The sequence below is a fragment of the Mesocricetus auratus genome, unplaced genomic scaffold (assembly GCF_017639785.1).
Source record: "Mesocricetus auratus isolate SY011 unplaced genomic scaffold, BCM_Maur_2.0 Super-Scaffold_100676, whole genome shotgun sequence".
NCBI lineage: Eukaryota > Metazoa > Chordata > Mammalia > Rodentia > Cricetidae > Mesocricetus > Mesocricetus auratus.
Window position 1 is genome coordinate 100,710,096 of NW_024429266.1, and position 134,731 is coordinate 100,844,826.

The following is a 134,731-nucleotide window of genomic DNA, read 5'->3' on the forward strand; positions in this document are numbered from 1 at the left end:
AAGTCAGTACCCAACGATGGATAAGGAAAATGTCATCTAGCCGTGCAGTGCGGCTGTATAAAGGAACGGAGCACCAAACACACACCATAACATCTCTGAACCTTGAAAGCGCGGTGATACTGAAAGAAACCAGACCCAGAAGGCTAGACGCTGTATGGTGCCATCTGTATGAAATGCAGGCCCTGGTAGATTCTCAGAAAGCAGAGCAGAGGCTGCCTGAGCTTAAAGGGATGGGAGCAGGGAGGACTACGGTTGGGTTTCCGTGCGGGATGAAGAAACTCAGAGCTTTGGCTCTGAGTAGAGGTGGTGCTTGCACAACTCTCTTGGTGTGCTAAATGTCACTAATTGCTGGGTTTACATTTTTAAGTTGTTTGATTTACACTGATTAATTTTGTGCAAGGTGGTACATGCTTGCCCTCCCAGCACTTGGCTATGTCAGAAGAATCACAAGTTCAAGTTCAACCCAGGCTCCATAAAGCTCTGTCTCAAGAAAACAAAACAAAGGTGGCAAAATGATTCAGTGGGTAGCTGCTGCCAAGCTTGACAATCTGACTCTGATATCTGAGACACATGGCAGAAGGAAAGAACCAACTCCTGAAAGCTAGCCTCTGACCTACACACACACACACACACACACACACACACACACACACGTCATATAAAATATAATTTCTCTTGCATTTATTTGTTTGTTTAAGTATGCAGAGGACAACTTTTGTGAGTTGATTCTTTCCTTCCATTGTGTGGATCCAGGGTGCTGGGGTTGAATTCAGAGTGTGAGCTTTGGCGTCACAGCCACAGTGCCAGCCAAAACATAAGGTGTTAAAATGTTTTTAAAGAAAATAAACTGAGTACGATGGTGCATGCCTATACATCAAAGCACTTGAGAGACAAGCAAGGTCAGTCTCAGGATACATGAAGTTTAAGGTCAACTTGGATTATATGAGATCCTGTCTCAAACAGTATGCATTGGTTAGTTAGCTAACCCTTTGTCCTGGGAACTTCTCTCAGTAATAGGTAAGCGATGGGAAATGAGTTGATAGATCTACATTCCATCAACTCCTTTGCCACAGCCAAGAGATAAGCACAGTGTTGTGCCCACTGAAGAGATGGAGAAAACAAGGCACACGAAAAGGAAAGGTTCTGCCTAGGTAACTGGAAAACCTGTATTGAAACTGGGGTCTCCCAAACCTGACACACATTTCTTTTGGCCAAGGAATGGCACAGGTGACATACACCCACAGTGAAGTCACCAACCCAGCACAATGATTTAGAAAGAGAACAGAGAGCAGCCTTCAGGAGGTTGGCCATCTTGACCTAGAACTTTTTCTTTGCCCAGAGGAGCAGAGCTGAGGAGGCCCACAGCTGAGAGGCGGGCCCTTTGTTCAGGAAGTAAACCTCCTATAGTATTTCCCCTGCTCTGCTACTTGTCACCGCTGTCGCTGAGTGCTCTCAGCATTGGTCCTGGCCTACATCTCAAGAAACTCACGGTCTGGAGTTGATGAAGCCAGAACAGCATGGGCCCAACTTGTCAAAGTTAAGGCTAAGCCTTTTTCAGAGTCTCCGAGAACAAAGGAACTAGGGAAGCCAGAGAAGAAAGGAAGGCTTTCTGGAAAGGGAGCTATTGCCAAAGGACTTTGAAGGAGCCTATCGGGTCAAGTGAAAATGCTTGTGAGTATGTTTCGAATTTTTCAGTTGGGCATCGGTGGCGCACGCCTTTAATCCCATCACTCAGAAGGCAGAGGCAGATGGATCTCTGTGAGTTCGAGGCCAGCCTGGTCTACAGATCGAGTTCCAGGACAGCCTCCAAAACAATACAGAGAAACCTTGTCTCGGAAAAAAAAAAGGTTGAATTTTTCTTAGCATATATCTTCATTCAACATATTGGAAACATTACAGCAATTGTCAAGTCATCCACTCAAGTCAGTCAGGTTCTTTAATTTAATTTACCACATTTATCCCCTTCTTCTTCCCAAAGAGTCCTTCTACTTTCATGTTGTATAATCTCTGTCTCTCTGTCTCTCTCTCTCTCTCTCTCTCACACACACACACACAGAGAGAGAGAGAGAGAGAGAGAGAGAGAGAGAGACAGAGACAGAGACAGAGAGAGAGAGACAGACAGAGACAGAGAGAGAGAGACAGACAGAGAGAGAGAGAGACCTGGTTCTGTGTGTTTAAAAAGTCTGATACTTCTCTTTGCCCACAGCCTCACTATGATACCCTGACTGATGTGGAAGTCACCCTGTAGACCATGGTGGGCTTAGACTCATGTGGAAGTCACCCTGTAGACCATGGTGGGCTTAGACTCATGGAAATGCTCCTGTTTCTGCCTCCCAAGCAGGGGATGACAGGCAGGCACTATCAGCCCTCACTGATATGTCCTCTTCTGAGTCGGGCTTCCTTTTCTTAAAGCAATAATCTCCAATTCTATCTATTTCCCTGAAAATGGCATGGTGTCTTTTGTTTTTTAGTTTTTGGGGTTTTTTCTTGTTGGGAAAATCTTTGTTGTGTTATATACTGATTTTTTTTCAGACAGGCATGTAGACTTACACCTGTGATGTCAGAATTAAGACTGAGCAGGAGAATTACAGTAAACTACAGGTCAATATGAGCTACAGAGTGAGACCTGTCTCAAAAACTCATACACACACACACACACACACACACACACACACACACACACACACACGAACATACTCATGCATACCACATTTTCATTATCTATTCATCTGTTGATGGGCATCTAGGTGAGCATGGACGGACAAGTGTCTCGGAGGTATGTTGACTTAGAATCCCTCTGATATATGCCAGGAGTTGAATCCCACTGTTAGATTTTTTTTAGAGGTTTTTCAAATTTCCTTAGTGGCTGCACCAGCTTAAACCCCCTCCCCAGCAGTGTATAAAGGTTCCTCTTTCCCCACATGCTCTCCAGCATTTGTTGTCTTTTATTTTCCTTTAAGTTTTAATTAATTAGCCAGGGTGGTAGTGGACACCTTTAGTCCCAGCGCTAGGGAAGCAGAGGCAGGCCAACTGGTCTTCAAACCAAGTTCCAGGACAGCCAGGCTATACAGAGAAACCCTATAGACATAACAGTAAATAATATGTTTGTTTAAAAAAGGGGGAGGCAGAAAGACGGCTCACTGGTTAAGAGCATTTGTTGTTCTTGCAGGGATCCCGGGTTCAAGCCCCAGTACCCAAACCATCCATAACTACAGTTTCAGGGGATCTGATCCCTTCTTCTGCCTCGAGTACCAGGCACTCACGTGGTGTACAGACATGCATAGATGTGATCAAATCTCTCATGCATATAAAATAAATAAATCTTGTTTGTTTATTTGTTTGAGACAGGGACTCGTTATGTAACTCTGGCTGTCCCAGATGCTTGTGAGTTCAAGGCAGGCCTGGTCTACAGAGCTAGTTCCAGGATAGGCTCCAAAGCCACACAGAGAAACCCTGAAAAGAAAAAAAAAATACTGTCTCAGCCAGGAGGTGGTGATGCACCCCTTTAACACCAGCACTCAGAAGACAGAGGCAGGCAGATCTCTGTGAGTTCGAGTCCAGCCTTGTCTACAGACCAAATTCCAGGACAAACGAGGCTACACAGAGAAACCCTGTTTCAGGAAAATAAAACAAAAGGAAAAGCTGTATCTTAGTTTCTCATGCAGACCAGGGTAGCAACAGAGTCAATGCGTAGCTGAAGCTGGCCTTGAATGTCTGATCCCCCTACCTCCAGCTCTCCAGTGCCAATGCACCCAACTTCTGTGTCCCTCCCTTGAGAGAGAGATGGCAGCTAGCCTGAGGGCATGTGGTGCTGTTCTCCAGAGCATCAGTCTCCAGGCCCACTCAGCCAACCCCGGCACTCTGGTCATGGTTTGAGCACAACGCGTCAGCGCAATGTCCCACATCTTCAATTACAAAACAGGACAAGATGCCCTGATGACTAAATCTCTCCCCTCCCTCCCAGAAACTCAGTTCCAGACACCTACTGCCCGTTGGAGGCTGCTGGAGGCAGCAGGTCAGCAGTTCCAAACACAACAACGGTTTTCCCTTTGGCACTCTAGGCTTCTCTAAATCCAGGCCTGGCCTAAACCAGCCTGAACGGCTTGGCAGCTGGTCCAGATGGCTCCAGTCCCAGTCCCGAGGCCAGGCAGCCCGCAGGAAAGTGGGGGCACTCCAGCTGTGGAAATAATGGTCTACTGTGAACCCGGATTCGCCTCAGATGTGGGAGTCCGGGCATCCGGTTAATGAAATGGATATCTGCAGTCGGGTCGACTCTGCCACAGTGGGGCCTTCGTTTGAGACAGGTGCATAGACAGAACTGTGACCACACTCTCTCTCCTGGTGTTCTGCTTCCCACAGTGTTCTAAGCATTTGATCCCTATGACCTGATTTCATCTTCGCGGTGACTAAAGGAGGTCCTCTCCTTCCAGGCTCAAGGTGGACAGAGTGAGGGCAAATATGGGGAGACCAGGAATTGGTTGTTTTATTTTCTTTTTTACTGTTTGAGAATTTCATACAAGCACACAGTGTGTCTTGATCGAGTCTCTTCATCCCACCACCTCCAGGCGCGCCCTTATTCCCATACTCAATTCCTTCCCAGTTTCATGTACTTTCAGGTACACTGAGTGCTGCCCATTCCTGCATGGATACAGGGCCACCTACTGGAGTGTGGGCAGCCTCTCAGGTGCCACAACCCAATAAAACTGACTCGCCCTCTCCCAGCAGCCAGCTTCTCTAGGGCTGAGGCTCCCCGACCACCCCTCACTTCACGCTGGGGTTCTGTCTGGCTTTGTCTTGTTCATTCAGTCCTGGCCAGCATGAGTTCATGTGTGCCAGTGTCCCCTGTTATGTCCAGAAAACTGTTCCATGGCAGTCATCCAGGACCTCTGGCTCTTGCAATCTTTAGCCCTGGGAGGAGAGTGTGTGACATAGATGACCCATTTAGTGCTAACACTCTGAAGTCTCTTGTTCTTCCCACACTGACTAGTTTTAGGACTCTGTATTGATGGTTTTTAACCAATGGCTTTTTTTCAAAGATTTATTTATTTTTGTTATGTATACACACACCGGAAGAGGACATCAGATCTCATTATAGATGGTGTGAGCCACCACGTTAGTTCTGAGGAGCACCCACACACTCAACCTAGAGCCTTCTCCCCACAGCAGCCTGCGTTATTATTGTCAAGGAATGTGCAATGATTACCATGACTGTTACCAGAGTGAGATTTAACTTGATTTGTTTCTAGGAGGCAGAATTTACAGGGCTGGGGAGTGACCCCAGGGTCTTACATATGCTAAGCAAACACTCTACCCCTGAGGGCACACCCCTAGTTTTCTCCTTCTTTTTCTTAGAGTGTGTGTGTGTGTGTGTGTGTGTGTGTGTGCGCGTGCACTCGCACACGTGTGTTCTATGGTGAACATGCAGTTCTCTCCTTCTAACCCCTGGATTCTGGTGATCTAACAGGACTGGCAGCAGGTGCCACCTCACAAGCCCCACAATGAATGCTTTTAATTATGACTGTTACCCCAAGTCTAGCCCTGCTTAAGCTCCTTCTCTGGCTGTGGTCTTTCTGGGGCCCCAAGACTCTGCCTGTCTCTGCTGGTGCTCCAGGATCTGGTCAGAGTTCGTTCTTCTAAGACCCTGTCTTACCAATAGCCTGGAGGCGCTGGTTTCTTTTTAGGGCAAGCCTCATGAATTAGGAGGACAGGTTGGCTGATGGGGTGATTCATCATGGAATCTCCAGATTTTCTACTGCCACTCAGGCCCAGCCCAGCCCAAGTACGTTGGTGAGTGGGTATCTGATGTGTGTCCGTGTGTTTCAGAGCCCAACCTAGCCTGACCCTGAAGCCTTTCTTATTTAAGTTTTCAAACTCAACAAACAATCCCTGGTTCCTACTTGGTTCCTAGACACTCCAGAACTAGGATTCTTCCTTATCTTAGGGCAGCATAGCTGATCAGAGCTAAGATATGGAACTGTAGGGACAGCAAAATGGCTAAGTAGATACAGGTGCTGGACACCAAGTCTGACTGCCTGTGTTTGACCCCAGGGTTCAGGTAGTGAAAGGAAAGGAAAGACTCCCACAAGTTGTCCTCTCACCTACACACACACACACACACACCATGGCAAAATAAATAGCATACATAAAAAGATTAAAGAAAAGGGAAAAGAAAGAGGGTAGCAGCCTGGGCATCATGAGGTGTGCAGAGATGAAGAAAGCAGGAAGCCGGACCTAATGGTGCATGTCAATAACTCCAGCTACTGGGAGTTCAAGGCCTGCCTGATCAACCCAGTGAATTTCTATCTCAGAGGGAGAGAGAGAGAGAGAGAGAGAGAGAGAGAGAGAGAGAGAGAGAGAGAGAGTATGTGTGCTAGGGAGATGGTTCAGTCAATAAAGCATCTGGGAGGAGAGGGGATGCTGATTTCAGAGATCCCTTTTTCTTCTGGGAGTTGGTGACTCACTCCTTTAATCCTAGCACTTGGGAAAAAGAGGCAGGCAGATCTCTGAGTTCGAGGCCAGCCTGGTCTACAGAGCAAGTTCCAGGACAGCCAGGAATACATGGGAAAAAATCTCAAACAAAAAATAATAATAATAAAAATAAATCAGTTTATCTTGGTAACTGGTAGTATCAGGGTTACCAAAGCAAAAGCTTCACCCTAGTGTCTGCCCTGGGAAAAGCCTACATACTTTGTTTTGAAGTTACATTTATTTATCTATATATACACTTATTTTGTGGGGGTACGGACACATGGTATGACTCATGTGGAGGTCAGAGGACAGCCTTCAGGAGGCTGTTCTCTCCTTCCACTGTGTGGGTCCCAGGGATTGAACTCAGTCCCTCAGGTTTGGTGACATCAAGTGCCTTAGCCTGCTGATCCACCTCTCTGGTTCCCATCCTTCAGCAGACAGCGCCTTCCACTGCTAAATCTTTGGAAACCCGGGCTTAGAGGAGAGTATTGCTTCAAACTGTCCCAAGAAGCAGAACCCACACCTTGGTGATCTGCCGTCCGATCTGCTTCTATGTGCCCGACTTTATCCTGAGCGATCACAGGTTACCAGAGAGAGAAGCACTGGTCCTGAAGCTGCAGCTCAGTTGCTAGAGAGATTAGCTAACACAAGGGAATCCCTAGGTTTGATCCCAGCACCACATGAACTAGCTGTAGTGGGTCATGCCTATGATCCTAGCATTTGGATGTTGAAGGCAGGAGACCATAAATTTAAGGTCATCATTGGCTACATAGGGAGTTACATAGCCTGGGCTACATGAGAACCTAGAGAGAGGAGGGGTGCAAGAGAGAGAACACTAACAAACATGAATAAGAATACCTGGTAGGTGACCAGGCCCTGGGGTGAGTCCCTGGGGAATTCCGGGTCTGGCTCAGTCGGGGCTTCCCCAGCCTGGCCTGGGACCTGCCTGAGGACCAGTCCCTAGCCTGGTGGGCCTCTTAGTTGTAAAGCTGGTTTGAGGGTGGGAGGCAAGGAAGGTAGCAATTTCCATAGAACCCAGCCTTGCGGAACCCGCCCCACCTGATGCCAGAATAAAAGGGAGCCGCATCTGGCCTGGGATCCCAGCGTTTAGGAGGAAGCAGGAGGTTAAAAAAAGATCCAGGCCAGCCTAGGCTATGTTAAGAGGTTCAAGGACAGCCTGGAAGAGGAGGAAGTGAGGAGAGACAGGACCATTCAGCAGGCCTCCGATGTCAGCACCCAGAGGAGAGGACAGATCCCACACTACCAACCCAGGTGGGTTCCCAGGATGAAACTGGGAAATGCTTTTTGCTTAACCAGGGTCTGGAACTGGGCTGGGAGAAGGCAGGTGGCTGGTAACGGTCATTCCATCGAAAGTAGGACACCCTTTCTCAAGAAACAAAACACAGGACACTGGGAAGATGGCTCCCTGGGTCAGAGCGCACTTGATGTGCGAGAGTGAGGGGCTAAGTTAGAAGCCCTTTCCACCATATTAAAAGGCCAGTAAACCCAGCATTTGGAAGCAGGGATAGACAGTGGGTCCCGGGAGCTTGCAGCCAGTCAAACACTCACAATGACCTCCAAGTTTAGGGAGGGACCCTGTCTCGAGGCAATAATGCAGGCCAGGGATAGAGGAAAACACTGATATTTTCCTCTCACCTGGCAATGTGCACACGTGGGGGTGTGCCCTCGGGTGCATGCACCACACATCACGCGCAGGCATACACACTCTCGGATTCTTAAAGAGCAGGGCCAGTGAGATGGTGCAAAGGGTGAAGGCACCTGTCCCCAAGCCTGATGACCTGAATTTCATCACTGGGACCCACGCAGCAGAAGGAGAGAACCCACTTCCACAGTCCTCAGCCTCCACGCATGCTCCATGGCACTTGAGTGCTTGCACAGGGTGGGGGTGGGGCCGGGAGAGAGCTTAAAAGCAGAGGAGGAAAAAGAGGAAGACCCCACTCTCCAGCATCCTGTGAGTGTGGGGTGCAGCACAGGGGGTAGGGGTGGCACTAACCACAGGCTTCCTCTCTCTGCTTGCTAGAATGTGGATGTGAAAAGTTCCCCTCAAGGCCCACATGTTGGAGGCTGGGCGCCCAGCGCGTGGTGCTTTAAGACAAGTGGGCTAGTGGGCGGAAGTCACTGAGACAGACCGCCTTTCCTCTCTCTCTCCGTTCTTCCCTCTCAGCTTCTGTAAGGTAAGCAGCTTCCTCCGCCATACATTGCTCTCTCCTCACAGGCGCAGAGCAGTCAGGTTGATGCACTAAGGATTACAGCTGCGGAATCTGTAAGCCAAAGTTTATCTTTCTTCCTTAAAAACTGTTCGTGTCTCTGGGTGTGATGGTTTATGCCTCTAATCCTAGCACCCAGGAGGCATTATACAAGCAGATCTTTGTGTTTGAGGGCAGCCAGATCTACATAGCAAGTTCTGGGACAGCCTGGGCTGTCTCAGAAAGAAAGAAAGAAAGAAAGAAAGAAAGAAAGAAAGAAAGAAAGAAAGAAAGAAAGAAAGAAAGAAAGAAAGAAAGAAAGAAAGAAAGAAAGAAAGAAAGAAAGAAAGAAAGAAAGAAAGAAAGAAAGAAAGAAAGAAAGAAAGAAAGAAAGAAAGAAAGAAAGAAAGAGAAAGAAGAAAGGGAACGAGAAATGAAAGGGAAAATATCATATAACAGAAACAAGTCTCTGTTTTTGCCCAGCACATTCTGCCTTACCAGGCAGCCAAGAGGTTCTTCTAGTGGCAACTACAGAGCTGTCACTTTTGAGACAGGCAGCGCATGCTAAGATTGATGTCAAAGCATCACTCCAAAGAATGTGCAGAATTTAAACTGTGTGTAGCAGTACATGCCTATAATCCCAACATTCAGGAGTCTCAGGTAGGAGGGCCCTGAGATTGAGGCAAGCCTAGGCTACATAGCAACACCCTGTCTCAAAATAAGATATAAAAAGATACCAGTGTGATGGCACACACCTTTAACCCCAGTAATGTGGGGCAGTCAAAATGGGAAGAATAGGAACTCAAAACCAGCTGAGCTACTGGGATTCTGTCTCAAGGGGAAAAAAAAAAGGTGAGTTGGGGCTTGAGAGGTGGCTCAGTAGTTAAGAGCCCTGAGTTGTTTGCAGGGGGCCTGAACCCAGATCCCAGATCCCAGTACCCGCATCAAATAGCTCACAACAACTTGCAACCCCAGCTCCAAGGGATCCAGTGCCCTCTTTTGTCTTTGATAAACCCTGCTCTCTCATTCAAAACAAACAGACAGCCAGGTGGCGGCCAGCCATGCACCCCTGAGCTCCAGAGGCAGAGGCAGCTGGATCTCTGAGTTCCAGGCCAGCCTGAGTTCATTCCAGGACTACATAGTGATACCCTGTCTTGAAAGAGAAACAAACAAACAAAAGACCCACATACATGCAAACAGATGTTAACAAGATGCTTTGGTGGGTAAAGGTATGTTTTTGTGCAAGCCTGAGTTCTATCTCTAGCTCTTGAAGTGGAAGGAGAAAGTGACTCCCAAAAGCTGTTCTCTTAACTCCACTTGAGTGCCATGACACACGAACATACCCACACTCATCTCATAGACACACAATAACAACACATTCAAATTTAAATTAAAGAAAAAAATATATATATGGGTTCTTTTTCCAGACAGGGTTTCTCTGTGTAGCCCTGGCTGTCCTGGAACTTGCTCTGTAGACCAGGATGGTCTTGAACTTGGAGATCCACCTGTCTTTGCTGGGGTTACAGACATGTGCCACTATCACCTAGCTTAAGCATAGGAGTGGGGTTTTTATTGTTGTTGTTGTTTTGAGACAGAATCTCTCTACATAGCTCTTGCAGCCTTGAAACTCACTATATAGATCAGGTTGGCCTTGAACTCACTGAAGCCTTTTAAATAAAAGGAGATAAAATGTAAAATGGGGGGGTGATATACAATTCAAAGATACAGTGCTTGCCTAGCATGCATAAGCCCCTAGCTTCAATCTCAGCACTGGGAAAAAAATTTAATTATCTTTTTTACAGGGGGCCCTAAAGTTTCTGGACTTTGAATTTCCCAGTCTACAGACTTCTCTTGGCGTGACATGGGTCTGCCTTCCTGACCCATCACGTCACTCTGGGCGGGGACAGAACAGGATGGAGACTTTGAGACCCAAATAACCTTGACCCAGACCCTGTACTCCCACGCTCGCTCCACTGGGGGAGCGTGCTGTCCAGTTTGCTCTGATAGGGCAGGTCACTCTCATGCTCCCCTCCTCCCAGCACCCCTGAGGTTCTCTGCTGGGCCTCTGCCCTGGAACCGGACCCCACAACGATGAAGGCTGGGGGTGTCCTCTGGATCCTGCTTCAACTGCTGCTGTGGCCACAGCCAGGGACAGGTGAGTCCAAGGGCAGAGCCCTGGGGGACCGGGGGGTGTACTTGCTATGAGGAACCGCACTGGGGCAAGGCTCCAGGTCTCAGCAAACAGTCATCAGGGCACCACACATTTCCAGGCCCTGAGGAGTCAAGGAAGGGGTGCTGGAGGGGAGACCTGGGAGCAAAAACTAAGGGTGGCTTCCTGGAGAAGGGACTCACACAACTAGGATGGGAGGAGAGAGAGCTGGGTTTGATTGAGAAGCAGAAAAGACAGGATAATTTAAGCAGAAAACAAAAACAAACAAACAAAAACCAAAGTTACAGAACCAATTGCCCGAGGAAGAGCACAGATTCCAACCACTGGGATATAGCGATTAAAATGACCAGGAGGCTCTGAGTGTGGAAAAACTTCTCTGTATCCCCAGAACATAGGAGGCTAAGGCAGGAGGATCATGAGTTTGAGGTTAGCCTGGGATATGTAATGAGTTAGAGGCCAGCCTGCACTATATAGCAAGCCCCTGCAACAAACAAAATAACTTACCTTCCTATATTCAAATTATACCTCCTGCACTTCCTAGCGGTGTAACCTGATGCAGCTAACATGTCCTCCCCATTTCAGATACTTCACCTGTGACAGGAAGCTAATGAGACATGCCCATAATGTTTGGTGAGGATTGAATAAGTTATATATATGTCACTTGGAGTGATCTCTGGCACATAGTAAATGTTTAAATAAACGTTGGCAGTTATTCAACAACCTCTAAGTCCACTGTGGACCTGGTAACCTAACATCTGGATTCCTTTCCTTTGAAAAGGGAAAAATCCATTCTCCTCCTCCCCTCGGGTTGTTTGTCTGTCCATCCGTCTGTACGTCTGTTTGCTTGAGACGAGGTCTCACTTGGCAGTCAGGATGGGTTGGAGCTGTGTAGTTCAAGCCAGTCTTGAACTTGTGGTGGTCTTTCTGACTCAGCATTTTTGAGTGCTGGGATTACAGGCATGAGCCATCATACTTACCTTCCATGGTGTCATGTGACTACTTTTGAAGTGATAACGAACATCTTATGCCACCAGTAGGGTGTGAATGGTGAGCCAAAGACATTATTCCCATTTAAATCTAGATCAGTAAACCATGGGGTTCATTGGGGTTGCTTATAGGAACATACATCATCAAAAGCCCATCCCCAGCATGAACGACGACTCACAGAAGCTGTATTCCCCTAGCTTCCCGCTGAAATTTCAGGCAGCTTGGCTGGTGGGAGAGTCCCTTCTTCCTTTTTTTTTTTTTTTGCTTTGTTTTTTTTTTCGAGACAGGGTTTCTCTGTGGCTTTTGGAGGCTGTCCTGGAACTCGCTCGGTAGACCAGGCTGGTCTCGAACTCACAGAGATCCGCCTGCCTCTGCCTCCCGAGTGCTGGGATTAAAGGCGTGCGCCACCAACGCCCGGCTGAGTCCCTTCTTCCTTACAGTTGCTGCTGTTTATATAACCTTGGGAGGGGGCATCTTAAATTTTGTAGGTTTTAGGAGTTTCCTGAGACTTCTAAGTTGGTTTACTTCCTGAGCCTTAGTAAGAGGTCTCAGATGAGAGAAAATTTCTATATAACCCTTGGGTATCCTTCAACATACTTTTCCTTCTAAAACTGCCCAACTCTAATCTGTCACCAAAAACTGTCTGAGCTGGAGAGATGGCTCAGTGGTTAAGACAGTGCGCCATTGTTACAGAAGACCCACGTTCTGTTCCCAGCACCCACACTGGATGATTCACAGCCACCAGTATCTCCAGCTCCTGTATAACCAAAACCTCTGGCCTCCACAGGCATACACACCCTCTGACACACACAATTAAAAATAATAAAAATAAACTTAAGATAATAGTCATTTTTAAATAACTTACTTTTATTTTATGTATGTGCACTGGTGTTTCAAACACATGTGTGCCCGTGTGAGGGTATCAGAAACCTTGAAACTGGAGTTGCAGATGCGGTTTCTGGGAATCAAACCCAGGTTCTCTGGAAGAGCAGTCAGTGCTCTTAACCTCTGAGTAATCTCTCCACCCCCAAAGTGATTTTTAAATGATCTGTTTTTATCCCTACATCTGTAGAAATTCCCCACGCTTTGTTCTTTGCCAACACTATACCACCAGCCACCTAACTCCCTTGCCTCTTGACTGTCTGCCCCCCCTCCGTTATCCCAGCACCTTGAAATCCATTTCCACATAGCAAGCCAAACAACAATATTAGAATGATGTTTTAGTCTATACTTATGAATATATACCATGACCACAGCAACTCTTTTTTTTTTTGTTTTTGTTTTTTTGTTTTTCGAGGCAGGGTTTCTCTGTATTGTTTTGGAGGCTGACCTGGAACTCACTCTGTAGACCAGGCTGGCCTCGAACTCACAGAGATCCGAGTGTGCCACCAACGCCCGGCCACAGCAACTCTTATAAAGGAAAGCATTTAATCGGAGCTGGCTTACAGCTGACCTACACCATGCTGGAGGAGCTGAGAGTTCTACCTTAGGATCCACAGGCAGCAGGAAGAAGAGAGAAAGCCACTGGGCCTGGTGTGGGATTCTGAAACCCCAAAGCCTACCCCTAGTGACACACTTCCTCCAACAGGGCCACACCTCCTAATCCCTCTCAAGTAACACCACTCCCTAATGACCAAGCATTCAAATATGTGGGCCTCTGGGGGGACATTCCTGTTTAAACCACCACAGGTGACAACCTGGCCAGGTCTCTCTCCTGCTTGTAATCTTGCCATGGCTCCCCAATGTTCATAGACAGTCCAGCCTCCTTAACCAACAGACAATAGTCTGGGTGTCTCAGTTTCCTCCCCTACTCAACAGCATGCTGGTCACAGTGGTGCAGGCAGGGACATTAGGAAAACGTGACTTGAGCAGGGGGAGGTTCAGGAACAAGTGAGGCTGGGTAGCTGGGCTGATGTGTTCTTTCCTCCCACAGCCGCCTCCTCACCCCCGGTCATGGACTCCGTCATCCAGGCCCTTGAGGAGCTTGAGCAAAAGGTGCTGGTGACGGAGGCCAGCAGCACTGCCTCCGCATGGATTCTGTCAGCCAGGAGCTCCAGCCCCCACAATTCTCTTCACCAGCACTTGCTGCGGAAGGCACCGAGCCACAACACTATGGAGACAGATCTCCACTCACTGAGCCCAGAGCTTCAAGCCCTGATTTCCGAGGTGGCCCAGCATGACATACAAGATGGGCAGGAATACGGCGTGGTGCTGGCACCAGATGGCTCCGCGGTAGCTGTGGAGCCTCTGCTGGTTGGGCTAGAGGCCGGCTTACAGGCGCACAGTGCTGCCAACTCACCTTTAGAGTGCCTGGCCATGCCGTGTGATGCTAGCGACACCTTGACAAACACTGGAGCCGTCTGGCCAGGACTCATGGATGCCTCCACAAGTGCCTCTTTTACAGATGGTGGAGCCACTTTACCAAATGGCAAAGCCAAGACCCCCACTACTGTGGACAGACTCCTGGCGGTCACCTTGGGCAGAGACTTAGGTCTGACGTTCCTCAACAGTTCCCAGGCTCGGAGTCCTCCAGGCCTGGGAACCGAGGGCTGCTGGAACCAGCTCTCTGCCGGCAGGGTCTTCACCCTGCTGGACCCCAAGGCATCCAGGCTCACCGTGGCTTTCCTCAATGGGGCCTTGGACGGAGCTCTGCTTGGGGACCACTTGAGCCGGGCCTCTAAGCCCCGGCCACGCCTCAGCTGCCTGCTGAAAGAGTACTATGGAGCTGGGGTGGCTGGAGATCCGAAGTTCCGAAGTAACTTCCGAAGGCAGAACGTGGCTGCTTTGACCTCAGTTCCTACCCTGGCCCAGCAGGTATGGGAGGCCCTTGTCCTGCTACAGAGGCTGGAGCCAGGACATCCCCAGTTGCAGAACAAGAGCCAAGAAGAGCTGGCTCAGGGAGCCACCTTTGCTACCAAGGAGTTCACTGAGACTTTCCTGGGTAAGGAGTTCCCCCAGCCCCTCCTACATATATACCCTCAGCACCCTTGCGGTCAGTGGCACCCAGGACCCAGGGAACCCAGGGGGACAGCAGAGCCTGTAGATAGGGACAGCTGCCTGGTCAAAGAAATGCAAGAGATGGTCCTTGAAGAATAAATAAGGAGTTCATCTGATTTAATTTTTTTAAAGAAGGGTTGGTAGTGTGCATGCAATCCCTACCACCAAAGTAAAATGTGCATTGTGGTACATGCTGGCAATCCCAGCTCTTGAGAGGTAGAAGCCAGAGGAACAAGAAATGTCAATGGCGGCCTACAATACATATCAAGGGCAGCCTGGGCTTCATGAGAGCCTGAACGCTAACCCCCCCAACACACACACACACACATACACACACACACACACACACACACACACACACACTGAAAGTCAACACATGGGGACTCTTTTTATTTAACTACTTTATTGAAAAAGGGTCTACATAGCCCAGGCTGGTCTTGAACTTGCAAGTCCCCTTCCTTAATCTCTCAAATGCTGGGATAAGCAGGGATGCACTATCATACTCACACTTGTGAGCTTTCTTCTGGAAGTGGCGGGACACACAGCAGATTCCAAGACTGTCTGTCGTGTGTGTGTGTGTGTGTGTGTGTGTGTGTGTGTGTGTGTGTGTGTGTGATCTGAGCCATCTCCCTGGACTAAAACTAAACTCTTGCCCAAATCCTGGAGGCCGGAGGGATGCCCTCAGGCGCATTTTAATAGAAATTCAGTCTTCCAGAAGGAAATGCTTAATGATCAGAGTCTGCCTTGCTCCTGAAGGATGCCCAGCCATTCTCCCTCGCTGTCGCTGGGGAGCCGCGCCCTATCGAGGCAACCCGACGCCACTCCGGCTGCCGCTCGGATTCTTATATGTGCATCATACGTACGTGCCAGCGCCACCTTGCACCACCTTCCAGCGCTGCGCCGCCAACATGCGCTCCATGCAGCGATTCCACCAGAATGAGCGCCACTGGAATGACATCGGCTACAGGTGGACCTGGTCTAGCCACTGTGGGAGAGGCTGGAAGGCAGGGAGTAAAACAAGTGGGTGGAGACGGGCAAGTAGAAGTAGGAGTTCGTAGTGGGCGTGGTCAAGAACCAAGATGTGATCGAGATGAGGAGCTAGGTCCCGGACTGGGATGGAACTATGAATCCCGCAAGGGATGGGGAGGGGAAAAAGGTGGAAAGGGACTTGACGAGTTCTTAGGGGTGGATTCAGAAAAAGGTAAAGCTTTTTTGCTTTTAGAGACAGGGTTTCTCTGTGTAACAGCCCTGGCTGTCCTGGAAATCACTTTGTAAACCAGGCTGGCCTCAAACTCAGAGATCCACCTGCCTCTGCCTCCCGAGTGCTGGGATTAAAGGTATGTGCCACTACCGCCCAGCTGATTTTATTTACTTATTTTACTAAGACAAGGTCTCATAGTTGGCCTGGAGCTCGCTATGTGGAAAAAGCTGGCCTCGAACTCAAGAGTTCTGCCGGCTTCTTTCTCTGAATGTTATGACTAAGGCATTTCCCACCATTCTGCAAGAGAGAACCGTTTCTGGGGTGACACGTGGTACTCAAATGACTGAATTGGATGACACAGAAACAGTGTACCGCTCTTGCTGTCATGTGGCACAGGGACAGAATCTGGGGGCGTGTCCAGGTTGGGCGTGGCCAGGTAAGGGGCGGGCGTACCACCCTGCTTTACTTAAGTCCTATCCCCTCCGCAGTTTCGTGGTGGGCTCCGATGGCTATGTGTACGAGGGCCGCGGCTGGCACTGGGTGGGCGCCCATACGCGCGGCCACAATTCCCGCGGCTTCGGCGTGGCCTTCGTGGGCAACTATACTGGGTCACTACCCAGCGACACGGCGCTGAACACGGTGCGCGACGTGCTCCCGAGCTGCGCCATTCGTGCAGGCCACTTGCAGCCAGACTACAAGCTGCTCGGCCACCGTCAACTAGTGCGCAGCGACTGTCCCGGGGACGCGCTCTTCAACCTGCTGCGCACCTGGCCTCACTTCGTAGAGGTGAGCCTGCCTGCCCATGTGCCTGAGCTTAGCCTGTCACCCCTGCGCCTTCAACGCATGAGCCAGGTCCCAGCCTTCAGTCACTGCCCATGTCCTGTCCTGACAGCTTGTCTTTTGCCTAACTCCTACCACTTCTGCTGGCACCCCTCTGACTTATAACCTCAGTCTGACCTTCGTTACTCATCCCTGTTAGATTACAGACCTGCAGCTGCCGGATCTCTTCCCCCAAATCAGGCCACACCCACCGAAAGTCTCCGAAATTGTGTAGCAGACCACTGTTGCCTTTCTGATGCTCTCTGACACTCATGCCTGAGTGCTACGAGAGACTTCCGGGGGGGTACACATCTCAAATAGAGAGTCTTCCAAAGTAACAATTCTCTATAAAGTCCAACTTGGTTGTTTTTACTGGGGTTACTTACAGGAGTATGGATAAGGGGCTCCTTACAGGATCCCGCATGTCTTAAAAACAGCTGTGCCATGAGAACAGCCACCTCAACACGGGTGATAGTCATGAAAGCTGCAACCCTGAAGTCTCGCCCCCTACATGACTTGCAGGCGGCTCACCAGCAGAGTCCCCTCTGGGCGATTTCTGGCAGCCGTGTGGGTCAGTCCTGTCCCCCATCTGGCCCCCGACCAGTTGTTTAAGCTTCCATCTAATCAACCTTGATTAAGGGACCCTAATTCTTTCCTTCGGGGAATATTTCTGATTTGTTTTGTTGTTTTTTCCTGAGGCAGGGTTTCTCTGTGTATTCCTAGCTGTCCTGGCACTTGCTCTGTAGACCAGGCTGGCCTTGAACTCAGAGATTTGCATGGCTCTTTGAGTGCTGTCACTGCCCGCCTAACAAAACCTTCTTACCTAGTGCTTGACTGCTTCCCTGACTCTTGGCAGTAGACCACATGGTGTGAATACCCACACCGCCCTCCCAAGCCCCACCCCCTCCCCCACACCTCTATTCCCCCACCCCTCCACCTCCCCACCCCACCCCTGAGATATCCAGCCAGGAACTCCTGGGGTGTTTTGGAACCCAAGTTTCTCTCTTTGGGGCCCTATCATGATTGTGTGGACCTGATGCTACTCAAATGAAACACTCATCTGAAGAGCAATTTGTCTTAGGTCCTTACTACTTAACCTATGGCATCTTTTATCAATTTATGATAATGCCCAAGATAAAACCTTTCTGCCTACATTACCTTCTCCCAGGCCACCCAGCCTACAGCTCATTCCAGCCTGCCATCCAGAAGCCTTCTGTTCACACAATACTAGTTAACCTAGACTGTGACTCTTTACCCCATAACTTCAATCCAGTCCCTACCTCTGCATTGTTTTCTGTGGGGACACCGGACCTTGAGCTCATCTCAACTCTGAGGGTTCTGGATAGCTCTGACTCCTGAAGATTCTTGGGTTTTTGTTTTGTTGTGTGTGGTACCTGCCAAGACTCCTGAAGATTATTACATTCGGGCAATCTAGATGTAGCCAGCCAGCACCACCAGCCTAAAAGCCTCATCCTAGACTCTGACTTCAAGCACTAACTTACCACACCAGAACACTCATTACCTGTGTCTGTTTTGTTTTGTTTGCTTGTTAAACAAAGTCTTGAGGTCTAGCCCAGACTAGCCTTGAACTCACTAGCTCACACTGGCCTCTGCCTCAAGTGCTGAGATTGGAGAGTCCAAATATATCACATCCAACTGCGGCTGGATTTAGCTTGATTTGGTTTTAATAGGGATTTGTGTAACCTGGATTTATTTTTTGAGACAGGGTTTCCACTATGTAACCTCAAACTCATAGAGATCCACTTGCCTCTGCCTCCTAAACGCTGGGATTAAAGGCTAAAGGCATGGACCCTCATGGCTAGCCCAATGTTAACCTTAAACTTTCAAAATCATTTGACCTCAGTCTCCCAAGGGCTGGGATTACAGATGTTCCCCCACCACACCCAGCTAGTCAACTTTTTGTTCCCTCCTCCACTTTGGGGCCCTCTCCTGTCCCATATCCAAGATTCCACAGCAAGGAGGGTGGATCCAACCATGCATACACCCTAAGTCTCATATTCTCTTATCTCTTTTCCAGGCTGAAAATTAAGAACTCCTCCGAGGGAGCCTTGGAGATCCAGGAGATGCTACCCCAGATGATGCTCCGAGCAGCCCCTGACCTCCAATAAAGGAACCTCTGAAAAGAAATCTCTGTGAGCATCTCTTTGCTCAAAAGCCAACTCAGACCAAAATGCAGTAGAGAACCTCCTTGACAGGAAGCATGGCTTTGTATTGACAGGGTCTCACTATGTAGCCCAGGTTGTCCTGGAACTGACTCTAGCTGGTCTCGAACTTACAAGAGATCTGCTTACCACTGCCTCCTGGATGCTGGGATTAAAGGTGTGCACCACTGACACCCAGCCAAAGCTAGAGATCCTGACTCCAGCATGACAGAATAAATAAAACTGGATATGGGGCTCACAGGCATAATGGTAGCATTGGGAGCTCCAGCAAGGAGGACTGCTTTGAAGCTATGGGTACTGCGACTGCCACTTCATATCAATGAGCACCAGAGAAGCAGAATGAGGGAGGCGGGGTGGTTTATTTACGACCTTGCAAGGTCAAATGCCAACAAAAATGGCAGGTATGCTGAGTTAGGAGGAAGGGTTTTGTTTGTTTGTTTGTTTCTAACGTTTCTATTCAAAAGCCCTTTCTCACTTTTTTCAAAGTATGGTCTTAGTCATAATGTAGAAAGCTGCCTGTATCTCCAATCCCGAGATAATGTTTGGTTTGAGAAAGTTAGCCGGAACCCAATGACTCCTACTTATCTGAAACCTAAGCCCATCTAATCGACTTTTGTATTGAAAATCAACCACTGTATTTTGTTTCCCACCAAGGTTAGAGGCTAACCTTTACGACAGAACCAAGGAGACAAAAACAAACAAATAAATTTTAGTATAAAATGATGATTTGGAGGCAACCCTAGAACTTCCTGTTGGGGAGTGAGAAATCGAAGCCTGGAGAAAAAGTAGCCAGGAAAAGCAGTATTTAAGAACAAGTTCCTGGGGGCTGGAGAGATGGCTCAGAGGTTAAGGGCACTGGCTGTTCTTTCAGAGGTTCTGAGTTCAATTTCCAGGAACCACATGGTGGCTGTAATGAGAACTGGTGCCCTCTTCTGGCCTGCATGCAGACAGAACACTGTATACATAATAAATAAATCTTAAAAAAAAAAAAAAAAAAGGCAGGTTCCCACCTCACAGTGGTGGAACACACCATTAATCCTAATCCTAGTACTTGGGAGGCAAAGGCAGGAAGATCTCTGTGAGTTCGAAGCCAGCCTGGTCTTCAGAGTGAGTTCCAGGACAGCCAGGGCTGCACAGAGAAGCCCTGTCTCAAAAAGAAAAAAAAAATCAAAATAGAGCTGAGGCTGTAACCCAGTAATAGAGAGCTTATCTAGCACAAACAAGGCCTCCGTCCCATCTCCATCCAGCACTGCATAAGCCAAGCATGATGATGCACACCTGTAATTCTAGGGCCCAGGGGCAGAGGGCAGAAGAATCAGGGATTCGTGGTCATCATCAGATACATAGCAAGTTCAAGACCATCCTGGGGAAAATATATATGTAAATAAAGCTAGAACCATGACTCAACAATTAAGAGTATTTACTGCTCTTTCAGAGGACCTGGGTTCAATTCCCAGCACCCACACTGTGTTTCACAACTACGTCTGTGTCTGATCCCAGAGGGTTCACTGCCCTCTTTCGACTTTCGTGGGCAACAGGTACACATGCGGGGCACAAACGTGCAGGCAACAAACAAACCCACGAAAGCTCTCACACACATAAGAGTAAGTAACCTATTGGGTTTTTGTTCCGTTTGTTTTTTTGAAGACAGGGTTTCTCCTTGTAGCCCTGGCTGTTCTGGAACTCCCTATGTAGACCAGGCTGGCCTTGAACTCACAGAGATCCACCTGTCTCCCACGCGCTGGGATTAAAGGTGTGTATCACTACCATTCTGCTAAATAAATCTTTTAAAAAGATAAATAAAATGGCTGGGTGTTGGTGGCGCACGCCTTTAATCCCAGCACTCGGGAGGCAGAGGCAGTCGGATCTCTGTGAGTTCGAGGCCAGGCTGGACCTGGCCTCCAAAACAATACAGAGAAACACTGTCTCGTAAAAACAAAACCAAAAAAAAAGAAAAAGAAAAAGAAATATAGATGCAATGTTCCTCTCCCTCCCCCCCCCTTTGTTTTTTCCCAGACAGGGTTTCTCTGTGTAACAGCCCTGACTGTCCTGGAACTTACTCTATAGATCAGACTAACCTCGAACTCACAGAGATCCTCTGCCTCTGCCTCCCAAGTGCTGGGATTAAAGGCATGCACCACCAACACCTTGCACAATATCCCTTTTTCAAAGCAAGAGTTTCAGGGCAGGCACAGTAAGGAAAGCATTAACCAAGTGTGGACCTCAGAGGCTGGGCGCTTAGTGAATGCCAACGCTATATGCCCACGGGCCCATCCTTATCCTTCCCACTCCATGAATCCAGTTCCCCTCCCACAGAGTCCACTATGTAGCCCAGGCTGGCTTCAGTGTGCACCCAACCAGTCCCGGGATTACATGTGCACAGCACCCCATGGATTAATGTTATCCTCGCCTTTGTCCAAAGTGACCCTTCTACTAGGTACAATCCTCTGTGCTCTTCTCATGCTTCAGGTTGAAAGGTTACCTCCCTAGAGAAGCCTTCCCTGATTTTTCCAGCCTGAGAAGAGCGGCATGTCTGCTCAACTGGTCATTCTCCGTCCAGTGTGTTTATCTCCGCCCAGTCTTCCACACAAATTCTCAATGTGCCTTTGACCTCAGGACCTGTCCCCCTCCCCAGACTGTGGGTGGCAGGAGGACAGAACTCACACTTACTCTCCTCCCCCACCCCATCTGGCACCCCGTCCTCACTCAGGAAGCATTTGTCAGATGTGAGCTTTAATTTATTTTTAATTATGTGTACCTGTGTATGGGTGTGTGCTCCTGCAGTGTTGAGTGTAGGCACGCTCAAAAGCCAGACCTTGCTTCGGCCATGTGGGGCTGGGCGCGCAAATGGCCGTGAGGCACCCAAGCCGTAACAGTTCTTGCTTAACCTCAGAGCCCTCTTCCCCAGCCCTTGAATGTGAGCTTTTTGAGACCGATAGCATCATCCTTTACAAATAAGGAAGCTCGGAGGGAGGAAATGACTTGTCTGAGGTCACAGTGAGAAAGGACGGCCAGCACTCCAACCTGGGTCAGAACGCTGCTGACTCACTCCTGCCAGAACATGTCCCCGCTTCTTTTTTTGTTACATTTCTAACCTGGTTTATTTGTTTTGTATGTGCATATGTACACGGGAGCGGGGAGGGGAGGGGAGGTTGGACCGTATGTGCCATGCAGAAGAGTATAGGGGTCAGAGGACAACTTGTGAGAGTCGGTTATCTCCTTCTAAACATAGGTCCCAGGAAGTACCTTTTAATCACTGGGTTATCTTGATGGCCCCACCTCTTTTCCAAGTAAATATTTATCAAAGTATCAAAGATACCAACTGGATAGTACACCAAAATTTACCTCAAAGAGATTTCACAACAGAACATACCCCTGTCACCAGCACTGAAACTCAAAAACAGGGCATGTTAAATTCATGTAGTATGAATTTTATTTGCATTTAAAAGTAAATCTGGGTTGGGCAGTAGTAGCACACACCTGTAATCCCAGTACTCAGGAGGCAGAGGCAGGCACGCATGCACGTATGCACTCACAGCGTGGGGGGGGGACATTTTAAATGCTGATCACAGTGATTAATCCCAGAATTCAGGAGGCTGAAGCAGGAAGACAAAGGTTCAAGGCCAGCCTGGGCTACAAAGGAGACCTTGTTTGGGGGGAAAAACAACATACAGGTTAAAATTTCGATCTGTTGATAAAGCATGTGTCTAAAATAAATGAAACTCTGGCCTTGAGTGGGGAAATAAACTAAACAAAACCAACCAAACAAATAAATAAAAAAGGCTAAACACTCAGCACTTGGGAGGCAGTGGCAGAAGGATCAGAAACTTAAGACCAGTCTTGTCTACACACCAAGTTCAAGGCCAGCCTAGCACACAACAGTCCCTCATCTTGAACAAAACAAAGTAAGCCATTTTCCAAAAGTCCCCTTATGTCCTTACTCAGTCACTAGCCCCTCTGAATGAAATTGATTCCCTAGCTTTTTAAAAAGATTTATTTTTAGTGTTTTTTAATTGTGTATGAGTGTGCATTCGTGTGTGTTACTCAAGTGCAAGTGTATACAGATGCCCAGATCCCTTAGAGCAGGAGTCAGAGGTGGTTGGTAGCAGTCAAGTTCTGGGAACTGAACAGGTTTTGGTCCCCTGCAAAAGCAGTGCACACCCTTCACGGCTGAGCAGCCTCTCCAGCCCGACCCTGACTCCTACTATCTTCATTTGCTTGGCTCTGAACTTTTTTTTTTTTTTTTTGGTTTTTCAAGACAGGGTTTCTCTATATTGTTTTGGAGGCTGTCCTGGAACTCACTCTGTAGACCAGGCTGGCCTCGAACTCACAGAGATCCACCTGCCTCTGCCTCCCGAGTGCTGGGATTAAAGGCGTGCGCCACCAACGCCCGGCTGGCTCTGAACTTTTTACTTTTTTTTTTCTTGTCTTTCCTTTTTATTCTTTGAAATAAGGTCTTGCAGTACAGCCCTGGCTGCCCTTGAGCTCATGGAAAATCTCCCGCCTCAGATTTCATAAGTACTAGGTTTTGAAGTGTGCACCATCACTCTCAGCAAGGTTTAGAACTCTATATGAATGGACTCACCCAGCGTATACTCTTTAGCTTTTGCTTGAGTTCAGCACTGTGATTCCTCTGACACCATTAGTTCAAGACTGTATTCATTTTCCTTGCTATGTGATACTCTAGTATAGAGATGCCACTGAGTGTTCATTCTATTCTGCCGTGGGGGAACACCAGGGTTATTTGGAGTTACTAGTTGCAGCATTGGTGAACATCTCTATTTGGATGTTTTCCTACCAGGGGAAATGCTGGGTCAGAGGAGACCTAGACAATCATTCTAGGAGGGTAAGGACTGAAGGTATGGCTCAGTCAGTGCTACAGTTGTTGCTGAACATGCGCATGCCTTTAATCCCAGCACTCGGGAGGCAGAGGCAGGTGGATCTCTGCTAGTTCAAGGCCACCCTGGTCACAAAGAGAGTTCCAGGAGAAGGCAGAGCTGTTACACAGAGAAACCCTGTTACGGCGAACTCCATCCCAAAGATAGATAGAGACAGACAGAAAGAAAAGAAAAGAAAATACATTCCAATAAAAATCGTGGCAGCTTCCCTACACAGGCGTCCAGCAGGAGATTTTCGGGGGCCCTGTATCCTTGCCAGGCAGCATTTACCTAGCCTGCTCCCATTTCACAGAAGGCAACTGAAACTCGCCTCCCAGTCCTCGCCAGAAGCCAGCACCACCACCCAGCACCTCTGCATCCTGCCCCCATCATGCCCTCTCAGCCTGACTGTAAAGGGGGCGGGGGGGGGGGGAGGCAGGGTCACGTGGAGCTGGGTTCCGAGGAAGGAAGCTAGGCACAGTGCAGACGGCTGCCGATTCTAGGACTGACCAGGAAATCAAGGTAAGGGAGGGTGTGCGTGTGGCACCCTCAAAAGTGTTCCTTGGAGGCAAAGCTGAGAAGAGACCCGGGAAGATGAAGACAGAATGTGGGCAGACAATGCGCAGAACTGTCACCTTCTGGTCTCGCAGCAGAGACTCCGCCATGGACCCACCGTTGCCGAGTGAAGCCGCCCAAACGCAGCCCGCGCCACCCTCTCCGCTGACATCCTACCACTGGCACACTGGAGGCAGAGGGGAGAAGGCTGCTGGAGGGTTCCGCTGGGGCCGCTTCACGGGCTGGGGAAGGACCCTGAGCCATCAGGAGCCCATGGTGAGCAGCCAGCCAGCCCCTCGATCTCTATTTCGTCGGGTCCTCTCGGCACCCCCTAAGGAGTCACGGCCCAATCGCCTCTGGCTTTCCAAGACCCTGTGGGGGAGGCACAAGAACGTGGCACCGCTGCAGCCCAAGACAAATCCTAAGACCCCAGGTACGTTCCCCAACCCCAGCAGGGGCTAGGCTGGGCGGCCGGATGCCTTGGTGTTTGTCTGACAACCTAACATCAAGCCCTCTAGACACAGGAAGTTGTGGGGAGTATGAAAGCCCAGCAGGAAGCGACTGGGGCCCCCAGCAGCCCTCATCTCTCTTCCCCCCCTAAAGTGGGGTGAGGGAGACTCGAAGGACCTTAGGCAGCTGGGGTTCAGTCTGAGAACAGAGATGCACCTTAGTACCGTCTGGATGTCCAATGGCTCTTGGCCCTGATGGTTGTCTCCTGTATTCAACGGACCAAGGCATTGACTGGATGTGGTTCTCAGATGCCTTATAACCTAAGTCTTACTTTGTTTCCTTGAGTCTGAAACTCCCCATCTCTGCTTTGAAGAGCACACTCATTCATTCAGACAGATGTTTATTCACTGAGTGTGTGTGTGTGTGTGTGTGTGTGTGTGTGTGTGTGTGTGTGCATATCTCATCTCCCTTATCACAGCACATACATTGAGGTCAGAAGACAACCTGCATTTATTAATTTATGTTGGGAGGGGGCAAGCCACGGTTCTAGTGAGAAGGTCAGATGGTGAAACTTTCAGGAGTCAGTTCTCTCTGTCCATCTTTTGGGCTCTAGGGGTCAAACTCAGATGGTTAGCCTTGGCGGCAAACACCTTTACTTTCTGAGCCATTATGCTGGCCCAAGCAGGTTTTTGTGGTTGTTGTTTTGGTGTTTTAGGGGGGTTTTTTGTTTTGTTTTGGTTCTTTTTTTTTTTCCGAGACAGGGTTTCTCTGTAGCTTTGGAGGCTGTCCTGGAACTCACTCTGTAGACCAGGCTGGCCTCCGACTCACAGAGATCCTCCTTCCTCTGCCTCCCAAGTGCTGGGATTAAAGACATGTAAAGTTTTTTGAGCATTGAATTAGTTCTGGTCCCTAACTGAGGCACCAAGGACAGCTGTGGGCAAAGCAGTTGACACTCCTTGACGTGTTGAGTTCACAGAGTAGTGGGCAGGGGGAGAAGTTACAGACAAGAAAAGAAAAAGAAAAAAAGAAATCAGTGTAAAAATGACAGGTGCTGTCAAATGAGAACTGGGAGACTGGCGGAGATTGTGTAGAACTGGGAGACTGGCGGAGACTGTGTAGAACGGAGGCCGGGAATGCAGTGCAAGCCCAGGACCTAGCATATGCTAAGACATGCATTAGCAGGAAAGAGTTAGGGCTGTGGATGTGGGATGTGGCTCAGTGGCAGAGCACCAGTTTAGCATGGGAGAGGCTGTGGTGGAACTGTGGGTTGTTTACCCATCACCAAGAAAGAGAGAGAGAAAGAGACAGAGAGAGAGGAAGAAAGAAAGAGACAGAGAGAGAAAAAGAGAGGAAGAAAGAAAGAAAAAGAGAGAGACAGAGAATGAGAGAAATAAAGGAAGAGAGACAAAGAAAGAAAGAAGGAAAAGAAAGAGTTGTACATATTGCCCCTAGTGGTGAAACAGGGTAGAAGATAAACCGAGAAGATTCAACCCTTATTTCCTGGAAGCTCAAGGTTAATTCAGCTCTTTCCAAGAAATTCTTTTTTTTTTTTTTTTTTTTTTTTTTTTTGGTTTTTACGAGACATGGTTTCTCTGTATTGTTTTAAAGGCTGTCGGTCCAGCCGGGCCTGGAACTCACAGAGATCCACCTGCCTCTGCCTCCCGAGTGCTGGGATTAAAGGCGTGTGCCACCAACGCCCGGCCCAAGAAATTCTTGAAACACCTTGCATTCGTTTTGGAGCTAACAATAGTAATGCACACTTACGATCCCAGCACTTGGAAGGCAGAAGCAGGAGGGTGACCATATGAACTATATAACAAGACCCTATCTCAAAACAATTGAGGCTCTGACAAGATGATTGGCGTGTAAAGACGCCAGGTGGTAAAACTGAAGACCCGCAGGGTGGAAGAAGGGTACTGAGTCCTGAAAGTTGTCCTCAGACCTCCACATGAAGCATGGGGTACATCCCCAGGCCCCATATAAGTAAGTAAATTGGCTGTTCTCTGGCCTGCTCTTGTGTGATGACGAGTCGGTGTGCACAAACACAAACTAAGCAAACATCATAAAAGGCAACTCAGCCCACAGTATTACATTTAGAAAATGGTTTCATATTGTAGGGGTTTTCCCCAAAACAGGGTCTTGCTATGTAGACTTGGCTGGCCTTAGATTCACAGAGACCTGCCCGGTCTCTACCTCAGATTTGCTGGGATTAAAAGTGTACATCACCATGCCAGAGTATTTCTCCCCTCCCCCCAATTTAGGGACTCCCACACAAAGACAAGTGCTCTACTACTGAGCTAAGCCCCCAGCCCTGCAGAGTCATGCTCTGGGGGTCCACTCCATAGGATCCAGACGGGGCTTTCTACCCAGCAGCCCTGCTCCGTCATAACTCTTCATCTCCCATGGCTGCTCACTCTCCTCCTCCCCCCACGGTGGATCGGGGACCCGGTGCAGCCCGCTGATGGAGGATATGCCTGGTACAAGCCAAGCCCAGGACTTAATCCTCAGCGCCACAAACAAATCCTAGTTCGTAACCAGCTGCCAGTACCTTCCCTCCATCCCATCTCACCCTTCCCTTTACTTCCCTGGGCCTTCCTATCTGACAGCCTTTGTTCGGACTCTCCTGCTTCCTTCCCCTTCCATCTTGGCTGGGTGAAATTCAAACTTCAGTTCAAAACCTAGTACAAATGCACTCTTTCCGGGTAGGGAGTGGAGTCTTCCCTGGCCCACTCTACCCCACCCAGCACCCTCTCCCCGAGGAAGAACGCTCCCACATTCTTCCAGCTTGTTTTTCCCCCTGCATCTTTCTCAAGCTGAACCTTTCTACCTTAGAACAGTTATTTCATCAGTGCGCATGTGCACAGCATCCGGAAGTCAGAGGGTAACTCTGTAGAACTGGCTCTGTCCTTTCACCTCCGCATAGGTTCCGGGGAGTGGATTCGCACCAGACCCGCATGGCTGCCACCTTTACCTGTTGAACCAGCCTCCTTGCTGGCCCCAGATTAGTTATTTTTGTAGAGGCCAAGACTTCTGCCCATACTCTCTGTGTCCCTCCATCCTCCCCTCTTGGGATACAGTCTCAGTCAGTAGCCCAAACTGGCCTGGAACTCATCATTCTCCTAGCTCAGCGCCTCAGGTCCTGGCGTTCCAGGTGTGTCCTACGAGACTCAGCCTTACCCACTCTCTTGCTTACGAGAAGAATGCTTGTGTTAGAAGCCTAGCCTAACCACTCACAAGCGGTGTGATTCTGGGTAGGCCCCTCAGCCTCTCTGGGCCTCAGTCCTAATGCCCTGTAAATGGCTTCTGAAGGACTGACAGGGCATGTGAAGCGGTAAGCAGTACTGGACGCCGAGCAGGTGGGTTGTGTCCACTTCTGGGGTTGGTGGGAACAAACCCCACAGAGGGAGAGACTTGCCCATGGCACCCAGCCTGACACGGTTGCTGAACAATGTACCTTTGCTACATGCTGAAGGCGGCCGAGGGAGAAAAGGGGGGCTTTGGGGTTTTTGTTTGTTCTCTTAGAGACAGGGTTTCTCTGTATTGCTTTGGAGGCTGTCCTGGAACTCGCTCTGTAGACCAGGCTGGCCTCGAACTCACAGAGATCCACCTGACTCTACCTCCCAAGTGCTGGAATTAAAGGCGTGAGCCACCAACGCCTGGAGGAAAAGTGGGGGGGTCTCTGAAATCAGCATCCCCCCCCAGAGCCGGAGCCGGAGCTGGAGCTGGCCGCAGCTGCAGAGGGACCTGTTGCACAGATCCCTGCGCCTCCCACTCCTGACGTGCCTGTTTGGGACATTGGAGGCTTCAGCTTGATTGAAGGAAAACTGGTGCTGCTTGGCGAAGAGGAGGTAAGAAAGGAGAGAGAAGGGAACTGGACGGAGGCAGTGGCAGAGGGGCAAACACCAGAGACATATGCTCCCCACCCCCGTCTGCCTCCCCTTCTGACGGCCAACTTCTGTGGGAGGGCAGGGTCCTCGCCAAATCCGGATGGGCAGCGCCAGCTCAGAGAGCAGCATACAGGCAGCCATGGGTAACCTCAGGGATCCAGGTAAATTTGGGAGACTGGGGAGGCTGTAGGACTGGGGAGCCTTTCAAAGTGACTCATAATCGCCCCTTAACCTTCTCCTTCTGATCACCCACAGACAGGACCCCTGGAAGAACTGAGCCGGAAGCTACTGGTTCCAACCAGGTCCACAATGTTCGGGTATGACAGCCAGAGTGACAGGGTCGGGGAGTGGCCGGGGTAAACAAGGTCTCCCAGACTGGACCTCCCAATATGTATATGTATATGTATATGTATATGTATATGTATATGTATATGTATATGTATATTATATATTATATATGGGCCAGGTGTGGTACTGTATGTCTGTAAATCCCAGTACTCAGAGGCAAAGACAAGACTGCTTAGGCTCCATAGCAAGTTCCAAGAAAGCCAGGAATACATATTGAGACTGCCTAGAAAAATAAACATACATATACACACATAAAACGACACCTTTTTTAACTTTTGTGATCCTCCTACCTCTGCTTTCCGAATAGCAGTGATTACAGCCCTGGGCCTGGAGGGCCAGGAAAAAAGAGATCGTGGGTAGGTCACCAGCCGGCTCTGAGCTTCTGCATCTATTGTTTGTTGAATGAAGCTAATGAGAAAGTTCCTGTGGTTTTTTTTTTTTCTTGTTTGGAAATGTATTTGGGGAGGGGTGGAGTTTTTGTTTGTTGTTTGTTTTTTTAGACAGGGTCTCTCTATGTAGCCTTGGCTGTACTGGAACTCACTATGTAGGCCACTCTAGCTTTGAATTCACAGAGATCCTCCTGCCTCTGCCTCCCAAGTGCTGGGATTAAAGGAGTGCGCTGCACTACCATGGCCCGGCTGAGGAAGATTCTTGATGTCAGTCTCCGGACTCCACATAGACATGTGCACACATGCTCGCTCACATATGCACACACACACATCAGACACAAGAACATACAAAACAATATTGCCAGAATAAGAGATGGAAGCCTGTCCGCTTTACTGAGTTCTAACTCAGAAAGTAGAACTTTTCCTTTTCCTTCTTCCTGTCACTGTTTTGGATATTGAACAAAAGCCTACACACGTTTCCCCTGTCCCGTGTCACTCTGGGCTTTCTCAGCAGCCCCTGCACCCTTATACCATGCAGATGTTTGCTGAGCTCTGCTGTTGAGCATGCTGGCTCCCTTGGACACTAACGTAAAAGGCGTGAATGACTAAGGGAGGGGGCGGACAGGAAGACATGCAAGCTGCTGGGCAGGGGGTTACCACCAAGGGAGCTCTTGATTTAAGAGCATTTACCTCTCACGAGGCCCTGAGTTTGACCCCCAGTATTGCAAAGCATAAATATGGAAGTCACCTGCTGGTCACAGATATTATTGCAGCCTGGGCATGGGCTGGGTCCACCAATACTAGCAGATCCTAAAGGACACACTGGGAGCACAGAGATGAGGAGAGAGCACAGGGTTCTACCTGGCTCACAGACCTCTCTGCCCCCTTAGGGGCTGCTCAAGAGGCTGAAAGAGAAGAAGAAGGCCAAGTCAGAGCTGGGAGCCCATGGCCCTCGAGATGGGTAAGAGTCTCCAGGAAGCTGAAGGGCTTGGGGGGCTCAACATTGCAGCGGTCTGCACCTCTGGGTTCCTCGTCCTCGCCTTCACCCAACACCTCCCATGCTCTCTCTTTTCTGCCCATACCAGGTGAACTTGGAGCCACATAGACTCCAACCATGTTTTCATCTCTCGGTTAAAGGGTGGGAGTGGTCTCTGGAATAGAAGCTCACTGAACACCCTGGATCTGGGAACTCCAAAGAGTGTGTGGGAAATTAAGCCTTAAAGGGTTGGGGCAAAGAAAAGAGTAGGTCAAACACTAAGCGACCAAAAGAGACCAAAAGGGACAGCAGCTAAGGTGATTAGAAAGCTAAGGTCTGAGTGCCAGGAATGACCCTTTGTTCACCGTCCCTGGCTCCAGACCCCCCAGTGCTCTGGGTTCCAGGGAATCGCTGGCCACACTCTCTGAGCTGGACCTGGGTGCTGAGAGGGATGTGAGAGTCTGGCCGCTGCATCCTAGCCTCCTGGGGGAGCCATACTGCTTCCAGGTAAATGAGAAACTTACCTTAGCCTCTATTAAACCCTTGGCCTCACGTTCACCTCTATTAAACTCTTGGATCCTGTAACCAATAGGTAACCTGGGCCGGCGGGAGCCGCTGTTTCTGCTGTCGCTCCAGCGCTGAGCGAGATCGTTGGATCGAGGACCTTCGTCGGCAGTTCCAGCCCAGCCAGGTCCTTGAGGGGGAGGGAACGGACACAGAAGGCCCTTCCACAAGCCAGGCCCTGCCCCTTAGATGCCACCCAAACATTTTACCCCAAACGCTCCCGTGCAACACACCTGCCCAGTCCACACCTGTGCAACCAACAGCCCCATGAATGTGAGACTCCCGCATCCAGTTCCGGATCTGTTTGTTCCCCAGGTCCTGCCTACCAAGTAGTCTCCAACTCCTCAGTCCGGGGCTACTCCTTTTATGGCCTAAGCCCCGATATGTGCGACACTCTGTTCTGTTTAGCGGCTCCCAGACATTCATGGCCCCAGCCTCTTTCCCCAGGGGGTTCTGCCATTTCCCGGTGGGCAAGGCTCCGGATCGCGATGAGCATCTTGGAGTAGCAGCAGTGCGCATCTTGGAGCGCAGACACCTCGGAAACACTCCTTCTGTCCCCTCCTACACGCAGGACAACGTGGAACGGCAAGAGACGTGGCTGACCGTTTGGGTACATGAGGCCAAGGGACTGCCCCGAGCAGCGACACCCGGAGTGCGAGCGGAGCTGTGTCTGGATGGGGCGCTACTGGCCCGCACTGCTCCGCGGACCGGCCCAGGTCAGCTCTTCTGGGCGGAGCGCTTCCACTTCGAAGCGCTGCCGCCAGCCCGTCGCCTGTCACTGCGGCTCCGCGGAGCGGGCCCGGCAGGTGCAACCGTGGGCAGGGTGGCGCTGGAGCTGGACGAGGTGAGCATCCCCCGTGCGCCCGCTGCGGGCCTGGAGCGCTGGTTCCCGGTGTTAGGGGCACCGGCCGGCGCGGCGCTGCGAGCACGGATAAGGGTGCGACGTCTGCGCGTGCTGCCGTCGGAGCGCTACAAGGAACTGGCTGAGTTCCTCACCTTCCACTACGCGCGCCTGTGCGAGGCGCTGGAGTCCACGCTGTCTGCTCAGGCCAAGGAGGAGCTGGCAGCAGCCATGGTGCGCGTGCTACGGGCCACTGGCCGGGCGCAGGTGAGGAGCCGGGACTGTGCAGGCAGGTGGCCCGGGGTAGACAAGATAGCGTTTTCTGAGTTGTACTGGGGAGGAAGGACCTGGACAGTGTCCATCAGGACAGGGCACCGTGAGGGGCCGGGAATATACTTAACCCATGAGGGACGACCCCTGAACTTCAGTTTCTTGTGGCTAGTCTGGAATTTCAGCTGCTAGAGATGCGGCCTTAACTTGAACTGTGAGAGACAGACCCTGAACTTCATTTGAGAGGTCTGAACTTCAGCGAGCGGGCAGGGGCAGGAGGTGAGCCTCTATGCTACTAGGCTCCATTTGTGCTGTGAGAGGTAAAGGTTGTGACGTCATCTTCAAACTGAGCGCTGTGCCTGAATATCCGCAAGAAGGGCCATCGCCTGTGCCTAGGAATGAAAGCTAGGCCAATGGTTGGGATTCCCAAGTTCGTCCAATGTGATCCTTGTCCTCCACAGGCATTAGTGACAGACCTAGGCACCGCTGAGCTAGTGCGCTGCGGAGGCCGCGAAGCGCTGCTATTCCGAGAAAACACCTTGGCCACCAAGGCCATTGATGAGTACATGAAACTGGTGGCACAGGAGTACCTCCAGGAGACCCTGGGTAAGCTGAGGGAGGGACTGATGCCACAGCTCCAGGAAGCCCCGCATGATCTGTCTTCCGGGACTGAATGGTGCCTTGGTCTGCTAAGATTTGGTGTGGGAGTGGAGAGTTGCTATTTTCCCAAGATGTTAGGTGCTTCCAGAGTAAACTGGAGATAGGGTTGGAGGCTGGGTGTGATGTGTGTGGGTTCATGACCTTGGACTGCCTGTTCTGGACCGCAGGGGACATTGTGCGGTGTCTCTGCACCTCCACTGAGGACTGTGAAGTGGACCCCAGCAAGTGTCCTACACCAGAGCTGTCCAAACACCAAGCTAGACTCCGAAACAGCTGCGAGAGGGTTTTTGAGACCATCATCCACTCTTACAAGTGAGAACCAGGGACCCAGCACCAGAGTTACAGCCCTGTCTCTCAGCCACTGTACTGCCCTGACCAACCAACAAAATACAGGGCACTCAACTAAATTCGATTCAATATTTGAGATACTGATATTGTTGTATTTAGCAAACCCTATATACACTCATACCATACCACCTAACCCCAAGTAACCTAAGAACCCACTTCCTTTGCCTTTAACCACAGTGATTCCAACCACTTAACCTTGGTCAACGTAAGACTTTAATTCCATATGGTGCCTATTCCTAACCCCACGATCCCTGACCTTAAGAGACCCTATATCCCAAATCTCGTGAAAATGATTATAGGAAACATGAGCATCCAATCCTCTAGCTTCTGTTCCTAGGATAACTTGCATGCTTAATCCTATGACTTACCATCCCAGATAACATTGTAACCCTTGCCCCTTCTAAGTCATATTATCTTCAGGCATGTCACTCTCATGTAGAATTGTAACTATATCCCAAACTCATGACCTCTGTTTCCATGTGATCTTGTCTGCCCAAATCTAAGAATATAGACTCTAGAGGTTGCCACACTTATGCTATAAGTTCTTAGCCTCTGGGACCCAAGCCCCAAGTAATGTTATCCCAGATAACCCCAACCCTGCAACACAAACAACAGATTCATTGAAAAAGAGAGCACACGGAGGCTTCATGAATCATAGATCCTAGACAAGCCATGTAGTGTTTCTTATACACCTGACCCCTGGATTTAGGACCATCCATGATCTTTATGTCCCCGTGCCCTTCCTCTAACCGCCGCTTCTTCTGCCCCAGCTGGTTCCCAGCAGAGCTGGGCGCTGTGTTCTCAAGCTGGCGAGAGGCATGCAGATCACGAGGCTCCGAATCGCTGGGCCCCCGGCTGGTGTGTGCCTCCCTCTTCCTGAGGCTCTTATGCCCTGCCATCTTGGCACCCAGCCTCTTTGGCCTGGTACCAGAGCACCCGGCGCCCGGCCCAGCCCGAACCCTTACACTCATCGCCAAGGTCATCCAGAATCTCGCCAACCGTGCTCCGTAGGTGCTGGGAGAATGTGGGGGCAGTGATGGGATCAGGGAGTGGGGGGGTCGGCAGGTGTCTGTCATGACTAAACCAGTTTGGCTCCAACTCAGGTTTGGTGAGAAGGAAGCCTACATGGCCTTTATGAACAGCTTCCTGGAAGATCATGGACCAGCCATGCAACACTTCTTGGACCAGGTGGCCGTGGTGGATGCAAATGCCACGCCCAGTGGCTACCAGGGCAGTGGAGACCTGGCCCTCCAGTTGGCAGTTCTTCATGCCCAACTCTGCACAGTCTTTGCCGAGCTTGACCAGGTGTGGCCTGAACCCAGAGCCTTGGGAGCGGGGTAGAAAAGCCAGAAGGTGGGAGGCGCCGGCGCCAGATCGCTCACTGGGCCTCTCCCTTGCATGCCTTGACAGACAACCCAAGACAGCTTGGAACCACTGCCCACCATACTTCGAGCCATCGAGGAGGGCCGGCCTGTCCCAGTGACTGTGCCAATGCGTCTTCCCCGGGCCCCCACCCAGGTCCATTCCAGGTAACCTCAAGTCTGGCCTGGGCTCTCATGGGTGGCAGGAGGGGTATCTATGTTAAGATAAACAATGCCAGGAGCAGGACCGTGTTGGGGTCAGAGATTCAGAGGCTAGGGATGGCATCACGTAAGGAGGCAGGCAGGGGAGTGACCCACTGTGTGGTCAAAAGACAAATGTTCACAGTCAGAGTTAAAGATTGGGACAGAGACGTGTCAGAGATCAGGAAAGAGTCACCTCCAGGGTCGGGGAACGCAGCCTTGTTGGAAAAAAAAATGAAGGCCATATGTCAGAGTCAAGTCAGGGGTCAGGGAGAGACAAGATGTTACAAAGGTCAAGGAGCAAAGGTCAAGCTTAAAGCTTAGGGTAATAGGACTAGGTAACAGGTTCAAGACCGCTTTCCTTCCTTCCTTCCTTCCTTTCTTCCTTCCTTCCTTCCTTCCTTCCTTCCTTCCTTCTTTCAAGACATGGTTTCTCTGTGTAACTTTGGAGCCTGTCCTAGAACTGGCTTTGTAGACCAGACTGGTCTCGAACTCACAGAGATCTGCCTGCCTCTGCCTCACAAGTGCTGGGATCAAAGGCGTGCGCCACAAACGCCCAGCTTAGAGACCATTTTCTATCAAAAAGCAAGAACAGGGTCAGTTCAAGCCCAGACAGGTTGGGGAGGAGAGGGTCAGTTGGGAAGAAAAGTGGGTAACCTTGTAGATGCCAGGGTCAGACTGGGATCAAAGTTATGGAAAGGGTCTGGTCAAGGTCAGAAGTCAGAGCCAAAGCTAAAGAGGGAGAAAAGACTAGATTGGGCTGGTAGTCAGAAGTTAAGGGCAGTGCCTCATCAAAGTCATAGGTCACAGTGTGGTCCTAAGAGACAGAGTTATACTGATGTTAAGAGTGGGGTCATCCCAGGCTCTAGGCTGGGGTGGAGTCGTCTCCGCCGTCAATTAAGAGTCTGAACTTCTACATCTCACCTCCAGTCTCTCTTCAGGGGAGAAACCCGGTTTCCTGGCACCCCGAGATCTCCCCAAGCACACCCCTCTCATTTCCAAGAGCCAATCTCTGCGCAGCTTTCACGGGGCAGGGAGCTGGGCCCCTCGGCGGCCAGATGAGGAACGGTCCCAGCGGCGGCCGCGGCCAGTGCAGCGCACACAGAGCGTCCCTGCCAGACGGCCTGCCCGCCGCCGCCCTTCCGCGGGTCCCAGAACGAGACCCAAAGACTCACTACGCACTGGCCCCGCGCCATGCGGACGGACCTGGACTGGAGCTTCTGCCTCGCTGCCTCGAAAGCCATCGGTGCCATGGCAGCGCCAGCTGGACCAGCCCGGGGACCGATACCAAGCTCTGGGAATGCACCGACCAGTGGGCAAGGTGACATCCAGCCCAAAACCGAATCCGGGCGTGGGGCGGGCCGCGGATAGAAACGGAACTTAGAAAAGGCCGACTCTGAGACTTTTTTTTCCCACCCTACAAATTCCCTATCATGGTAGAAAGATGATAAAATGAGAGAAGGACCTGAGGATGGGTCGGATTACAGCAGCTATCTCTCCACAGCTAGCAGAGATACAGTGCGAGGTGGCTGCACTCCGTGAGGAACAAAAAGCTCTGTCCCGTCTGGTGGAGTCGCTGAGTACCCACATCCAGGCCTTGACGGAGCAACAGGAGCAGCTGCGCTGTCAGCTGCAGGACCTGGACTCCAGACTGGGAGCTGGGTGAGTCCTGACCTTCCCCGTAGCTCTGAGTTCAAAACTCACCCAGAAAGTCCCTCCCCGCCTAAAACGGCCCATCCCCAAGTCCTAATGGCTCCATCCTCTAGATGAACAACCTCCAAGTTACCAGCCCAGGCCTAGGGGCAGTCTCCCTCTGTCACAACCTGCCGGGCTATCTCACACCTGTCTTTAGCTCCCCACACCCCTCCAATCAGACCCTCCTAACCCCATAGGGCCATCTGGGCCCTTCCCAGCCATGGGTCAGTCTCTGCCTTCAAATGGTGATTAATCATTCCACCACCCCTCCACACCCCGAGAAGTGAGATTTAGCTATGAAGCCCAAGCTAACCATGAACTCTCCATCCTCTTGTCCCGGCCCCCTGAGTGCTAGAGTTACAGGCTTGCACCACTACAGTTAGCTAGTCTTTGCATCTTAGCTGAGACAAGCTCTGAGCCAGACCCTGCTTCAGACACACCCGGCTCTGTAATCTGAACAAATCCCAACCACTGGATCTTTGACTGTCCACCCAGGATGGAAGGGAGTGTCTCAGCTTTTGACCTGCTCCCTCTCTTGCATCTGACCCCCCACAGGATCTCAAAGTTGGATTCTGAGGGTGGTCTTCCAAGCAACGGAAGCCACAGGCTGAAAAGTCTGGTGAGACTCTTGCCTGAGGTGGGAGTAGAGTGGGGAGTTTGTTTGGTGGACACCCCCATCTCCCCACCCCCACCTCCCCACCCCCCCACCCCAGACTCCAAAGCCACTTCCACGGCCTTCCCAGGAGCACCGCCTGACTGAGATGGAGTGTACTCAGGACCAGCTGAGGGATACCCTCCACAGCCTACAGAGTCTTTCAGGGAGAGCAGGATCCCGGAGCCAGCCCCTGCCTCTCAAAACGGCGTGTGTCAACGGAGCTGAGCTGTCAATGGGCACTTGAGCTTCTCATACCATTACACGTGGTCTGGAAGCCAAGAGAGCCACTACACAGGGCTCTGCCTCAGCCCTTCATGATCATTAATGGGGGACAGAATGGGAGGTGCCAGTCACTCTGATACTGTGAGGGTGTCCAGAAATCTCCATTTCAGTAACATCACCAGCTTTTCTGCCCCTACAGACAATTAATCAGAGAGTATACCCAGGTCTCCATTCAGCTCTCTCAAATTCTTATCTAATTTGAAGTTTCCCCAACGTGGAAGTAATAAGCAGACACTCACCATTGTTGTGATCTAGGCCATCACTCTAGGAGACTCCATTCCCTCATCTGTCAAATGTATCTAAAATTCTCTACACAGTGGACAACCCTTAGTTAAAAGTATTCAATAAAAGGTATTAATCATTATTATGGGAAGCACCCGCTTTTCAATGAGGCACAGGTTCCCCCCCCCAATCCCTATCCTCTGTCAGTATCTCAGGCCCCGTGTGTCGAATCTTTCTAGATTCCAAAACACAATTCAGGCAGGGAGGGAATGAGTCAGAGGCAAATGAAGGAAGGGAATGTAAGGGGAGAATACAGTTGAGTTCTGTGGCTGGTTGAGTAAATGGGCAAACATTTGACTCATGGATAAAAGGGTAAGGTAGACGAAACAATAGGCAGAAGACTACACTAGCATTCACTGAATGTTTGACTTGGTAGATGTTTAAGGCAGGTCACTAATAATGGATAGGCTATTTAGAGAAGACTGACTCATAATAGGAGACTGATACTTGAACTAAATGAGTAATCAGACTTAATACACACACACCACACACACACACACACACACACACACACACACACACACACACACACACGAGGTCTTTTGGGACTCCCAAATGAGCCACAGGAAAACAATAAAGTAGATAGACATGAACTCCTGTCTTCTTCACTTGGAGAAGACAAACAGGCAATTGATGGAAGATTGTATGGGTGGCTGTTGGTAGGATTGTTGAATCTCTTACTTCTATGGATAAATAGATACTTTGTTGGTGAAGCAATGGGCCAGGACACATGGTTGGATAGGTGAAGCGAATCTTTGGATAGATGAATAAGTGTTTAGAGCAATGACTAGCTAGGTGATTTGTTTATTGGGTTGTTGGGTGGGTGACGGACTGAGCATGTGGATAACTGGGCAAACAAATGGTAATGTCTGGGAGAAAGCAAGCAGCTTGAGATGTGCATGTATGAGCTAGTCTGGAGGCTGAGGTCTTGATGACAAGGCGAAGGAGAGCTTAGCATTCGGGACAGAGATAAAGTAGTTCTAGGGTCTTAGAGATGTTGAAGTCCAATGTAAACAATGAAAAAAGACCAGTGAGTGACCTCGTGATTGGAAGAGACTGGAAGCTAAGGGCTGGTTGACTTGGGTGGATTCCTCAACGATCTAAGACTGACCCAAGGGAAAACTTCTCGGCTTCCTTCCCACTCATCTGGTGTTAACTAACAAACCAAGTACAGGAAGAACCAGTGGGGGTGCGGGAGGACAGGATGTTGTTATAGTAACAGAGCCCCTCCTTAGACGCGGACCCTTTAAGGGTGGCCTGCTTGGCCACTCCCAATATGGCCGCGCGCCCGTTGGCGCCCCCCCCCCCCCCGGAGTGGCACAAGGGGGGGCAGACCTCCTCATCATGGCGGCGCGGCGGGGCTGTCGCGCTGAGGTCACGGCGGCGCGCCGGGGGGGCGGGGCGGCGGGGGGAGCGATTTAAAGGGACAATGTCCCCCGAGCAGGGGAGGCGGCGGCAGCTGCGGAGGCCGTGGCACCGGCACCAAGAGCGGCAGCTGCTGTAGCGGCAGCGACGGCCGCACGAAGGAGGGGAGTTCCCAGCTGGCGGCGACGCCTCCCGGGTGAGGCCAGACCCAGTCTGGGAAGCCCGCGGCGGGGCGGAGCTGGAGCGGGGAGGGGGGGAGGCCTGGGCCCAGCCCGGCCGGGCGGGACCCCCTGGGGCGGGGGGCGGGGCGGGGCCTGCAGGGGCGGGGCCTGGCCGGGGGCGGGGCCGTACAGGTGGGGGGAGGGGCGGGGGTCTCGAGGCAGGTGTCTCCCCCCCACCTCGGCTCGTCCCGCGGGGTCTCCCGCCCCGAGGTGCACGGGCGAAGGGCGCATTCCCGGGACCCTAGCTCCCCCGCAGGGTGCGTCCGCGCAGCGCCACCCCTACCTCTGCGACCCCTGCGGGGGTGGGGTGGGGAACGACCGTCTGGGCCGGAGCCCCCTCCCCAAGCTGCCAAAGTGCTCCGAAGTTGCGGTCCTGCCGGATCCCCGCCGGCAGTGCCCACCCCAGTGGGCACCCGCAGGTGCTTTCTCCAGGCCTGGGCAGGGACCCCCTCCTGCCAAGATTGTCAACCCATCCCGTGTAGGCCCCCCCGGGAGCACCCAGGCCCCCTAGGGCAACGCCTGCTACCAGGCCTGGAGACCCGGCCCCGCCCCGGTTGCCTGGGCCCGGCCTCACCACCGTCTCCCCGGGGAGAGCGCCTCATTCCTGCCCTTCACTTTCTGCTCTACCTTGAAGGTATTTATAGGTGGAGAGGACAGCCGGCCCCCCTCCCCCCAGGGTCCTTATTTCTGAAACAGGAGCCCCATCGGTCCCTTTCATCCTCGGGCCAGAGCGACCAATATCGGTGGAGGATGCAACCAATATTATTGGAAGGTGGGGGGGGGGGGGGAGTGTGGAGGAGCCCAGGCTTGGTATGCATGAGAGATCATGCTGAGGAGAAGGGAAACGGGTCACTTGAGGCTGTGGCGAGGTTAAGGGGTTAACTCTGGGAAACCCTGCTAGGGAGAAGGGTCCAAGTGTGGAGAAAGTGTAGGGGCAATTGATATGGGGCAAGAGAAGGGAGAAAAGAATAAGGGCGAAGATGGGGGCACTCGAGACGATGCTTTCATGAGCTGGGTGCGTGGAAGTGGTCGGGACCCTGGAAACTGGAGGCATGGCCATAGGTTGTGCAGGTCTAGGAAAGCCAGGAAGCAACTGGAAAAGGGGAAGTTGTGGGTGAGCAACGGGAGCGATTGATGAGGGCAAGACCTCGGTGACTGAGTGTGCATGTGTAAGTGAGGTGAACAGAGCCGTAAGAAGCCGGGAAAAGAAAGGTCTGGTGTGCTGAAGCCTGCTGACGGTGGACGTGATTGCCTTGTAACAGATGTGAATGGGGCCTCAACACCATTTACCCGCACGTTTCCACTGAGAGGTAAACTGAGGCAGTAGGCCTTGAAAGAGGACTGGGGTGTTGAGGAAGGGGGAAACTGAGGCGGAATTTCTTTCTTGCCTCTCCTAAGGTCTTCCCTTTCTTTGTCCCCAGGCCCATAATGTCCTGCTGAATCTGCCTGGTGCTGAGGTCTGCAGCTAGTACCCATGGAGGGCTTACTGGCAGGTGGCCTGGCTGCCCCAGATCGTCCTCGAGGCCCAGACAGACTGCCTGGCCCAGCTCCAAGAGAGGACATCGACAGTGGGACTGAGGCTGCTGAAGGGGAAGGTGATATTTTTCGATCTGCTCATTACCTGCCTGTCACCAAGGAAGGACCACGAGACATTCTGGATGGCCGGAGTGGCATTTCTGGTAAGAGGGCTCTGTAGCCCTAAGGAAGCATCCCATGTATTCCCCAAGGCTCCGAGAAAGCCGGGTCTCGCTGAGTTAGGTTCAAATTCTGCTTGATGTCCAGAGCCTTCTCTTGGTGCTCTGCACAGTGCTTTTATTTTGCCTTTATGAAGACAGATGCTTTTGGGAGCCCATGACTGGATCGCAGTTGCTCAGAGGAACTAGGATGCGAACTAGCTCCCTCTACTGAGCTAGACAACAGCTCTGTGCAAATACCCAGCCCAGCACCCTGAGCTCTTTGCCCAAAGCCCCCTCGCTCCCCAGGGGCAACCCATTCCTGTCGGTGTATCTCACTCAGCTCCTTGTGCAATCTTAATGCAGTGTATGTAGCTCCTGCGCCACAGGCCAAAACAGCTAGTGCCCTCTAGTGGTAAGGTGGAAACTGGGGGTTAGAGATGCCTGCCACCCCTTCCTTGCCTTGGCCTGCCCTGTACAAGGGTAGCTCACAAACTCTGTGTGCCAGCGTCTGCTCTGGATTCTGGGGCAAATGATCATGACAAAGAGGCAAGTGTCCCTGTCCTCCAGGGTTGGCTTTCTAGAAGGGACGATGGACAACAGACTGAACACACGTCATAAGGGGAGGCTATGCAGATATTAAACAGAGTGCCAGGATCATGCCTGGGAGACTTGGGAAAAGCTTCCTGAGGAAGTGGTGTTTGAGCTAGAGCATGAGACAAATGGTGGATTTCCCACCAGGCAGTGCGAACAGTTAAGTACAAAGGCCTATGGAGGCGGGGAGCCTGGCATGTTTGAAGACCTAACAGGAATCTGGTTTGGCTGAGGAATACTCCTCCCTTCATCTCCTTGGTTGGCCCCCCAAGAACTTCCAATCACCTCTTTGGTGGTTCCTACATGTCAAATTCTTTGTGTGACCAAACCATGTCATACTTAGAACCTTTGTAGGGATAGCCTTGATTATTCATTATCTCACATTAGGAATGGGGACTCCAAGACCCTGAGGGGTGAAGTAAGTATCCCAAAGTCACAGAGTCAGGTGGTCGTGTGGCCTCACGAGCCTCCTGCTTTATTTTATTTTATTTTTCTCGAACTGGGGGATTGCACCTAGGCCCTTGCACACTCTGCAAATGCCGTTCCACCCAGCTCCATCCTAGCCCTCTTCTTTCATTTTTAAATAATTTCTCTTTGGTCCAGTCGTTCTTTCTTTCTCCTTGTGTTTCGTTTTGTGCATTCTCCATGTTAAGCAAGACTCTGCCACTAGTCTACATTTTATAAGAAATAAGCCTCGGCTCTGTAGACCAGGCCAGCCTCGAACTCACAGAGATCCGCCTGCCTCAGCCTCCCGAGTGCTGGGATTAAAGGCGTGCGCCACCAACGCCCAGCAATTTCTTTTTATTTTATTGTTTTTGATGATATGCAAGTGTGCATGTGGATGCTGGTGCCTGCAGAGGCAGGGACATCAGCTACTTGGAGTTGGAGTTGCAGACAGTTCTGAGCCACTGGGCCTCCTCTTTTTAGGTTTCTGGTTTTTTCCATTACTGCTGTTTTATGTGTGTGGGGTTTTGTGTCTGCATGTATGTGTGTGACCTCCTGCATGCAGTGCCTTTCAGAGGCCAGAAGAGGGAATCAGATCCCTTGGCACTGGAGTCACGGACAGTTGTGAGCTGCCATGTGGGTGCTGGGAATCAAACCCCAGGTCCTCTGGAAAAGGGGACAGTGCTCTTAATCATTGAGGTATCTCTCCACTCCCTTTCTTTCTATATTTTTTGGATACTTGTCTGTTTTTGTTTTTGTTTCCTGAGACAGGCTTTCTCTGTAGACCTGGCTATCCTGAACTTACTCTGTAGACCAGGCTGGCCTTGAACTCAGAAATCTGCCTGCTTCTGCCTCCCAAGTGCTGGCATTTTAGAGTTATGTGCCCGGCCTCTTTTTTAGTTTTTGAGTAATTTTTCTTCTTTTTTTTCTCTTTTCTGTTTTTTTTTTCTTGGGTTTTGTTTTGTTGTCCCAAAAAGTTAGGGAAGCGCTCTTGCATCCAGCCATGTTCCCAGGTCCTTGTCCCTGTAGCCCGCTCTCTGTGCAATTGACGCTGCTTGATCTGCATTGCTCAGCAGCACTTCCTCTGCTCGGGTACTTATGAGCCTTCCTCCATAGAGCCAAGTAAAGAGGGGCAAGCACACGCCATCCCTGCTGTCCCTTTATCTGGGGCAGGGAGGGTAAGCAGAAGAAGCAGAGTGAGGGAACACCCTGACGGAGGGGCAAAAGGAGCCCTGACTTGTGAGGTTTGGAGGGGACTGCGGGCACCTGCCAGGGTGCAGCAACAGGGGGATGGTGACCAACAAATCCTGAGGACAGAGGGTATCCTTTAGCAGTCCCCTCCTCAGGACCCAGAGAGTAGCAGGATTTTATCCCAGGTCACACAGTTAGCCAGGGCAGAGCCAGACTCTTGACTCTGTGGGAACTTGAGAAATCTTCTGTAGATTCCAGGGGACTGACCGCGTCTTCTCCATGTGGCAGATGACCCAGGCAGGAGAGATGGGGAAGACAGATGGGGGGGATCTTCACAACCCCACACCCCAACTGGAGAGCAACCAGGGATTCATGTGTGTACCTATTTCACAGCCTAGGAAAGAGGAGGAAGAGACCACCAAGGGGGACCAAAGCCACCCTTGATGGGTTCCTTGAGCAAATGGGAGCGCAGGTAGGTGTAGCTGTATTGAAGCAGGATTATAGCAGGGAGGTTAGAGAAGGCCTGAATGTCTCTCCCACCGCCCTCTCAGACTGCTTGACATCCCCCACCCCACTTTGTAAACTAGACACTTGCCCTGGGAGTCTCGTGATGTCTATAAATAGGAACAGCCTCCGAGGCTAATATCCTGTCCTGAAGCCTGGGCCCTCCCTCATCCCCATGCAGCCCTCAGAGCCCCTCAAGGACTCCCAGGAATGGCACCCCCAAACTTCTCTGCTTAGACAAGGATATGCCCACTACCTGCGTTGCCTTCCTTTATGGCTGTCAGTTGGGACCCTGCTTAAAGCCCCATTGCAGTCCTATTGCAGTGTCTGAGGTGGACTCAGCAGGTGCAGCAAAGTCTTGTGGGACTTCTGTGTTCCACTCAGCACAGTGAAGAGTCTGGTGCCTGCCTGCCCTTGTTTTGGGGACAGGAGACGTGGGAACAAAGAAAGTATCGTTTCTGGATTTGTGGAGAGAATGAATTAGACCCTGGAGAAAGCAAGCCTGAGGCTACAAGTCTAGCCTCCAGCTTCCACCCCAGGACATCATCAAGCCAGCCTTGACACCACAGAACACCACCTCCTCCTTCCCCCCATCGAGGTTCCTCGGACTGAACTCTTCCTGTGATCTCAGTAGCTCTCGTCAGTGGCCCCTTGAAGCTGAGTTCATGGCTGCTTGCATGAGGAGGAAACTGACGCTTGGAGCCTGGAAGGCAACTTCTGGTCACACTGCTGGACCTTGCACTTGGAGCTGTCTGACGTGAAAGTATAGATTCTTGGCTACTCTGCCAAGCTGCAGAATGCCTGAGCTAGAGTGTAAGTGGTTCATGGACACCCTTTCCTCTCACTCTGTAAGCTGGAGCCTGTGAGGGATTCTGCCACTGCCACTGACTCCAAGTTGCGTCCCAGGTGCCTCATACGACCCGTAGGAACTTCTGGATCCCCTTCAGTGTGCAGGATTCTAGGCAAAGCCCCCACCTCCAAGGTGCAGCAGATGCAGGCCCTGCTTGGTCTCCTTCCTCCAAAGTTGCTGCCACTAAAAATAGGAGCCTCGTTGGAGCTGCTCAGACAAAGAGGCCAGTGTGCCCCCCGGCTCATGGAATTCTTAGACAACCAGCAATTGCACTCAGCCACCAAATCTGGGACGCTCAGAATTTCAGAAACAGGACACCTGGGACCCTCAGACCCATATCTCTAGACAGCTCTGGGGCTGGTTAACCACTAATTGGCCGTCCTCTGCTGACTAGCTCTCATCTGCGATGTGTCCAGAGGAGACCCTGTTTCTTGTGGTTGTTTTCCTAGCCCCCACTATTCTCTCCAGTACCCCATCATAACTTCAGCCCTTAAATCCAAGGATGTCCTGCTCCCTGTGGATCTACCTCCATGGTTCTCAAATGGGGACACTCAGGTCCCACAGGGAGCACGTTGGGAATGTGTGGGGACATTTTTGGATGACATGATTGCAGGATAGGTAGATATTGGTGTCTTGTGGGCCGATAGAGGTCAAGGACATTGTTAATCATCCTACAGTGGTGCAGGACCCTGCCCAAGTGCTCTAGGATACGCACATTTCTGTGCCCCTGCCCCGGGTGTTGGAGACCATGCCATTGTTACAGCCTCTTCTGTCAGGCCCAGCAGACAGACTTCCTGACCACCTCCTCTCCCTTCATTCTTCTGTCCCCAGCGGTCAGCTTTCAGTTTCCAGGGCAATTTGGATGGTGGAGGATTAGAAGACTCTGTGCCAGCCCTCACCCTTTCTGGACCATCCTCAAATTGAGGTTGATCCAGCAATTGCATCTGTCAGGCTCTGGCCAGGGCACAAGTTCCCCCAGCGTGTTAACCTTGGCCCAGGCAATTGGCTTACTCCCTGCTTGGCATGCTTGCCATGTCAGGCAAGCGTGGCGGGTAGAGGCGCAGGCCAGGATTCCTGTGGTGGCTCCAGGCGTTGACTCTACAGGCGGATAATGGAGAGTTGGCTCTATCTGTGTTGTTGTGGGGTGGTGGGCATTCCCAAGAAGGGATTCTATTCTAGGATGTAGGCCTGGAAAAGGGTCCAGAAGGCAGGCACGGGCCACGTGTGGCTCAGGGTGGCCAGGCTCCCCACGCATCATCTGGCACGTGTTTGTTTAGTGCTTGGTGCCAGGTGCTGGAGTGCTGCCATGAGTGAGGCTGCAAGTGTCCCAGTTCTCAGGGGGCTCATGTGCTTACAGGGGACCCAGACGCGCAGCTATCCGCAGAGGGAACCTGGCAATACCTGGTAGAGCTAAAATGTAAATGAGGCGGGTGCCAGGCATAGGGGCACAGGACGGGAAGGCAGAGACGGGAGGATGGCTGGATGTAAGGCTAGCTTGGGCTACAGTGAGTTTTAGACTAACTGGCGCTCCATAGCAAGCTTTGTCTCAGAAATAGTAAAACAAAGCCAGGTGTGGTGACTCATGCCTGTTATCCCAACACTCAGAAAACAGAGGCAAGAGGATTGTAAGTTTTGAAGTTAGCTGGTCTCAAGAAAGACCTTGTCTCAAAAACAAAACTAAGACTAGGCATAGTGATACACACCTGTAGTTCTAGCACTTGAAAGATAGAGGCAGATCGGGGTTCAAGGTCATCCTAAGCTACATATTGAATTTAATACCAGCCTGAGCAGCTATGTGAGACCCCGTGCCCACAAATAATAATAATAATAATAATAATAATAATAATAATAATACCAAACTAACAGAAATCCAACTAAGTAGCACAAAAATAAATGTTAGGTTAAAAAGAAATCATCAGAGCATCTCATTTGAGTAAGTAATCAAAGACGTACCACATGCAGAAGTCCTGAGGCTGCTGGGCATAGTGATACACACCTTTAATTCCAGCACTCAGGAAGCAGAGGCTCTGTCACACACACACACACACACAGACAGACACGTGCGGTATGGGGGCGTGGCTGAGGTCAAAGGGAGTTAGGACTTCATGGGGCGGGGGTTGGGGGAGAATACAATCAGGGCACAGCAGCAAGGGTCCAGGAAAGGCAAGTGAAGTGTGAGAAAGCAATGAAGACCCAGGCCTCATGTGTGTGCCGTTGATGTGGCAGGTGGGACTCTAGCTTTTTACCTATAGCTAGAATGAGAAGCTATGGCTTTTCCCAGGGTATGATTTAAAAACAAACCAGCAAACCTACCCTGGTTGCTGAATGTGGGGAAGACTGGAAGGCAGCAAGTCTCTAGGGTGCCCAGGAGACCTAAGGGAACTCCTTGTAAGAACCTCCTTTCAGGGTACTGGGAATACAGAGGTCAAAACCCTCTGAGCGATAGGGCTGGGGGCCTACAGGGCCCTTCTTAGATACCCTACAAGGCTCTGTTGCTAAGGTATGGAGGGCCCTGGCCAGGGGAATCCCGGCCCTGGCCAGGGGGACCCCAGCCCCTCAGGGTCTCCCCTCTCTGTTGCAGATGGGCAGCCCCATCCTGGCCTCAGCGAAGCCCTCCCCCGTGCCACCTCCGCTACCCATCGGATCAGCAGCTGGTGAGTGCCACGCTGGCCCTGACCTCAGGTAGGGCAGGGGGACAAGCAGGAGTGTCTAGGCTCCATTGAAGCCCTCTGGGGAATGAGAAGGGGACAGGAGGGAACCAAGAGGCCAGGCAGGAGGAGGTGGCTCCCTGTAGATCAGCCCCTGGGTGTGTGCTAGGCCAAGGGGGGAGGTCTGATAGCAACACAGAGGGTCAACTCTCATTACCCCTGCCAGGAGCCAGGCAGAGAGGACAAGTCTGTAGGTTGGACCCTTGGAGTTGAGCCTCTCTCTTAAGTGATACTTGATGCTATGCCTCTCTGAACCTCAGTTTCCTTGTCTGCAAAATGGAAAGTTAGCTGCCACAAGATACGTTTTACAAATTTGCCTTGGGAACTTAAGGAACTTTGGAAAGGAACAGGGGTCAACCTCAATGGCCACTACTCTAATTCGTTTGTTTGTTTGTTTGTGGTGCTGGTGATGAAATTCAAAGGTGGGAGGCCATACAAGGTCAATGCAAGTGCTCTACCATTTATCCCTGAGGTATAGCCCCAGCCTTGCTACTCTTTATTAAAGGGGTTGGTGGTCCTAATATATAATTTTGATACTCTCAAGAGTAACAACAGGCCTAGAAATAAATACTATTGTGTTCTGGCTCTCAGTTCAGCCCACTGACTCTTTGCTACAGCGCTGAGAGGATGGTGCTTTTACTATTGCCTGGCACCAGTGAGGCTTAGAGAGGCCTCTTTGACCTCCACTTGGCCTGTCTCTCCATGGATGTGATCGGTCTCCCACCGCCCCACTTTGTAAAGGCAGGCTCTCAAAATGAAGGGAGCCAGACATCGGTAATCCCAGCAATCAGCACTCGTGAGGCGGACGCAAGAGAACCCCCTTCTGCTACAGAGTGAATGCAAGGCCAGAAGGGACCCCCAAGACCCTGTCTCAAAGAAGAAAAAATATGTGTGTGATGAATGTGTATTGTATGTGGGCACAATGTCACATACTATTCCCCCAGAACCTGGATGTTTACAACAGGACAGTCTTGTGTCCAATACCAGCCTGGGGTACATAATGGGACCCTGTCTCAAATAAATAAATAAACTAGCCCATCCTGCTAGGACAGAACTATAATCTGCAGCTACTGCAAAGGTTGAGGGAGGAGGGTCTTGAGTTTAAAACCTGACTGAACTACAGGGTGAATGCAAAGTTAGAATAATTTAACAAGATCCTGTCTCAAATTTTTAAAAAGGGAAAGGGCTTATGAATGTAGTTCTAAGGTAGAATGCTTGCCTAACATGAACCAGGTCCTAGATTTAAATTTCAGCACTGGGGCAGGGGGATGAAGAGAGAATTGATCAGGAATACTTAAAAAGTTCAGAACCTGTGTGGTGGTGCATGCCTTTAATCCCAGCACTTAGGAGGCAAAAGCAGGTGGATCTCTATGAGTTGAAGACCAGCCTGGTCTACAGAGCGAGTTTCAGGACAGCCAAGGCTACAGAATGAGACCCTGTTTAAAATTTAAAAAAAAGGGGGAAGCCTCAGAGCCCAATGGAGGAGCTGCACCTTTAATCCCATCACTTGGGCGGCAAAGGCAGGCAGATCTCTGTGAGTTCTACATAAGAGTTCTAGGTCAGCCAAGGCTACATAATGAGACATTGTTTCCCCCTAAGAAAAAGTTGTGTCAGTCCCAAGGCTTACCAGGCATCAGGTGAGGTAAAGTGCTCCCTGATTCCTAAGCGCTTGAATCATGCCTGTCTTTACCCTGTATCTTGTTAGAGGGTCCCAGTCCCCATGTTGGCATGCTTCTAAATAAGCATTGCCTTGTGTGGTAGTTTTTATTGGTGACAACTGTCAGAAAATTCCTTATGTATTGTATAAGGAAGACAAGATTCCTGACTCTTGGAAATCATCTCCATTTTTAGGATTGGCAAACTGAGGCCCAGAGAACACTTTGCTCATCTGCTCTGACCTCCCAACCCTACCTATCTCCCACCCAGGAAGGTCAAGGTCACTGGAACCATTAGTCATCTCTGGTTCTGCCCCTCCAAGAGGGAAGGATGGACATTCATCCTTTGAGCTGTCCTGCAAAAAGTTGACCTTGACCTTCACCAAATTTGGGGGAGAGATGTGACTAAACGCCACAGTTTGGGGAGGACCAAGACAGAAGCAGGCTGGAGCCCAGGTCAAAGCTTTGGATCCTCCCTGGGGAAAGGTGAGAGTTGACTGTACCACCAGATTTAGGGGTGTTCTCTTAAGGTTCTGCATATTTCCCCAATGATGCTACAGGGCTGGGCTGTACAGACAGGTGCACCCTAAGAGTTGCGCCTGGATGTGATTCCAAACCTTTGGAAAGGTTCACGTGGACCTCCTCACCTTTACCCTGTTACTCCCAGCCTCTCCACAGTCACCCTTAAACTGGATTTCAAGGACTGCTCCAACCAGCCTAGGAGGACTCCCTGTCACTACTGCCCTAGGGAGGGAAACTGAGGCTCACGCTAACCTATCCCCATTGGCACTTCCTTGCAGCTACTGGGATGGAGACAGCCTGGACTTTCAACCGGGCTCCCCACCACCCCATCTTCTGGGCCCCTTCCCTGCATCCCTTGATGTTCAGGGGTCTTGGGAGCACCCCATGGTCCAGGAGGCCGGGGAGGGCATCCAGTCTGAGCAGAGGTTCGAGGACTCAGTTATTGTGAGAACTATGAAACCCCATGCCAAGCTCAAGGTCTCTAGAAAGTTCTCGAACCACCGGGGTGAACTGAAGTTCTTAGAGAAATACCCTCCAAGCCACCACAAGTTTGACTGGCTCCCAGATGCAGATAAGCAGGGGTCCCTGAAGGATGCAGGGTTACACCTGGACCTCCCTGCCAAGCCACCAACTGTAACTTCCTTCCGGAGGGTAATTGTGCCAGTGGACGACACTCCCAAGACACTGGACATGGAGTTTATGAGTACCAGGGAGGACCTAGAGGACTTTGCAGGACTCACCCAGCCTTCTGAGTGGGGTCTCCACACGTCAGCCTCAGAGGTGGCCACACAGACCTGGACAGTGAATTCTGAAGCATCTGTGGAGCGACTGCAGCCCATACTACCCCCAGTCCCAACAGAGCCATACCTGTGTGAACTGTTGCAGGAAGTAGCTGATGGGGTGGACAGCCGTGAGGAGGAGGAGGAGGAGGAGGAGGAAGAGCCAGCTGTGTTTCCATGCATCGAGTGCAGCATCTACTTCAGGCACAAGGAGCACCTCCTAGAACACATGAGCCAGCACCGCCGCGCGCCAGGCCAGGAGCCCCCAGCTCACCTGGCTCCACTAGCCTGTAGTGAATGTGGCTGGGCCTTCACAGAGCCTACTGCCCTAGAACAGCACTGGCAACTGCACCAGGCTTCCCGGGAGAAGATTATTGAAGAAATTCAAAAGCTGAAGCGATTTCCAGGCGACGAGGGCCGTGAGGCACGGCTGCAATGCCCCAAGTGTATCTTTGGCACCAATTCCTCTAGAGCCTTCATGCAGCATGCCAAGCTGCACGTGCGTGAGATACTGCCCGGCCAGCAGGCCAAGGCGCCTTTCAGGAGTAGCAGCCCAGTCATAGACATTAGCACCCTCGTCTATCCCTCCTCTGGGGACTCCTCAGGCCTCGATACCTGCATGTACTGTGGCTTCAGAGCACCTAGCAAGAGTCTGCTTGGGGAGCACATAAGGCTAGTACATGCCCACTGGGAGGAAGATGGCGAGGCCTTTGAGGAGATCCTCACTAGCCAGCCAGGAACTAGCCAGGATGCACGCGTCCACTTCCCTGATACTGCCACCACGGACTATTTTGGCAAATCTGAGCCTCTCTTGGCCTCTGTGTGGCAGGAGAACCCTGCTGGCTATGACCCAAGCCCAGCCTTTGGCCCGGACTGTCATCAGCCAGGCGTGAGAGATTTTCCTCTGTTAAACTCAGGCCAGCAGCCTCTTGGAAAGCTGGCCTTTCCCTCCCCTGCGGCATCTGCTTCCTACCCCAAACCGCTTAATGGAAGCAAAAGCACTGTCCACCTTCAGAGAATGGGTGACAAGAGTCACCCTTGGAGTGACGAGGAGGAGGAGGAAGATGAAGGTGCAGTGCTGACTTCTGAAATGGATTTTACTTCTGAAAGCGGGGCCTTTCAACCCCCAGCAATCCCCAGCCTCATCCCTCAATCAGCCCTAGAGTTGAAGCAGACTTTCCAAGATGCCCTGCAGGCAGCTGAGGCCTCACAGGGTCAGCAGCAGCAGCTCCAAGGAATGGTGCCCATTGTTCTGGTGGCAAAGCTTAGGTCACAAGTCATGGCCGCCGCCAGCCGGGCATCCCCAAAGCTGACACCTGAGGAGCTAGGGCTGGGAAGCAACCACCCCCTGGACTTTCTGCTCCTAGATTCACCTTTGGGTGGTCCCCTGGGTCTGGACACACTCCTAGAAGGGGATCCAGTCATGGCTCTAAAGCATGAGGAGCGGAAATGCCCCTACTGTCCTGATCGTTTCCACAATGGCATCGGGCTGGCCAACCATGTCCGAGGCCACTTGAACCGTGTGGGCGTCAGCTACAATGTCCGGCATTTCATCTCTGCAGAGGAGGTGAAGGCTATTGAGCGCAGGTTCTCCTTCCAGAAGAAGAAGAAGAAAGGTAGGGCGTCGGCCTTGCTTGGGGAGTCCATCTCCCTCTCTCCATGCCTGGGAGGCACAGAGCTGGACAGCAGAGTCCCAAACTTACCCACCCTCACTCTGAATCCTACTTTAGCATCCTGTAGGGTGACATTGGGGGCTTCCACTCTTGAGAGACCTAGGAGCCATGGGCAGTGTCATCACCAAATGTTGGTGGGTGTGCAGGGAGGGCCCCAGTGCTCTGTCACAATGGCAGCTGGAGGAAGGAGTTTGGGCACAGCAGTCGGCCACAGGCAGACAATTCCCTTTGATTCATTCATGCAATAAATGTGTATTGAACTGAGTCACCTCTGTTCTGGGACCTGAGAGTCCCAGCAGTGAGCTAGACAGCAGTTCTGCTCTCTTAGAACTCATGGCCCAGGTCAAGTAACTGGACTCTTGATGGGCTTCGGAGCATGGGGTCCCCTGTGCCACATGAAGATCCCAGGAAAAGAGGTTCTGATTCCAGAGGGCTGCCTCTAGGGAGAGCACACTGGGTAGTTCTGATACTGGGTAATTCACAGCCTACTTGGGGAAGGTGCTAGCATGGTGTTTGAGTGAATGAAACACACACACACACACACACACACACATACACACACACGAGAGAGAGAGAGAGAGAGAGAGAGAGAGAGAGAGAGAGAGAGAGAGAGAGAGAGAGAGAGAGAGAGAGAGAGAGAGAGAGAGAGAGAGAGAGAGAGAGAGATGCTAGAGTGTTGGGCAAGTGGTAGACAGCTAAGAAACTAGGCAGTTACGACATCAAGTGACCAGGGCTCAGAATCTGAGAGAAGAAACCCTAACTCTACCTTGTAGACTCAGAGAGGCTCCCATTCCATCCTCTACTTGTCCATGTCGTCTTACAGCCTACATTTAGTGTATAATACTGGAGCAATGCCAAGCAAAAGTAGACACAGAAAGGATCCAATACTCTCAGATTGTAAATCCAGAGAAGCTTCTTCTAGGAAGATGTCCCTAATACTGTCTGATGTTTAGGTGGGGGTTTTGAGAAGTCAGGTTTCCTGGAGTGTGGTTTGGGGAGGTGCACACGCTGAGCTTTGGGTCAGGCAGAAGCAGCAACAAGAGAAGTGGTGGCAGGCACCCATGGTCATCTGTTTGGGGGGGACATGGGGATCTGTTTAGGGGAAACACAGGGATCTCTTTAGGGGAACACAGGGATCTGTTTAGGGGAAACACGGGGATCTGTTTAGGGGGAACACGGGGATCTGTTTGGGGGAACTTGGAGATCTGTTTGGGGGGAACACGGTGATCTGTTTAGGGGAGAGCACAATGATCTGTTTAGGGGGAACACGGGGATCTGTTTAGGGGGAGAACACAATGATCTGTTTAGGGGGAACACGGGGATCTGTTTAGGGGGAGAACACAATGATCTGTTTAGGGGGAACACGGGGATCTGTTTGGGGGGAACACGGGGATCTGTTTGGGGGGAACACGGGGATCTGTTTGGGAGGAGTCCTGGGAAGGAGGTAGCATTGGGATGGGGAGTGGCTCCCCTCACCACTACCCCATCCCAGGAAATCTCTGTCTTTTTTTCTGCAGTGGCTAACTTCGACCCGGGCACCTTTAGCCTGATGCGATGTGACTTCTGTGGGGCTGGTTTTGATACCCGGGCTGGACTTTCCAGCCATGCCCGGGCCCACCTGCGTGACTTCGGCATCACCAACTGGGAGCTTACCATCTCACCCATCAACATCCTGCAAGAGCTGCTGGCCACTTCAGCAGCTGAGTTGCCCCCAAGTCCCCTGGGCCGTGAGCCTAGTGGGCCACCTGGAAGCTTCCTGACTTCACGACGGCCACGCCTGCCTCTCACCATGCCCTTCCCACCCACCTGGGCTGAGGACCCTGGGCCAATCTACGGAGATGGTAAGGGGAGGGTGCAGGCCAGACCAGAGCCCCTATCCTTCCCCAGGAGTTCAGAGGGATAGATGCGTGAGTTGGAGGGTGGCCACTCTGTGTTCGTGGAAGAATTTCATCTGCCTGTAATTCTAGCTCTCAGGCTTAGTCAAGATGGTTGGGGCTAGCCTGGGCTGCATAGCAAGTTCCAGGCTTGAGCTATGCTATTCAGTCAGACCCTTTTTTTTTTTTTAAAAGCATTTTAACAAATTTTCTCACTGCTGTATTGGCACATAGGCGTAACTTCTGTTTTATTCAAGGGTTGGTTCATGGCCCTTTCTGAATCCAGTTTCTCAGTGAGTCTTTCTAGAAGCAATGGCACTTTACAAGCACAAAGCCATTGAGCTCCTTACAACAACTCTATTAAGGTGGGTGTTTTCATCATATCCATTTTACAGAGGAGGAATCTGAGGCACAGAGAATTTAATTTACCTGCCCCAAATTACATAGCTAGAGAGAGCTAAGCTTTGCAATCCAGGTAGTTGGGCAGCCAATTCTTTGTTCTGGAAAAATCTTCTGTGTTGAATATTATATCCAGTAGAACTTTGTGAGATGTCAGAAATAGAGAAATAGTCTTTAACAATTGGTGCTGGCTTGGGAGGGTCACCCCTGACTACATGCCATTGAGCGCTTCAAATATGGCTAGTACTAAGTCGCTAGTGATCTTATTGTAATGGATGCTACAGATCTAGAATTCAGACTCTCACTGGGGGATGTGGCTCAGAGTAGAGGCAAGGCTTAGCATGGGCAAGGCTTTAGTTTGGTTCTAGGCACTCACTACAAAAAAAAAAAAAAAAGAGTAGGATCCAGCCTCTGGATTGAATCAGTTCTGTCCAGCAACTCTTTAAAACCCCTCCCATACTCAAGCAATTGCATGTACTAAGGTTTCAACCTTTGTCATCTCAGGTATGCCCCCCAAAAGCAAGCTGGTAGGGCAAAGGATTGTTTTATTTTACTTTGATAGTGCTGGGCATGGAACCCTGGGCCTCATGCGTGCTAGACAAATGTTCTCGCCACTAAGGTATGCTCCTAGCCTTAGGACTGTTCAGTACTAATGTTACAAAGAAACTGGATTATTTGCTTTGTTCCAGACACACATAGGCAGAGCTGGACGTCTGAGCATCTTGTTAAGTGGTGTCTTGAAATCTAGAATCAATATTCGGTGTTAGATTGCAGCATGGACACAGCAGAATTAGAGGAAAAGTGAAGAACTCAGTCTTGCAAAAGTTGACTTTCTAGGAGCTTTTAAAAGGCATGGTGGCACACACCTTAAATTCCAGCACTCTGGAGACAGAGGCAGGTGGATCTCTGTGAGTTTAAGGTACGCCTGGTCTACAGAGCGAGTTCTAGAACAGACAAAGCTACACGAAAGAGTCCCTGTCTGAAGAAACAAAAATGGGGGTCAGAGAACTCAGCTGTGAGACATAGGTGAATGAAATTCTAACTTCTTGGTTCTAAGGAATGAAACACATCAAAACTGGCAGAATTAATGCAGGTTACTGGACTAGGATTTCTTCTATAGTTCCTCTACCTACAGTTTCCAGGCTTCTGCCTAGATGTGTATTTTAGATTTGACTGGACCCATCCCATCCGTAAGCCAGGTAGAGGCACTTGAGAATTTTCAAGGGACAGGGTGGAGATGTCAAAAGTCCATCTCTTCCTTGAACAAGAAAGAAACTGAGGCGCAGATAGGTTGGTGGCTGGCTGGAGCCACACCTCAGAGAGAGGCAGAGGAATGGGACATGGGGCTTCCTGCATTTGGTAATAGATTGCTCACCAGGGATTCAGCTTTCCTACTTGTTTTGGTTCATAATGTTTCAGGAGTAGCTGGAAGGTAGAGCCAGCTCTAAGGCTGTCTAGATCTGAGGAAAGTAATCTATGAGAACTCCAACTCTGGCCCCTTTTTCTGTGTTATCCCAGCACAGGCCTGGATGTCATGCTCACGTTTCTTTTTTTCTTTTTCTCTTCTTTTTTTTTTTTTTTTTTTTTTTTTTTTGGTTTTTCCGAGATAGGGTTTCTCTGTATTGTTTTAGAGACTGTCCTGGAACTAGCTCTGTAGACCAGGCTGGCCTCGAACTCACAGAGATCCGCCTGCCTCTGCCTCTCAAGTGCTGGGATTAAAGGCTTCTGCCACCACCATTTCTTTTTTTTGTTTGTTTTTTGTTTTTTTTTAATTATTTATTTATTTATTACATATACACCAGATTGAATTGTAGATGGTGGTCACCATGTGGTTGCTGGGAATTGAACTCGGGACCTCTGGAAGAGCAGTCAGTGCTCTTAACCTCTGAGCCATCTCTCCAGCCCCCGCCACCACCATTTCTTATCTGGTATCTGGGGCTGGGGCAGACACTCCCAAGGATGAGACCAAGTACCTAACAGCCAGATTCACTTATGACCAATCTATTTCCACAAAAAAAAAAAGTGTGTCACTCCCCAGAGGGAGCGGACCCAAACTGTGGGGTGTGAGGAAGTAGAGTCAGCTTTGCCTTGGCTTTGTCTAGCGGGAGAAGAGAGTTCTGGCCTGTTTGGGGAAACGCATGGACACGGGGCATGATAAGGAGTAGCTGAAACGATCCTAAAAACTTCGCAAAGTAATGGTGTCTCAAATCAGGGCCAGCTTGGGGCAGTGGCCCTGCGTGGCAGTTCTTTTAGTAGGTTTTGCCCCTTTTGCCAAGTTGAGCCAGAAAGGGAGGGTACCCGGTTGGGGGCGGGGCAGCGGCCAGATTCTGGCCCCACCCATCTGTCAAGGAACAGCCTGACACTGCAGTTTGAAGTTGGGGCGGGAGGAGAGTGCTCTAGAATCGTAGGTGAGGAAGGAGCGAGTTTCTTGGATTGAGGGACAGCACTATCCGAGATCAACTAGAGAGATACCAGGGTGCTGTGGAGACGGGGAGGACCATCGTGGTCAAGGATCTCGTGTCTTTCAGGATTGTTTTAGAAGGTTTGCCTTGAGTAGGAAAAAATAATAGGACGGGCTCAAGGCAGGTGCTAGCGCTGCTGTCAGAGTTCTCATTCTCAATGCTAATATTGAGGTGAATTGAGGCTGGAGGGTTCCTTTTCTAGCCGTAGGGATGTGTGGATCCTGGTCTAGAGCAGCTGTTGGAGGCGGCTGGAAGCTTGGCCTGCGTGCGTGCGTGAACCCTAGCGCTGCAGGCAGCTCCCAAGATCTGGCAAGCCATTTCCTCAGCGCCCAGAGCATTTCGCTCGAGGCGCTCGACGCTCATCAGATCGCCCTGGGTGCGCCCGGAGGGGCGGAGCAGAGCACGCTCGGCGGTCGCGGCGCACGGCGCTCCGCTGCTCTCGCCTGGGGCGGCCGCCCCGCGTGCGCCGGAGCCAAGATGGCCGCCTCCACCGCCCAGTGCCGAGTGACAAAAGCGGAGAGCAAGGCGGCGGCGGGGCCGCGCGCGGGGGGCGCCCGGGAGCGCGCGACCACGGGGGCGCCCTCGCCAGGTCCCCCGAGTCCAGGCCCGGTGGTTCTCCCGGCGCCGCCTCCGCCGCCACCGCCGCCGTCGCGGGACGGGCCCAAGGCCGAGCCGGAGCCGGGGCCCGGGCCCGGGCCCGTGCCCGCGCCCGCGCCGGGTAAGAGTTTGCGAAGGGGAGGGTTCCGGGAGGGGAAAGTCGGAGTCCCTCCTGTGTGTGCCGCCGCTCCTGCAACACCCGCCGGCCGGTCTCTGGGGCACCCCCCCCCCCCGCCTCAGGCGCTCGGGCCCTGGGCCTCCCCCTCAGCCCCCCCCCCGAGGGTCCCAGGCTTCAGAAGCACTCCGCCGCCGCTCCCCGGTACTCTCGCCGACTCTGACAGAAGTCCCCTGCCTGCTTTGGAGTCTCAGAAGCTCCCAGTTGTCACGGTTCTGATCCCCTCGGTGTGGAAAGCCACTTTTGGCCCTGCCCCATCTGACAGACGCGCCCACTTGTACCTGGAGTCTTTGACAAAGTACTCGGTGTCATGATCTCGGTAGCCTCCTGACCTAGTTTCTTGCCTCTGTGGGACTCAGATTGAGCAGGGAGCGACCTTCCCAGCCCCCTGCCCATTGCGTTCTGCTGGTCGTCTCCGGAGCCCATCTGACACAGCGCTTTCATACTCAGAGTTCGACTTCGCCTCCCAGTATCCCCCATCCCTACCCACTTTTAATGAGAACTTAGACTAAGAAACCCATCCTTGATTCCTTCTCCCTACATACCTCTTACCGGAGGAGGCGTCCTCGCTGCGTGGGAGGCTAAGTAACTGCGTGCAAACGTGTGTCATTCCCTCTCCTGCTGCCCGCAAGTTGGTCCAGGCTCCAGATTCTTACCTTGTCTCATTTACAGTTCAGCCGGTGATGAGTGCATTACTGCTGGACTTGCTGTTGTATTTGAAGTTCCCTTGTCTGGTGGAGATCTCCCCCACCTTGTCCTCAGCTTCTTGTTCCAACTCTGGTCTTTGTCCCTTTTGACGTCCCCGCCTTTACCCCCTTGTTAGTTCTACCCAGAGAGACCTTTCCTTTAACGTGTCTTCAGATGGGAGTCTTGTTCAAACTTGCAACAAGTGTTCTCAGACCGGTGAACCTTCTGCTGGCCTGAAACTGCTGTTTGTCTTTCTTGTCGTTGGACAGTCTCAGTGTCACTGCATTGTGCTGCTGTGGGGGTTTATGGGTACAGCCTCAGCTCTCGTGGAATGAGTGGCTTCCAGAAGTGAGAACAGATGCCAAGGATGAGGAAGAAGTCCTATCCTTTCAGTCCCCTTCTTGGGGTGGACAGCCTGACTCTTGAGTGGGCTGAGCCTGTCTCCTCCACCCCACAGGCCTTTGTTCTGAGGAAAAGACAATGGTGGCCATGGACTTGGGGTCTCCCTTACTCCCAAAGAAGAGCCTGCCTGTCTCTGGGGCCCTGGAACAGGTGGCCAGTCGGCTGAGCAGCAGAGTGGCTGCGGAGGTTCCTCATGGCAGCAAGCAGGAGCTGCCAGACCTCAAGGGTGAGTGGCCCAAGTGCCAGGCTGGCGTGCTGGCCAGGGTAGTCATGCTCACAGAGGCACTCTCTGGCCTGGCCGATTAACATACATCCCTCTTCTGGCACTGTAAGGCACTCAGGAGACGGGCACCCAGCTGTCCTCTACGTTGAGTTTCTCTGTCTTCGGCCATATGCGTGGCCCTCAGCTGCTACCTCTCTGGGTGAAGAAGGGGCCTCCAGGGAATCAGTGGGCATGGTGGGCAAGAGATCACACTCAAACCCGCTGTCACTAGCCAACCTTGTTAGTTCTGAGCCTTTCATATGATAAGTGTTTGTTTTTCTCTTGACTTCAAGGCTATTGACATAATGATAAGCATCTTACTAATTACTAGTGTGTTAAAAGGAGCAAAACCAACCTCGCCTTTGCATCATTGAAGTTGGGCAGGGAGGCCAAGAAGCAGATGGGTAGTGGGCAAGGGCTGTGACTAGGACCTCTGATTTAGCATTTGAAGTGTGCGTCAAGTTACAGAGATTAGGGTAGGAATCGGCTCCATGTGTGATGCTTGTGTACACGCACACGTGTTTGCGTAAGCATGCTGCCGCGGCCCCCTGCTATACTACAGGTCTTGAAAGACATCCCTACTGACAGGACCACAGAGATTGCAGCCTCCTGCTGTGCACCCTTGGACACAACTCTTCCTTCTCTGAGCCTCAGTTTCCTTACTTCCAAACCAGAATTGTTAATGCCCACCAAATTACAATTGTTGTCAGGATCAAAGGGATTTGGCAGAAGCAGAATACTTACTTTGAACCTGGATAAGGGGAAGAGAATGGGGTTGGTATACCTGTAAGGCCTCATAGCCTTTCATCCTGGCCTCCATCTCGCCTTCCAGCTCAGAGCCTAACCACCTGTGAGGTCTGCGGTGCCTGCTTTGAGACACGAAAGGGCCTGTCCAGCCACGCACGTTCACATCTGCGGCAGCTGGGGGTCGCAGAGTCAGAAAGCAGTGGTGCTCCCATTGACCTTCTCTACGAGCTGGTGAAGCAGAAAGGCCTGCCTGACGTTCCTCTTGGGCTGCCCCCAAGCCTGACCAAGAAGACCAACTCACCAAAGGAGTTGGTTGCCGGGGCTGCCAGGCCTGGTCTGCTCAGCCTGGCCAAACCTATGGATGTCCCCGCTGTCAACAAAGCCATCAAGTCACCTCCAGGCTTCTCAGCCAAGGGCCTGGTCCACGCATCTAGCTCTCCACTCCTCAAGAAGGTCCCACTGACTCTGGCAGGGTCTCCTACACCCAAGAATCCTGAGGACAAGAGCCCCCAACTGTCCCTGAGTCCCCAGCCGACCTCCCCAAAGGCACAGTGGTCCCAGTCTGAGGATGAAGGGCCTCTGAACCTCAGTGAGTATGGGTACTAGGAGCTGAGGGGATGCTGGGGATTACGTGGTCCTCAAATGAGGAGAATGCAGGGTAGCAACTGAGGCCTACAGCTCCCAGGTCCTGGGTCCCCCAGGTCAGTACTGCTCGAGGCACTCACTATGTCTCCCTATTGGGCTGTCCTTAGGTGATCATTTTTCCCCAATCTGCTGCTCTTCCCCTGGAGGCCTGGAGAATCCTACTTGCCACTTGAGAGGAGCTCTTGCCCTTCTCTGGACTGATGGTGGGGTGGTGAAGGGAAGCAGGGTGCCTGTGGACCTGGCTTTCCTAGTGGGAACCTGGGGCATTTTGAATCATAGGTAGCTAGGTAGTCAGCCTACCAGACGGGAAGTCCTTACGCTGCCATGTGCCGAGGGGCAGCCTTCACTGTGGCTGCTGTGCACTTGGCAAGTTGGATTTGAGAAGATCCCTCCAAGTTCAGCAGTCAGGTTTTGAGGTGTCCTTCGTGCTTTCCCGTATGTTGGCAGGTATTAGAGCCTGGTGATACCTGTGTTTCCTGGCAGCCTCTTGTATTGAATCTGCTGTGGTTTTAGGGGTAGGGATGCTGGGTAGTCTGGTGGTGCCCCCTGCTCTTCATCTTCAGACTTCTCCCATAGTCCCTCTAGCAGAAGTCCCAAGGGAGAGGGCCTGGGAGCATTAGGATTTGTCACAGAGCTATATCCTTGAGCTCCCTACCTTCACGTGATACCAATGAGCTAGGCAGGGAACAGGCTGCCCTGCTACCCGGAACCTCTAAAACTCAAACAAGAACCTGTCTGGAGCCCTAAACACCAGGGCAGCTGAAAATCACACCAGACCCTCCTGCCTTCATCCCCTAGGGCCGACCAAGGTGGCGGCCGTGAACCCCCCCTGTGTTTTGTCTCCGCAGCTTTAGATAGTGACGGGGGCAGAGAGCTGGACTGCCAGCTGTGCGGTGCCTGGTTTGAGACCCGCAAGGGCCTGTCCAGCCACGCCCGTGCCCATCTGCGCCACCTGGGCGTCAGCGACCCGGATGCCAAGGGATCCCCCATAGACGTGCTCCACGGGCTCATCAGGAGGGACGGCATCCAGATCCGCCTCCCACCGGGGCGGGGAGCCCTGGCCCAGCTGGGGCGGCCTCCTTCTGCCTCCACGGCCCTCTCCTTGCTCCCTCCCCCACCGCCGGCCAAGAAGGCCAAGCTGAAGGCCTCGGGTATGGCCATCCCCTGGGGGAAGCAGGACCTCTCGGCCGCCGGCATTTTCTGGGCCTCTGATGTGGAGCCATCTCCTCTCAACCTCTGTAGGTTCTCGCTTCAGCTGCCCTTCCTCCCTATGGGCCCTGGAGCCCCTCCCTGGGGGGTCATGGCTCCCTCCCTACTCCCTCCCTGTTGTTGTAGGGAGTAGATAGGGGCCCTTGGCAGTGGGCCTGCTCAACCCAGAGATTCTGTTGGCAGTGGGCTGCTGGTACTTCTCTCTTGGTCTTGACCTTTATCTCCATGACCCTGCCTGAGAATGGAGGCTAAGGGAAGGTCCTACCTTTTGGTGTGGAAGGTGCCCTGGGTCTGGACAGCATGTGGCACCTAGGCTGGCTGTCCTGTCTCCTGCCTTGTCCTTATTGTGACCCACAAAGCTGTGGAGTATTAGTCCTGCCCTCTGCCAGGACAGAGGTCCTATTAACACTCTGGAGCCTCCCCCTTCCCCACCTTATCTGACCCCAGCCATCAGCTCCCTCACTCGCACCTGCCTTCCTCCACTACCCTAGCTTACGGACCTTGCTGCCCATGCCTGGCCAGGAGACTTCTGCAGGTCACTGTTCTGATGATGCCCATGATTCTAAATGCCCCTTTTTTTTTCCCTCTGTAGCTTCAGGCCCAGAGCCAACAAGAGACATCCGCTGCGAGTTCTGTGGTGAGTTCTTTGAGAACCGCAAGGGCCTGTCCAGCCATGCACGCTCCCACCTGCGCCAGATGGGAGTGACTGAGTGGTATGTGAACGGCTCGCCCATTGACACACTGCGGGAGATTCTGAAGAGACGGACCCAATCCAGGCCAGGTGGACACCTCCACCCACCAGGGCCTAGCCCCAAAACCCTAGCCAAGGTGGTGGGTAGCGGAGGCCCTGGCAGCTCGCTAGAAGTGCACAGTCCCTCGGATCTTCACATCTCCCCCCTGGCCAAGAAGTTGCCGCCACCACCAGGCAGTCCCCTGGGCCATTCACCAACGGCTTCTCCTCCTCCCACGGCCCGGAAGGTGTTCTCAGGCCTTGCTACTCCTTCCCTGCCCAAGAAACTGAAGCCTGAACAAATGAGAGTGGAGATCAAGCGGGAGATGCTGCCAGGGTCCCTTCACGGGGAGCCACATCCATCTGAGGGTCCCTGGGGCACGCCTCGAGAAGATATGGCCCCTTTGAACCTGTGTAAGTGTGACCGTGTCAGGGCCGGTAGACCAACTGGCTGGATCTCCTCCCCATCCCCGCCTAGATGACAGGACTGAAGTGGAAGATACATAAGCCCAGAGAACATAGACGCCTATGCCCAAGCTGCCACTTGTTTGTTATTTGTGCAGAAGAGACAAAATGATGTCATTATATCTAATGCCCTCTTTAGCCAATTGGTAGTGGCTTCCCACCAGATTCCTAATGGAGAGTAGCTGCAAGGATCCATTAGTAATGTCTGCCACTGGCAGGAGTGGAGGGATAGCATTCCTGTAATCCAGTGCCTGACATTCAGAGTCAAGTTTGAGTCAGTCTCTGTTCCCCATCATGAAGTGGTGAGTTGGGCAAGTTTCCTCATTTGGAAGAAGGAGATCAGTATAACCCTGCCTGTGTCTATGTAGTTCGCTTGAGAATTAAGTGTGATTAAGCACTAAGCATGGTGTCTAGCTGCAAAAAGCTCCTTACGTATCATAATTGCTGTCACGTCTCTGTTACTTGCTTCCCTGGCACTTTGTCACACTATTGTTTCTTCTTGGGTTGATTAAGTGTAGCAGGGGGTTCATCTTAGAGCTCATGTGCGGGCTCCCTGCTGTGTCTTTTGAACCCTTCCGATCTTAGACCCTTCCAGCAACACAGGGAGATGGGGTTTTCATCTCTGCCTCACTCAGGGAGACCTTCGAAGTCAGCTAGAATTTGAGGTGTTCAGACAGATAGAAGGGTTAGATGTACGCAGTGCATCTGAAGATCCAGATGAAGAAGCCAGCTGTTGGGTAGAGTCTGGAGGGAGGGGCACGTGGACAGGGACAGCCAGCAGGCTGGCACTGTCTTGGGCTTTGAGCGTGGAGGCTTCCTGCCCATAGTCACTGCCTCCTTCTCTTCCCCCACCCTGGACTCCTTGTAGCATCCAGGGCAGAGCCAGTGCGTGACATCCGCTGCGAGTTCTGTGGTGAGTTCTTTGAGAACCGCAAGGGCCTGTCCAGCCATGCGCGCTCCCACCTGCGCCAGATGGGAGTGACTGAGTGGTCTGTGAACGGCTCGCCCATTGACACACTGCGGGAGATTCTGAAGAAGAAGTCCAAGCTGTGCCTCATCAAGAAAGAGCCTCCCGCTGGGGACCTGGCCCCTGCCCTGGCTGAGGATGGCTCTCCCACAGCAGCTCCTGGGGCCATGCACTCCCCACTGCCTCTGTCACCCCTGGCTAGCCGGCCTGGAAAATCAGGGACTGGGCCAACCCAGATTCCCCGGGAGCTCAACCTGTCGCCCATCACGGGGGCTAAGCCCTCAGCCACCAGCTACCTGGGCCCCATGGCAACTAAACGACCCCTACAGGAAGACCGCTTCCTCCCGGCAGAGGTCAAGACCAAGACCTACATCCAGACTGAACTGCCCTTCAAGGCAAAGACTCTCCATGAGAAGACCTCCCACTCCTGTAAGCAGTGGGTGGTAGGGTCTTGGGATGGCATTTTTCAGGGCAAGCAGGGCCCCTGAGGCAAGGTCCCTGTGGGAGGTGGGATGAGTCCTGACCTTGCCTGCACTCTTAGAACAGCAACCTCCTCTGTCTGTAGCCACCGAGGCCTGCTGTGAGCTTTGTGGCCTTTACTTTGAAAATCGCAAAGCTCTAGCCAGCCATGCGAGGGCGCACCTTCGGCAGTTCGGTGTGACGGAGTGGTGTGTCAACGGCTCGCCAATCGAGACACTGAGTGAGTGGATCAAACACCGGCCTCAGAAAGCGGGCGCCTACCGAAGCTACATCCAGGGTGGCCGCCCCTTTACCAAGAAGTTCCGCAGCGCTGGCCATGGCCGTGACACTGACAAGCGGCCACCCCTGGGGCTGGCACCCGGGGGCCTGTCCCTGGTTGGCCGAAGTGCTGGGGGGGAACCAGGGCCTGAGGCTGGCAGGGCAGCTGACAGTGGTGAACGGCCTCTGGCAACCAGCCCACCTGGGACCGTGAAGTCAGAGGAGCACCAACGGCAGAATATCAACAGTAAGCGCCGGTGCAGGAGGATTGGGAGGGCAGCGGGCATCTTCTAGGGCTCACAACCACTACATCTCAGTTGCTTAATTCCCTCCCCTAACCGTATGCCATTCCGCCTGTGCATACGCTGTCCAGTCTTGAGTCCCAACAACCTCTGCCCCCTGTGCTCACTGAAAACGGGTGTCTCCAGGACCCTAGCCCTCCTGTTCATCATTTATCCCTTTCTCTCTTTAGAATTTGAACGCAGACAAGCCCGCCCCCCAGATGCCTCTGCGGCTCGGGGTAGTGAGGAGGCCAATGACCTACAACAGAAGCTGGAAGAAGTCCGTCAGCCCCCACCCCGGGTCCGGCCAGTCCCCTCCCTGGTGCCTCGCCCCCCCCAAACATCACTGGTCAAGTTTGTGGGCAACATCTATACCCTTAAGTGCAGGTATGCAGATACCTAGCTGTGCCTTGGCTATTTGAAACTTAGAAATGGGGCAGTCTCTGTGCAGGCTGGGAAGTGGGGTCCCATGGGCTGTTTTGGAGTATGGCAGAGCCCAGGTCAAGGGCTTCTCACCTAGCAGTGGTGGCACACGCCTTTAATCCCAGCACTCAGGAGGCAGAGGCAGGCGGATCTCTGTGAGTTCGAGGCCAGCCTGGTCTACAGAGTGACTTCCAGACAGCCAAGTCTATACAGAGAAACCCTGTTTCTAAAAAAAAAAAAAAAAAAAGATAGTGGAACTTCAGAGTATCACCCTGAAACCCTGAATTTTGTAGCCAGCCTAACTCACTTCAAAGCCTGGTGACCTCAGACAAGAGCTTACCTGCTCCCTGCCTCTGTTTTTCCACCTTTAAAAAGAGTTCAGCCTGGTGTGGTAATGCATACCTTTAATTCCAGCACTTGGGAAGCAGAGGCAGGCAGATCTAAGTTCAAGGTCAGCTTGGTCTACATAGGGTTCCAGGCCAGCTAGGGCTGCAAGGTAAAACCCTTAAAAAATTTTTAATTCAAGCCTTCTTGATAAATTTGTTATGAACACTGAATTTAGTACACACACCAGACACATCAGACACCAGCAAATAGGGACTTTTGAGACCTGAGTTGATTCAACTCAGGCTATATAATACAGGCCAAGTCAAAAGTAGTATCCAAGCTGAGCATGATGATTCAGGCCTATCAACCTAGTACTTGGGAGGCTGAGACAAGATTGTCACGAGTATAAGTCCAGCTGGATTACATAATTTCTGGGCCAGCATGAGCTACAGAGTTAGAGACCATGTCTCCTAAAAAAATAGAAAAAGTAAAATTTCAACCTGACTCTCTGGAGGCCCAGAGCTCAAGCTCTAGGTGTATGTTCGTTGGAGGCCTAGCTTAAGGCTACCATAGGAAGAGGAAGGATGGTTCTTGTGAAAGTTAAACAGGCTTCGCTTCTCTGTATCCACCACCATCTCAGAGTATGCTCATCGGTGACAGGGGCATTTGGAGAGTCCCCTGCTTAACTAGCACTAAAGACTTCATGCCCAGCAGATCTTGCCATTACTCCACACTAGAAGAGGTGACTGTCCACTGGGAGACACTAATTCCCTTGAGTCCTGCAGGGTCTTGACATATCTACACTGTGTAGTGGTAGATATGCCCAAGCACTTGGACTGGACTACACTCCTGCCTTTCTTTGAAGCAGTGGCACTTCCGTTCTCTGTTTTCCTATACAGGTTCTGTGAAGTGGAATTCCAGGGCCCGCTCTCCATCCAGGAAGACTGGGTGCGGCATTTACAGCGGCACATCCTGGAGATGAACTTCTCCAAAGCAGACCCTCCGCCTGAGGAGCCCCAGGCCCCACAGGCACAGACAGCAGCTGTCGAGGCGCCCTAACATACAAGCATTCCAGTTCCCTCTTGTACCACCTATCCCCTCCTGTTTCTCCTCTGTGTCCTCTTCCCCCGTTTCCCTCCTACGTTTCCGTTTCCAAAGGAGCAAGCCAAAACCTCAAACCGGCGCCCCTCGGGGGCCGGGCACACTACAACCTGGGCGCCGGGAGCCAGCTAGCCACCCTTCCCCCAGCCTGAGGACTCTGGGGCCGCAAGGGTACCCTCCTTGAGCCCACTGGTTGATCCAGCAGGGGTAGTAGCCAGGCCTTTGGTGGTGGCCAATCTGGTTACAGGGGAGAACAGCACTTCCCTGTGTATAGCAACCAGGCAGGGCTATGTCTGCCATCCGTGGCCATTTGCAAAGACCCCAAAGACCCCTGTTCCCTCTTGTCCCCATGAATATCTATTCTCACTCATGCACAGGCAAACAAACACGCACGCGCACCTCGTGAGACCTGGGATCTGCTCTAGCCCCCACAGTTCCCAAGTCAAACGACCACATCATGCCACGGTGCTTGCTCAGGGGAATCCATGCTCCCTCTGCTAACCCACTAGGGCCTGGGAGCCCCCACTGAGCCCACAATGCCACGGAAATTCTTGTTGGCTGCCCCCCAAAAAGGGGCCTTCCTAGCTTGGAAGAGCTCAGAGCTGACAGCTGCCTCCTGCCATGTCAGAGCCTCAGGGGCTCCAGGGCTGGGAGGGTAGAGTGAGGGGTGGGATCTCCTCCCCCACCCCTGCCACCCTCCCCCTTTTCACTGTTGCTTTCTATGTAGAGCTCCCTAGATCTTTCACTTTTTTAAAAAAAAAAAACGCGTTTTGTGTAGAGAATAAGGAACATGGATCTTTTTATTTTGCAATCCTGGGCCAGCTAGACACCGGGAGCTAATTGACCTTTTAACCTTTTTCAGTGGCCATCTTTTGGTTAACGATGTACCTAGAAATATGTAAATTAGATTAAATTTCTCTTCTGGAAACACCCCAGGGCAGGCAGCCAGTGTGTGTTTTTCTGTGGACAGGCTGGCACTGGCTGATAGCTGGGGCTGGGGATCAGCGTTGTGCCTGGCCAGAGTCCCTGGGTTTCCCTGCTGGCCACCAAATTGACCAGACACAGATGAGGATAAGCCCAAGTTCTCAGCTGTTGGCCCTTGGTATTGGGGGGGGGGTGGCTATGGTAGGCTGGTTTGGGAAGGGAGCCAAGACACAGGGCTGATTGGGTTTCACCAACAGCCTGCAGGAATGGTTCTTGCCTTGGTGTTATTACCCAGGGAAGGAACTCCTTGGAGGTGTTGGGTAGATGTACACATCTGCTGGGAGCTTTGGGTGGGAATGAGGTGCAGAGTTGGGACTCGGCTATCTTTAAGTACAGTGCTGGAGACCTTATCCAGGCTTCGAACATTCCACAGAAGTGTTCTGTCACTGAGCGTATATATCTCCCTAGATTTGAGGTAAACGTTAAGAAGAGACATATGAATCCAAATAAGAAGGAAAGGAGTTTTGTTTTTGTTTTAATCATTTATTTTATATTTCAAGACAGGGTTTGTGTAGCCCTGGCTGTCCTGGAACTAGTTCTGTAGAGCTGGCTTTGAACTCCAAGAGATCCGAATGCTGGGATTAAAGGCATGCGCTGCTACTGCCTGGCCTGATTATAACTTTTTACAATGCTTTTAGGTTTTTCCAGACAGGGTTTCTCTGTGTAACAGCTCTGGCTGTCCTAGAACTCACTTTGTAATCCAAGCTGTCCTTGAATTTACAGAGATTGGCCTGCCTCTGTCTCCCAAGGGACTAAAGGCCTATGCCACCACGCCTGGCTTAACCATATTTTCTTGCTCGGCTAATGTTCATTGAACATTTCTGAGGTTTTTAAGATTCTGTTGGCTCCTACTTTTTTATCTCATGTGTCTGTTCATCATTTTCACTAACCAGCCAAGTGCTGGCAAGTGGAAATGATCTCATGGGGTGTGGACAGCAGCAGGCCCCTACCCAGCCCTGTTTTTTCTCAGCCTCCCTTCCTATGCCTCTGCCTGGGGAGGAGAGTTTAACAGGCATAACAAATCTTTGCTTAAACGACTCTATGGTCTCAAAAGAAGCAGCCTTGACCCTTGAATGGCTTGATCTCAAGCCATTAGGAAGCCATTAGGACATCAGAAATTAAAGAAAATCTTGGGTGAAATGATGGCTGTGGCATTTGCCACAAAACAAACTACAGGATCTAGAGGCGATATCATGGGGCCCTACCTTGTTGGGACGTCACTGTGGCACCCCAAAGCAGTAACACATAAAGCAGACCTCTGCTTCATTCACATGCAGAGTGCAATGCAAATGACTGTCTTCATGGGTTTGGGGCCACAGGTCTGCAAAAGTCTGGGAAGTAAAACAAGCCCTTGTTAATCACAGCAACTATACCTCCCCTTCCCCATCTAAATTATGACAAAGCGCATTTCTGGCTATCCTATCAACTGTAATTCAGTATGTTTCTTTGAAGGATCTAGACTTTCACAGAACGCCATTATTATTGTCCCTAAAGAAACTGGCTGGTAACAAGGACTGAGAGATGGCTCAGTGGCAAAGAGCACACACACACACTGCTCTTGCAGAAGACCTGGACTAGTTCCTAGAACCCACATGGCAGCTCAGTACCCTCTTATGACCACCTCAGGCATTAGGGATGCACGTGGTTGCGCAGACATACATAACCCTAAAAAGTTTAATTGATACCATTACTTAATACTAATAGGGCACCCTACTTTAAAGATTTCCCAACACAAAAAAAGGTGCATAAGGCACAGCTTGATGCAGTTTCCCAAATGTTAAGTTTACTTACAGTGTCCCTCCCAGGAATTGCCATCCTCTCATGGTGACTTCCACACAGCCAGGTATGGTGCTTAGAGCAAGGCTGGAACTTAGCTGTGCTTTTTGTTTTGTGGAACGGAGCATTGAGCACAGGGTCTCATGTGTGAAGCATTTGCAATAATATAAGCATTTAGACATATTGCTTGCATAACAAATAGCCACAATTTTTTAGCTGCGCTTTTGTGGAACTGAGCATTGAGCACAGGGTCTCATGTGTGAAGCATTTGCAATAATACAAGCATTTAGACATATTACTTGCATAACAAATCGCCACAATTTTTTTGAGACAGAGGTGACCCTGGCTAGCCATAATCTGCTATATAAAATAAGCTGTGCTTGCACTCACTGAGAGATGCTTTCCACTGAGTGTTGGGATTAAAGGCATGTGCCACCAAGCCCAACTATTAATTTTTGAAACATGGTCTTATGCTCAACCATGTTCCTCCAGGCTCCGTCTCCCAAGTGCTGAGATTATAGGTGTGAGCTACCATGACCAAGCTTTGTCTATTTAAACGTGCATCTCTATATTTAGCGGTGTTGGGGACTTCACACAGGCCTCCCATACACGCTAGGACAAAGTGCTCTACCACCGAGCTACATCCTCAACGCTTACAACCCATAACAGATGTGTTATGTGATAAATAATGTGAAAATAATCCTTTGTGAACCTGGTCCCAGCCTTTTCACCTCCGTGAGACGGTCTCTGTGTAACCTGGAGTGCCTTAGAACTCATATAGCATAGTCTGGCCTCAAACTCGAGGCCATTACAGGAGTCACCTAACCACACGTGCCCAGACTCATTTATGTAAACATTATCTCACGGAATATTTGTCAGGACCTTGTTTAGCAGTTAGATCTTAATGTTCTCATTTCAGTGTGACTTTACCATTCTCGTTCAGGAACTGAAGGTCAAAAGAATACAAGAACGGCTTTGACTAGCATTTCAGTGGCGGAGCTCAGGACAATCGCTTGGGCTGCAGCTGGCGGGTGTCCAGCGAAGAGACACCCGGCACCCGCCAGGCGTGCGCTCGGGCCACCGGGTTGCACGTAGCTCCGCCCCTTCGAACCCTACCTCTCCGTCGTCTCCCCTTGGCCTATCAGCGCAGACTTTGGTTAACAGGAGGCGGGGGTGGGGCGGGGCCACCAGGGGTTGGCAGTATCGCCAACCACTGTTGCGAAGAGGTATAAGAAATAGACAGCCAGCCTGCCCAATGGGCGTGAAGTCCGAGGCCGACACAAGCCAATGAGACCAGGAGGCGGGCTGGTCGTGTGTAGCAGAGGCCCCAGAGATTGTTGTGGCGTCAGACGCGCAGAGTAGCGGTCTGGGTCTGCGGCTTGGCTGTTGGCTGCCGCCATGAGCTACACAGGTAGGCCCAGCAGGGTGAAGGGCGCGCTCCGGGCCGGGGCGGGACAAAGACGGGCCGAGTCACGCCAGGCTCGCCCACGCCTCCCGTGGCGTCGCGGTCACTGCTCTCTGCGGTCACAAAATGGCGCCTCAGGCCATTCGCTTCGGGGTCGCATCCCTCAAGTCTCGGCTCCCTGTGACCTCAGCCGGGCATCCCGGACGCCTGGCTACTCGATGCCTTGCTTGTGTCTTCTGTGACCGTAGGCCCCGAGCCGAGCCTCGGCGTTAGGTCCCAGCTCCCACCGCCCACGTCCCTGGCTAGTGCCCCAGGGATCTCCACGGCCGAAGACGTCGCTTCTTAGGCCCGAGCTTTTGAGACAGCCTGTGGCCTCAGCTGCTGTCGCCATTGCCTTCCCCGCACAGTTTCGGTGCAAAACGTCGCCAGTTCTTCCTCAGATGCCACTCCCCTCTTCATCTGGTCCAAAGCTAGGAGAAGCGCCAGGCCCCGGGGGGAGATCAGTAAATACGTGAAGGGGCTGGGCTATGCAGGGGGCTGAAGGGACTGAACTTGAAACCTTGGCGAGGAATGACGGTTTCCCACATTAATTCATTCAGCTCAACGAAAAGGTGATAAATAGGCATTGGGAATACTGACAGAAATTTCTTAAGCAGCTTATAGTCGAGGGCAGACATCAGTAGACCTATAACTGAGTGCTCGCCGTATTCTTGGGCTCTGGGTATCCTGAAGGGATCCAGCCATCCCAGCCTCTGGGAAGGGATGAGATTTAAGAAGAAATGTAAGCGGAATAAGAGAGAGTGAAGATAGCCGTTGCTGTAAAACGTCCTGGACTGGAACAGCCTACCTCCTTAGATCTTGCTATAGGGAGATCGGTGGTGTTTGAGCAAAGCGGAAGGTGGGTGATGAGCAGGGTGAGGGGGTGTGGAATATGCTTGAGTGACTGTCAATCATTCCGGAGTGAGCTGCCAAGCCTGCCTGGGTTTGCCTTGGCAGTGACCAATGAAACTTATCAGTCAGCGCCTCCCACTTCGCTGTAGGTATTTCAGGCTTGAATTTATGTGGTTGCTGGGTAACCCACATTCTGCTGGGAATGTTCAAGGCTTTGAATGGAACCTAAGCTTCTGTGTGAGGCCCCTTATGCCAGTTCTTCAGAAGCTTTCGAAGAACCTTAGGTTTTCTAACAACCATCCCCTAGGCCTGTGGTTCTCGATCAGGGTGATTCCGCCTGCCTCCAACCCCCAGGGGGACATTTGATGACATCTAGAGTCCTGTTTTGTTGTCTCGTCTCTGGTTTGCAGTAGTGCTACTGACATCTAGTGGATAAAAGGGAGGCTGCTGCCCTGCACCCTGAAGTGCCTAGTGTGGCTTCCACCACCAATATTTTTGTGTGTGCTAAACATCTGAGGTTAGGTAAGAGTGTTGGGAGGTTTTTCAGCAATATTAGTTAGAAAGGAACGTCACTACGTAGAACTCATGCTTGATGTCGCTAGAATTAAGATGTAATTCTCTTCACCAGGTCTGATGAAGAATTGAAAACAGTTCTGCATTTAGAAACAGGGCTACTGAAGAACAGGAGGATGACTGATTGGGTCTTATTGGATAGCTTGATAATGGAATTAGTTCACTAATGGCCAAGTTTGAATTTCAGCTCCAGGTTTTGTAGGCTGTAACCCTGGGTTTTGTGGGCACTGAAGTAGCCAGGCTAATGAGATCATTAGTTTCCTCTTCCTCTCCTTAGACTAAACAGCTAGCAGTAACTTTATAATGTGGTTCTTTCCCTTTAAAGAAGCCAACCAGAAAGCTTGGCTTTGTGGTACGTTCTTATAATCCCAGCACTTGAGAGACAGGGATGTAAATTCAAGACTGGCCTGGGCTATATTAACTCTATCAAAAAACTCATAAAAGGTTACTGACTTTAGTGTAACTTAGAGGTTAAGTCCTGGAAGCTTTGAAGTATATGCCACTGTTACTATGTGTATGTCTGTGTGCACATGTGTGTGGATGTCCATAGAAGCCAGAAGAGCGTGTCGGATCCTCTGGAGTTGGAGCTATAGATGGTAGTGAGCTGATATGCTGGTACTGGAAACTGAACTCAGTTCTCTGCAAGAGCAACACATTCATGGAACCCATTTCTAGTATGAAGTGGGGAGGATGGGAACAGGAGAAACACGGAGGAGGGGTTTGATCAGGCCTTCAAAAAAAGGTCTGACATGTTTTTTCCTTTAGATTTATTTATTTATTTATTATGTATACAGCATTTTGCCTGCATGTATGCCTGCACTCCAGAAGAGGGCAACAGATCTCATTACAGATGGTTGTGAGCCACCATGTGGTTGTTGGGAATTGAGCTCGGGGCCTCTGGAAGAGCAGTCAATGTGTTTAACCTCTGAGCCATCTCTCCAGCCCGTACTGGTCTTTTTATAGAACACTTACCTCACAACTTCATTGGGTTCAGAATACCACAAGTGCTGTAGCTGGTGGTTCTAGCCTAGGTTACATTTAGTGCAACAGTTGTCATCTGAAAACTTGTCTGGTACTGCAGTCCCCACTTCTAGCATGACTCAAACTCCTGTATCTGACCACTTAATGCTAGCTGTGGTGGTTTGCCATGTGGGTTGCTCTGTAGGGCCACCAGAAGTCTCCCCAGACTAGAAAGATCCAAGAAGGAACACTCCAGAAGACTCAAAGTCAAGTCATTTCTGCATGACTTAGTGGTCACACTAGCTACTCTGTTACTCCAGATTGGGGGTGAGGGAGACTATCATCTCAGGAAGGCAGAATCATTGTAGTTCATCTCAGAGGATGGTTGTTAGTATCCTTCTCCATCTCTCTGTATTTGCAACACTGGGGATGGAGCCTCAGGGTTGCCTGACAAGTTCTCACTCTGTGTCTGTCTGTCTGTCTCTGTCTCTGTCTGCCTACCTGTCTGGTATCGGGAATGCAGGTTTGTCCCACCTGTCAGTCCCTATCTCTAGTGTTTTGTTCAGGGAAAAGCTAAGACTGTCTCATGAGTGAGCACAAACTCTTTGCTCTGCAGTTTTCTCGCCAAACTCAGAGTGTGTGTTTGTCAAGATGTGGCATTTCATTACAGTTAGAGTATACTTAGCCTTCTACATCTGTAAGTTTTGTGTTTGTGAGTTCAGCTAATAGAGGATTGAAAACATTGGGGGGGTGCGTCTCTCTTAACTATGAACAGATTTCTTGCCATTGTGTTCTAAATGACACAAGCTCAGAAGTTAAACACCTGCCAGGGTTACAGAGTGAATTTGAGCAACTAAGTGAATACATCTCAAAATGCAAAGTAAAACAGAGGACTGGAGATTCAGTGCAGTGGTTGAGTGCTCGCTCAATAAGCAACTACCTACCACATCATGGTGCATTCCTGTAATCCCAGCATTTGGGGACTGGAGACAGATTTAAGGATTTGAGGTTATGTATCTAGACTGTAGTGAACAAACAAGCCTAGAGATATGGTTCAGTAGTGGAGTTCAGGTCCCTGAATTAGATCCTCACCTCTGGGGGCAGGGGATCCCGAAAACAAACCACGCTACATAGCTCAAGCAATGCAGTGAGACCTCAAAAATTACCATATTACATAAAGCCTGGGAGCATTTTGGTAGCAGTGCTGTTGCAGATTTAAAAGAGGAAAAAAAAAGTGGAAAAGTTGGGATTGGCTGCGTCATCCTGATTATTTTCTATACGTGAACTCCCTAGTGACTATTTTTCATGTTTAGTGTTGTATATACACACATATGTGTACAGGTGTGTGTATAAGCCAGAGGTCAACTTTGGTGTCATTTTTCTGGTCCCAGCTACCTTAGTCTTTTTGAGCAGGGTTCCATTAGCCTAAAACTTCTAATTACACTAAGCTGGCTGGTCGGCAAGCCCAAGGAGTCATTTGTGTTGTCCTCCCCAGTTCTCAGAATTGCACCACCATCCTTTTATGTGGGTCTGGAGTGATACTCGGGTCTTGATGCTTGTACAACAAGCATTTTACTAGCTGAGCTATTTCCCCAGCCTTGCTTTCAGTGGCTTTGTTGTTTTACTTATTTGAATTTTATTTTATTTGCATTTGTCTTTGTGCATTTATGTGTTTGTGTGAGTGTACCAGACATGTATAAAGGTGCCCCTGGAGACCAGAAGAGGACATTGGATCCCTTGGAGCTGGAGTTAACAGGTGGCTGTGAGCTGCCTGACCTGGATTCTCGGATCTGACTTTAGTCCTCATGACTGAACAGCAGTTTCTCTTAACTCTTGAGCCATCTGTCCAGCCCCTCCGTGGGCCTGTTTGTTTGTTTGTTAAATAAATTAGTTTATTTAATTTTGTACATGTGAGTGTTTTGCCTGAATATATGTCTGTGCACCACTATGTGTGTCAAATCCATAAAACTGGAGTTACAGATGATTGTGAGCCACACCATGGTTTCTGGGTTTGGACCCCCATCCTCGGGAAGAACAGGCAATATTCTTAATCACTGAGCCTTCTCTCAAGTCATTATAGACAGTTATTAAATTATCAGTACTTGAAATTTCACTATCATGGGAAGGCCCTGGGCCCCTACAGGGAAAATCTAATTGAATACAGCCTCTTCAGGCAGGATTGCAAAGAGTCAATCTCTGTGTTTGTGTTTTCTCCTTCCCCAAGACCAGGCTCTGTTTCTTCCTTGGAAAGTAAAGCTGAAGCTGAGTCCACAGTTTTTTTTGATTTTTGTTTTTTTCGAGACAGGGTTTCTCTGTATTGCTTTGGAGGCTGTCCTGGAACTCGCTCTGTAGACCACACTGGCCTCGAACTCACAGAGCTCCGTCTGCCTCTGCCTCCCGCGTGCTAGAATTAAAGGCGTGTGCCACCAACACCAGCTCTTTTTTTTTTTTTTAGGATTTACTTATTACATATTCAGGGTTCTGCCTACATACCAGAAGAGGGCACCAGATTGAATTGTAGATGGCTGTGGTTGCTGGGAATTGAACTCAGGACCTCTGGAAGGGCAGTCAGTGCTCTTAATCTCTGAGCCATCTCTCCAGCCCCCACAGTTTTCTTATTTGCAGCCCTTGCAGCTGAACTTATTTGGAATTCTAGCTTGGAGAAGGAAGCATGGGGTCAGGGTGGTACCCTGTAATTGAATCCACTAGGGACTAGGTTACAGCTTAGTGACTAGTGTTGGCTTAGCATGCCAGAGGTCTGGGGTCATCCCAAGGCCACACGTAAGAGCCACACTAATTTTGTACCACATTCATAAACGGTGCCTGTTCCTCCAGGTCCCTTTGGCCCTGGTGTGTGTTTGTTGACGTTTGCAGAGGGCACTTGCTGTGTTCGTGAAGTGCTGGGGATGGAAGCCTTATGCATTGTAGTCAAATGATTTATCCAACATCATCCCCAGTTCTGAGAGTCCGGATTTGCAGAAGTTTTTGGATTTGAGAGTAGATGCTTTTTAAGAACTTTGGACAGGGAATGAGATCTCCCTGTGCTGGCTTTGATGAGGGGGAAGTGAGGTATGTAGCTAAAACATCCAGCAGGGAAGCACTTGTTCAGAGTTGAGTGTTGGTTATTATTGTGGGGTTTTTCTTTGGGGGAGGGCGGGGTATCTCAGTCTACATTCCAGTGCCTTGAATCATGGTGGTCCTGCCTCAGCCTCATGAATGCTAGTACTTAGATTGTAAGTCTTCCATTGAACAACTGTATGGGAATTTGAACCCAGATTTGGAAGTGCTGTCATTGGTATTTGAGTCATGGGCTTAGTGATTCCCTTTTTTTTCCCTTGGTTTTTCGATACAGGGTTCCTTTGTGTAACAGTCCCTGCTGTCCTGGAACTCACTTTGTAGACCAGGCTGGCCTCAAACTTACTGAGATCCTCCTGCATCTGCCTTCCAAGTGCTGGGATTAAAGGTGTGCTCACCACTTCCCAGCTCTTGGTGGTTCTTAATAATTATTTCAACACTAAGTGTGAAAAGATATAGAAGATATATACATATATATCTTGTATTAGACAAGGCCTCTCTATGTAAAATAGGCATGCCTAGAACTCATAATCCTCCTGCCTCTGCTTTGCCAGAGTATAGGGTTACAGGTGTACCATGTACAGCTTCATAGTGACTACTCCAGAGTAGGTGAGTGTCCCTTATCCAAATGCTTGGAACCCAAAGTACTTTCAGATTATTATTTTTATTTTGGAATATCCCTAATGACCCAAGACTAAACAGTAAATCATTTCTGTGTCACATGCACCCTGTACACAACCTGAAAGTTTTTGTTTGTGTTTTATTTTTGAAACAGGGTCTCAGTGTGTAGACCTGGCTGGCTTGGAACTTTTATGTAGACCAGTGGCCTTGAACTAAAAAAGATCCCTATCTCTGCCTCCTGAGTGTTGAGATTACACATGTGTACCACCATACCACACCCAGCTGCCTGAAGGTAATTTTTATAAAATAATACTTGTTTACTTGCATTTGGATTGCAACTTGTCACATAAGGTCAAGTCAGGTGTAGAATATTCCTCTTGTAGCCTGAAGCTGGCAGTTAGAAAGTTTAGATTTTAATATCAGGCATGGTTGTAATCCCATCACTCTGGAAACTGAGGACAGAGAGTGATGAGTTCAAGATCAGTTCCAAGTATGTACAGAGATCTGTCTTAAAAAACAAAACAAGCAAACAAAAACCTAGGGTGCTAGAGCACCAGTTACTCTTCCAGAGGACCTGGGTTTAGTTCCTAGCACCCACATGTCAACTCACAATTGTCTGTAGCTCTGCTTCCTCGGGGTCTGATGCCATCTAGCCACCACGCTTGTCATGCTCAGGCAAAATGACCCATGCATAAAATAAATCAACTTTGAGAACAAAGACCAGAAGGTTTTAGGTTTTGAGACTGTAACATTTTAGGACAGAGCTGACTATGGTGGTCCACTCCTTTAGTACCAGCACTCATGAGGCAGAGGCAGGCTAGAGCAAGCAGGTCTGTAGAGCAAGTTCCAGGACAGCCAGGCTACAAGAGAAATCCTGACTCAGAAAAACCATAATGACAAACCAACCAACCAGATTTAAGGCTAGATATGCTCATACTACGTATAGTATACTTAATTCCATATAAACATGCCAAACACAGGTAATTATGTTTTAGTAATGAGGTCTACGTATAAAACTCAGAGATAGAATGCCCAACATGCTTAATGTCCTGGGTTTCATCCTTAACAACACACCAAGCTGATAGACATTTTTTTATTGTCGTGTTTTGTTTTGAGACAGGATCTCACCATGTAGCCCTGGCTGCCCTGGAACTCACTCTGTAGACTAGTCTGGGCTCAAACTCACACATCCACCTGCCTCTGCCTCCTGAGTGCTGAGATAAAAGGTGTGTACCACATTGCCCTGCTAATACACACTTCTATTTGTTTTTTAAGGTAGGATCTTGTGTAGTCAAGCCTGGTCTTGGACATCTAACGATCCTTACTCTTTTTTTATATTTATTTAATTTTATGTGCATTGGTCTGAGCGTGTCAGATTCCCTGGAACTGAGTTACAGACAGGTGTGAACTGCCATATGAGTACTGGGAATTGAACCCAGGTCCTCTGGAATGGCAGCCAGTGCTCTTACCCACTGAACCATCTCGTTAGCCCCGACCCTTCCTCTTAAGTTTCAGGCTAACAGATGTGTTCCCCCATTCCAGGCAGCGCACACTTCTTCATATGGGAGAAACTTAGCAGTGTAAGTCAGGTGTGGTGGCTTATGCTTGTAGTAACTAGTGCCTAGGCGACTGAAACAAGAAAAATACTGTGAATTTGACACTAGTCTGTGGTACAGAATGAGACCCTATCTCAAAAAAAATAGCCAGGTAGAGGAAGGGTTTTTGACATTAACATAATTTTTTTTTTTTTGGTTTTACGAGACAGGGTTTCCCTGTTTTGGAGGCTGTCGGTCCAGCCTGGCCTCGAACTCACAGAGATCCGCCTGCCTCTGCCTCCTGAGTGCTGGGATTAAAGGCGTGCGCCACCAACGCCCGACTCGACATTAACATAATTTTTAAACTAACCTCACTTTTGTTTGAGATGGAGGTAGCTTTTCTTACAGCGATAATGTGTTTTCCTTATGTAATAGAATGATAACTTGGGTACTCATTCACCACAGTAGACTAGTAACTTAAATGTTTACACATTTTCAGTAGTCGGTGTAGCAAGTTAAACATGACTGCCTTTCCACTGGTTGTGTTCAGAGGTTAAATTAAAGTATGGGATCTACAGGTTTTAGAGGTTTCTCATCTGAAAGAAGACCTGCCAGCTAGTCTATTAAAATGGTATGTCAGTCGCTTTCCTGTGGCTGGTTTTGGGAGAAATTAACCACTTTGTGCATATGTTTAGGTTTTGTCCAAGGATCCGAAACCACTTTGCAGTCGACATACTCTGACAGCAGCGCCCAGCCCACCTGTGATTATGGTAAGTGTGGCCTGGTAGGAGACAGCGCTCTGCCTTCTGCTTGGCTGCTTTTGGCTTTGTCGTCACCCTGTCTTGCTTAATTCAGCCAGCCCAGACTGGTAATGGAACTGAGGTCCGTTTGAATAGCTGTGCGTCTTTGGGGCAGTCTGTAAATGATAGCTGTATCACTGAGCAAGCTAGCCTGCAAAACATTGACTTGTTGGACTTTTTCACATTTTATGGAAGAAATATGGTTCTTGACCAAAGTAAACCTCCCTTGAGGATCTGGGAAGAAGAGAAAGTCTTAACAGTTTTTGACATTGGAACATATGACATTGTTGTCTACAAAGTTTTTACTAGAGAACAATACAATTGAGTTACAAAATAAATTTTGCAAAAAAAATCATAGTGCTTTGAGAAAACTTATGATTTTGTGTTCAGTACATTCAGAGGCATCTTCTGCTGAATACAACTGGAAAAGGTTGATGGGGAGAGGCCATCAGCGCTCCCCCGCCCCTCCCCCGGGGTCTTGGCAGTAGCCTGCCATGGAAGAGACTGCCGTGTGCCATTATCTAGCAGCATCTCTGAGATTACAGCTGGGTAGCTAAGCCAGTGGACACACATTGAAGGGAGTTTCCAGTTGGTAATCAACTGTGAATAAGCAGAAGTAGCCGCCCAGCCCAGTGAGTGCCACAGGTGCTGCCCTGTTGCTCAGAGCTGGGAAGGCTGGTCTCAGAAGTCAGCCCTCTTTCACCACGTGGGCCCTCCTGAGCCATCTGTGGCCTGTTTCCTCCCTGCCTTTCCCTTTCCTTGCACTTACTTATGTGTATGTGCTACCGCATGCATGTGAAGGTCAGAGGAGACAACTTCTACCTCTGTGTGGCTTCCAGAATGGAACTCAGGTCAGTCCGTTGAATTACCTTTGTATACATTGGAAATCAATTATTACTATTTCTGAAGTCTGTCTATTTATGTTAATTATTGGATGATATAAGTCTTGAAATTTATTAAGTCTTAAGTCCCATGGATTTGTCTTTTTATTTTAAGTTTTTGCCAGCTTTCTTTTTTAGATTTGTTTGTTTATGTATGTGGGTGTTTTCCCTGCATGTATGTCTGTGCACCCTGTGTGTGCAGTGCCCATGGAAGGAAGGCATTGGACCTGTAGAAATGGACAGATGGTTATGAGTTAACCATGTGGATGCTGAGAGGGCCCTGTGCAAAAGCAGCAAGTGTTCTTAAGTGCTGAGCTGTCACTTCAGCCCCTGGATTCATTCTTCCTTTTCTCTGGTTTGTTTGTTTGACACAGGGATTCCGGGGTTCTCACTGTGTAGCCTTGGCTGGCATCGAACTCACAGGGCCCGCCTGCCTCTGCCTCCTGAGTGCTGGGATTAAAGGTGTGCTCCACCTGGGGGCTGGAGAGATGGCTCAGAGGTTAAGAGCATTGACTGCTCTTCCAGAGGTCTTGAGTTCAATTCCCAGCAACCACATGGTGGCTGACAACCATCTACAATTCAATCTGGTGTATATGTAATAAATAAATAAAATCTTTAAAAAAATAAATAAAGGTGTGCTCCACCTGTCTTGTCTCTTTTTGGGCTTTTCATGACAGGGTTTCTCTGTAGCCCTTGCTGTCCTGGAACTCACTATATAGACCAGACTAGCATCAAACTCAGAGATCCACCTGCCTCTACCTCCTGAGTGCAGGAATTAAAGGTGTGCACCACTACTTCTGGTTTTTCTTACTTTAAAAAAAAAGTCTTGCTTATAATTTGCTTGCTTCTGTGCATAAAATTTTAAAATCATTGCATCATTTTTTTTTATCCAAGTAAATCCTGAAGAGATTTTTGTTTTGTTTTGACACAAAGTCTCACTCTATAACCCTGTCTGGAGTGGAACTTGCTATGTTGACCAGGCTTGCCTTAAACGCACAGATTTGCCTGCTTCTGCCTAGTAAGATTAAAGGCATTAATTTCTTTTCATTTTTAAAATTTAATTTATATGGCTGTTTTGCCTACATGTATATCTGTGCATTGCTTATGTGCCTGGTGCCCTCAGAAGCCAAGAGAAGACATTGACTCCCCTAGCACTGGAGTTACATCATAGATTCTGTGTTGATATCTACCTGTGTATTAGTTAGGGTTCTTTAAAGGATCAGGATGAATTGACTCTGTGTGTATGTGTGTGTGTGTGTGTGTGTGTGTGTGTGTGTGTGTGTGTGTGTGCGCGCGCGTGTGTGCGTGCACGCACGCGCGCACGTGCGCACACACGTATTAAAAGGGCATTTGAGCATTTATTAGAGTGGCTTATAGGCTGTGGTACAGGTAATCCAACAATGACTATTTCCTGATGGAAAGGCCAAGAATCTGGTAGTGTCCCCAAGACTGGGTGTCTCAACAACTCTCATCCAGCTGGAGTCCTGGAGGATTCCTGGGGAACTGCTGGTCTCCGGTCTGCATTGGAATCCTGAAGAAGAAGGGTCTCAAACCAGCGAAGGGGTGTCTGGGTATCAGGACAGATGAGCTCGCCAGTGAGAGTGAGGGCAAGCAGACACAAAGCAAAAGCTTCCTTCCTCCATGTCCTTGTGTTTGGCTGCCACCACAAGGTGTGGCCCAGATTCGGGGTGGGTTCTGACCTCAAATGATCCATCAGGAAAAGTCACTCACAGGCTACCCAGCCACTTGGGCTTTAGTCCAGATGATATCCGACATTATCAATCACAACCTGGTGTCATTGAGCAGGTAGATTATAATCTTTCATGTCGATCTAGTAGAACATGTTCCGTTGGTCTATTGGTGTTGCTTACTGTGGGCCTCTCTCTTTTTGAGGCAGGGTTTTGTTTGGTATCACAAGCTGGCATGGAACTTTTGCCAGTCCTCCTGACTTTGCTTTCTCAGTGCTGGGATTATAGATGTAGGGGTCCATACTCAACTTTCCTCTCTTTTAAAATTTCTTCTGTTAGCCGAGCATTGGTGGCAGAGGCAGGAGGATCTCTGTGAGTTTGAGGCCAGCCTGGTCTACAGAGCGAGTTCCAGGACAGCCTCCAAAGCCACAGAGAAACCCTGATCTTGTGAGGTTTGAGGTCAGCCTGGTCAACATGGCAGGGCAGCCAGAGCTACACAGTAAGACCCTGTCTCAAAAATAACTAACTATGCAGGATGGTGGTGGCATTTACCTTTAATCCCAGTACTGGGGAGGCAGAGGCAGGAGGATCTCTTGAGTTGGAGGCCAGCCTGTTCTACAGAGTGACTTCCAGGACAGCCAGGATTCCACAAAGAAACCCTGCCTCAAAAAACCGATACATACACACAATTTCCTTGTCAACCATGAACTCATTCCCTCTGGACAGAATCAGTAGAGATGCCTTTTCTGAAGAGATGGGTCTCATGGATGCACATTCTAGGCGTAGCTTCCTTCTGAAGGAACAGCTGCCTACCCCCGCCTCCTGAGAATCCTTCAGAGAGTTGTGATCATTCCAGGTATAGCAAGTAGCATGTAGTGAATGCTTGCCCAAAGGAACTCCTGTAGCCCATGTAGGCATTCAACTTGTGATCCTTCTAAGTAGATGGGTTTACGAACCTGTGCTTAACAGCTGATGGCAATCCTGTCACAGGGGGCCATTTGTCTATCCTTGAAACATAAAGTCGTCTATTGGCTCACTCCCTTGGTTCCTTAGTTGGTTCCAGTAGCTCCTTGATAGCTACAGCCTGGCTGACACTTAGAACCTACCTACCCCACAAACAGTCCTAGTGTGTTTGTGCTTGCCTTGTCCTGTCTCCCTGAGAGCTGGTGTCCACTGTTTCTGATGCTGTCAACCAGCCTTGTGGCCAGGCTCTTGATTTTCCTAGTGACTCTGCTGACCTTTCTTCTCTATGGAAATGGCTCCTAGATCACTGTTTCTTAGAAGGTCTTTCTCTTCCATGTGTTCTCTAAACAGCAAGCAGTATTTCTGCATGAACAGCATCTAGGAGTTCAGTTGCTCTGAGATACTTGTTGCACACACACACAGTTTAGGTTTCCCCATTCTGAGAGGATGTTTGCTTTGTGAACTCTCGTGCCACCATTTATTAAATGTAACAGTCTTCTAGAATTGCTTAGCTGGTTTCTATCATCTTTCCATTTTGTTGTGTACAGCCCAAATGCAGATGGTCTCCATTTAGTTTCCCCATGTCTCTGTCATTCTCTATGCTGTCTTCTCACTGCAGTTTGGTTTCCCGTCCAAGGATAAGTGTGTTTGTCTGTCAGTGGAACAGGGATAACTTGCACTAGGAGGTGACTGGGGCTCACCAGAAGTACTAGCAAAGTGGGCATCGGTGCTGTGTGTCTCTCTGGGGAATCCCATTGGCTCAGTTCTCATGTGGCTTTTCTACCTTTGGCCATTACTCTCCTCCATGTGATCAGATCCAGAGTACATTTAGTTTATGATTCACATTGTTCTTTCAAAGACTTTTTTTTCCCTGAGATGGGTTTCTCTGTATTGCTTTGGAGGCTGTCCTGGCACTCACTGTAGACCAGGCTAAGCTCAGATTCACAGAGATCCACCTGCCTGTGCCTCCCAAGTGCCACCACCACCCAGCTTCAAAGGCTTTTTAAAGCTAGGAGTTATGCTTCCCCCAACCCAAAGTGTTTTGTTGTCATTGTGATTTGTTTTTTGGGGGGGACATTCTCAAATCTGAAACAGAGTTCCATAACCTGGAATTTCCTGTGAAGATTATGATGGCCTTGAACTCACAGAGTTCTGCCTGCCTCTGCCCCCTGAGATTTTTTAAGTGGGGGTCTCACATAGTAAGTCCCAGGAGATCCTTCTGTCTCTGAGGTGCTAGAATTACAGATGGACATCACCATGCTTGCTTCTGGGAGCTGCTTACTGTCCTTCCCCTGATGAATTATGATGTCACTCAAGGACTTCTTGGCCCCCTGTTAAGGCAGATGTTTAGGGTTTCTGGGCTGTCTGTTCTCTGCTCCAACTGAGTGATAGGGTGTGTTACATGGCTTTTCCTGGGGCACTGGGGGTAAATGTCTATTCCTTAGGTATGGCATCAATAGCTGGCCAAAGGAAGAAAATACAGTCCAGTCTAGCTTAGTGAACCTGACTTTAATTGGGGTTATTACAGGAGCACGGGTGAGGGGTTGTTCTAGGAGCATGTACAACTTGCAGGCATCTACATCACTGAGAGTCTTTCTCAAAGCAATTATTAACTTCATATGTCCTTGGGTATGAAGGAGCCTTATGTGCTGTTCACCTCTTTCATAAGTGAACTCAGGTAGACTCGGTCCTGTTAGGACACCATGAGGGTAGTGACACCTGATCTGATTTTAAGACAGCAATGGCCATGTAATACTCAGAGGACAGAGTTCCACAGCAGGGTGATGATTTCATTGTGACTATGTACTTTTTGTACAGTATTTTATAATGTTTTTTCATTCATTAAGTCAGTCACTTGTTATTTTGTAATTCAGGATAAAATTCTATCTGTGAGTTGTATCCCTAGACCTCATTACTAAACATAATCAGCTGTGTTTGGTGTGTTTATACACAAGGCTTCTCAGGGCCTTGCACATGCTAGGCTGGCATGTGAGCTCTTTTCTTCTTCCAGTTAGTGCTTATCCAGATGGAAAGATCATCTGGAAGGAGTATAGAAGCCAAGTTTATTACCTTAGAGTATTAGAAACAGGAGGCTCCTTAAATAACATGTCCCCAGAGCCTCAGAAAGCTCAGTACCAGGGCTGTGTCTGTGTAGTATTGTTCAGTTGGAACCTTGGAAAGTTGAGTCCAGATACTAATAACAACTGTACTTTTGGATTAAACTGTATTAAGCTTAAGTTCATGTTGTACTAGAAGCTACTGTAGAAATAATTACCCCCTTTGCTTTTTGTAGGATATGGAACTTGGAACTCTGGGACAAATAGAGGCAAGTATCTGACCATACTTATGTCCTTTGAACTGAACCAGTTATGTTTCTCTAATTGCCCATGTGGTCACACAGGGTTTATGGAGGTGTCTCCGGGGCTGGCACAGGAAGTCCTTACAATGAGAAGGGCCTACCCAGCCTCAAGTGGCTATGAGTTCGTTGTTGGCAGAGTTTTCTTGTCCCACCAGCAGTTCCCAAATAATAGTTATAAATGCTTGGCCAATAGCACAGGCTTGTTACTAGCTAACTCTTACGTTTAAATGAATCCGTATTTCTTATCTATGCTTTGCCGTGTGACTCGGTACCCTTTCTCAGTATGGCATGCCCATCTTGCTTCTCTCTCCATGTCTGCTGGTGACTCCGGACTCTGCCCTTCCTTTCCCCACCTCCTCCCCTCCTGCCAGTGAACTCTTGTATTAGCTAATGAGTGTAATACATATAGTGTACAAAAGATTGTTACACCCTTCTATCGGCCAATGAGAGTGATACATGTTCACAGTGTACAAACGATTGTTACACAGCAATTCCCCTGGCTTGTTTTTTTACCAAAACCCCTTTTTCTCTTCTCTGTTTGTCTCTGTTTGCTTCCTCCTCCCTTCTCCCCCCTCCACTATCTCTGCCCCTCTGTCTTCCTAACTGCAGGCTACGAGAACTATGGCTATGGCTATGGCTATGGCCAGGATAACACCACCAACTATGGGTATGGTATGGCCACTTCACACTCTTGGGAAATGGCTAGCTCTGACACAAATGCAAACCCTAGTGCCTCGGGTAGCGCCAGTGCCGATTCCGTTCTATCCAGAATTAACCAGCGCTTAGATATGATGCCGCACTTGGAGACAGACGTGATACAAGGAGGTGTGTACGGCTCAGGTGGAGAAAGGTGAGTCGGGGTGCTGTTAGGGGCTAAGGCTCTTCAGGGTTGCCCCTTCGTCTGCTGGAATCTCTCTTGAATGCTCCTTGGTGTCTGTTTTCTCTCTCCTTGCTCTGTGCTTCCCAGATGCTGTGTTCCTAATAACCTCCCTGCTAACCCACCATGGCCAACCCCCCTGTGTGCAGGGGTACGAGCAGGCCCCAGTCACCTTGACTGTAGCCACAGAATGACTGCTCAGGAGTAGAGTAGCTAATGTTTCCTTTTATGACAGCTAGGTATTCAGTGTAGGTTTTGCATCTTGCGCAGTGCCAGAGCAGGGAAAATTGGATTTGGTGAGAAGGGTGAGATAAGCCCTTGCGGCTAACCACTGGGAGCCAGGTCATCTCCACCCAAGAGGTTAGGCAGATAAGACTACTTAATGACTACTTGCTGGTGCCTTACCGATGTGGACTTGTTGAAAGCATCCCTGGGGGAAGCTTTTGTCCTGGTTTTGTAGCTAGGGGTACTGAAGTGCAAGCAGGTCACACATTTGCCTAAATTTAACCCAGTGGTAGGACTGCGCCTTGCCCTCAGGTCTGTCCCACTGTAGAGGGTCCCCCGTGTGTGTCATTGGTTGAATTGGTTTCGGTTTTGTCTAGGAGTGCTTGTGCGTAGTAAGAAGGGCACATATTTTCTAGCATAGGATGAAGGGAAATTGGATGGCTTTAAATCATAGGTTGGGAGACCAGACAGTGAGGGGGGAAGGGCTGGGCTGGTCACTGGGAGGGCCAAATAAAGTCCCAGAGCTCCTGGGGAAGAGCAAGAGACTTGGCTTACATAGTTCACACTGCAGCTTGCCTGGTGCCTGGGATAAATGGCAGGGGCCTTATCTTTTGCACTTGTGAGACTTGAAAAAAAAGTACAGAGAGAGCCCCTTACCTGTGAGGTGTGGGGGAAGTGAGCCTAAGCATAGGCTATATATAGCTGAGGGCAAACCATCTCTGTCCTAGGCAGGTAGTCCAGCCTCCTTACCAGGTGCTGTGTTGAGTATTTTGTTTGCCTGTTTTCTGTGCTGGGGCTAGACGCCCCCCCCCCCAGTCTTGAAGCTGGGCAAGTGCTCTACAGCTGAAGTACAGATTCAGCCATTTCTGACCCCTTGGTAAGCTCATACTATCTCTTGAGAAATGTTCCACATTCCATGTCATTTGCTCTGGGTAGAAGAGGTTTTCAGGATTTAAGAGTACCCCCAACTGTCAAGATGAAACTAGCCCAGTGTTCTCACAGGTATTGAAAAAGCATTCCCTGTGCTGCTCTGCTCACGAGGAGAAGCTTTGGCCATTGTAATTACCACAGACTAAACACTCTGGAGAGGCTGTGGAGGATAAGAGCTGTTCATCCATCTGTCACTCCTTAGCGTCCCCAAGCAGGTTCCTGGGGAAGAGCTCTTGCTCTTCTGATGTTCTTCTATCTGGCCTTTCTGAACAACAACAAGCCTGTCTTACAGGGTTTTCTGTTCCAGGGCTAAGACTGGGAGTGACTGAGCAGGACAGGGCAGGAGCAATAGGCTAGGTCAGTTGGAGTCGAGGAACGCCAAGGGGCTCTCCCTGATGCCTGTCATGTGTCTCCACAGATATGACTCCTATGAGGCCTGTGACTCAAGGGCCATCCTGAGTGAACGAGACCTCTACAGGTCGGGCTATGACTATGGCGAGCTTGATCCTGAGATGGAAATGGCCTATGAGGGCCAATATGATGCCTACCGTGACCAGTTTCGAATGCGTGGAGGAGATACATTTGGTCCAAGGGCTCAGGGCTGGGCCCGGGATGCCCGGAGTGGACGGCCAATGGCCTCGGGCTATGGGCGCATGTGGGAAGACCCCATGGGGGCCCGGGGCCAGTGCATGCCTGGTGCCTCCCGGCTGCCCTCCCTCTTCTCCCAGAACATCATCCCCGAGTATGGCATGTTCCAGGGCATGCGTGGTGGGGGTGCCTTCTCTGGTGGCTCCCGATTTGGCTTCGGATTTGGCAATGGCATGAAGCAGATGAGGCGGACCTGGAAGACCTGGACCACAGCTGACTTCCGGGTGAGTAAGCTGGCGCACCTCTCCTGACTCTTGCTGGGGCGCAGCTACCACCTCTAATTTGGCTCCTTCTTTGTGACCCAGACCAAAAAGAAGAAGAGAAAGCAGGGTGGCAGTCCTGATGAGCCAGACAGCAAAGCTACCAGAACAGACTGCTCAGACAACAGTGACTCAGACAATGGTAAATTGGGCAGCCTGGGGTCTTGCTCCCTGTCCCCTGCCCCCGGGGGGCCCCTGGGCTGAGCTTGACTCTTCTCCCCTTGCAGATGAAGGCACTGAGGGGGAAACCGCAGAGGGTACTGAAAGTGCTGAGGCTCTGGAGAAAGGCTCCCGAGCAGTAAGTCTGGACCCCAGGCTCTCGCTCTCTGCAGGTGGGGTCTAGGAAGACGGAGCTGGCTTGAAGAAGCACAGGCTTTGCTACAGGGGTCACAGACAGTGTGGTGTCACCTGTATGCCAGGGTGGTGAGTGGCCAGCACGAGGAGACTGTATGTGGGGACACTACAGAGCATTTCACTACAATGTGTTTCTTTGGGGGAGGTGGGGATCTTCAGGCCTCTGGGCAGCAGGTGATAGGAAGGAGTGATGCTCTCCGTCCTGACCCTTGACCCCTTAGAGCCAATATAGGTGACTACCCTTTTAAAATTGTGTGTTAGGAAGGAGAGGACGAGGAGGGAAAAGAGGATGGGAGAGAAGAAGGCAAAGAAGATTCGGAGAAAGGTGAGTTTTCCAGAGGTGCCTAGGTATGGGGGGCTCTTCCAGGTGCTTGTAGTGGGAGGGATCTAGCTGAGGGCAGGGTTGTGGCAGGAACATGGCCGGCTGGGGACCTTCCTTGGGGACTGGGTATGTGGAGCAAGGGTCTCTTCTCACTTTGTGCCCTCCCAGGCTTCCTGTTTTTCCTAAGCGGAGGTTATGGATGGTGTGGCCCCAGCCTAGCACTCTGATTTTGCCTTCAGGTGGGGGCAGCAGTCAAAAGTGTGGGGAGCCCTCCAGGCACATCCCCTCCCCTTGGTCCTTAAGTAACACACAGTTCCAAGTCCTCAGTGGCTGGTGTCCGAGCTGGGACCCTTGGTGCAGTTTTTACGGCTCTGGTTTGCGTGTCCTCTCCCTTAGCGCCTCTCCAGCCCTTGTTGGGAGTCCGTGTCCCCCCACCTGAGTGATGAGCGCCAGCAGGTACCTAACAGTAAATCCAGCCTCAGCCCACTGTTGCCGCGGTGCCCGGTGGGGGGTGGGCAGGGCCATGTGAACGGCCTCCCTGCATCCCGCCACCCAGTCCCTCTGAACACACCTGTGTTCCCACCAAGACAGCCTGTCTTTGCCTTCCAGCTTCTCTGCACCCACTCTGTAGAGAGTGTGGGTGTTCCGGAAAATAGAGGGGTCAGCACATGGTCCCCTCTCCTGGTGCCTAAGCCAAATCTACTTCCTGCTCAGCCCAGGGCACGCAGCCCTGCTCATGGCCTGGGGCTTTATGTATACAGCTGCTCTCAGATGGACCCTCTTGCGTGGACAGCGGGTGATTCAGCCACAGGCCACAGGGTCTAACCTGTAAGAGTCCTGCTGCTAACTCTGTCTTTCTGTTACACAGGGCCCCTGACCGCCCAGGATGAGAGCAACCAGGCCAAGCGCAAGTTGCAGGCAAGCAAGAAGAGCCAAGACAAGCAGAAAAAGCGACAGCGAGATCGTATGGTAGAAAGGTAACTGTCTTCCCTCCATCCCTCTGCCTCTGCCTCACTCTGGGGCTGCCACCAGGAGAGCAGGGCCATAGCTCTGCCACCTCGCCGCCCTCTGGCCTCCCTTGGGAGTCGCCATCTGCTCTGCTGTGCATGGACCCTGCTTCCTGCCAGGCCCAGCTCCCAAGTCCTGACTCGTCCCCTGCCCCTCTGTGGCCACCTGGCGACCGCTGCCATCTGTGGCCTGAGACCTGGCACTGCTCAGCACCATTACCCAGAAGTTCCAGCGCTAGGTCACTCAGCGCCAAGCCCTGAGGTGCGCAGGGGGCCGATGCCCCTGAGGGAGGGGGCCAGCTCATCAGAGACTCAAGGTCCAAGGCGCCAGTGCCACCCCAGCTAGCTGCCAAGAGGCCACCGCCGTGCCCAGGAGAGATGACAGCACCTGTGGGCTATGGCAGCCTCGGGGTCAGCTGTTGGCCCTGCCCTCCGGCCCTCTCAGGCCGGGCCTGTCTGTGTGGCTGAGCCCTTCACGCCCCTTGGTCGGGTCTGTCTGCCCTCAGGGCTCCCGCACTGGCGCTTGCCTCCTCCGCCTCAGACTCTTGCTCTTGCTGGACCTTCCACTCAGCCTCGCCGGCGCCCGGCCCCTGGGCTCTTCAGACAAAGCTGACCCCGTGGCCCAGATAAGGACGTCCGGCAGAGGTAGGGACCCGCCCCGAGGCCTCGGTGGCGGCTGGCCTCCTCCGCCCCTTGCCACGGTGGCCTGTTGCAGCCCAGGCCCCAGACCCCAGGCTTCTGCTGTGGACTCGAGGCCCAGACAGAGCACCTCGCCCAGTGATTCCAGGCTGCTCTCTGGCAGGCCAGGCAGGCACCCTCCTTCCAGCTCAGACTGGTCTCTTCTTGGAAGAGGAAGATGAGGCAGCAGGTGCCCAGGCCTGCTGCCTCCCATCCCTCCTGACACCACCCCCAGGCATTCTGAGCAGAGGATGGGCTGGGCCTCTGAGACCCCCACCCCAGAAGGAAGATGCAGCACCTTTTCAGGCACTGCCTCGGGACTGCGTACTCCACTCTGCACCTCAGGGCCTCCTGGCTCTCGTCAGGGCATCCTTCCTTCTGGTCCCCAGCTGGGCCAGTTGCACAAGCTCCTGGCCAGCCTTGGTAGAGAGGCCCTCCGACAACCTTCCAGCGACTCTTGGCCTGTTGCAGCAGCAGCTGCCTTGGGGCTCGGCCTCCTGCCTTTGGGAAGGAAGAGTTCTTCCCCTAACCCCTACGTTGCTGTAACTGCAGCCTGCAGACTATCCCTTCTGCTCCCGACCCTATCAGTCCAGCCTACCCCTCTGCTGGGACTACACTTCAGGTTGAGGCCTGTTTCCAGGCCTGCAGCTGGGTTGGGTGAAGTAGCAGTGCCTTTCCCTGGGACCCTTACATCCTCAGCTGCTTGTTTCCCTCCTGTGGCAGGATCCAGTTTGTGTGTTCTCTCTGCAAATACCGGACCTTCTACGAGGATGAAATGGGTAGCCACCTTGACAGCAAGTTCCACAAGGAGCACTTCAAATACGTAGGCACCAAGCTTCCCAAGCAGACTGCTGACTTCCTGCAGGTCAGTCTCTGAGCAGCACTCCCGCTGCTGACTCTCCAGTGTCTGGGACCACTGGGCAGCTGACATAAACATCTGTTCTCTGATAGGAATATGTCACCAACAAGACCAAGAAGACAGAGGAGCTACGGAAAACTGTAGAGGACCTCGATGGTCTGATCCAGCAGATCTACAGAGACCAAGATCTGACCCAAGGTGAGGAAGTTCCGTCCCTCCAGGATGGCCGCCACCAGGTGGGCCCCAGCCTGCCCTCCTCTGCTTCTCAGTGCAGTGACATGGTGTCCTCTGCTCTGCTCACTGAGGCTCAGGCTCGTATACAAGTGTCAGGGAAAGCTAGGGAGATTGTCATAGGTCTTTGGCACTTGAGACCAGTGCCGAGTGCTTTCTTCTGCCCTACAGAAATTGCTATGGAGCATTTTGTAAAGAAGGTGGAGGCAGCCCATTGTGCAGCCTGCGACCTCTTCATCCCCATGCAGTTTGGAATCATCCAAAAGCATCTCAAGACCATGGATCACAACCGGAACCGCAGGGTGAGTTGGGGCTCAGGTGTTCTCTTCTGGGGTTGTGGCCTCGGCTTGCCCACAAGGGATTGTGAGGGAGGCAGGGGCAAGAAGGAAGGCCAAGGAGATACACGCAGACTGTAGAACAGGGGTGATGTTAAGCTGAGCTTTTAAGGAGTACTTTGGGATATGAATCCTTCATATGCACAAGGATCAACAGGTAAATTAGTTTCAGAAAACAGAAGCCAACAAACAGTACTGATGTGGCTAAAAGAGAGAAGAGAATTAACTTCAGAGGCTTCCTTCGATCATTGGCAATGTTCAGGTAGTCGAGTAAAAGTATTAGAGTTAATGATAAACTGGAGATATCTGTCATGAAGGGTACAGGGAGATGGTCTGGGGCCATGTGGATAAGAGTAACTTTGGGAGGAAGAAGGGAAACGCTGAAAAAATACAGGAACAGGACATTGGCCTGCAGGAGGGACTAGGAGCTTTGGATGATTCCCATTCCTAGGAACTGAGTAGACTGTGCTGCTGTTATGATTGTGGACAGAAGACGTGTATGAGGTGTGCTGCAGGGAGAGGCACCCTCGGTGAGAAAATTAGTGCATTGTACTCATTTTCCAGTGTGTTCCTGGCGTTTCTGAGGCAAAATTGTTTGTTTGTTTTAAGCTTACCATTACATCACTTTCCCCTTTCTTTCTTTCCCTACAAATCCTCCATGTACCTCCCTTACTTTGCTCTCTTTCAAATTCATGGCATCTTACAATTTTTGTATTATTTATTTGGTTTTTCGAGGCAGGGTTTCTCTGTGTAACAGCCCTGGCTATCCTGGAACTCACTCTGTAGACCAGGCTAGCCTCAAACTCACAGAGATCCTCCTTCTTCTGCTTCCTGAGTGCTGGGATTAAAGGCATGTGCCACCACCACCCGGCTCATGGCCTCTTATTTATTTATTTTTGGTTTTTTGAGACAGGGTTTCTCTGTATTGTTTTGGAGCCTGTCCTGGAACTCGCTCTGGAGACCAGGCTTGGCCTCGAACTCACAGAGATCCGCCTGCCTCTGCCTCCCAAGTGTTGGGATTAAAGGTTTGCGCCACCAATGCCCGGCTCATGGCCTCTTTAATTGTTGTTACATATGAGAATTTGTGTATGTATGTGTGTGTCTGCATAATGTTATTTGTATATTTATGTATTCAAGGCTGATCTAAAATTGGATGACCAAGTGCTGCACTCTTCCCTGGGAAGACATTTCTCCCACTCAGCATTTTTTAGTTGCCTGTAGTTCTTTGTCTAGGTTGAGGCCTTTTTAGCATGTCTACTGGTTTCATCCTGTCCTTTTCAAGTTATGTTTAGACAGCCATGATGTGAGACTTCATGAATGTAGCTTCTGATATTTCTAGAAGACACAATCTCAGCAAACTGTTCTTTGGCTCTTACAATCTTTTCATCCCTTCTTCCTCAATGATTCCTGAGCCGTAGACACAAGAGATATGTTGTAAATGTGTCCATTGGGACTGGGCTCCACAATTCTGCATTTGACTTGGTTGTGGTTTTCTGTAATGGTCCCTGACTTTACAAAGAGAAGTGTCCTCGATGGGGAGTGAAGACTGCACTTACCTGTGGGGATAAGGACAAGTATTTAGAATGTAGCTCAGGGTTGTGCTGCTTTAGTAAAGGGGTGATTATAGGGTTTCCTCCAAGATCCATTACTTCACTAGCCCTAGATAGTTAGGTTTCCAGGACCTCTTGAACAGGCCAGTTAGGGAGAGGAGGTTGTGGAAGATAGAGAATGTATGAAATTAAAAGTAGCAATAGCTAAGAAAATATAAAGTCAGAATTGACATAGAGATTTTACCTTTGATGAAATTATAGGTGAGGCAATTTTAGACTAGTTAGATATAGATGGTGGCTCACACCTGTAATCCCAGCACATGGGAAGCTGACACACAAGGGTTGTTATTATCTCCAGGCTTGTCTGGGCTACAAGGTAAAACTTGATTTAAGAAAGAAAAGGAGCCGGGCCGTGGTGGAACACGCCTTTAATCCCAGCACTCGGGAGGCAGAGGCAGGCGGATCTCTTGTGAGTTCGAGGCCAGGCTGGACCAACAGCCTCCAAAACAATACAGAGAAACCCTGTCTCGTAAAACCAAAAAAAAAAAAAAAAAAAAAAATGAAAGAAAAGGAAAAAAGAAAACAAAAGTATGTTTCAGACTAGAGGACAACTGGAAAACTTCCATGTACTAATATTTTGGTAACTGATTACTAAATTGTAATTGATGTTCATCGACAACAATAATAATAACAGCATCATAATCTGTACAGTTTAGCCTAACTGGTGACACACGCCTTTAATCTCAGCACTTGGGAGGCTGAGGCAGGTGGATTTCTGTGAGTTTGAGGCCAGCCTGGGCTGCATGATGAGACCTTGGCACAACAACAACAAAAGTAGAGTTTATCTGGGTTGGTGATAACACAGCTCTAATCCTAGCACTGGAGAGACTGAAGGAGTGCAGGTTAAGTTCAGCCTGACCGACATTAGACAGGTTATAAAGAAAAAGGAGAAGAAAGGGAGAGGATGGACTGGGAAGGCAAGGGTAGCAGTGGGTGTGCCAGGGTGCAGACTTATGTTCAGATTGCCGCTGTAGACATTTCTGTTTGTTCGTGTTTCTCTGTGTAGTCCTGGCTATCCTGGAACTCTCTCTGCAGACCAGACTGGCCTTGAACTCACAGAAATCCACCTGCATCTGCCTCTTGAGTGCTGAGATTACAGGCTTGTGCCACCACCACCTGGCTTGAAGTGTAATTCTTAATTGATTTAACCAGCTATGAAATTGTTTTCCAAAGTAGCTGCACCATTTTGTATTCTGAAAGACAGCATAGGAGTGTTCGAGCTTCTCTGTGTTCTCACCAATGTTATTTGAGACGGGGTCTCGTGTAGCCCAGACTGACCTCTCAATGTAACTAACCTCCTCCTCCTCCTGTCTGGAATTATACCATGTGTCCCCAGGCAGAGTTCATATAGTATTGGAGATGGAACCATGGCCTTATGCATGTTGGGCAAGCAGTCTGCCAGCTGAGCTACATTCCCAGCCTTTTCAACTTGGTCTTGCTTTGAACTTGTGGCAATCTTCTTGCCTCTGCCTCTTGAGTGATAATATTCCAGGTATGAGACACTGTGCCTAGCCCTTGAGTTTTTTGGTTTCACTCATTACAGTTAGGCCTTAATCCACCATTTAATTGTTTTATTATCATATAAGGTTGGGACCTAATTTCATTCTTTTTTTTCTTTCTTTTCTTTTTCTTTTTTTCTTTTTTTTTTTTTTTTGTTTGTTTGTTTGTTTTTCGAGACAGGGTTTCTCTGTAGCTTTTGGAGGCTGTCCTGGAACTTGCTCTTGTAGACCAGGCTGGCCTTGAACTCACAGAGATCCGCCTGCTTCTGCCTCCTGAGTGCTGGAATTAAAGGTGTGTGCCACCACCTCCCGGCTCTAATTTCATTCTTTTGCACATGGATATAGTTATCCCAGTACCACTTGAGAGACAATTCTTTCTCCCAGTAAATGGTCTTTGCCCCATGTAGAAAGTCAGTTGACCATAACTGTGTGAGTTTGTTTCTGAACTCTAAATTCCATCCCATTGTTGTTGGTTCTTCTGAGGTGGGGGCAGGGCAAGAGACTCTTGTATTTGTTGTTGAGAGGAGTTCTCACTCTAACTTGGGCTAGCCTTGAACTAGAAGTAGTGTCTCTGCCCACATGCTGGAACCCTCTCTGTCTTTATGCTATCTGGTATCATAGCTTCATGATTAAATTTAAATTCAGAATGTGTGATATCCAACATTGTTTTAAAAGTTGATTTGGTTGTTGTATGCTATTTGGTTTTAGGATTAACTTGTCATTTTCTCTGAAAAATCTAGTTGATGTTCTAATAGAATTATGCAGGTTTTAGATAAATTTGGGAAGACATTATTTTACAGTATTTTCTGTTGGTTGGGTGCAGTTGGCAAAGCATTAATCTTAACAGTGTTGTCCTCTAATTGATGATTATTTTGGGGGTTTGCTTGTTTTTAATCTTTTTTTCTTTCAACGATGCTTTTCAAAGTATGATTTATAGTCCATTAATTCAGGTGCTCAGGATTAGATCTCTGTGAGTTCAAGGCCAGCCTGGCTACATAGTGAATTCCAGGCAGGCCAGAGCCAACTTGACAACTTGACAGTTGTTTCCTTAAAACTTTTGTATGTGTTCATACTGCTTTGGGTTTTTCCTGCCTGGTGAGACATCAGCTTGTAAGTGAGGATTTATTTTTCTCTCGTTGCTTTCAATCCTCCCCCCCCCCAAGCCCCTGTTTGTTTGTTTGAGACAGGGTTTCTCTGTGTAACCCTGGCTATCCTGGAACTCACTCTGTAGACCAGGATAGCCTCAAACTCAGAGATATACCTGCCTCTGCCTCCTGAGCACTGAGATTGAAAGTGTGCACCACCACTACCTGGCTAAACCCAATTCTTGAGTGAGGTATCTGCTAGTGAGGTCACTTTCATTCCTGTAGTGAGAATTTGATGTTACCCTTTGCGGGAGCATAGACATGTTACTGGTACCCTGAGATGACTGTGAATTACAGCAGCTAATGAACTACATTATCTGCTTGCTCTTTTGTTTTTAGCAGTGCCCCAGAATTAACTTGCTTTCTAATCTGAGCCAGGCATACTCTGACTCTGGGATTGAGGTATCAATCAGTAGTAGAATGTCTCTCTAGCATGCATGGACACCCTGAGTTCAGCCCCAGTGCCCATTACCCCAGCTGGGGCTTCTCACAGGGTTAGTTTCTGAGATTATTGTTTGAGATTTATTCTCAGTCCAGGGATTGGTTTTAGCTCTTGTGCTAGTTCTTTGTGGCATCATAGCCAGCCTCTAGTTGAGTTTATATCACTCTCCAATCTTCCATGCGCCTTCTCCATATTCTTCCCTGGTTGAGAGAGCCCTTCATCCTGAACTTCATTCTTGGTGCTGAAGTCCATTCCTTTGGGGAGATGCTGAGAGTTCACTGGTCTTTGGTTTTTTTTGTTTGTTTGGTTTGGTTTGGTTTTTTTGGTTTTGGTTTTGGTTTTTGGGACGTTGGTTTTTCAAGACAGAGTTTCCCTGTGTAGCTTTGGAGCCTGTTCCTGGAACTACCTTTGTAGACCAGACTGACCTTGAGCTCACTGAGATTCGCATGCCTCTGCCTCCTGAGTGCTGGGATCAAAGGCGTGCACAAGCACCACCTGGCTGAGAGTTAACTCTTCTAAGGATAGGCTCTCCCAAGGCAGAATTTTAGCCAAGGCTTGAAAGATGAAGACAAGCACTTCTCTTTGTGCTGTTCCTCAGCTGTTAGAAACAGATGAAGGGGTATGGACTAGCTATAGCCTCTCTCAGCCCAGGCCCATATAAACTTAGCATGCTGTGCCCTAAGGCAAGCCTTGGCTCTTATATGGCAACTAAGCTATTATTTCTGCATCTAAAACTGAGCCTCAGTAGCAAGGGCAGGAAGAGAAATGCAGTTGTTGCTGTCACTGGTCAAAGTATTTTCCTTATTAAGCATTTCTTCATCTAGTGTTTGTCTTTTGGAACATTTCTAGGGATGTCAAATGGCAGGTTTTGTTTTTAAGTTTTCATCAGTTTCATTAGAGCTTCGAGTTCACAGAGCCCTCAGACTGCTGTGCTAGAAGTTTATCCATTCTAAGTAAATGTTAGGCTTTCTGTGTGTGTCTGTTTGTCTATGTGTATGTATGTGGATTAGCCTTGTATCTGGACTGCAAGGACGACTAAGTAAGAATGTAGTAACATCTCAATAAAACACTGGAAGGGAAATTACACAATGTAACAGCAATCTTTTTTAAAATTACAGTTAGTGTCTTCTTTATCTGTGTGTGGTGACATGCATGTGCACTAGTTCCACACATATATGGAAGTCTGAAGACAACTTTGTTTGGAGTTTTTTTCTTTCATCGTGTGGATCCTAGGGATAGTACTTAAATCCCTAGATTTTTTTTTTCCAAGACAGGGTTTCTCTGTATTGTTTTGGAGGCTGTACTGGAACTTTCTGTGTAAACCAGGCTGGCCTCGAACTCAGAGATCCATTTGCCTCTACCTCCCGGGTGCTGTGATTAAAGGCGTGCGCCACCAACACCCAGCTTAAGTCCCTAGATTTTACAGGCTGCACCTTCTCCCATTGAAGACATCTTACCAGCCCCATGATAGCATCCTTAAAGAAGTTGATGATTATAGCAAAGTGATCTTAAAGTTAGTGAATTGTGGTAAGGGGGTAGGATTTAAGATATTTAAAAATATGGAATGTTTAACAGTGGCCAAAAATAATAGACAAAGGACAGTTGTGAGTTCAGGAACTTCCTAAGCTGATTAAAACTTATTGCAAAGCCAATACAATTTAACATTAAAAACGCTAACTTTGGCTAGTGATTAAAAACTAGACAGAGTCTAGCAAGAGCCTAGTGTGTCTCAGAACTCAGCATTTGCATAACTCGGTGTTAGTGCATGCAGGTAAGAACAGGAGGTTCTGATGAATCTCTTTGAGTTTCAGAAAGCCAATCTGGTATTATACTAACCTCTATCTGGATCTGGGAAAGAACCTTTAGTTGAATAATGAATAATTCATCAAGGATAAATAAAGATGGAATAAAAACTTAAGGTTGGCTTATGTTTAGCCACCAAATGACTGAGAAGAAAACTTGTTTTCTTATGAACCCTTTTGAAGATGTGGGGGGTGCTGATTCTCTGGAACTCTTATGGTGGTGTGGGGTGTGTGTGCGTGTGCACGTGTGTGAGTGCATGTGTGCACGCGTGTGTGCTGAGTCCAGTGTCTTACACATGTCATGCTATTGTCTCACCAAGTTTCATCCCCAGCCCTGAATTTTAAATTTATGTATTAGGATTGCCGGAATGTGGTGGTACATGCCTTTAATCCCAGCACTCTGGAGGCAGAGGCAGACAGATCTGAGGCCAGTCTGGTCTACAGAGCAAGTTCCAGAACAGCCAGGACTACACAGAGAAACCTTAGCTTGAAAAACAAAAAAAGCAAAAATGGGATCATAGATCTATATTTCAGTTTAGTAGGAAAATACTAAATGTATTTTATAAACTTCTGGGAAAGAAAGTTGTATCCCTGCTTCATACCATGTACTGAATTCTAGAGATTTTAAATGTGAAAAATAAAAGATCACGAGATCAGAGAGAAAATTAGATCATATGTTTACTTTGACTGTTCAAATAAATCTTCCTGAGCAGGCCAAGCAATCTAGAAGCTAGGGGGAGTTGATTTATGGAAACTCCAGACAGTCATTTCAGCATGCACATCAGAATACTCAGGGTTGCTGGTGGCCAGGGCACCAGAAAAGCAAACTCTCTTTTTACCTGACAGTAAAAACATAGCCAGTGCTGAGAAGAGGCAGGTAAGAGGAATCTGTTCTGCTGGATCTGGCCCTGAACCTTTGGGCTCACCCTATCTTTCTGCCTCTGCTTCTGCAGTAGCTGGTACTACATATGCATCCCCACTGACCAGGTCAGACTCTGTTTTAAACCTCTTGAGTAGTTGTTTTAAGGCTAGTGTAGCTGGGCAGTGGTGGCACACGCCTTTAATCCCAGCACTTGGGAGGCAGAGGCAGTCGGATCTCTGTGAGTTCGAGGCCAACCTGGTCTACAAAGCAAGTTCCAGGATAGCCTCCAAAGCTACACAGGGAAACCCTGTCTCAGGAAGAAAAAAAAGGCTAGTGCAATTAAGTGTGAGGCACTATTGGACTAGAGGCTGGAAGAGGCACTAGATAACCAGGCACTATCACTTGGGATACTGATTTGGTTAGAATTAAAAGCACCAATTTAGCCTTTAATCCCAGCACTCGGGAGGCAGAGGCAGGCGGATCTCTGTGAGTTCAAGGCCAGCCTGGACTACCAAGCGAGTTCCAGGACAGCCTCCAAAACCAGAGAAACCCTGTCTCAAAAAACCAAAAAAAAAAAAAAAAAAAAAAAAAAAAAGGCAGAGGCAGGCAGATTTCTGTGAGTTGGAGACTAGCCTGGTCTACAGAGTAAGTTCCAGGACAGGCGCCAAAGTTACACAGGGAAACCCTGTCTGGAAAAACGAAAAATAAACAAAAACAGATAACATTTAAATATAATTTTGTCTGTATTCCTGTTTTGTGTTTTTAATGCAGAATCTTATGTAGCCTAAACTGTCCTGGAACTGACTATATAGTTCAGGCTGCCCTTGAACTTACAGTGGTCCTCCTCAATGCCTCCTGAGTGTTGAGCTTGTAAGTGTGCACTGCTGGGGCTGACTGTATGTCTGTTTTTATTATACTCTCCTAATAGACGCTAAAGAAACCTCTTTAGACCTTTTTAGTTCCAGTACTCAGGAGGCAGAGGCAGGCAGATTTCTGAGTTTGAAGCCAGCCTGGTCTACAGAGCAAGTTCCAGGATGGCTAGGGCTACACAGAGAAACCCTGTCTCAAAATAAAAACCAAACAAAATAAAACCACAAACAAAAAGAAGCAACCTCCTTGTGTGCTAGGACAGTTTGCTCCTTGTTATTTGGGTGTGTGTGGAAGTCAAAGAACACCTTGCAAGAGTTCTCTTTACCATGTAGGACCTGGGAATTTGTTCAACTTGTCAGGGTTAGTAATATATGCCTCTACCCATTGAACGATCTTGCTAGCCCCTTTATGCTTTTTTGTTGTTGTTGTTGTTGTTGTTGTTTTTTTTTTTTTTTGGTTTTTCGAGACAGGGTTTCTCTGTGGCTTTGGAGGCTGTCCTGGAACTCGATCTGTAGACCAGGCTGGCCTCGAACTCACAGAGATCCGCCTGCCTCTGCCTCCCGAGTGCTGGGATTAAAGGCGTGTGCCACCAACGCCCGGCATTGTTGTTGTTTTTTGTTGGTTTTTTTTTCTTTTGGAGAGGAGAGAGGGGTTGGTTATTTTTATTTTTTTGTTTTTTGGGGGTTTTGTTTGGTTTGGTTTTTCGAGACAGGGTTTCTCTGTGGCTTTGGAGGCTGTCCTGGAACTCTATCTGTAGAACAAGCTAGCCTCTAACTCACAGAAATCCATTTGCCTCTGTCTCCTGAGTGCTGGGATCAAAGGCATGAGCCACCAATACCCAGACCCTTTATGGTTTTTACGTTTTACATTTAATAGGTTTTATTGTACCTGTATTGTGTGTGTATGTGTGTATCTGGGAATTGAACGTAGGGCTACAGGAATTTTTTATTTTATTATTTTTTGGGGTTTTGTTTGTTTTTTGAGACAGGTTTCTCTGTATTGCTTTAGAGGTTGTCCTGGAACTTGCTTTGTAGACCAGGCTGGTCTGGAACTCACAGAGATCTGCCTGCCTCTGCCTTCTGAGTGCTGGGATTAAAGGCGGGAGCCAATGCCTCCCAGGCTGCAGGAATATTAAATAAGCAGCCTATCACTGAACTGTTACATCCAGCTCCCCCCTCCCCTTTTTTTTGTTTTTGTTTTTCGAGACAGGGTTTCTTTGTATTGTTTTGGAGACTGTCCTGGAACTCGCTGTGTAGACCAGGCTGGCCTCAAACTCACAGAGATCCACCTGCCTCTGCCTCCCGAGTGCTGGGATTAAAGGAGTGCACCACCAACGCCCGGCCTCCCCCTCCCCTTTTTTTTTTTTAACGTTTTATTATTTTCTGTGTGTTTTGTCTGCTCACCTTGCAAGTGCCTGGTTGCCTGTGGTGGCCAAAAGAGGTTACCAGATCCCCTGTAACTGGAGTTAGAGATCGTTGTTAGCCACTGTTACTGGGTGCTGAAAATCTAACCTGAGTCTTTGAATGAGTAGCAAGTGCTTTGAAAAGAATAGCTTTTACCGATGGGCCATCTCTCCAGCTCCCAGCCATCTTTTTGTTTTCTGAGTACAGTCTAAGTTGCCCACTTTCTTTTTGAACTCTGTAGTCCAGGCAGGCCTTGCATTTGGCCTTGCACAGTAGGCAAGTCAGATCTCACATACAGTAAATATGCTGTGGATGAATGGAGCATTTCAGCAAGATCAGATCAGCCCTAGTTCCTTCCATGCTTGTAGAGTGACCGGACAATTATGTCCCAGGTGCAGTTACAGCCACTATGCATACTTATTGGTGAATCTGAGCCCCAGCTGCGTTTGCTGAGCTCCCAGAGCAGCCTCACCAGCCCTGTTTGCCCTGCCCGTAGCTCATGATGGAGCAGTCCAAGAAGTCCTCTCTCATGGTGGCCCGCAGTATTCTCAATAACAAGCTCATTAGCAAGAAGCTGGAGCGCTATCTGAAGGTGAGGCAAGAAGGCAAAGGTGCTGCCCTGACTCTGAGCCCCGTGGGCCTAGTCCCACACTGTCCCTGTGAGTCCTTCCTGCCTTTTAAGGTCTCCATCAATCTCTACAGGGTGAGAATCCTTTCACCGACAGCCCGGAGGAGGAGAAGGAGCAAGACGAGGCGGAGGCTGGCGCTCTGGATGAGGGGGCACCAGGAGGAGCGGCAGGGCTCGCAGAGAGCGTGCCGGCACAGCCCCCGGTGCCCCTGGAGCCCGCCCCAGAGACTGCAATACCGCCACCTCCACCGCCTCCAGAGGAGGAGAGCGCAGTACCCCTGCTGGGCGGGGCGCTGCAGTGCCAGATCCGAGGGATCCCGGGCCTCGACGTGGACGACGACGAGGAGGGCGGTGGGGGTGTCCCATAACCCGTCCCAAGAGCGGGCAGGGCTCGCGTGGCCGAGGCTGGAAGCCCAGCATAATAAAGTGCTTTCGAACTCCAGGTCTTCATCTGTGTTGTAACTGAGAAGTGAGGGCGGGCCCCTGGAAAGTGTCCAGAGACTAAGTGCGCGTGCGCGCGGGTGGACGCGCTACAGCAGCGCACGCGTGCGCGGACCCGGCCTGTCTTGCGCACTAGCTTACCCTTGGGGCACAACTCCTGAGCCTAGCAACCCGGAAGGCTAGGCGGGACGGCGGGGGCGGGCTCAGTTGGAAGCCAACCAATGATAGTGCAAGAGGAAAGACGTACGTCCTTCGTTTTCCAGTAGCGGACGGCACGTTGAACGCATGCGTTCTGAGGAAAGCTAAGAAAAGGGTCTGCTGGCGGTTCGCGTTGGAAACATGGAGCAAGGCTACGGAGGTTAGTACGGGCTATTTGCAAGCACGGGAGGCAGCTGCGCGGTGGGGCACGGGCCTGGCCGGCGGCCGGCACACTTGCCGCAGCCCAGGCGTGCGGAGTGTCGGCCGGGACGCGCGCGCGCCGCTTATTGGGCCTCCGCGCAATCGTTCCCGGGGCGCTGCGTGTGGATTGGCCGGTAGGGCTCCGGGGGGCGGATGAGGCGCGGAGGTCGATGCCGTGCCGGGCTTCTGGAGGCACTCGGGCCGCTTTTACCACGCAAGCCTAGAGAATCTGGTCGCGGCCCAGACCCGACCACCCCGGCGGTGTCAGTCCCGCCTTCTCTTCCGAAGACGCCACAAAATGGCGGCTGAGGGGCGGGGCTAGAGCGTGCGGGGAGGCGGGGTGAGGGCCGGCGGGGGTCGCCGGGGCTGCGAGCGGAGCCTCGGGATTCATCACAGCGGGCCGCCGTTGAGAGCACGTGCCCCGGGGCTTGCTTTCTGGGCCAGCCCAGCCGTGCGACCCCCGGAATAACCTGCATGGGTCTCTGCAGCATGCGCCATGTGTGCTGCTCTTGGGAGGTGAACTAACTCCAAGAGCCAGACATTGAGGGTTTTGTGCAAAAACTGATGTCTCCTACCAAGACCACAGATTCTTCAAGAGTCGGTTTACTGAGGGACTACATCCTTGACTATAAAATTGTAGTGGCTTGGGGGAACAAGGGGACAGCGAAAGCAGGAACGTTGCCTCTCCTAACTTAAATTTCAGCATCTTTTTGTAATTAGACCTCATTTCTCGAGCTGCCTACTTTTAATCTCTAGAATGAGATCCTCCTGGGCTAACGTTGACATGCAGGAGACAATTGGAGCACATGGAAAGGGGCTCGAAGTGGGCTCAGGGAGTTGTTAGCGGCTTGTAGCCGCTTGAGGAAGTATCCTGAGATCCCTGGACTTGGACTTGGCAGAGGCCTGAGGTGGGAGGGGCACGTTTGCTTGGGTGCCTTCAGGGACAGCCTAGCGCTCTTTGCCTTTCAGATGCTAGCTAGGTCCTCCATTGTTAGCGTCTCCCACCAGGCATCTGTCATAACCCTGTTTTGACCCTCCACTTTGTATCTGGGCTCTGTTAAAGCACTTGCAGCCAGCGTTCCTGTCTCGGACTATGTGACCGCAATTAGAAAGACCAGTGTCTCACAGGGACGCGGTTTGTGCCCATAGGTAGTTCACTTACCGTTATAAGGGCTGCTTGGTTGACAGGATGGGGCAGGGACAGTTTGCAGAGATGAGAACACAAACGGCTTCAGGACCGGTAAATTCCCTAACTTAGGCGCTTCAGCTCCCTCTGCTGAGTTCATGTTCTGTCGGCACATTGAAGGAGCTATGTTAATGGTGGATGAGGGATATTCTAGAATGGGAGATGGCAAAGGGAGGTTGTTTGACAGCCAGGGGTTTTGCCACTCTGGAAAAGTATGTGCTAGGCTCGCAGGTAACCCTCTCCTGTCCAGACAAGAGGAACACTGGAGGTCATTCAGGCTGAGGCTTAAAGCCTGGGGCATTGAGTGTTTAGTTACATGGAAACAAACCCTACGATTTATGTCACCAAATTCCCAGCTATGTGGCATTTCTGGGAGCTATCTGAGCTCTTTTCCCACTTAATGTGGTGCCAGTAGGATGGGCACTGTGGCCTGGGACTGTAGCTGATCCTGTTTCCTCCCAAGTGTGGTTCCCTCATTTTTCTGCTTTGAGCTTAGCTCAGCCAGGTAAAGCATGAGAGTCTGCAGTTGTAGGGGTGGATGGGAGAGGGTGCTACATTATGTTCCCTCTTAAGTTGGCACTTACTCTTTTTTAGTTTTTGAGACAGGGTTTCTGTGTAGCCCTGGCTGTCCTGGAACTCCCTGTCTCTGTAGACCTGGCTGGCCTCTGACTTACAGAAATCAGCCCGCCTCTGCATCTGCCTCTAACTCTGCCTCTGGGATTAAATACATAGCGTTGCCACCACCAGTACTACCACTGGGTGGCACTTGCTTTTGAAAAAGGACTCCCTTTAGACTTTCTGGAATTCTCAGAACCCACATTTTCCTGGTGGTGGATAGAATCTTGACACATGATCTTTTCCCAGGCTACGGGGCATGGAGTGCTGCACCTGCCAACACTCAGGGTAAGTGGTTCCTGCTTGGTGGGTTCAACCATGTGTTCCCCCACACTGCATGCCCCTTTGTAGTAGAATCCAACATCTGCCTTCACCAGGGCAAAATTTCCATTTCTTTCTTAATTCCCTTTTTTAGTCTGGTTAGTGAATAGTTAGCAAAGTCTGGTTAGTAAAGACTTACAGGGTCTGGTTAGTAAATAGAATCCTGCCTCTGTCACTCATCACCCTCCCAGCGCTCGGTTCTTAGTAAGTGGCCCTAGTAACACCCTTCTACCCCCAATTAGTCTGTGTGTGCAAATTGTACATTTCCTTCTATATTAGGTATGTCTCGGAATGTTTTTTGGGGGGGGGTACTTTTCCTGTTACCATTTAGAGGGATAAAACCTATTTTTAACTCAAGAACTGGGGGGGGGGCTAGATGTGGCCTAGGCTTTTGCTCACCCTTGTTTTCTGAGTCTAGACCCTGGGCCACACTCAGCCCCATTGCAGGAGATAAAGTGTCCCTTTGCCGGGCGGTGGTGGCTCACGCCTTTAATCCCAGCACTCAGGAGGCAGAGGCAGACGGATCTCTGTGAGTTTGAGGCCGGGTTGGACCAACAGCCTCCAAAATAATACAGAGAAACCCTGTCTCGTAAAACCTTAAAAAAAAAAAAAAAGGTGTCCCCTTCTTTCCAATCCTGGCACATGTGTATCTTCTTTGTCCCAGGAGGTGTTCTCTAGGACACCCATGCCACATAATATGCTCTTGTTCAGCTGAGAGTGGTTTTCTACTGGTGCCCTATTGATATGGTTCGAAGTAACTAGATTTTGGCTCCTAGTGAGAACTGAGCCTGTATAGGGGTCTGTCTCTGCCTCTGCCCCCCCTCTGTCTCTGCCCCCCCCCCTCTAAGGTCCAGGCCAGACTGGCCTCTGGTTGACATTGTAGTGCAGGTCAGCACCCTGGGGACTACTGTTTTCGTTTCTCTGCCTAGCTTTCAGGGGAGAAGTCAGGCATGCCTGGGAGAGAAATGATGATGCTTTGTCCCCATTCTGTAAAACACGAGCATGCCACCACTGTCACCTCCTGTCTTGTACAGTGAGGTGCTTCTGACATTGATGCCTTCTGTGTTGTCTCTCCTAAGGCGCTTATGGAAGCGGTGTGGCCAGCTGGCAAGGTAAGACCTGAAAGCTGTCTTGAGTTGGGTGAGTGAATCTCTGAGCAGCCAGCCAGAGGGGCTGAGGTACAGGGCCCCACTCCCCATCCTGGCTGTGTGCATGGTTGAGGGGATGCTGACTGCTGAGGAGAACCAGAGCTAGGCTGTCCTCAGGGAGAGTTTGAACTTGTTGGAGGGGTTGTGGATACAGTGCAGAAACAGCCGCTTTCAGAAGTCCGTCTTTGTCAGTACCCTGAATTGCTGTTTCAAGGTTCCTAGCCGCCTCTGGCTTTGCCTCGGGAACGAATCCTACTGTCTTTTAGAGAAACCCTGCTACTGCAACCTGTGGCCACCTGTCTCTGGTCTTGATCACACTTGCTTGTTGTGGTACGATGTTGGTGAACTCTTCCCTTGGTAGGCAGAGTGTGCTCCTGAACACAATAATGTTAGGCCAGCTTGGTGTGCTGGCTTGTGACATGGTTCCTCTTTCTTCTGATAGGTTATGACAACTACAACTACTACAACGCCCAGAGCACTGCTGCCACCGTCTCTGCAGGAGCACCTTACAGTTATGGCCCAGCCTCATGGGAGGCCCCCAAGGCCAGTGATGGTGGCCTGGCAGCTGGGAACGCTGCCATGCAGATGGCCTCTTTTGCCCCAGAGCCATGCACTGACAATTCTGATTCGCTCATTGCCAAGATCAACCAGCGTTTGGACATGTTGTCCAAGGAAGGAGGCAGGGGTGGGACTAGCAGCGGTGGGGAGGGCATGCAGGACCGAGACAGGTGATTATCGCCTTAAGCCTTTCCTGGTGCAATCCCTTTATGGCATCAAGAGGTGGGAGTGGGTACCGACTCTTAGAAAGACGTCTTCCCCGGGCTCCTGTGTGTTAGACAGGAGTTGGACCCTGCGGGGAGGGGATTTCAGCAATGGGACTAAGCTGTTGGCTGGTTTAATTTAGTTAGTTCCAGACTCTGTCTTCATCTGTCAAGGGCTTCATGCTCTTGTTAGTGGTGTTTGAATGAGGGTCTCGGGCTGCTTTGCCTTCTGGGTATTTCGGCGGATACTGGGAGGTGTGGTTTCTTGTTCTGGATGTAAGGGGGTCAGCCTGGTGTAAAGTTGGGCTGAGGGCTTAGCGAGTCTGGCTGCTCCTAACAGGCATGCACTTCCTTTGCAGTTCCTTCCGCTTCCAGCCGTATGAGCCCTATGACTCCAGACCCTGCTTGCCCGAGCACAATCCCTACCGCCCTAGCTACAGCTACGATTATGACTTTGACTTGGGGGCTGACCGTAATGGTAGCTTTGGTGGGACATTCAACGACTGTCGGGACCCAACACCAGAACGGGGCTCCCTTGATGGCTTCATGAGGGGCCGGGGCCAGGGCCAGGGCCAAGGCCGCTTCCAGGACCGGAGTAACTCCAACACCTTCATACGTAGTGACCCCTTCATGCCACCCTCTGCCTCCTCGGAGCCCCTACCCACTACCTGGAATGAGCTGAACTACATGGGTGGACGTGGTCTAGGTGGGCCCTCCACCAACAGGCCACCTCCTTCCCTCTTCTCCCAGTCCATGGCCCCTGACTACAGCGTGATGGGCATGCAGGGGGTGGGCAGTTTTGGTAACACCATGCCTTATGGATATGGTCGGTCCCAGACTCGGATACGAGATTGGGTAAGTTTACCAAGTTCTGTCAGGCCTTCTTGCCTTTTCTTCGTAACAGCTTTATTGAGGTAGAAGTTGTACACTTTCCTGTACTGTAAGATACCCCTACTCCCCAGTGTGCAGTCTGCCTTCCACTACTTGGCTTTAGATCATCTCCACTGACTCAGCTGTTCCTGGCTTGGCCTGGTGTGGATATTTCATAGCTGTAGTCACACATGTCTGGCTTCTTCAAGTGGGACACTAGCTTTGAACTCCAAATGTCAGATCTCTAGATTTCCAAAGGCCTTTTCTTCCTTTGCTCTCTGTTCTTGAAAACTGATCATCCTCTGTGGGGCATCTTACTGGCCCAGGTCAGCAGTACATGGCATGTGCTTGTATCTGTAGCCCAGAAGGAGAGGGTTTGAGCGCTTTGGACCAGACAACATGGGCAGGAAGCGGAAGCAGTTTCCCTTGTATGAAGAACCTGATGCCAAACTGGCCCGTGCAGACAGCGAAGGGGATTTGTCTGAGAACGGTACGCTCTGGGGACCACAGCGCTAGGGTATAAGATGACACGGCTTGAGGTTGCACTGTCTGGCTGGTGCAGCTTTAGTCCCTATTGTCAGTCTGGCTAGTAAGTTTGGGAGCAGGAGCACACTTTGGGGCACACCTACCTAGAGACTGACGTGACGCTTGTGTTCCCTGTGTCTGGCAGATGATGGAGCTGGTGACCTCCGATCAGGAGATGAAGAGTTCAAGGGGGTAAGTCGCCTTCATAGATTCTTTGTCTCTGGGGCTTCTCCTGTCCTTGTTCTTTCTTCCTCCCTCAAAGAGGTGAAAATAGCCATCTTGGTAGACTCAACCACACACCCTGGAACAACCGTGCTCTCGCTCTGGCTCTCATTCTTTTCTCATACAGGATGGTTACTTCCCAACCACACAGTTTCCCCTCCCTCCACTCCTCCCTGTTATCCTGTGCCCCTGCCCCTTCTCTTCCCCAGAAAAAGCTCCCAACCCTTCCCCTGTCCTTACAGTGTTGAATGTAGCCATGAGCCATCTAGTTGTGGGACTCTGTAGGGTGCCACTGATTCTGCAGCCTGTTTTCCTGATACCAGTCACTGGGCAGTGGCAGCAGAGGCTAATTCTTGGGCCACACCGCATTCCTGAGGAGGATACTTTTCTTACTCCCTTCATATGATCGGAATTTCTGGGGTGGAGAAAGGGGGTAGGGTAGGCTAACAGGGTCTTCAATAGCTTTTCTCTTTGTGTGGCGAGATACAGAATCCAGGGCCTAGACAATGCCCTTTGGGTGCTCTGCCACCGCCACTCCCCACCTGCTATTGTCAACAGCTTTGACACTTTTCTGAACCTGTTTGCTCCCCATCCAGTTGACTTAGCTCTTTTTTGGGGGTTTTTGAGACAGGCTTTCTCTGTGACTTTGGAAGCTGTCCTAGAACTAGCTGTTGTAGACCAGGCTGGTCTTGAACTCATAGAGATCTGCCTGCCTCTGCCTCCTGAGTGCTAGGATTAAAGGCGTGCGCCTCCAACGCCGGGCTTTGACTTAGCTCTTGATGCTGGAATTCTGTGCAGATCTCTTAGACCTGCCCAAGGCATTGGCTTTGCTTAAATTATCCTAGGATCTGTATTTGTCCTAATTTGTTAGAACACTAAGCACATACTTGGAAATTTGGGAACGCCTATTTCCAGTCAGTGCTGGGATCCGAATACCAGACTAGAGCTGCTCTGTGGTACAGAGCTGAATGGAATGTACCACTGTCTCCACCACCCCTCTAGGGGCAGGCTCTGTCACTTTGGAGAGAACCAAGTTGGTGACTATAGTTGGTGACACCTGGGCTCTTCTGTGGCTCTAGGTTTTCCTTACACTGCCTCATTTCCCAGCACTGTAGTAGGCCAAGGTCTATGGTGAGACTGCACACTAGGTCTCAGAACTTCAGCTGGTTCTAGAGAATTGTGGAATTTGCTGCCTCACTGCCTAACATTGCATGTACCTCTTTTCAGGAGGATGAACTCTATGACTCCCGGAAGCAGAGAGGTAGGCATTGCCCAGTGACCCTTACAGCCTTCCTCCATCTGACCACACTCATGGCTGAGCTCCGTGGCTCGTGGCAGAGGAGCTGCAGCTGTGCAGTGGGCCTAAACTGTGACAGCCACCCCAAAAGCTTTGGTCCAGTGTCTGGGGCAGGATTTGCCTGAAAGGAGTTGATTCGCATCAGTGGATACAGATAACGGGTAGTAGGAATTGGGGACCCGTCTCTGGGTCTCTCTGATACCCATGGTAGGAAAGCATGTTTCTGGAATCTAGAAAGTGGCCCCTTTTTTTTCTCATACTCTGGCCATCTTCACTATTTCTAACATCTAGTTTTTTTGATTTTTGGGGTTTTTTTTGTTTGTTTTTTGTCTTTACCCCGGCCTCTTTCAGAAATAACTGGCAGCTTTGGTGTGTGTGGACAGAGAGCAAATACCTGCTGTGGTTGGTCTTGGGGTTGTGAGGGTGGCCTGTAAGTTGCTCTCAGGCCCAGATCTCAAAGCAGTTACCACTGAACAGGTCTTGTCAGTTCTAGGGCAAGAGACCTAAGAGCCAACAAGTGCTGCAAGGCCTCAGGTTCGCTCTCAGCCACATGGTCTTTCTCCCTGTTCTGCGGAACTGTCCTAGCTGCTTACCCTCAGGGATCACAGGCTAGCCCTCAGCCCTTATAATGTGAAGGCCCTTGGCTCATTTAAGATTCTCAGGTTAGCTAACCTCAGATGTCCCCACCCCGCACAGCGCGGGATCACCCCCAGCGTTCAGCAACTCACGCAGCCGGGTAAATGCTAAAGCAAAGGTGACATGTTTGTTGCGCACAGGTCCTGCTACCCAACCGGGATGACCTTGCTATTAAACAGCAGTCATAGTTTCAGGCAGTGACCTCTTGCCAAAAGTCCCACACGTCCTTTTGAGAGGCTTCTGAGCAGCGCACGCCGGTCGCCATCTTCGTGGGACAGTCTCGGGACTGGCATCAGGGGTAGGGGTTACAGTTCAGATGCTTATCAACCTTTTTTCAGCATCCAGCCCTGGCCCTGAGCCTGGGGATCCAGTGTGCTCTCATGCTGAGATGCTGGCCACAGGGCTCTCCTGGGAGCTATGCTAGCCCCAAGGAATGGATGGGAGGACCAATTGGTCTCTTCCCATTTTGTTTTTAGGATTGCTTCCCACTCAGCCTTGGGAAAGTCCAAGGTTGTTGGTTTTGTGAGTGGAAGATAGAGATCGGACCAGCAAGGACTGTCAGACCTGCTGAGTCCTTAGTTCAGGTGAGGCCAACTGGATGGTCACCACAGCCCACCTAGAGGTGGGATGGAGGGCGGCAATGCAGCCTGCTTTATGCCTGCGGCTTCCGACTGCTGCCTCTGGGGATGTCTGCTGCTCTTTGGATGACTTGGGAGACGACCCAACAACACAGTGCCATATTGGACCAGTAGGCTGGGGCAGAACAGAGTAGGTGGCCATGAGTGGGATGGGCCTCTGCCCATCAGGCCATGGACGGAGTGAGGCAACTCCTCTGGGTTCTCATCAAAGGTCCTGGTACATCAGGAGCCTCTTGACAGTGCCTTGGGGTATCCTGGCTCTGCCACAAAAGAAATGGAAGCTGGGTACAAGGTGTGGCTGCCAAGCGGTAGCATCTAACTGGGCCTGAGCTGACCTCGCTGCAGGCTCCTCAGTGTCTCGAGGGCACTCTTCTGTTGCAGGGGAGAAGGAGGACGAGGATGAGGATGTGAAGAAGAGGCGGGAGAAGCAGCGGAGGCGAGACCGGACGCGGGACCGAGCAGCTGACAGGTGAGGGGCCAGTGAGGCGGGCAGGCTGACTGGCTCGGAAGACCCTGCACGGAAGGCGGTTGAATCTGGACACTGCCAACCTCTCCAGGCTCACCAGTCCTCTCTTTGAGGTTCACAGGAGTTTGAGTTGATAGAACAGCATCTATCAAGAAATCTTAGCCAGGTTCCTAGCAAGGGGGTTGGGGGGGGGTTACAACTTAGAGAAGGGTGTGAAACGTGTGTAGTTAGCTTTCTGGTTTTGCTCAGAGAAGCCACCTCTGAGACTACCATCTTTCCTCGCCTTTGGAATTAGGGCTCTGATAGGACAACTATGGCGCTCAAATGTGCCCATCAGGGGCCTCTTTTCCTCTTCAGCAGCCCCAAGGGGTGCCCAATCCTGTCTGCTGACTTGACATTTAGCCTCCCAGAAAGTGACCTTCATTCAAATCTAGACAATCTCTGAAATTCACTGGAGTGAGAATACATGTATGTGTGACTCTGCTAGCCAGATTTTGCTTCAAAATAGAGGAGTGGTAAAGTGCTGCTCTAATACACCATGCCTCTGTCCCTCATGATTCATTAAGCAGCTGTTGGCTAGAAATCAAAAGACACTAGTAGCTATATTAGTATGTGTTGCTTCTTGTCACTGTCCTTACATAGCAGATGTAGTCTTACCTGCAGAGTCATCTCCCCAGATCAGATGCCCTCTTAAACTTTATTTATTGTGGGGTAGGACATGTGTTTGTGCAGAGGTGTTTTTTCCCCTATGTGTATGAGTGTACCTCTGCCACAGCATGCTTTTAAAGGTCAAAGGACAGTTTGTAGGAGCTGGTTCTCTCTTCATCAAGTGATTTCCTGCAGACCCATGCAACTCTTTAAGCTTGGCGTCAGGTATCTTTACTCATTGAACAGTTTCTCCAGACTGTAACCCTTGGTCTTAAAACAGGGTGCTATCGGGGCTGGAGAGATGGCTCAGAGGTTAAGAGCACTGACTGCTGCTCTTCCAGAGGTCCTGAGTTCAATTCCCAGCAACCACATGGTGGCTCACAATCATCTACAATTCAGTCTGGTGCCCTCTTCTGGCATGTAGGCAGAACACTGTATATGTAATAAATAAATAAATAAATAAATCTTTTTAAAAGAAAAACAGGGTGCTATCATAATTTTCCTGTGTAGAGAAATGCTTAGCAGCTCTAATCCCAGCACTTGGGAGGCACAGGCAGGAGGATCTCTTGAGTTCAAGGCCAGCCTGGTCTGCAAAGCTACGCAGAAAAACCCTGTCTCTGCACTAATGACCAAGGATTTCAAAGGAATTTAAGATTGTCAGAGAGATCCAGGCTTGGTAGTGCACACCTTTAATCCAAGCATTCGGGAGGCAGAGGCAGGCGGATCTCTGTGAGTTCGAGGCCAGCCTGGTCTACCAGGCGAGTTCCAGGACAGCCTCCAAAACAATACAGAGAAACCCTGTCTCAAGAAGAAGAACAAAAGATTGTCAGAGAGGAGAATAGAATTGCAGCAGGAAATGTGAGCCCCACAGCTCTTTAGTGGTTCCCCAATCAGCCCCGCTCTAAGGGCCTTTTCTTTGATTTTAGAGAGTTCTCTTTGGCCCAGAACAATTGGTATGCTACTGATGGAATCATTTTCAGGAAATGTTAGTGAAGCTGTATCCATCCCACTCTGAATTCTTTCCTAACTGGGTTTAGTGGCTCAACACCTGAGGGACAGACTGGAAAACGTTCTCCTTGTCTCCCTTAAAGAGAATTCCTTTCCTTTTGCGTTTCTGTACCCAGAGATGACCTAGTGATCCCTGTATTACCAATCCCTTTTGTGTTCCCTCTCTAGGATTCAGTTTGCCTGTTCTGTATGCAAGTTTCGTAGCTTTGAAGATGAAGAAATCCAAAAGCATCTGCAAAGCAAATTTCACAAAGAGACATTGCGGTTTATAAGTACTAAACTGCCTGACAAGACAGTGGAGTTCCTCCAGGTAAGGATGGATGCCTCGGTGTTGGTGGAAAGCCCTGCAGTGCAGGTGTTAGTGGCCTTCAGAGGGCTAAGGGGAATGAGAGGCCTAAACATGATCCCATTTCTTTTCCCAAATTAGAACTATTGTATGTGTTCCTGTGTCCCAGGTTTTGCCTGTGGAGCTACCACAGTAGCATCTTCTCACCTGTGTGTAGTTGAGAAATAAGTGCCCTGCATAGTGGGTTCTCATTTCATTTGGTGGCATCTCTCCCTCCCAGGAGTACATCATAAACAGGAATAAGAAAATTGAGAAGCGGCGTCAGGAATTGTTGGAGAAGGAGAGCCCTAAACCCAAACCAGATCCATTCAAAGGTCCGTTGGGATCCCAATGTCCAGGTTATTCTAGATGCTCTGAAAGGGGCAGAACATGGCTCCGTGTGGGCTAGCTGATCTCCCAGAGGTCCTGATTTGATGATACCCATCACCAGCATGGCAGTTTAGAACTGTCTGTAACTCCAGTTCTAGGAGATCCAATGCCCTCTTCTGGCCTCCTTGGGCATCAGGCATATGCGTAAGCAACATGCAAGTCTTTTTTCTTTTATTTTCTTCTTTTTCTTTTACTAAAAAAAAAAAAAAAAAAAAGGCAGGTTGTGGCAGTTCCCCATCTTTAATCCCAGCCCTTGGGATTCAGAGGCAGGTGGACCTCTGTGAGTTCGAGGCCAGCCTGCTCTACAGAGAGAGTTTCAAGACAGGCTCCAAAGCTACACAGAGAAACCCTGTCTTAAAAAAAAAAAAAAAAAAAAACTGAAACAATGCAATGCTAGCCCAGGACTTCCAGGTCCTGTGGGGAAGGCACTTGTGGGGGAGCTCTGGGTGTGAAGTGAGGCTGCGTACCTGTTTATCCAAGTGAAGTGAAGCAGCCTGCTGTCCTCTCCTCGGTGCAGACACAGCTGGAAGGGTGAGGTGTGGACATAACACTCCTCACAGTGGGGGGACAGGTCTCCTAGGGAACATGCAAGAGGGTGAGCTCCACCCTCTCAGCCTCTGTCCTGATGATGTTGTTAGACGGTGGCACAGGGAGGACATGGTAGAGAGGAGAACGAACTGCTTTCTTGGGTTCCATTCCAGGGATTGGCCAGGAGCATTTCTTCAAGAAGATTGAAGCCGCACACTGCTTGGCCTGTGACATGCTGATTCCTGCACAGCACCAGCTCCTCCAGCGGCATCTGCACTCTGTGGACCATAACCATAACCGGAGGGTGAGTCTTCTTTTGATGCACTGACCACTCCTCTACTGCCAGCTGAGGGAGGGTAGACCCTTACAGTTCTACCAGGGATGCTCACGTTGCTAACAGGTTTGCAGTGAGCCTGTCATCTCACTTAAATGCAAGTTGGGCTTCCTGCCTACTTGGAGGCTGAGTGTTTCAGACATGTTCTCACTGGGTAGGCCCAGCTGACCTCGAACTCAAAGATCCACCTGCCTCTGCCTCCCAAGGATTAAAGGGTGCATCCCTCTACACCCATCCTGGCCCTCTCTGGTGAGTGGATTGACTATATAGCAGCTGAAATTCTGAATTGAAACTGTTACCCACTGAAGTTTCTCAGTTGCTGGAAAACTGGGTTTCTGTAAGATGAGGCCAAGGGCCATTCAGTGGACTAGGTAACCAACTTGGGTTCTAGTCTAATACTGTTTTATTTTTTGCTTGATGATGAAGCTGAGGCTAAAGGCTTGACCCACGGGTTAGCAAGGTTTTGTTGTTGTTTCTTTCATAAAATGTCTGATTGTAAATATAGTTGGCCTACAATCACAGATTGAACCATTTGAAACTACTGAACACACTGCAATTCTGTTGTTGTTGTTGTTTTGCTTTGTCTTTGTTTTGGGATTTTTTGTTTGTTTAATACAGGGTTTCTCTGTAGCTTTGGAGCAGCTCGCTCTGTAGACCAGGCTGCCCTCAAACTCACAGAGATCCATCTGCTTCTGCCTCCTGAGTGCTGGGATTAAAGGCGTGCGCAACCAACACCCAGCTCACACTGCAGTTCTTTAATTAATATTCCCCAACTAATACCTTATCATAGCTGTTTGCACAGCTTTAGTTATGTTAGACTTATAACTTACCTAAAAGATAAGGAGAATAGGGTAGATCCTATTTTATAGAACATCCTTGGAGTTTGTTAACTGAAGGGACCAGGAAGTCAGTTCCCTGCAGTTAGAACGACTCTGGGGGTCCAGAACATCTGATCTGTGCTGTGTGTCACAGCTGCTGTAGACAAGGAGAAGCAACCACAGTTGATGAAGAGTGGGTATAGCTATGTTGCTGGCCGATGGGTTAGCATCTTAGTCAAGATAGAGTACCAGTGGCTGCCCAGCCACCTCTTAGTGCTTGGGGGTTTGTTGTTGTTTTGTTTTGTTTTAGATTTATTTACTTATTATGTATACAGTGTTCTGTCTGCGTGTGTCCCTGCAAAACAGAAGAGGGCACCAGATCTTATTACAGACAGTTGTGAACCATCATGTGGTTGCTGAGAATTGAACTCAGAACCTCTGGAACACCCGCTAGTGTTCTTAACTACTGAGCCATCTCTCCAGCCCCCTGGTTTCTATTTTTCAAGACAGAGTTTCTCTGTGTAACTGCTCTGGCTGTCCTGGAACTAACACTCCTTTACGAGATCCGCCTGCCTCTGCCTCCCAAATGCTGGGATCAAAGGTGTGCGCCACCAGCACCCGGTGGTGTATTTTATATGTGCGATTGTTTTGCCTGTTTGTGTATCTGTGTACTATGTGAGTGTCTGGTGCCTATGGATGTCAGAAAAGCCCCAGATCCCTGGAACTGTAGAGACTCCAGTTGGGAGCTGCTGTGTGGATGCTGCGAACCAACCAAGCTGTCTCTCCAGTTCCTCTTAGGGATTTCAGAGATCAGCAGAACAGCAGTCTATAGGAGGGATTAGTATATGAAAATATAAGCCCCAAAGCAGCCAAGTGGTCGGTCCTTCAACTGTTCTTTGGAGATGTCACTTTGTGGAGCCTGAGCTCAAAGATGTGCACCACCAATGCTTGGCACAGTCTGTGAAGCTTTGACTAGTGCTGCTGAGATTTACTATGACGTATCAGGCAGGCAGACAGGCAGGCAGAGGGTTTGTCCTTTTTTTCCCCCTGTTTAGTTCACACAACTTACCTTTTGTGACAGGGTGTCGCTAAGTAGCCCTGGTTGTCCTGTAACTTGCTATGTAGGTGGACCAGACTATCCTTGAACTCAGGAAAGTTAAATGTGAGCACCAACCACCGTGCCTGAGTGCTCACTCCTTAGCCTTAGCTCTGCATATGAGCTTTCCACTTAGTTGCACTGCTTGGTTTTTTTCTGTTTGTTTGTTTTTAGTTTTTGTTTTTGGTTATTCAAGACGGGGTTTCTTTGTATAGCTTTGGAGCATATCCTGGCACTCGCTCTGTAGACCAGGCTGGCCTCGAACTTCCAGAGATCTGCCTGCCTCTGCCTCCCAAGTGCTGGGATTAAAGGTGTGCGCCACCAACGCCTAGCCCTGCTTTTATTTCAGGGGCTCTCTGGTACTTTCTTTATTTGGCATTTTGAGTTCTCCAGAATGAAGAAAGATGGCAACTGCATGACATGATAGCTTGGCATAGTGTCCTATTTCATTTCTTACTGTGGTAAAATACCCTAACCAGATACACCATGAGAACATGGCCCACAGAATCAATTGACAGGCACTCAGAGATCAGGGAGCCTGTAGGGGTCTGACCTGGGTCCTCTGCATATGTTATGCATTGCATGAGTAGCTCAGTTCTTGTGGGATACCTAACAATGGGAACAGGACAGTCGCTCTTTTTTGCCTACTTATAGGACCCTTTTCCTTCTACTGAGTTACTTTGGCCAACCTTGATGTGATGGTGTGTGCTTGGTCTTATTGTAACTGTATTATGCCCTATTTGATAGGTGTCTTTCGAAGGGAGGCCTGCTCTTTTCTGAGGGAAGACGGGGAGAGGGTGTGGATCTGGGGGAGGGGAGGAAGGGGAAACTGGTCTGGATGTAATATATGAGAGAAGAATTAAAAAGAAAACAATACCCTGACCAAAGACAGCTTAATGAAGAAAGGGTTTACAATGCCAGGGTTATAGTACATAACTTCAAGGAAGTCACTTGTCTGTCACATCTATAGTCCAGAACAGAGAGAGATTGACTGCATACATGGTTGGTGCTCAGCTAGTTCTCTCTCCTTACAAGTTCAGGGGTGACTCAAGCCAGCTTGATGTAGACAGTACAGCATTGAGACTTTATTCCAGGTGATTGGGTTGTGTCAAGTTGACAGTTAAATTTACCATCACACTTGCTGGCTAGCCCTCTGGTTTCTCTTGGCTGTTTTTAAAAGCCTTCTTTTCTTCGGTTGCCTTTTTGCAGTTGGCTGCTGAGCAGTTCAAGAAAACAAGTCTCCATGTGGCTAAGAGTGTTCTGAACAACAAACATATAGTGAAGATGCTGGAGAAATACCTCAAGGTTTGTGTTGTGAATCTGGTGAGCCTGAAAAGAAGGAAAGCCTAGTGGGGAAGAGCCAGGGCACAGTAGTCAGCATTTCTGAGTTTTTATTTATTTAATGATTTGTTGGTTTCTGAGACAAAGTTTCTCTTTGTAACTGCCCTAGCTGGAACTCTGTAAACCAGGATAGCCTCGAATTCAAAAAGATTGACCTGCCTCTGCCTGGTGCTGGGATTAAAGGCATGCACCACCATATTGGGCCAGCACTCGGGAGGCAGAGGCAGGCGGATCTCTGTGAGTTCGAGGCCAGCCTGGTCTACAAGAGCTAGTTCCAGGACAGCCTCCAAAGCCACAGAGAAACCCTGTCTCAAAAAACCAAAAATAGCCGGGCGTTGGTGGCGCACGCCTTTAATCCCAGTACTCGGGAGGCAGAGGCAGGCAGATCTCTGTGAGTTCGAGGCCAGCCTGGTCTACAAAGTGAGTTCCAGGACAGCCTCCAAAGCCACAGAGAAACCCTGTCTCGAAAAACCAAAAAAAAAAAAAAAACCCAAAAATAATTGAAGGACATTAAAACATATGGGGGCTTTATCTGTGACAATGGGGAGTTTCTAGAGACTTGATACCCAACAGTCTGTGACCTTGGGTTGTGGTGCCGTTTAGTAGATGACTGGATCATTGCTGTTCACATTCACCCCAAAAGGCCACGATCGTTAAGCTGTACTGAGCAGATGCCGGTGATGTGGTTTGTAGGGAGCATCCAGGCTGGGTGCAGTGACACATGCCTTAGTCCCAGCTACCCTGGAGCCATCGGGGATCTATCTGTTCAGCCTAGAAAACTGAGATCAGCATGGGAACATAGCAGAATAATGAAACAAACTCTAAGTCAAATGGAAACTATTAAAGCAGGTTGCATGGTGGCACACACCTGTAAGACTAGCATTGGGTTACTGAATTTGAGGCCAGCAAGGGCCATGATAACAAGCTGAAAACAGTGCCAGTAGAGTCTCTGGGTGCCATAGTGGTGAAGTATACTTGTTTAGCCTGTGTGATGACTTGGATATAATCTCTGACACTCCCCTCCCAAAATGTGTGTGACAATTAACAAATAGGGGACATGAATTTGAGGGCAGGGGGGAACATGGGAAGGGTTGAAGCAAGGAGAAAGGAAGTGATATAAAGTACTTCTTTCTATATGTGTAAAATTCTCAATAAATAGAAAAAATGGAGCTCTGAATGTAAACTTTGAGAGCTAAAGATGCAGTCTAGTCTACTGCTGTAGCATGCTGCTTCGCAGACTCTGTTCCTAAACAAGAGCTCCTGACACACTGAACCTCTGCCTGGCTCTAGACTCTGTTCCTAAACAAGAGCTCCCGACACACTGAGCCTGTGCCTGGCTCTCGTTCTGATATGTGTTTCCTCCTTGTCCAGGGTGAGGATCCTTTTGCCAATGAGACAGGCGATCTCGAGACAGAAGGAGATGAAAATGTAGGAGTGGAGAAGGAAGAGACGCCAGAGGAGGTAGCTGCAGAAGTCTTAGCAGAGGTGATCACAGCAGCGGTGAGAGCTGTAGAGGGGGAAGGAGAGCCAGCTGCAGAGCAGAATGAAGTCCTAGATGGAGGGGAAGGCCCTGTGAGCACCGTGGAGACCAGTCGTGACCCCCACACTGAAACGTCGCTGGAAGAGCAAGCCTGTGAAACAGCATCTGAAAACACTGAAGACAAGGCCAGAAGTGAGGCGGTGGCGCCAGCAGCAGAAGCAGAGAGCCCCACACCTGTCCCAGCTATCCCAGGGATCATGGACGATGATGAAGTGGGGCAAACTGACTCGAAAGATACTCCCACAGACTGACCTTTTCTTCCCTGTCTCAAGGGACGTGTTGTCTCTGGTCTTTGAGCAGTACTAGGGTGTGTGTTACTGGGCGGAAAGACTCAGCCATTTCCTTCCCAATATACCTCAAGGGCTGATGCTATACAGTGGACGGCTTCCCACCTCTGTTAGAATACAAAAAGAGGTAAATCATTTTCCCAAGTGGCCTTTGATGGCTGTTTGTGCACTGCAGTTACAATAATAAAAGACCTTCCTGATACTTGTTAAGTACAGCAACTGGAAGAATGTGGGGTTTTGTTTTGTTTTTGTTGGTGTTGTGTTTCTCCCCCCCCACCTCCCCAAGGTTTCCCTGTGACTTTGGAACCTGTCCTGGAACTCGCTCTGTAGACCAGGCTGGCCTGGAACTCACAGAGATCTGAGTGCTGGGATTAAAGCCGTGAGCCACCAATGCCTGGCTGTGGGGTTTTTGATATTATTTGCTTAGAAAACAGCTTGATGATAGAAATATAGCTTGCTCAAGGTTTTTATGGGAGGGGGTTTGCTGGTTTTTTTGTTTTTTTTTTTTTTTTTAGGGTCATTCCCGTATTCACCCAAATGGCATGTCGTTTGGGACATCCAGTTCAACCATCGGTGTGGGTGACATTGTGTCCCCTCGACATCTGTCCTCTAGTAAAAGGTCCTGCCTAAGGTCAGACTTTTTTTTAGGTCTTTATTTTAGCTTTAGCTTTGGCATTGAGATAGCATGTTGCTTCAACTCAATCCTACTGCCTCAGCCTCTGGAGTGCTGGGACCATGTATATGTAGCCATGCTCAGCTGGACTTTGGTTTTTATAATACACTGTAGTCTATGTTCCTCACCAAATATGGCAGTATCCTGTTAGTGCTGGATATTGTCATGTCACTGCAATGACCTCTGCCTGTGCATGAGATCTGAAAAAGCCCCTAACCCTGTTCCATAGGAAGCCTACCCACCGGAGCCTCGAACTACGACACTGCCAAGGGCATTGGTTCTCCGTGTTCAGTGCTTGCTAATTAGTTTCATGTTTTGCCTCTTCTCTCCGTTAATTTTAGAGTTGGTTTTTTTTTTCTTTAATTCCATTATTCTTAACTATTTAGTATTTAGGAAGAAAACATAAAATTACTCCATCGATGGAAAACAAATACAAATTTCCATAGAGGGATCTATCTGTAAAAAGCTCATACAGCTAATGAAAATGTTTCCATTTTAAGCAAATAGTATTCCCTTGAGTTCTGCATCTGGGGAAGGAAGGCTTGGCGTGTCTTAAGGTAGTGTGTTCCAGGGTTATAGGGTCAGAGTGGTGGCTTTTTCCCTTGTGAAATTCCAATGCTGTGTCCTTGACTGTACACAGCTCACATCTTAGAAACATCAACCAAAGGGAAATTATTATAAAAGAGGCAACAAAAATACTGCAGCAATTCCATGAGCACTCTGTCAAGAAGCATCCCTGGGAGATGAGGTGAACTGTGATGGGAATATCAATGTCAGAACGTAATAAGCAATAAAATGATGCCACTGAAACACTTCTGTTCATTGCTCTGTGTACGTGCAGGCTGGAGAGTCTTGTCCTGGGAATGGAACCTAGGGCCGCATGGCAAGCGGAATTTTTTTTTTTTCCGAGACAGGGTTTCTCTGTATTGTTTTGGAGGCTGTCCTGGAACTTACTCTGTAGACCAGGCTGGCCTCCAACTCACAGAGATCCGCCTGCCTCTGCCTCCCGAGTGCTGGGATTAAAGGCGTGCGCCACCACCGCCCGGCTTCCTTTTTTTTTTTAACACTAGTGTGTGTCCATATGGGGTTCATACGGAGTTCAGAGGACAACTTGTGAGGAACCTCCCTTCCACGGGTCATGGGTCCTCGTCATCAGGCTGGGCAGCCAGCAACCTTCTCTGGTGAACCATCTCCGACTGTTTTTGACAGTCTCCCTACGTGGCTCTCCTGCCTCAGCCTCCATAGTATTGGGATTGCAAAAAAAAAAAAATTGCCAATTGAACAGCAGCGTGAAAAACAGACTAAGAAGTTTTTGAGACAGGGCTTTCTGTGTAGCCCTGGCTGCCCTGGAACTCGCTCTATAAGCCAGACTGACCTTAAACCTAAGAGATCCGCACCACTGCCGCTTGAGACTAAATTGTTTGAGGTAGGCAGGCCTGCCTTTGAGAAACATCTAATTTTCAGTGTGTGTTCCCCCACTCAATCTCAAACTACATGGATTGTTTTATTCTTGTGCATGGAGACACGTAAACTCACCAGGACAAGGAGTGATTATGTGGGTTGAAACATAATTGTGTGGCCCACACCTTTAACCCCAGCATTTGGGAGGCTGAGGCAGGCAAATGCCCCAGTTTGAGGTTAGCCTGGTCTACACAAAGAAACCGCCTCAAAAAACTAAAAGTAAAATTAGTGGATTAGAGAGATGGCTCAGCAGTTAAGAGCATTAGCTGTTCTTCCAGAGGACCTGGGTTCAATTCCCAGCACCTATATGGGAGCTCACAACTGCCTGTAACTCCAGTTCCAGGGAGTCCCAACAGCCTTACACAGACATACATGCAAGCAAAACACCAGGTATTTTTTTTTTAATGAGGTACCTTCTCTTGGGATTGACAGTATAAACTAGGCTGCCTCATTAAGGGTGAGGAGTTAATATTACTCCTATCTGCAACAAAAGTTAAGAAACTTAGTGATTTGTTGTATGTGAACTGATGGGTCTTTTCTTTCTTTTTTTTTTTTTTTTTTGCTTTTTGGAGACAGGGTTTCTCTGTATTGTTTTGGAGGCTGTCCTGGAACTCGCTCTGTAGACAAGGCTGGCCTCGAACTCACTGAGATCCACCTGCCTCTGCCTCCTGACTGCTGCGTTTAAAGGCATGTGCCACCACCACCTGGCTGAACTGATGAGTTTTGTTTTGTTTTTTTTACTTTTTTTCAATGACTTATTTTATGTGCATTGGTATTTTGCATCTATGCATTTCTGTGTGAGGATCTCGGATGCCGTGGAAGTGGAGTGATAGACAGTTGTGAGTTGCCATGTGGGTGCTGGGAATTGAACTCAAAACCTCTGGAAGAGCCATCAGTGCTCTTAGCCGCTGAGCCATCTCTCCAGCCCCTGATGAGTCTTAAGGACGTCAATAACCAGGAACTTGTACACAGGACACAGGGCACCTTTGTTACATAAAAATGAGTTTTATTTTGTTGTTTTGGGTCTCACTGTAACTCCAGCTGGCCTGGAACTCAAAGAGATCTGCTTGCCCAGCATGGAATTAAAAATGTGGCCGGCTCAGGGGTTAAGAGCACTGACTGCTCTTCCAGGGGTCCTGAGTTCAATTCCCAGCAACCACATGGTGGCTCACAACCATCTACAATTCAATCTGGTGCCCTCCTCCGGCTTGTAGGCAGAACACTGTATATGTAATAAATAAATAAATCTTTAAAAAAAAATGTGGCCTACCGAGCCTGGCATTGGTGGTTCGAGCCTTTAATCCCAGCACTCAGGAGGCAGAGGCAGGTGGATCTGTGAGTTCAAGGCCAGCCTCGTCTACAAAGCTACACAGAGAAACCCTGTCTTGAAAAATCAAATGATAGATAGGTAGGTAGGTAGGTAGGTAGATAGGTGGGCTACCTTGCCCAATTGTTAAAAAAAGGTTTTAAAGTTTGACCTGTAATCCCAGCTACTTCAGAGAGGTTGATGCAAAAGGCTCATGAATTTAAGGTCTGTCTGATGAATTTAGCAAGACCCTATCTCAAATTTTAAAAGGACTCCACATGGCCTTTGGCACATGCCTTTAATCCCAGCACTCTGGAGGCAGAGGCAGGCGGATCTCTGTGAGTACAGAGGGAGTTCCAGGACAGCTGCCAAAACAATACAGAGAAACTCTTGTCTTGAAAAACCAAATCCTAGCCTGGTATAGTGACTAATGTCATTAGTCCCAGCTCTCCGGAGTCTGAGGCGGACAGATTTCCGTGAGTTTGAGGCTACTCTTGGATACAAACTAAGAACCTGTCTCAAAAAACCTGGTGAGATGATGGAACAATTAAGAGCCCTTGGTACTACTGTTCTATTCCCTGCGAGATGCCAGCTCACAAGCTGTCTGTACCAGTTCCAGAGAATCCGGGGTCCGCTTGCGACCTTTGACACCAGGCATCCATGTGATGTATGTATGCTATGCCAAGTTCATGAGACCCCAAAAAGACCACCAAGGAGCAGAGTCACCAAGGCAAATGCACAAGGTTTATTGTTAAGCTATAAGCCTTGGCAGGGACCCTGTCCAGCAAACTGGCGCAGCAGCTGCAGGAAAAGGGTCCCTGGCCTCAGTTGCAGGAATCTATAAAGAACAAAACCGCAAGCAGTGTGGTACGTGCCTTGGCTGTTGAGGATTGGGTGAGAGTAGGTGACCTTTGGATTCATTGATGTGGGGTCTAGGGGAATTTCAAAATTGTTACTAACAGCCGGTCGGTGGTGGCGCACACCTTTAATCCCAGCACTCGGGAGGCAGAGGCAGGCGGATCTCTGTGAGTTCGAGGCCAGCCTGGTCTACAAAGTGAGTTCCAGGACAGCATCCAAAGCCACAGAGAAACTCTGTCTCGAAAAAGCAAAAAAAAAAAAAAAAAAAAAAAATTTGTTACTAGCAGCTGCCCACAAGGACATTTGTGTCGAGATGTTATTTGCCAAATTTAGACATTGCCTGACCACCCGGATGGGGTCACTCTGTCCAGGGTGGGCACAGTTTGTGTGCTCCTTGGAACTGTTTATGGTTCCTTGGCTGGAGCTGAATCAGCCTTGTGCCATGCAGGGAATTTCTCAAGGCGTCTTTTTACCTTGCTCTTAACACAGACATGCACATAAAACCAAAAATAAATACCATAACTGGAGAGATGGCAGAGGACCCAAGTTCAGATCCCAGAACCCACATCCAGCGGCAGGATCGGAAACTGTCTTCCTCCCTCCATGAGAACCTGCACTCATGTCCACAATCCACACCCATGCATAGAAATAACAAAAAATTTTTAGAGTGAGTTTCTCTGTGTAGCCCTGGCTTTCCAGGAACTTCCCTTGTAGATCAAACTGGCCTCAAACTCTGGAATCTGCCTACTTCTGCCTCCTGAGCACTGAGATTAAAGGCATGTACCACCACACCTGGATTTTTTTCTTTTTATTGTTTCTGACTAAAATAAATCTATTGTTTAGTTTTTGAGACAGGGTTTCTCTGTGTAGCCCTGGCTGTCCTGGAACCTCCTCTGTAAACCAGGTTGGCCTCAAACTCAGAGATCCTCCTGCTTCTGCCTCCCAAATTCTGGGATTAAAGACATGCCCACCACTGCCCCTTTAAGCACTATAGAGGACTTCAAAATTTTTAAATCAGGCCAGGCAGTGGTGGCGCACACCTTTAATCCCAGCACTCGGGAGGCAGAGGCAGGCGGATCTCTGTGAGTTCCAGGCCGGGCTAGACCGACAGCCTCCCAAATAATACAGAGAAACCCTGTCTCATAAAACCAAAAAAAATTTTTTTTAAATCAGCCTGGCATGATTGCCATACCTTGAATCTCAGCACTTAAAAAGCAGAGACAGACAATTCTTGAGTTCATGACTGGCCTTGTCTACAAGTTCCAAGCCAATAGGTGAGAACCTATCTCAACAAATCAAATTTAAACTTAAATTACCTGTGTGTGTGGTGGAAGAAGAGAACTCACCAAATGTAACTTTCAAAAAAGTGGGAACCAGGTGTTGGTGCACGCCTTTAATCCCAGCACTCGGGAGGCAGAGACAGGCAGATCTCTGTGAGTTCCAGGCTATCCTGGTCTACAGAACGAGTGCCAGGATAGCCTCCAAAGCTTCACAGAGAAACCCTGACTCAAAAAAAACCAAAACAAACAAATAAATAAACAAATAAGTAGCCATGGTGGTACATGCCTAGAAGGATACCATGTTCAAGGATGACACAGGGAGACCTTGTTCCAACAAACTCAAAGGTTGAAGTATGACACAGAGAACAAGCGTGAGGAACCAGTGTAGAGAGAGAATCCCTACAAAGAGATGATCTTACAGAGTTCAATTCCCAGCACCCACACAGTCTCTCACGAGCATCTGCAATTCCAGTCCCAGGGGATTTGACACTCTCTTCTAGCCTTTGTGGGCACTGAATACGTGTGATGCATGAACACGGATCTCTGTGAGTTCAAGGCCAGCCTGGTCTACAGAGCTAGTTCCAGGACATCCTCCAAAACAATACAGAGAAACCCTGTCTCGAAAAAACAAAACAATAAACAAATAAATAAAATAAAAAAACTTGCCAGGCTTGATCAGCCCCTTTTATTGTTGTTATTTGAATTTATTTTATTATTTTAAGTGCATAGTGTTCGCATGTGTGTCTGTGTACCGCTTGTATGCCTGGTGCCCACAGAAGCCAGAAGAAGGCATCAGATCCCTTTTTTTAAAATTTATTATGTATACAATCTTCTGCCTGCATGCTAGCTGAGGGCATCAGAGCTCATTCAAGGTGGTTATGAGCCACCATGTGGTTGCTGGGATTTGAACTCAGGACCTTTGGAAGAACAGTCAGTATTCTTAACCACTGAGCCATCTCTCCAGCCCCCGTCAGATCCCTTTGCATTGGAGTTACAGATGGTTGTGAGCTTCCATCTGGGTACTAGGAACCAAATCTGGGTCCTGTGAAAGAGCAGCGAGTGCTCTTAACTGTTGAGTCACATCTCTAGTCCACTTGGTGTTTGTTTGTTGAGACAGGTTTTTTTCTATGTAGCTCTGGTTGTCCTGGAACTTGCTTGTGTAGACCAGGCTGATTTTGAACTCACAAAGACAAAACCTGTCTCTGCCTCCCAAGTGCTGGGATTAAACGTGTGCACCACCACCTCTTGGCAAGACCAACTAAAACTTTGTTTTCCAAGATAAGGTTGCTCTGTGGCTTTGGAGGCTGTCCTGGAAGTAGCTCTTGTAGACCAGACTGGCCTCAAACTCACAGAAATTTTCCTGCCTCTGCCTTCCGAGTGCTGGGACTAAAGGTGTGTGCCGCCATTGCCTGGCAGCTAAAACTTTTTTAAAAAGGCATTTATGTATGTGTATGTATATGCCACAAATGTGGTGGTACCTGTGGAGGCCAGAGTCCTCCGATACCCTGGAATTGGCGGTTTAATCAGTTGTAAGTCTCCTGACATGCTTGTTGGGGACAAAAAATATTTATTTTTTATTTATTTATTTATTTATTTTTTGGTTTTTCGAGACAGGGTTTCTCTGTATTGTTTTGGAGACTGTCCTGGAATTCACTCTGTAGACCAGGCTGGCCTCGAACTCACAGAGATTTGCCTGCCTCTCCCTCTCAAGTGCTGGGATTAAAGGCGTGTGTCACCAACACCTGGCAAAAAATATTTACTTTTAAAATTTTCTTTTTTTTTTTTTGGTTTTACGAGACAGGGTTTCTCTGTTTTGGAGGCTGTCGGTCCAGCCTGGCCTCGAACTCACAGAGATCCACCTGCCTCTGCCTCCCGAGTGCGCCACCAACGCCCGGCCTTAAAATATTTCTTAAATGTATTTATTATGTATAGTGTTCTGCCAGCATGTGTGTCTGCTCCCCAGAAGAGGGCACCAGATCTCATTATAGAAGGTTGTGAGCCCCCACGTGGTTGCTGGGAATTGAACTCAGGATGTCTGGAAGAGCAGCCAGTGCTCTTAACCTTTGAATCATCTTGGCCGGGCGTTGGTGGCGCACGCCTTTAATCCCAGCACTTGGGAGGCAGAGGCAGGTGGATTGCTGTGAGTTCGAGACCAGCCTGGTCTACAAGAGCTAGTTCCAGGACAGCCTCCAAAGCCACCGAGAAACCCTGTCTCGAAAAACCAAAAAAAAAACAAAAACAAAAAAAACCTTTGAGTCATCTCTGTTGTAATTCTAAAAATCAGTGTGAGAGAGAGTTTATGTGAAAAGTTTTTTTTTCAATTAGGGAAAAATGATTGTAAAAAGGTAAAAAGGGCCAGTGTTTGCATATGAGGGCAAATCCTGCCAGAACTTCAAGGACAGGACAGCCCGGTGCAAACGCCTGAATACTAACAATCTCTCCAGCCCTTTAAATACTTTAACTTATTGGGGCCAGGGAAATGACTCGGCAGTTAAGAGCACTGGCTGTTCTTCCAAAGGACCCAGGTTCAATTCCCAGCACCCACATGGCAGCTCATACTTGTCTGTAATTCCAGTTCCAGGGTATCTGACACTCTCCTACAGACATACATGCAAGCAAAAACACCAACACACATAAAATAAAAATTAGTGACATTCAAAATTTTTATTTATTTATTTACTTTATGTGCATTGGTATTTTGCTTGCATGTATGTCTCTGTTAGGGTATTGGGTCCCCTGGAGCGGGAGTTATAGACTGTGAGTTGTCATGTGGGTGCTGGAAATTGAACCAGTGTCTTCTGGAAGAGCAGTCAGTGCTCTTAACTAATGATCCATCTTTCCAGTCCCAAGCATTTTATATATATATTATATTATATATATTATATATTTATTTATTATATATTATATATTTATTATATATTATATATATTATATATTTATATATATATTAACCCATCATATTATAAGACCTACAATACTTTCTTTAAAAAGATTTGTTTATTTATTACATATACAGAGTTCTGTCTGCAGGTATCCCTGCATGCCAGAAGAGGGCACCAGATCTCATTATAGATGGTTGTGAGCCACCCTGTGGTTGCTGGGAATTGAATTCAGGACCTCTGGAAGACCAGCTAGTGTTCTTAACCAGTGATCCATAACTATCAGGTAATTTTTTTTTTAATTTTTTAAGATGCCATGTATCCCAACCTGGCCTTATTATTGATATAGGCCGGAATATGTTTGAACTCACAGCCCTACCTTTGTCTCTCAAATGCTGAGATTATAGGCATGTTCTGCCATGCCTGACTGATGACTTTATTCTGTTACGTGACCACAAAAAAATTTCGTGTGACTGTCCTTTGAGGCAACCTGAATCTGTGTTCCTGGGCCAAGGATGACTCATTCCCTTTGGAGTGAAAGCTTTTTTTTTAATCAAAGAAGAGTGAAAGCTGTTTTGTGTCACTATGTGAGATCTAGCCTCACACAAATATTTAACTATTTGTTAAATGTACTTTGAATTTTTCGTATGTAGGGGCAGAATGTGCATGTGAGTGGAAGTACTCATAAACCACAGGTGTTGGATCCTCTGGAGCTAGAGTTACTAGTGGCATGGCCTAAAGCTAAGGGTATAGGTAGCTGAGACCCGCCGGGCTTCGGTGCTGGGAACTGAACTCAGGTCCTCTGCAAGAACAGTAAGCACAACTAACTGCAAGTGTCTTCCCAGCCCTGAGACTTTGGGTATATTGGTTGGTAGAGTGCTTGCCTAGCTTGTGCAAGCAAGGCTGTACTCGTTCGGTCTCTACCACAACCAGCAAGACACAAGACACAAGCCAACACCACACACACACACACACACACACACACACACACACACACACACACACACACACACAGGTTTTCTTTCTTTCCTTCTTTCTTTTTCATTTTTCGAGACAGTGTTTCTCTGTAGCTTTGGAAGCTATATTGGAACTCTCTCTGTAGACCAGACTGGCCTCAAACTCACAGAGATTTGCCTGCCTCTGCCTCCCGAGTGCTGGAATTAAAGGCGTGCCCAGGCCAGGCTGGACCGATAGCCTCCAAAACAATACAGAGAAACCCTGTCTGGGTAAACCAAAAAAAAAAAAAAAAAAAAAAAAAGGTGTATGCCACCAACACCCGGGTCTCTAGTATTGACTGTCCTGTGATTCACTATATATACTATATAACCACTCTCAATGGTCTTTGTGCCTCTGCCTCCCGAGTGCTGGTATTAAGGGAGTGTGCCACTATGTCCCATCAATTTTTATTTTTTGAGGTCTCACTTTGTTGCTCTGGCTGGCCTGGAACTTGCTACATGAGCCAGACTGGACTCAAACTCACCAAGACCTACCTGTGTCTTCTAGGTGCTGGGATCAAAGCTATGTGCCACCATGCTTGGTCCTGGCATACTAATTTATCTGTCCATGTAATTTCATTAGAACACAGTCACACTTATTTTTCTAGGTGTTATGTATGGTGTCTTTATGCTAAAGCTTATTTCAAGTGTTGGCAGTATTTTAGAGATTTTTTTTGAGACAGGGTTTCTCTGTAGCTTTGGAGGCTGTCCTGGAACTAGCTCTTGTAGACCAGGCTGGTCTCGAACTCACAGAGATCCGCCTGCCTCTGCCACCCGAGTGCTGGGATTTAAAGGCGTGCGCCGGCCAGGCGTTGGTGGCGCACGCCTTTAAATCCCAGCACTTGGGAGGCAGAGGCAGGTGGATCTCTGTGAGTTCGAGACCAGCCTGGTCTACAAGAGCTAGTTCCAGGACAGCCTCCAAAGCCACAGAGAAACCCTGTCTCGAAAAACCAAAAAATAAATAAATAAATAAAAAATAAAGGCGTGCGCCACCAACGCCCGGTTTATTTAGAGATCTTATGGGCTACTGTGGGGAATCCTCACTGGATCTGACTGGTGTGATGGCTATTCTTGGTTATAAACTTGACTTTATCTGGAATGACCTATCATCCAGAAGTGGAGGGCACCCTTGTGATCTGGATCTTGAAGAAGGAAGACACAAGATTTTGATTTGGATCTTGAGGCTGGATGACACATACCTTTAATCCAGACCTTGAGGCGGGAAGGCACAATTTTAATCTGGGCCACACCTTCTCCTGGAAGCCTAGATAAGGACAAGGGAAAAAGAAATGCTGCGTGTTTGTCCGTCCTTCACTTCCTTGCTTTGAAGCCAACTTCTGCAGGATTCAGGTTTCCAGCATATACAGAAGACCAGCTGACAGGCTCAGCTCTGTGGGACTGAGCGACTTCTGGGTTCTTGGATTTCCCATTCACACCTAGCCGCTGCTGAATAAATTGGACTGCAGCCCGTAAGTCATTTCAATAAATTCCCTTTATATACTTAAATATAAGTAAATGCATATATTCCCCTAAATTCTGTTCCTCTAGAGAATCCTAGTACAACTGGTTTTAGCATCACTGTGGTAACACACATGGATATGTCTGTGTGGATGCTTCCAGAGAGGTCTGGTTGAGGAGGGCAAACAGGCCCGAGGTGAGTAGCATGGTCCCCATAGGCTCAGGTCAGGTGTCCAGTAGAAAGGACAATGTGGAATGAGCACCAGCATTAAGCTTGGTTTTCTCTGATGTGACCAGTCAGCTCGTGCTGCCTTGCCGTGTCACCATGGTGGACTGCTTCTGTCGCAGCTGCTCAGAACACCAGCTGCGACAACAGGCAGTACTCTCTTTTCTTCTTTTTTGAGAGCTTTTCTGTATTGCTTTGGAGCCTGCCCTGGAACTCTCTTGTAAACCAAGCTTCGGGCAGGCAGTACTGTTTTCATCAAAGCAAGATCAGGGCAACTGAAGTTCCTTCATAGAAAAAGGAAGCAGGGAAGGGCTGGAGGCTGAATCAAAGGCTCAGTGGTTAAAAACACTTGCTGGGGACACCGCTGGTGGCACATGCCTTTAATTCCAGCACTAGAAGGCAGAGGCAGGCAGATCTCTGAGTTTGAGACCAGCCTGGTCTACACAGTGAGCTCTAGGACAGCCAGGGCTATGTAAAAAGACCCTGTCTCAAGAATACTGAAGATACTATGCTAGGGAGCATTGGGGATATGGCTAGGCATTTAAGAACACTTGGGGTTCCAGAAGACCTGGTTCAGTTCCTGACACCCACCCTGTCCCCAGAAAAACAAAATAAAAATCAAAAAACCCAAAACAACCAAACACAAACCCCACCACCCCCCAAAAAAGAAAAAACAAACTAAACACGGGGAGATGACTTTATGGTAGAGGGTAGTTGAAGATACATTAGTATAGTGGGTATTTGCCCTGCCTATGACTTTGGACTATCTGGTTGGATAGAGGCTTGTCTTTTTTATTTTATTTTATTATTATTATTTTTTTTTGGTTTTACAAGACAGGGTTTCTCTGTGTTGTTTTGGAGGCTGTCCTGGAACTCACTCTGTAGACCAGGCTGGTCTCGAACTCACAGAGATCCGCCTATCTCTGCCTCCCGAGTGTTGGGATTAATCAAGAGTGTTTTTCTAATAAATCCTTACGCCCATTTGAATGGCTCTCGTAGATCCGCCTATGTTTGTCTACACATTAACATTAACCTGTGACCTTCACCCCCCACCTTTGCTCTCACAGGCTAGCATACCTAAGTGGTACACACACAGGCACACAGATGCAACACACACCTAGAGCGGCATTGGTCAGTGCAAACAGAATGAAAGGGAGGGGCTGGAGGTAAATTTAGTGGTAATGTGTGAAGATGCTGGAAAAAGAAATACAATGTAAGCGATATACATAAATTTCTTTTTTTCTCTTTCGCAACAGGGTTTCTCTGTGGCTTTGGTGGCTGTCCTGGAACTAGCTCTTATAGACCAGGCTGGTCTCGAAATCACAGAGATCTGCCTGTCTCTGCCTCCTGAGTGCTGGGATTAAAGGCGTGAGCCACCAACACCCCGAATACATTTCTATTTTCCAGTAGCCATATTAAACAAGACAGGTACAATTAAGTACAATCTTTTTTTGTATTTTTCGAGACAGGGTTTCTCTGTGGCTTTGGAGGCTGTCCTGGAACTCGCTTGGTAGTCCAGGCTGGTCTCAAATTTACCGAGATCCGCCTGCCTCTGCCTCCCGAGTGCTGGGATTAAAGGCGTGCCCCACCAACGCCCGGCTACAATCTTTTTTTTTAACATTTATTTAGTGTGCACATGTGAGCACAGACATTATTGGACAGCTTGCAGGAGTCCTTTGTTCTTTCACCAAGTGCCTAGAGAAATCAGGAGTAGACACATTCTATCCTTCAGGGAGCACTTCAAGGTATGGTGGTCTAACATCTTTAATCCTGGCACTCAGGAAGCAAATACGGGCAGAGCTTTGAGAGTTGGAGGGCAGCCTGCTCTACAAGTGAGTTCCAGGACAGCTCTGGCTATTCAGACAAAGCAAAGCAAAATTCAGGGTGTTATAAAGGGTGACCCAACAAGACGTTTCAGGAAGTCCCTGAAACTGACTATTTTCCCAAACTCCTATTAAGCAGTGAGGACCACTAAGACACTTTCAGGCCAGACTGGTTGATTCTACTACACTCTCCCGACCTGTCAGTCTACCTATAAGTCATATATAAGCTCCATTTTCCCAGCTTTCTGTAAACTGTCACCCATGCTGAGGTGGGAATTTGGTGAGGCAGCAGGTTGAGTCATTTCTGTTCCTGTGGTGAGTAACCTTTATCCATATCCAATAAATCTCATTAGTTTGCCACGTTGGACTTTGATAGTAGCCTTACGTTGGTCTGTCTTTGGTTCCCCATCTGAGATGAGTGCACACTGGTTATGTCTCATACTGTCAAAGATCAGATCATCAGGCTCATCGGGAAATACCGGCTGAGCACTCCCAGCCCCTTAAGTGATATATTTTGTATAAAGGCGTTGGTGGCGCATGCCTTTAGAACCAGCACTGGGGACGCAGAGGCAGGCAGGGATCTCTGTGTTTGAAGCAAGCCTGGTCTACAGAGTGAGTTTCAGGACAGGTTCCAAAGTAATACAGAGTAACCCTAAGAAAAAAAGAAAAAAATGTGCTCCTGGCTATAAACTGTCATTTTTTAAATTTCTCAGTGGCATTCTAGTAATTTGCTTGTTTATTTTTGGAAACAGGATTTCTTTTTTGAAAACAGGGTTTCTTTGTGTAGGCCTGGCTGTCCTTGAACTCACTCTGCAGACAAGGCTGGCCTTGAACTCCAAAGTCTGTCTGCTTGGCTACCCTAGGAATTAAAAAAAAAAAGCTAGATTTTATGACTTGCAAACTGGCAGCTCCAAATTATTTTCAAAAGCATTTATTGCCTGTGACACTAGAAAATTAAATTAGTACCATAAAAGAACTGTTCTATGAAATACAAGAACTACTATTTTTTTCTAGATTGTTTCAAGACAGGGCTTCTCTGTCTAACAGGCCTGGCTATCCTAGAACTCTCTGTAGATGAGATTGGCCTTAAACTCACAGAGCTGTCTGCCTGTGCCTCCCAAGTGCTGGGATTAAAGGCGTGTGCCAACATTTCTGGCTAATATTTTTATGATTGGTACAAGTTAGATTTAGATTTCTATGAAATTGTTCAAACCTGGACAGGCACATAACCACATCATCTCTCTTCAAAGTCTTATAAGCAAGCCAGCAGGCTAGGAATGTGATTCTATGTTGATTAGCCAGGGCTGTTATACAGAGAAGCCCTGTCTTGAACAACTAAGATTGTATTTCAGGCAGGGCATTGGTGCTGAACGCCTTTAATCCCAGCAATCGGGAGGAGGCAGAGGCAAGCGGATCTCTGAGTTCTAGGCTAGCCTCCAAAACAATACAGGGAGACCCTGTCTCTGAGAAAACCAAAAAAAAAAAAAAAAATTGTATTTCAGGCTGGGATGTTTTCAAGCCTCAAGGGGTAAAACACCTAGTTAAAGAGCATGCTGGGAGCTGACTTAGACTTTGAGAATTAAAATTAATCAGGACAAGGAGAGTGCCCTAGGCCTGGAGAGCAGTACTAACCAATCACGAGATCTACAGAGGCCAGCCAAGAGGGTGAGAGTCTTTTTTTTTTATTGTTGTTGGCTTTTTTTGTTGTTGTTGTTATTTTTCGAGACAGGGTTTCTCTGTGGCTTTGGAGGCTGTCCTGGAACTTGCTCTTGTAGTTCAGCCTGGCCTCGAACTCAGAGATCCACCTGCCTCTGCCTCCCGAGTGCTGGGACTAAAGGTGTGCGCCACCACCACCAGGCTGGGTAAGAATTAAGACACTTTTCAGGGAAGATTCCTTGATGGCTTATTCTCTTATTTCAGAATATATGTGTGTGTATGAATATCTTATTTTATGTGTGTGAATATTTGCTTGCACGTATTTAAGTGTACCACTTGTATGCCTGAAGCTCACAGAGACCAGAAGAGGGCATCAGACCCTCTGGAACAGAAACTACAGATAGTTGTGCGCTGCCAAGTAGGTGCTAGGAATCA

General features: G+C 49.5%; 5 protein-coding genes across 26 annotated transcripts; all 5 read left to right on the plus strand.

The window, feature by feature from the left end:
• The first annotated feature begins 1,439 nt into the window (after nt 1-1,439).
• On the plus strand, nt 1,440-18,997 carry Pglyrp2 (peptidoglycan recognition protein 2). Of its 6 annotated transcripts, XM_040737658.1 has the most exons (7): nt 6,611-7,740; nt 8,510-8,752; nt 10,715-10,830; nt 13,766-14,773; nt 15,586-15,796; nt 16,519-16,816; nt 18,888-18,997. In XM_040737658.1, the coding sequence occupies exons 3-7, from the start codon at nt 10,767-10,769 to the stop codon at nt 18,897-18,899; spliced, it is 1,593 nt and encodes a 530-aa protein (XP_040593592.1). In that variant the 5' UTR covers nt 6,611-7,740; nt 8,510-8,752; nt 10,715-10,766; the 3' UTR covers nt 18,900-18,997. The 6 variants fall into 6 exon arrangements, with proteins under 6 accessions (XP_021090480.1, XP_040593592.1, XP_012978366.1 ...); XM_021234821.2 differs by lacking the exons at nt 6,611-7,740; nt 8,510-8,752 and adding an exon at nt 1,440-1,671; XM_013122912.3 differs by lacking the exon at nt 6,611-7,740 and having other exon boundaries at nt 8,437-8,752.
• Nucleotides 18,998-24,353: 5,356 nt separating this feature from the next.
• Nucleotides 24,354-37,755, plus strand: Rasal3 (RAS protein activator like 3). Of its 2 annotated transcripts, XM_013122997.3 has the most exons (18): nt 24,354-24,431; nt 24,560-24,897; nt 28,617-28,762; nt 28,884-28,962; nt 29,057-29,118; nt 30,429-30,499; nt 30,895-31,021; nt 31,107-31,205; nt 31,650-32,186; nt 32,651-32,795; nt 33,017-33,161; nt 33,968-34,204; nt 34,301-34,502; nt 34,608-34,726; nt 35,690-36,080; nt 36,264-36,421; nt 37,010-37,073; nt 37,198-37,755. In XM_013122997.3, the coding sequence occupies exons 2-18, from the start codon at nt 24,573-24,575 to the stop codon at nt 37,351-37,353; spliced, it is 3,063 nt and encodes a 1,020-aa protein (XP_012978451.1). In that variant the 5' UTR covers nt 24,354-24,431; nt 24,560-24,572; the 3' UTR covers nt 37,354-37,755. The 2 variants fall into 2 exon arrangements, with proteins under 2 accessions (XP_012978451.1, XP_005083443.1); XM_005083386.4 differs by having other exon boundaries at nt 24,379-24,897.
• A 1,353-nt stretch (nt 37,756-39,108) lies between these two features.
• Wiz (WIZ zinc finger) lies at nt 39,109-67,278 on the plus strand. 14 transcript variants are annotated; one of them, XM_040737650.1, is made up of 14 exons: nt 39,420-39,893; nt 40,522-40,569; nt 40,681-40,938; nt 47,097-47,169; nt 49,679-51,795; nt 53,370-53,693; nt 58,504-58,674; nt 59,543-60,046; nt 60,951-61,340; nt 61,904-62,455; nt 63,375-63,902; nt 64,039-64,458; nt 64,684-64,879; nt 66,142-67,278. In XM_040737650.1, the coding sequence occupies exons 3-14, from the start codon at nt 40,734-40,736 to the stop codon at nt 66,299-66,301; spliced, it is 5,640 nt and encodes a 1,879-aa protein (XP_040593584.1). In that variant the 5' UTR covers nt 39,420-39,893; nt 40,522-40,569; nt 40,681-40,733; the 3' UTR covers nt 66,302-67,278. The 14 variants fall into 14 exon arrangements, with proteins under 14 accessions (XP_012978491.1, XP_021090446.1, XP_021090448.1 ...); XM_013123037.3 differs by lacking the exons at nt 39,420-39,893; nt 40,522-40,569 and adding an exon at nt 39,109-39,234; XM_021234787.2 differs by lacking the exons at nt 39,420-39,893; nt 40,522-40,569 and adding an exon at nt 39,109-39,234 and having other exon boundaries at nt 60,951-61,253.
• Nucleotides 67,279-70,383: 3,105 nt separating this feature from the next.
• Nucleotides 70,384-102,283, plus strand: Akap8l (A-kinase anchoring protein 8 like). Of its 3 annotated transcripts, XM_005083377.4 has the most exons (15): nt 70,385-70,514; nt 78,859-78,933; nt 84,789-84,821; nt 85,464-85,521; nt 85,624-85,704; nt 87,305-87,758; nt 87,840-87,936; nt 88,022-88,092; nt 88,410-88,473; nt 89,339-89,447; nt 90,879-91,020; nt 91,107-91,212; nt 91,417-91,547; nt 101,710-101,805; nt 101,916-102,283. In XM_005083377.4, exons 1-15 carry the CDS (start codon nt 70,502-70,504, stop codon nt 102,207-102,209), a joined length of 1,824 nt encoding a protein of 607 aa, XP_005083434.1. In that variant the 5' UTR covers nt 70,385-70,501; the 3' UTR covers nt 102,210-102,283. The 3 variants fall into 3 exon arrangements, 2 of the variants coding, with proteins under 2 accessions (XP_005083434.1, XP_005083433.1); XR_005873808.1 differs by having other exon boundaries at nt 70,384-70,514; nt 85,464-85,704; nt 101,606-101,805; nt 101,916-101,970; XM_005083376.4 differs by having other exon boundaries at nt 85,464-85,704.
• A 214-nt stretch (nt 102,284-102,497) lies between these two features.
• Nucleotides 102,498-119,906, plus strand: Akap8 (A-kinase anchoring protein 8). The gene is made up of 14 exons (XM_005083375.4): nt 102,498-102,640; nt 104,732-104,770; nt 105,883-105,915; nt 106,394-106,679; nt 107,072-107,567; nt 107,943-108,072; nt 108,253-108,299; nt 109,557-109,590; nt 111,282-111,369; nt 113,191-113,332; nt 113,589-113,682; nt 114,439-114,569; nt 117,723-117,818; nt 119,226-119,906. Exons 1-14 carry the CDS (start codon nt 102,622-102,624, stop codon nt 119,643-119,645), a joined length of 2,055 nt encoding a protein of 684 aa, XP_005083432.1. The 5' UTR covers nt 102,498-102,621; the 3' UTR covers nt 119,646-119,906.
• The last annotated feature ends 14,825 nt before the right edge of the window (nt 119,907-134,731 follow it).

Bases quoted from the DNA above. Each gene is read 5' to 3' on its own strand.
- Wiz (XM_013123037.3), top strand. From the start codon at position 40,734: ATGGAGGGCTTACTGGCAGGTGGCCTGGCTGCCCCAGATCGTCCTCGA. The intron at 62,456-63,374 runs GTAAGTGTGACC...GACTCCTTGTAG, and splicing joins TATGGCCCCTTTGAACCTGT to CATCCAGGGCAGAGCCAGTG. The intron at 64,880-66,141 runs GTATGCAGATAC...TTTCCTATACAG, and splicing joins ATCTATACCCTTAAGTGCAG to GTTCTGTGAAGTGGAATTCC.
- Akap8l (XM_005083376.4), top strand. The intron at 87,937-88,021 runs GTAAATTGGGCA...CTCCCCTTGCAG, and splicing joins CAACAGTGACTCAGACAATG to ATGAAGGCACTGAGGGGGAA. The intron at 88,093-88,409 runs GTAAGTCTGGAC...ATTGTGTGTTAG, and splicing joins TGGAGAAAGGCTCCCGAGCA to GAAGGAGAGGACGAGGAGGG.
- Akap8 (XM_005083375.4), top strand. The intron at 113,683-114,438 runs GTCCGTTGGGAT...GTTCCATTCCAG, and splicing joins CAAACCAGATCCATTCAAAG to GGATTGGCCAGGAGCATTTC. The intron at 117,819-119,225 runs GTTTGTGTTGTG...CTCCTTGTCCAG, and splicing joins TGCTGGAGAAATACCTCAAG to GGTGAGGATCCTTTTGCCAA.
- Pglyrp2 (XM_021234821.2), top strand. From the start codon at position 10,767: ATGAAGGCTGGGGGTGTCCTCTGGATCCTGCTTCAACTGCTGCTGTGG. The intron at 10,831-13,765 runs GTGAGTCCAAGG...TTCCTCCCACAG, and splicing joins GTGGCCACAGCCAGGGACAG to CCGCCTCCTCACCCCCGGTC. The intron at 15,797-16,518 runs GTGGACCTGGTC...TCCCCTCCGCAG, and splicing joins TGGAATGACATCGGCTACAG to TTTCGTGGTGGGCTCCGATG.
- Rasal3 (XM_005083386.4), top strand. From the start codon at position 24,504: ATGAAGACAGAATGTGGGCAGACAATGCGCAGAACTGTCACCTTCTGG. The intron at 30,500-30,894 runs GTAAGAGTCTCC...CCCTGGCTCCAG, and splicing joins GCCCATGGCCCTCGAGATGG to ACCCCCCAGTGCTCTGGGTT. The intron at 34,727-35,689 runs GTAACCTCAAGT...TCTCACCTCCAG, and splicing joins CCCACCCAGGTCCATTCCAG to TCTCTCTTCAGGGGAGAAAC.